Source organism: Plectropomus leopardus, chromosome 3, assembly GCF_008729295.1.
Source record: "Plectropomus leopardus isolate mb chromosome 3, YSFRI_Pleo_2.0, whole genome shotgun sequence".
Lineage (NCBI taxonomy): Eukaryota > Metazoa > Chordata > Actinopteri > Perciformes > Serranidae > Plectropomus > Plectropomus leopardus.
In genome coordinates this window covers 13532481-13676659 of record NC_056465.1, presented here as the reverse complement: position 1 = coordinate 13676659, position 144179 = coordinate 13532481, and the positions used below count along the sequence as shown (strand labels likewise).

The following is a 144179-nucleotide window of genomic DNA, read 5'->3' as shown; positions in this document are numbered from 1 at the left end:
CAGCTGTTTTGCTTTGGTCGGAGAAATTGATGATCATTGATACTGTTCAAACATGTCCCCTGCCTGAGATAGCATAATAATCATATGTTATTTTCAAGAGCAGTGATTGAGAAATGGCAGAGTAATTGTTTTAATGGTAATGAAGGTTACCTGTCATGCAAATTTGAGAACATTCTAAATGTCTTGTGGACCAATCAGATTGCTAAATCAGAAACACTCGTTGTTTAATGTGGATTATCTGGTTCTGGTTGTTGTTCTGGTTTTGGCTAGCATCATTATTCTTGGCCTTCTTTGTTAATCCAAAGTTAGTGAGAGGCTTTCCTTACGTTTGCCTCCATTTTGACATTGTTCCATGGAAAAGTGACTGAATGTTTGAACTATTCAGAAAATTATTAACACGTTGTATACGCTAATAAGATCACCTATCAGTATTGGCTGCTATTGCGATGTCAGTTAGAAAAATACAGGTCCGTTATTTTTAATCTGAGATGTATAATAGGAGAATGAAAAGGAAAAAGAGCCAGGGAATGCCATGCATCAGTGGCTGATTTTAAACCACTAGCAAGTGATGCACACTCCAGCCTGCTGTGCTCCTATGACGCATCATAATACTACAAGTGTTTTCTTCTATACAAGCTTGGTAAGACTATTTTCAAAGGGTTTATTGGCAAGCATTTAGTGAGAACGCGCTCCATGCTTCGATGGCTCAGAATCATCACTGACTCACAACCAAAACAAATCAGTCCACAGAGCAGACGAGCACAAGTGCTCACATATCCAATACTGGTCACGCTGCCATTCTGCCTCCTCTGATGTTCCTTTAGGATTTCTCTCCCTCGTCTTCTCTCTACCTTTAGGGCATTGCCCCTCTTTTTCGCTCTTCTTTTCATCACTCAGAGTAGCCCTTTGTGTGTGTAAATGTGTATCTGGAATGACTGTGTCTATCAATTCTCTCTTTCTTTCTCACCACACACTGTGGCAATCTCATGGTTGGATTGCTTCCATTCATACAGAATTATGGATGGTTAAAAGTGTGTGTGTTTGAGAGAGAGACAAAACGTTGGATTGTGATGGAATATACTGTAGGCAGTAAGTTCATATGTGGTTGTCTTCTTACTGCAGAATGCATGCTTCAGACTGTTTATTTGAATCAGTTAACCTTTGGCGCAGTGTATATGTTTCTCCTCGCTGATGCCCATTAAGCTGTTTGCTTTTATGTCTGTTCCAGATTGCCATTTTTTTCTTGGCGTGCACTCACCAGTTGCCTGCCTCACTAAAGGTCACAACATCATCAGCAACATTACCACAAATCCCGGCTAAACAAAAAATAAATAATAAATCTGACAACCTGTTACCGTGCCTGCCTGCTTGTCGTCACAACAACCACCAACCAATCCTCAACAGGGGAGGCGTGGCTTGTGCTCACTGTGTGCCTGCTCTCAGCTCCTTGTGTATATTCTGAATGAAACAGCAAGTGAAGCATTTGCCTGTGTGCTGCGCTCTGCTCCGCTCATGCTCTGACTGTGCGAGTGAAGGGAAATCTGACTTGAGGCACGGCATAGTGGGAGTCACTCTGTGCCACACCGGGAGTGCCTTTGGGAGAAGTGGGGGGTTGTTTGCAGAGAGGTCAGTCAAGCGGTGCTTGATGGAGCGAGGAGCAAGACAGGAGGAGGCAGAGAACAGTTTTCAGCCCTTCTGAATGTTTCATAAGGGTGATCCTCCAACATCAAGCTGCCTGGATGGACTGAGAGAAAGAGTTGGTGCTGAGGTGTGCATTCAGGAGGCACCGGCAGTGACAGAGGGACACAGAAAAAAAGAAGCAGAGTGGGGTGAGCACTTTACACAGAGCAAAACCAGGAGGGAGATGGGAGAAAAGCACTGCTGAGAAGAGGAATCCTTTTCTTCTGGAAGGAGCTGTATGTGACCAAAGCTCCTCTGAGGACCTCTGATGATCAGAAGACCAGTAAGAAAGCACGGTGCATTAGCAAAAGGAAAGAGAGAGGGAGAGGGCACGAAGCTGGCTGGCTAATCCCTAAACCCGTGAAGAACGAGGGAAAAGGGGAAGGATAGAAAGCACACAAACAACAAAAGGGTATGTGTGAGCTGGCCTTTTCCTGGGTGCATGTTTGTGTGTGAGGTGGCCTCAATCTTTTCGCTACAACAATTTGTCCCGGCATATACTGTGTGTCTGCATAAGGCAAGAAGAGGACAAAAATCGGCTGTACATGACCAGCTGATGTGACTGATTTTGGACAGAATTTGAAAAGAGGAAGGAAAGACTTGACCCAGCCTGCAGGGATGTCATCCAACGAGCTGAGCGTTGAGATGGACTCCTGCATCCGGACATTCAAGGAGCACATGCACCTGGAACTGGAGCCTCCCAAAATGCCAGGTGTGGTGGGAGGGAAGAGGGGTGCCACGTCTCCAAAACTGTCCCCGAGAAGCTCCCCGCGCCTCTTCCGTAAGCTCATGGTCAACAAGAGCATCCGACAGAGGCGACGCTTCACTGTAGCTCATACCTGGTAAGGCCTGTGTTTAGGGAGTCATTGGAAATGAATCAGGGTTGAGGCATAGAAGAAAGTGTGCAAGGGTTGAGGAACGTGACAGAAGATTTGGGTAAAACGAGATAAGACGGAGAGGGGAAGGATGTGGATGAAAAGAGGGAACTAAAAAGGAATAATGGGATTGAATTGCTGGGGGGATTAAGAGAGACAGCACGTAGCAGTAGGTGGTTGGGGAAAAAAGGAAGGAAAAAGGATGTGAGCTCAGAGATGGACAGATGAGTCATGTAAGAAGAGAGGTAGAGGGGTTAGGGGGGAGAAAGAGGGAACATGAAGAGAAAATTCAAGAGAGCAAAAAAGAGAGGAGATAAAAATATCTGAGAAGGTGGGAAAGTGCAGGCACAGAAAATGAGGGAGATATTAAAAAAACAAAACAGTTTTGGGGGTTTAAAAGGGGGTCAAAAATGTATGAGAGATTTGCTGTCGGGTGATTTGTCACTGGGTTACATGATTACATAATGCAATGAAATCACATTCAGCACATTCCCCTCTCCTCCATTTTGATGAAGTGTATCTCTGCCCCTGTACCTGGATGAAATTTTTGTGTGTGGGGATCAGCCCTTATTTTTGATGGCTGCAGTGATGAGGAGGAAGGTGCATTATGCAACCTGGTGGCAGTCATTAACCTTTTTCATGGTTCACGTCTACATATCGCAACACAAAAATGACAAAAACGTTCCAGCATCACACAACACAAAATCTGGTTCCTTTCACATTTTTTTGTGTCACATTGATGTTTTTTCTTTTGGCATATTTCCTAGAAGAAACCCAGAAGCTGCAAGTCCGACTTGTTCAGTTTAACAAGGTCACAGCGTCACGAAACATATTTATTTAATATATTATTTGCATCATTTTGTTCCCCATCCCCCACCCACTCCCCGAGTCTACCTCTTCATTTTGCAGCAGTTTGGCACTATAGTAGACGTGCAGGGAGGGCTTGCTATGTTATGCAATGTATGGATTAGAGGCAAGGGAAAAGAACTGCTGTGATTTGACTACAAAGACTCAAGGTGACTCCTCCCTCAGCCACAGTGAATTTGTTCAAATTAGGCAGCAGCAGTCAGAGGTGCTTTGTTTTCTTTTCTATTTCCTGAGGCTTGTAAGGGTGAAAAAACATCTGCAAAAACATTTACCCATAAGCATATGCTACACATCTCCGAAATGGGCTACGTGTGTGCATATTTGTGGTGACGTGACAAAGCTGGCTTGTCACTGCGTGCGTGGGGGAAATGGTCTCTGTTGTGGGATTGGAGGGAAAGGAAATAAGTCCAGATATGAATCTGCTCCTGAATGTTGTGTCAACATGCTGTGTTGTGTGTGTGTTTTCCTGTGTGCATATGTGTGTCACGTTGTCATAAATGTGAATGTGTAAGTGTGTGTGTGTGTGTGTGTGTGTGTGTGTGTGTTTTGATGCTATATCCATATGTGTGTTTTTGGATGCACATATTGCAGTTGTAAATGCAATAGGTGTTTATTCTCCTCCCTCCATGGCAGCAGTCCGAATGAGGGCTCATGTCTGCTTATCTCCTCTCTTTGTCATTGTATAGTCTATATCTGAGCCGATAGAGATTTGTGGGGGTTTAGTGGGTACAGGGGGGAAATACAAGATGGAAAAACAAGGAAAATGGCTTCATTCAGAGGCCATTAAAGATGTCAGCAGTGTCCTTTGCCTTGTTTGTGCTCATAAGTCCACAGTATATGGGCTTGAGCCAGGGACACAACAACGCCCATTACACCAATCATAACCATTAACTGCCAGTCCAGCCCATTAACAGCATCGTTCATGATAAAGTGTCCTTGAACGAGACACTGAGGTAACTGCTCACTCACTGTAATGTTTTAAGAGTGACGTGTAAAAAGCTAAAAATGGAAATGGGGAAAAAAGGCGCAGAATACACGCAGAGAGAAAGAGCCCAAAGGGAAAAATAAAGTAGTTACCTCCAGAGGGGGAGGCGTATTAATCAGGACAGCGAGGAAAAAATTAAGGATATAATGGCACTTACCATCATTTACCAGGTGTTTTTAACTTTATGTTTGGTTCTATCAGGCACACGGTTCATGCTAGGTTATAGTTAATACAAAATAAGCAGGATTACAAGATTAATCACTGCACTCTTTGCTTTATCCCAGGACATTAAATACACTGTGTGCTGCCTCAAAATATTATCATCCCTTTAAAAAAAAAAATCACCTTTCCTGGGAATCCTTCAGGGTATTATCAGCCAACCACTCTTCCTGGCCTAATTGTCTCCCCACCTGTGCCAGACCTGAGGAGAGATATTTTTTTTTTAAAATAGGGATGATAAATTACTAATGTGTTGGCCAGGCCTTTCTACTGTTGGATAAATGAAAAAATGTAATTATGTAATCCTGTTTTTATACATTGTCCAGGATTTAGCACTGTATTAATTATCACTGATTATCATTAGAATTTCTTTAACAAATAGAGACAAAGAAACCATTCTTTAAGAACTTAATGGAATGAGAAGAATCTTATTTACTGTGGCAATGCCAGGTCCTAGTTGCTTTTCCAAATATATGTAGCTCTGTAAGTAAACTCAATAACTGTAAACTAGAGGAATATGTAAGCTGTCATTTCGAGTGTACACACACTAAGGTTCGTACATGTTATTTTATTTCATTTTTATCAAATGTGTTAATTGTTGGCCAACATTGCCATCTGTATGAGGCTGTACCGCACAGGAAGGGGGCTAAATACTGCTCCAAAATAAGGGTCAATTTTGGCGATAGAAAAATGGAATGGCCATTTTACGGGGTCGCTTTGGCCTCTGACCTCAAGATATCTGAATGAGGTCCCATGAGTCTCCCCTTTACAAATATGTCCACTTCATGTTAGTCCCATGTAGTTTTGGGCAAAAACCACGCAGCTCTTTGCTAACGTTTGATTTCTAATCATCAAAACAATCTGGTAAGAATTGCTTTACCTTGTCAATATGAACTTTAAACTTTGAACTTTAAAAAATTGAAAATGTGATTTAAAAAAGTGAGTAATCAGGATTAACTATGGGAATTCTGTGATAAATTGCAATTTAAAGAGTTCATCATTTGACAATAGCAATACAAACTAAAAAGGTTGTGTCAAAGTTGTGTTCTCAGCGTGTTTTCCTGGCCATTAACCCCAACCCAAACCCTGATATTTCCCAAATCTAACTAACAATCGAAGAAAAGTCCACTGGCTCAGAATGATAATTTTTTTCGGACATACAGTCACAAACCTCTGTTTGTCTTCGTCTGGACTCGAATTAAGAGTTAAATGTACTAGCAGATTTTGAGATTGGGCTTATCACAGACATACAGAGGAATTTCACAGATGTATAATCTGATCCATTATCTGTTCTCAAACCTCAAATATTCTCAGTTCAGAAGTGTGTGGCACGCACGCACGCACGCACGCACGCACGCACGCACACACGCACGCAGCTCAGTATTATTAAGATTATCTTGCCAGACAGACTTGCGCACCACCTTTCTGTATACAGCCATTTTTCCGTTCAGGGCATGGACATTTTTTTCATGTCGTCTGGGAGAATTAAATGAAACTCTGTTGCCAATCTTGAATCCAAAAGACGCAGCAAGTTTTCCGAACTCTTATGTGATCAATTATGAATTCCATCCTTGCTAGCATTACTTGGTCCTGTTGTGGACTAGTGGCTGGTGAACTCTTGACCTACTGGCACTGAGACAATGATTCTTCTGTCTGAGCTGTTCGGCTGTTGCCTTGTCTCTTTCTCTGTCTGTCTCTGTCTCTTTTACGCTCCCTTTGTCCGTCTCTGTGTGTGTCTTTCCTAAGTTTCACTCTTTCTGTCTGCTCCTTTCTTCGTCTGACTTCTTCACTGTCTGTGTCCTTTCTCTCTCTCTCGTGTTTTTCCATGTCGGTCTTTGTTTCCTTGGTAGGCATCACTCTCCCTTTTTCTCTGTGGCTTTCTCCCATCTTTCTCTCTTTTGCTCTCCAAAGCACCACATGATGTTAAATGTTTGATGGCCGGCTGAGGAGTATGACCGCTCTATTTTCCACTCACACAAAAAGCACATTAAGGAGACTGAGAGAGAGAGAAAGGGAGACATTGCCACGGGAACAGGAAGAAGGGAAACGGTTAAAATGGGGGAAAAGACAGCAAGAAACTGAATTTGGAATAAATCCAAATACATTTATATGCACTAAATTACCTGCCACCTACAGATAAACACACCTACATACCTGTGATATGTAAAACATTTAAGGCATTTTCTTTATCTACAGCTACAATAGAAACAAGTGCTCACTGAGATTCTGTTGAATTTGGCCGCCTCCTGTCTGTTGACATCCATCAGATGTGAAAGATACCAGAGAAGGCTAGAGGGACAGATAAGAGGTAGGAGGAAGGAAATGCACACCTTGTATATATAGAAAGAGGGAGACAGATAAACAGACCTCATTTACCACAGAGGAGTCAGCCCCGGCAAAAACAAACAGAGGTCTCTCTACACAGAGTGTTATTTACCTTAGCTTAAATGTCAACCTAAATATCCATCTCACCACCCTTTTCTGTCCAGCACTCTGTCTGCTATTGATTTGTTTCTTTCTCTACTCGCCTCTGTGACGCACCCAAAATCATCTTTAGACGTCAGGGAAGGCTTGACGTGATTATTGTTGCTGCTGCAGCCAACGTTGTTACGCCAAATGCTCACTTGAGTAAGAGACGGACGGAAAAACAAAAGAGAGATTATTTCATTACAGAGTAAATAGCAACGTCATATGGATGTAGCCCCTCCTCTGTAAAAAAGGGTACCCTCATCTCTTTCTACTCTTTTATTTTGTGTGTGTTTCAATTACATAATGTTCTGCAAATTGTGGAAAGAAAGAAATTGTGGAAAATTGTGGAAAAGTCACGTTATCCCCATGAACTGGTTTTGCACCGATGAACAGATTTTGAGGTTTGTAGCATGTATAAAGTATTGTCTTTCAAAATGTAGCCTTTTGTTCGCTTTTTTTCAGTGAAGGTAAAGCAAGAGACAAAGTGGTACCCTGATACAGGAAAAGAAACAAAAGTAGAATCAAAGACTTCCATGTTGCTAAATGAGAGTTTGCTCTTCTGAATCTAGGCTGTTGTTATCCTGTTGGGACACCTAAGGGCATGGTGTTATAACAGAGAAACAAAGGCAAGGCTGTGTTTAATTGGCTCAAGACATATACTAAGCCTGTTTGATGTGCAGCTACCAGCTAATGTGCTAACCTTTTAGCCCACAGAGGGAAAAAGTCTGCAAGCTACCTTCAGTAAATATGTTAATTTATTAGCAAATGTTAGTCCTGCTTCCACTTTCAAGTCAGTTTGTTCTGGGCAACATTTCAATATTATATCAATATTCGATATCAGCTTTGATGTTGGATATTGTAATATCACTTTAGCTTTTTCTTATTCATTCTCACTTCCAACTCATCAGATACTGGCTAGTGGACCGTCATGTCAAAATATGTGTGCTAGATAGGTACCTCTTTGACATCAGTTGTAGACGTTAAGGGATGGTGTGTCAATTTACATTTGTTACACGTATCGTCTCTTTTCCAATTAAACTTCAGTTTTCACAGAAAATATTTAGTTTCTGCTCTCTAAATGCACACAACAAAAAAACAAACAAATTTGAAACCAAATTTGGTTTTAGGTTTACTTTCTTAGGTTTAGGCACATGACATATGTTACTAACATAGCATGCTACACATACTAGCACACCACGTCACACGGGACACAAATAGCAGGCTTCCCGGTGACCGTCCAGAGTTTGTTTGTTTGACCCATCCACCTGGTAGAAGCCAGCGTAGCCAGCATTGTCTTACATGAAGTTTAGGAAGTCCTGAGAATTTGGTGATATACTTGGTCAGCGGCAGAGCTCCATTTGGAAACATCAATGTTTCCAGTCCGTCTGAGTCTGGCACAGCTTTGTTACATCGCCTGCATTTGTCCCGGTTGGGATTGGCTCTGTTGTTTCCAAACACAAAACAGCCATTCACAAGAACATCATTGGTCCTTGCTGAATCCCTGATAATGTGGTGATGTGGGCGGTGAAGCAGAGGTCTAAAACCAGGCTACCTTCCCCTCTCCTCCTCTTCCTCTTCGTTCTCTTATACTGCATGACTCGCTTCAGCACCCTTCATCTCTCTCCCCTATCTCCCTGTACCGAACCAGCCGAGCAGAAAGTTAACTATTACTGATGGGTGGAGGAGTATGACGGCTGAGGGTTGTGTATATGTGTGCTTGCCTCCGTGCATGTTAACATGTCTGTATGTAGTTAGTTTGGCCAGGATTGGGATTCAAGGAATGGAAATTTGTCACAATTCATGGGTGACATGTTTCATGACCTTAAACATTTTGACCGTAGATGACAGACATGGCATATTAAATTCTCAGATTGCTTACTTTAATTTCATAACTCATAACACAATTTCCCCTGGCTGCATGTTTACATCTACATCCGCTGTTAGTAAAGCCAGATAAGGGTTTCCTGAATTTCATATAGAGCAATACAACTGCTTGATTAGCTCCAGCTTCCTTAAGTTACCATGCATGCAGTGGTGAAGGGCTGATGGGAAGGTAAGCGCTTGTTCCCCTGGGACGTCTTGGTGGTTGCTTTAAGCTAGTGTAACGAACATACTGTACCATGTACTCACACTGCTGTCAGTTTGAATTTAACTGATGAGTTACATTGCTCGCCATTATTGCCATCATGCACTTAGCCATATAGGTTCTAGCAAAGCAGTAATGCAGTCCTGTATAGCGTAGAGTGTACAGGTCATGATGAAGAAATGAAATACTGTATTTTTTTATTCATCACTTGTAAAACCTAAAGAATACAGAGGTAGATGGATAACTCTTACCTGAGGTGTCTAAAATGTCAGTATTGTATGAACAAAAGACGATTATTAAATCCAAATTGATGCCCTTGACCTACTGTTGTACAGGAGAGCTTAATGTTTTTGTTTGTTTCACTTATTTTCCATATTCATTACATGTTTGAACCAGCTGCAGTGAAAACACACCTCAGAACCTTTAGAGCAAGAGAAAATGAGAGACTGCCATAGAAAGAGGAGTGAACACAGTGATAATAATTGCACTGCATGATGATTAAAGTAATGCTTTATTTGTCTGACTTACTTTTTTTAGAGAGGTGATAATGATGCAATTTATAAGTGAAGATACGGTTCCTCTTTTACCCTCCATAAAAGAGCTCAGGATTTCATGAGCGAAATTCTGAATAGTGCTGCACTTTAAAACAAAATCTTATCAAAATTGGAATATGGCCAAGTGCAATATCTAAATCACAAGGGCCTCAAAAAATCCTATTCCAGACATTAGGAAACATGCTTGTTTGATATAGGCCCCAGCAAAAGTCAAATCATCATCATTAAATATATTTTTTCAGTGAAAATTAAATGCAAAAAATGACCACCGAATTTCTATTGTGACACATATCGCAGTCACAGTGTCAATCAAAATGATCGCAAAATGACTTTTTTTCTTTGCATATCATGCAGCCCTAACTCTACCTGAACTCTGTTTTTTCTAAATATTCAAAATACATTTATTTTTGTCAACAGAAACAGGATTATTAAGGTGTCCAGTACATTTATTCAACATGTAAAAGACTTAGATAAATAATTGCTTTTCTCAGTATATTAGCAGTCTTGAGATTACTAAACCCAAGTATAACTAAATTAATGAAATAGTGGTGTTGATTCTCAGTGCGATCAGCAATAATGTTGCAACCGTTTTACATTACATCGCATCATTGTTATATTATTTCTCTAAAAATGTTGATTACAGCAGCTTTGAGTACATATAGAATAGGCATCATACTGTGCTGCAGAGTGTGGGGTTGTTTTTTAGTGGGATCAACAATATTACAGCAGCTTTTCACATTATGGGAAGTCAGTGTATTCATTGGTAATCGTAAAGTTAAATATCACGTAATGGATTTGTGTGTGTGTGTGTATCGGAATTACTTGGCTTTGTGAATCAGCATTTGTGTTGTCATTATAGTGCTGCAGGCACTTGTCCTTGGGTCTCTGGAAAACATGCGGCCTTTAGCACTAGCATTCAGGAAACATTGGAAAACCCATTTGTCTTCATTATATTCCCTGCTCATCCCCTTTCCTCCTCCTCCTCCTGCTGCTCTTCTTTCTATAACCCCCTATCCTCGATGATAATGTGGCATTTGTAATGAAATTTCGGATGCTGCAAAAGCCTTGTCTCTTTTATTTAAGCATATAATTTACAGCTGACATTCCTCGGCATTTTTTTGTGTTTTATAATCACACCCAAGTCAATGCTGCTGCATTGGAAAATGGTAGGGGGTGCTGGGAATTCAACTTGTTCTTTTTTGTCAGTTAAATTTTTTTTCTCTTTTTGGTTAGAGCACTAGTAATTTAAGATATAATTGAGTTTTCTTTCATAGAAACACTAACATTCTCTGATAGAGTAAGGGGAGAAAAACAGAAAGAAGCAGTAGGAGAGAGTATAAAACACAAAGGACAAGAGCAATTAGTTGCCATTTCAGTTGGGAGGGGGTGGATGGGGTTCTGTGCTGCATGGAAGGACCATGCATCTGTTCATACTCTACTTTTTAGGGCAGCTGCGACTATGAATTTTGTCATTAACATATTACTTGCTGTGTGAGTGAGCGAGGATGCGTGAGATTACGACATGCACATACTTCTTGGTCTGCTTGCATACCTTCATTATTCTTGGAGAGACTACAGCTGTGTCATTAGCCTATTATTCATGATGGAGTGTGTTTGTGCCTTGTGCATGAGTGTGTGTGTAGTACCAGCTGTATATTCTTTTCAGCTCATTCAAAAAAGCACAAGCATTCATTAATACCAAGAGCTTTAAAGCCCCATTTGAAGTAAGCAGAACGCAACAATACATTTTCTCTCTGCTTTTTCTCCTTCTGTCTGCTTTGAGAAAGAAAGAAGAGGCGATTATTCTCCACTTGATTGCTGTCTGTCACATTGACTGAAAGGAACTGTGGCAGCATCCTTTTTTTTTCAGCCGGGCAACAGTGTGCAGCGATGCAGAAGCGGGGCAGAGCTGCATTGTGCTTATCTTATCAAATGAGCGCAGGCTAGCTGCATCAGAAAACTGAAGTTACTGTAGCTGAAGTTATTCAGAAGTTGTTTCGGCTGAGCAGGAAAGAACATTTGTCATCACATTTACTTGGTGACCCATTTAACGTTTTTATTTTTTTGTCATACATTATGCACATTTCTTAGTTGTCACCTTTAGCCTAATGAATCAGATAAGAACCAGTTGCATCACTATTAAAATTAAATACCAACTGCATTTAGCCAGTACATCTAATGTGTTTTAATATGAATGCTTATTCAGGGTTAAGAGTTAGGGTTACAGCATTTCATTTAAGCTTTAAGCATATCACAAAGTAATCATACTTCTTCCGTTATTTTTTGATCGCTGACTGCTTCTGCATACTTTCATCTACAGAAAGCATCCAAATGTTATGCTCTTTAAGCACAATTCATGCTTGTATTCAACTTTTTTTTCTAAATGATATGCTTTTTAAAGTACAAATAATTTCTTCTTTCAGTCATTTCAGTTAATGAATTACAGTTTAGCTTCCAGCTTTTCTAGCGTTCTTTAGGTAATGCTGTTAAAACTGTGTAAGTTTTAGAATTTAGTTTCCAGCTTTTTCAGCTGTGCAGTGCCATGCATTTGTTCTTTAAGATTCCTATAATTTTAGCAGTGCTTTGAATTCCAGTTTGCATTGTACAGGGCGAATGGCATGTGGGCGATCAGTCTGCTAATGCCAACATTGTCCGAGTGCCCTACGGTGGTGGTGCGGTTATGTTTTGGGCTGGCAGAGACTAAAATGGTAATAGACTCAGTGTGCTTCTTTAGAACTGCTTGTCAAATGGTAGAAGAGCTCAACTATCTCTGTCCCTTTTGATGTGGGAAATTATGAATGTCTTCCAGGAAAGACTGTCTGGAGATGTGTGATGTACTTATCCCCATATTTAAGTGATACAGCACCCCCCTCATTATGCCACATGTGGCCATTCAGATAAGGTGTTAGCTCTTCAGGTGTGGTCTTAACAAAATGGTTCTGCAGAACCCGACCCTTCGGTAGCTAATGCTGTTGCAGTCTCATACAACAGCCCTGCAATAAATCCTACTTACACAAACATTATAATGTTCAGGTTTTCTTGGAATCGTTTCAGAGAGGTGTTGATTCAACTTTATGTCCATTTTGGAGGTTGCAGATTGTGGTGCTGTTGAGTTGTGTTATACTGAGCAATGTGTGCAGTAATTGGTCAACCTCTAAAAGTGGTTGATTAGTCTTACTTTTCATCTAAAAATCATTTGGTGTGTAGACTATCAACCGTCTTCTTTCTCACTTGCATTTGCACTACCAAAAAATCCAAATATGTATCTTTTACTCAACAAAACAACATCCCATGTGTCTTTGGCAACCAGTTACAGTCCAGCTGGACTCTATTGTTTGTTGATAAAAAAGATATTAAATGACGCCACAGAGTTTCAGCCATTGAAAGACACATAGCTTGAGGTATTAGCTGGGGATGGATATTTCAAAGAATCCCTTCTAGGAATAACCATTTCATCTGCAAACCACCAGTTTAGATGCCACAGTGAAAGACATCCCTTTGTAAAATATTTGTTATCTAATGGAAACTAAAGCACAAAGTTTTAACTTTTGAACAAAAGGCTGTAGGAGACTAAAGCATTTACATAATCTATCTCACTTTCCAAATGACAACACAGTCTTCACACTGTAAAACTCTAAATCATACTGTCATTATGAGTACAATCACCTGATCTGATTACTTGAACAATTGACTGTAGCCATTGGATGTGAACAGAGACTAATTGTTCATATTTCCACAAAGTTCATCGAACCCACAGGGTATCTGTGTCTGTCGACTGTCTGGTTCCAAGGCTCCCAGTCTGAATCACGATCCTCTGGTACAACAAGATCTGCTGCGCTGCTATGTGATAAACAAGATTTTGGCAACGCTGTCACACATTTACACGGAACATTTTAATCGTCGTCACTGTTGTTGTCGTCATCTTTATCTACCTCTTTTTTTCTCAGTGTTGTCATTATCCGTACTGCTCGTTAGTCAGTGTTTTGTGCGTACACCGGTGCAGAGCGTAGGGATGTGTATACGTTTTAGCATCGGAGTTTGTGACTTGGTGCGTGTACAGTAGGTCCATCTGTGCCTGTGTGTGAGTGTGTGTGCACATCTCTGTCTCCTTTACTCATTGTCAGCCTAGGCCTATAGGGACACCACCACCCACACACTTTCTGATATTCAGTGTGAGATGCAGTGCGTGTGCGTGTGTGTGTGTGTGTCTGTGCGTGTGTGCACTGATGTGAATAAAATTGGACTTGTAGAGAGGCTGAATGGTTTAGTGTTAGTTTGTGCTCAGGGATAAAAGGATTTGTGTGCATTGTTTATGTGTGTGTCTAAGTGAGTGTGTGTGAGGGAGACACAGTAAACCATGGAGATTATACGGAGGAGAAAGAGGAAATAGAAGATGTACTGGAGTTTGATCATTATTATTTTGACCTTTTTAGTCAAAATGATGATTGTTTTTACCAATGTTTTGTGCTGAAAGATTTTTTTTAGATATTTGCAAGCAATGTGAAAAAATGCTTCTACTATAAAAAAAACCCAGTTAGCTACAGTTGAACACGGAAAAATTGGATATCATCCAAGCCTATCTGAGGCTGATGTGTGGCTAATATGACATTTGATTTACTGTTGGGCTAACTGATAGGAATTGTACTCATTTTACTCCTACTTGTTTGGACTCCAGATTAATTACAATGTTGAACTTCCTAGAGACTTAAGTATATTCTTTCTTTCTTTACGTATGGAGAAGGGTTAAAATACATTTACTATATCAAAATATTTCAAATAATAAAAGAAAAAGCATTAAGTCCTCATACATACAGTATATATGAGAAGCTTGAAAAATGACTTACACAATTCTAATAATAGTTGCCATTTATTTTTTTTAATTAATCAAATCCCTGTTACAGCTGCACCTGTATACTTTCAGTAAAAAGCACAACATCACAACCCTCTGAAGTGCAGCAGAGTAAGTGTCCCTTAGTAAAAGTCCCTTAGATTTGTATATAAGTACAGTACTTGAGTATATGTACTTAGTTACATTCCAGCTCTGGTCTGCTGAGGTAGCATTGAAATTGCAGTAATTCTGATCAATGCCCCAAGTAAAGTAGTATTTTCTTAGTTCAAAAAAATAAGAATCCAGTCATTATAATTACTCTGAAACACTATCTAAATTTGATTAATTGTTATTGACAACAATTTGTGGACTGTGAAAATGAATTGTTTTTCTCTAAACTTGGTAAGCGTGCTCTCGACCACTCGTGAAATTTTCTTTTACCTAAGAGCAAAAATAAAACAGCATCGCTGAATCCAAAAATCAATGGGTACTAACAAAATACGAAGTAATAATGGATACGAGCAAAACTAAAAGAATTTTTTTTTTTTTAGAATACGGTGTCTTCTATTGCAACTAATTTGTTTCCAGTTTCCTTGTTACTGTATGTATATGAGGTACATAGAGTCTATGACCTACCTACATACAATAGTTAGGGTAGGAGAAACATACTAGAATCAGCTCATTTAGATTAATTACTAAGTTAAATGAAATAATGACCTATGCTTATACTAGAAAAGTGCTATACACTCTGGACATGCAGTGCACTTCTCTTGCATTGAGTATTTTTGTGCAAGTTTGACAGTCATTCTTTTACCTTGTATGCCCCCAAACTGTTGTTTCCTACTTGTGGGATGATGTGCATCCTTTTACTCACCTTGCTTTATGTTTACCTGTACACTGCACTCACTGCGCAATCATAACTAAGACACGTCCCTTGCCTACATACTGTATATGAATAAAAGGAAATATATTTGCTTAAACCAGCCAAAACGTTTTTCGCAGGCTTTCCTCAGTTTATTTTCCCTGTTGTGTTCTGCAAGAGGAAATTGCTCCTCGGAAGCTTTTTTCATAGAAACCTAAGGAATTAGTAAGATTTTAAGCACTAATTTTAAAACCTGCATTTGGAGTAAAATGCTTTTTAATTCAACACGTTGTTGTTTTCTTTGTTGTTTCAGTTTTATCAGATGAACACAAGAAGGAGGCAGCAAATTTGAAGCATTTTGGATAGCTTAGTGACTGTCTGCCAGCTTGTGTGTTTGCCCTATCTGCAGGGGTCTGGTGTATGTGTCCGTGTGATCTCTGCACCCACATAGGCCACATTAAGTTATCTTTTCCTTTGTTCAATAACAATGATCTGTAACTTTGGGGTGAAATTATGCCAGCGCTCATTTCTTCCTGACTGCTCACTTTTCCGCATGAGTGTGTTTTAAATAACTGAAACCTGAGGGTCAAAGAGTGCCATGTGGTTAGTGTTTATCCATGCTGGGATGTTGGCAGTGAAATATTGGCACCATATTCACATCCAAAAGTCACCCTCTATCTCCTGTCCCCATATGTAGACAGTTGCTCCAAGTGACTGAGTGGGTACCCATGGGTGTGTTAAATTTGTCAGATAACCCGTGGCTGCTCTCAGATTTGCAAGTGTCCCACTTCACATTGACGCATCTTAGACGTTGTGTCCCTAAAGGCAACTGTTTGTTTGTCCTGATGATCTTGTTTCAGTCTGGGATAAAGGCTGTGAAATGTCTCCGCTCCCAGAAACAGATGTAATAAGGAGTTTAATGTGTTTTCACACAGCTTCCATAGGCCAAACACTTTTCAGGTATTAACAGGTTGCAACTGAGAACAAAAATGCTTTACGGGAGGTAACCATGTAAGAAAGACTGATGTTATTTTGGCCAATTTTTCTACCACGCAAAGGTATATAAACTATTAAAGGCCCTCAAAAAGGTTAAAATGAACATAAAACATAATTTAACCTGGGTCTCACAACCTCTCCTCTCTCTCTCTCGCTCTCTAAGAATCAGTTTGCCTTCAGTCCATTTCTGTTCATTATCCCTGCTCTCCAGCCGCATTTGTTTAGTTAGTGTCACATTGATTTATACACACACAAACTGTGAAAGGCCTTTTCATAAACTGGTCTGACTTCCTTAATGACCCTGGTGGCCAACACCCAGAATGTGAATGGCTAGAACAGGTATTTGTATAGTTTGTTTGTCATAGCCACCATTAATGATTTCTTTTCATATAATAAAAAATACAGCAAAGAAAAATAATGTGAGCAACCATACAGAAAAAGGGGAACATCATTTATTTTTTTTGTATCATTTTGTTTATATGCGCTTGATATAAATTCATATTTCCTGTTCCTATTACCTAATTGCCTACATCTAAGGTATAGTTAACTGTGCTTGAGGAACCCTGGATAATTTCGGTATTTTCATCCCTAATTAGGGAGATGTGTGTGTGTGTGTGTGTGTGTGTGTGTGTGTGTGTGTGTGTTTCTTTTTTATTGTATTTGCTCTGATGGAATTAACATTTGTGTCAGTAGAAGAATTGTAATTTTAGGTTTATTAATGACAAAATAAAAGACTTTCCGTTTACCTCATTTCACAATGCAGGAACATCCCACCACCCGTTTTAGAGCCATTAGGTCCTTCTGAGTTACAATAATAGCACCCCAACACCCCAAAATTTCCAGTTAAGATATGTCAGCGGTCACCACCTTTCAGATAATTTTAAAGTTCCTCTGCCCTCTAGAGGCCACAAATAGATGCCATTACTGTTTAAATTCCAATGCACTTGAACTGAGCCAACAATGCATAACACAAAACTGGACCAGTGAACCACCTTATTCCCAGCCCCCTATTCAGTAGTGAGACAAGTTATCTCCTACAGTAGTTCTTTGGACTAAGCAGAGACTTACTGAGGCCAGCTCAGGACAGTCTGGGAGAGGTCTTTCTTTCTAGTGTAGTTCTCTACTTGATGGAAACATCATAACTCAGCGGCATGTGGGAGAGACTTCATACAGAAAACATTCCAGGGGGGCGGTGGAAACACACACACAGAGATATGCAGTCATACATGCAGATAAACAGACTCATATAGAGGTGTACTGTACACAGAGGCAAACACACACACACAAATACACACCAAAAGCCTATAGATTGATGTTAGGGTGGAAGATATAGAGATTTAGAGAATCTATTTGGAACTTCATAGAGAAGTTAATGAGGAACACTTTCCAGTGGAGAAATGTTTTGCACACACACAAACATTCCTACATCACCAACATTGGACTCTCTTTAATCTCCAGCCAAATAGGAGCCACTGTCATTTAAAAATAATAATAATAATGTTTTTAAAAAAGGACATCTTTAAGGTCTTTCAATGACATTATATATAATTTATGTCATTTTTAAACAAAAAGTCATTCTGTGCAATAGAAGGGTTAACCCTTTCTATGCGGTAAGGTTTTTTTTTTTTTTTCAAATATGGCACAAACATCCATTTGAATTTGTTTTAGTCAGAGGTCAGAGTCACTGTGACCTCACAAAAGATATATATTTTTTAACTTTAAAATGCAAGAAGTTGAAGAAATTGTTAAGGAAATCACTGATTCATCTCTTAAATACATATGTTGAAAAGCAACAGGGACTGATAAATGGAAAGCGAAATATTCATATACTGAGAAAATAATTTGGATAATTAATGCATACATGCAGATTTGGATGATGTCAGAGCTGATCGGCGCATCAGTAGTTTGCACACTCCACTCCACTATTCACACAGCAACAGTGCACACCATGATGGTGCTACTTTACCGAAAAATACACTACAGCAATTTGTAGTTTTAAAGTAATGCTAGATTCAACTTTAACATTGGTCCAAGTAATGAAAATGATATTACAGTAGCAGAAAGTCAGATGAAAACTTGTATCATCACGTCAGGTCCTGTGTTCAGACTTCATTATAGCAAAACCAGATTAAATAATTCTCATTTTTATTCCCTTTTAAAATTTTTCATTTTGCTTCTTCTGTTGTGCACCATGCTGGAGTGTATCTAAGAGGGGACATTTGTTCTAGTGTGGTAAGTAATAGGGGTTTCTTGCCATGCTGTAAAGTTCAAGTGTGGAACTCCTTTCTCTAATGTGAATCGTCCCTAAAACAAATGGTTATTACTGTAATTAAACCTAATTGAATGAGGATGAGTTGCCAAATTATGGCATTAATCTAACATTATATGTTTTGTGTACAGAGTTAATACCCTGGAAAACAGTTAAAGTAATATTTTCTATATATCAGAGATATATTTGTGTATTTTCTGCTGCTCTGGAGTTTGGTCTTTCTTTAGGTTTAATCTTAACGTTCTCTTGAAGACCTTTTTGCATGACTCCTTTGTCTTGTCTCTGCAACTGTTTATGTATTTGTCTCTTAGTGTCTGTCTTTTTGCTTTATTTTGGTCCCCATTAGCTCAGTAATTGTGAGTCTTCCAGGAGCCCTCCTGCTTTTTTTGTTTCCAGTTTCAAATGTAACCTTTCAGATTATTCCAGGAGGCACGGAGCTCTAAGCCAATGAGCTTGGCATTTGAAGGTCAATGGTACAGAACCACAGAGGAGCCATGAACTGCTGTTCAGCTTACAGGGCAGATGATGATAGAAGTTAATGTAAACACTCACCTACACAGACAAGGGGACACATTAACATACTGTATGTGTCTCAGTAACGCATCGAGTCAAACAGCATTATGAGAACAAAAAAGCTTCCCGTCCATGTCATTTAGTTTTAAACTCCTTTCTTAAGATCTTTTTATAGATTTTGGGTGGCTTCATGTTATTCAGCCTCAGACAGATACAGTTTAACTCAGGTTCTTGTGGCCAGCAAGTTGATGAATAGACTTGTTGTGCTCTGATTATTTGCAGCAAAACTGTGACCAGCAATAAGCCACGGTTAAGAAATAAGAAATATTGTTTATTAAGGGAAATATTTTTATCCCTTTGAAAGCAAAAAGCAGCCTGAGCTCTATAAAAGCTCTGTTACAAGGGGAAAAATACAGCATTACTCTATGTATTTACAATTGCTCAACCAAAAAATGTTTACAAAATAATGCCAGTCTTTCATCTTTAACCTTGTGTGTGTAATCCTATTTTGCTACAATGGAAAGCAAAATACACAAGCTTTGTGTTGTATACACTGTGTATTCTGCCGTCAGACACCGCAGAAAGCCCTCAAAATCCCCAAATCTGTCGCTCAGTGTTGTCTCAAGGTTGGCAGAGAAGTTGCAAAAACAACATCAATAGATTATGGAGAGGAGGGGTGCTGAAGGCATGTTTTTATGTCACAAAGTACAGCAATGTCACTCTTCCTTTTCCGTAACTTTCTCGCCATCTAACATCGCTTCAGTTTTCATCAGCACCTCAGACTGAAATTTCTCAACTGAACTCATTCGCCACAAAGACGTGACAGTCATACAGAAGTTGTGGCATGTCCTGCTCAAAGTGTGCGTGTTTGTGTACCCGTAATTCAAAGATGATAATGTCAAAAGCTGTCAGTTTTATTAATATTCTGCTCTGACTCCTGTAAAGTTCTCCTCTTACAACCCAGTTACCACCAATCTAAGCTCTGATTAAAGATTGTACCGACCTCTGCTGCTAGAATACTGATGAATAAATATATGCACATCACTGCACCGGATTACACCACAACATTTTGACTTCTTGAAATTGAGTGTTACTTTAAAGGCTTGATTTTACTGATTACTTCTTTGGCTTAGCTGGTTTCTGCTCCTAGCTACATCTCACAGCTTAACCTTTTGCATGTGTGAAGATCCTTCACTGAATCCTCTTTGCCTTTCAGGTTGTCTGCTAAAGACCAAAAGTGCCTGAGACTATACGGTCCGACTTTAATTTTTGTGAGAGGTTTAAACCAGTAGAATTCTGAGAGAAAATTATCCTGAACATATACACTGTGTGAAGTTCACTTTCTTGAAAGGAGATACATGATTGGATTCAAGCAGTTCTCATGTCTGTACATGCAACAAGCTTGTTAACTTAATTTAGCATGAAGACTGGGAACTATGGGAAACGGCTAATCTGGCGCTGTCCAAAGGTAAAAACATACATTGTCATTGGATTATCAGGGGCTGGGTTGCGGGGGCAACAGGCAGAGCAAAGTAATCCAGGCATCCCTCTCCCCAGCATTGCTTCCCAGCTCCTCCTGGGGGACCCTGAGGTGTTCCCCGGCTTGATGAGATATAATAACCTCTCCAGCATGTTCTTGGTATGCTCCCTCCGCATGTCTGAGCGTCTAACCCTATCTCTGACTGTGCGTACCCACCAAACGCGATGAAAATTATTTCATCGCGCCTCAAATGAAATCGCGTCGCGCCGGACGCTCCAGTTTTGACGCTCGTACAAAAACCCCAAAATGGGACTCGACGCGCGACGAAATCGCGCCGCGCGTCGAGCCCGCCCAAACAACATTTCTTCCGCCATTTCATTCTCTCGTTGACCATGCCTAACCACGATCGCTGCACTGCACCTGCTCTGGAGAAGTTCCCAGCGTCGTCTGCGGGCTAGGCGCCGACGTCGGTTCTGGGTGCATGCTACCCTACGGAGGCGGCGTGAGCTCGGCGAGTTCCACCGTCTCCTGCAACAAGGGACAGGAACTGTCGTACAGCTCTGGGTGAGCGGTGACGGCGACGATAAGCTGCTCCTCCATTGTTTCTGGCGGTTTGATTAGATTTTGCGAGGGAACACCAGGACGTCCATACGTCAGCACGTCGATGACGATCTCAACGCTGATAGGCTGTCGCGGCGCGTCTTCACGCGACGACGACGCAAAAGTTCAATTATTTCAACTCGAGCGTTGGACGCGAGGCGTTGGACGCGACACGAATTTCGCGTCCAACGCGACGCGAATTTCGCGTCCAACGCGCCGCGCAATCACGTCCATCGCGTCGCCCGGCAAAATGAGGCGTCAAATCGCGTCTTTGCATTGACTTTGTATGTAATCTTGAGGCGCGATCATTTTTAATCGCGTTTGGTGGGTACGCACCGTAAGGCTGAGCCCAGCCACTTTACAGAGGAAATTCATTTCAGCTGCTTGTATCTTCAATCTTATTCTTTGGGTCACTACCCAAAGCTCATGACCATAGATTGAGGGTTGGGACGTAGATGGCTGGCCCCTGTGACCCGACCAAAGCTTTGCCTTCTAGGTCAGCTCCCTTTTCACCATGATGAGGAGTGGCTACGTCACTGCTGACGCCAGGCCAAAGTCCACCTACTCAAATCTTTTAAGCTCGCCAATTTTACATGTCCAATCTTGGTTGGTAAAACTGTAAAAAAGCTAAAGTGTAAAGACAATTTGTCGCCAACCTCTCACTGATGACAAGACTTCAAGAAATCATTGTGTGGAGCCAAGGAATTGTCCCTCACATAAACCCTTTTAAAAAGACACATTGTCATTTTAACAAGCTGTTTTTTTTAATAAAAACAAACAAGATGGGTCATCCTGGTGGGGTTTAAGTTGAGGTGCTGACCATGAACTGCTGCGACTGTAGTTCACATCTGGTTCTCTTTGTCTCCCCTCTATTCCTGTCATGTCTTTACTGTCAAAATAAAAAAAAAAATCCCCCTCCATTAAAACAAGACAACAAACAAGGAGAGAAAGTAAAAAAGCATGTCTTTCAAAATGGCAAGCTACAACAACTATCCCTCCCAGTTTAGAATTCCTTGTCTGTTACTTTTTCCTTTTACCATATTGGCACTGATAGGGATATTTAATTGTTTGTTAAACGCTTTGCAACAAGGCTGAAACTGTTTTTTCACGGGCAGCTATTAATGTGTCATTTTCTGATCATGTCCGAGTGTTTGTCCGCTCAGACAATGATCCAGGCCATTTTGGCATGTGTCCGTTGTGTTTACTTTGCCACAATTGACTGGGATAATTAAATCCTTTCTTTCTTCTTTTCCTCTCTTTTCGGCTTATTTTTCGCGGCACTCCTCCTCCGCTCCCGTCTGTTCTTATTATGCACATTGTTCCCTTTTCTCCTCACCCTGGTATTTTCTCATGGTCCACTCCCTCCTTATTCCTGTGCTGTTCATGTGTCACATGCAGCAGAGTGGAATCTGCGCTAATGTCATCACTAATTCAAGGCAAACATGGGCTTTTATTTTTCCTCTCTGATGCATGATGCATCCATTATTCACACATCTTCACGAAGATGTTTCTAATAGCTGGCACAAACACACACCATGGGCACAAAGAAAAACCCACACTATATTGCTGTTTATAAGTTGAAAACTTTATTTATATTACACTTTATTTTATTTAATAGTTTCCCCAAACAGCAGTGATGTGCAAAACAAACATACCCAAATGCATACACTGTTTTTTTTAACATGTACACATCCCCACTGTTAAAAAAAAGTCTATTATATGTTATATTGCTTCATAGTTATATCACTCTCTTTGCACTCTGCGAGTGTGTGTGTGTTAACTTTATTAAGAGCTTTGTTGCCTATATTTCAGCTGTATGTCAATATTCTGCATTCGTACATTGGGAGCAATGGAAACCAGAGTCTAATTCCTTGTGTGTGCACATACTTGGCCACTGAATTTGATTCTGATCAAAGACAAACAACTCCTATCCTCTTCAGGAGAAAAACTAGAGAGATTAAATAAGGAGGATTTAAAGTTGAAAACTCTTGTCTCCTTCCCCCACTTGGCTCTTAGACTTCCCTCAGACTACGGCTCAGAGAGTTTATGAAATAGATTGTCACTCTCAAACACATTACCTGCTGCTACTTTGCGGCGGAGCTGAAAGGATATTTCATGTAATCTCCCTCTTTCTCACTCTATTTCCTCCCATTTCCACCCCAGGCCCTCTCAGCAACAATGGGCTGCCTTCACTCTACAGCTTTTCACTCCAATCCATCAGCGCACTACATTTACTCGACCGGTTTATCGACTTCGCGTCGTGCATGCTGCCTAATAACAGTTATCTTAATTGAAATCAATAGAAGGATATAGAATTGGCGGTGGCCAGGAGGGACTGGGTGGTGGCGGCTTATGTATTTCCTGCTCCTCCACTCCGCTCTTCCTGCTTGTCTGTCACACAGTGAGTGTTGTGCCCCAAAGATAAATTCATTTCAGAAAAAGTACCAATAATCATAATTTTGGTAGATGAAGAAAGTTATTTATGGTTTACTGCTAGCCCGCCTGCCTTAAAGCCTGTTAGTGCTTGTTTTTCTCTGTGTTTCTGCTGTCTTTGGTAGTCGCCAGTAGAGATTGACAGGAAAGATGGGAGGGAAGCGTGATGGCATGTGACAAAGGTTGCATGCCAGATTGGCGGGTACACAGTATGTGCCTGAGTCATCTGAGCCGCCACGACACCATTAAACCCCATGATTTAGAGCACTAGCTCCAGCTCCAAGAGGAATTATTCTGATAAATTTGCAGGACAGATGCAGATTTGTGGAGTCTCTTTTGTAACACTCAACGTGACGTCTCGTTTAGTTAAGGAAATTACATCAACAGTCCATCTAACTCTTCTAACGCTGCTACCCTCTGTTTACGTGGGGGTTGGAATCATTACTGGTTGACAGATAATAACAGGCTGCTTTCTAGTATTTTCATGTTTTACAGATGCTTATGAATCACAGTGCAAAGTTGAATGGTTACAAATATCACAACACACAACAGTCCAAAACAAATAATCCAGAGCCACCGGCCAAAAAGCCTGTTCAGCTTGTATCAACTTAGTTTTATTGACCAGGTAATATACCAAGTTTAAACATCTATAATTTCATGGTAACAATGCTGAGATAGAAAACAGTTTAAAAAACAAGGGGAAAAACATGCATGTTATTAGATGTTTAAATTACAAATAATTTTTAATGGCAGCAGATGTAAAGATTTTGAAGTGTTTTGCTCTTGCCTGGGTTCAAACTTTTGAATTCACCCACTCCCCTGAGTTTGGATTGAGTGATTTTTCTGGCACTATGACATGAAACAGAGGTATCTCAGTTCGAATAAAAACAATCAATGAGCGCCCCAGTAGGACTCAATTAGTGTATTAGAACTAATTGCGGGACTAACGTTGTTGTCAAGCGCTGTGCCGCTACCAAATAGGAGTAATAACAACAATGGTAAGCGCTATAGACAAGATAGGCGCTGCCATGGAGGCTGTTCTAAATCGAGATGCCTCCTAAATATCCCCCAACACTGTAGTTTGTTTTTACTTTGCTCCACTCTGCTTTTGAAAGCCTGCCAAAACAGGTATGTTGGTATGGCTACACATCAGTGTGGACTTAAAATGACATTAGATTCAGCCAGATACGGTGGTTTCTGATTGAATAGGGAAAATTGAATCCCTGTCTACAAGAATTGGCTAGAGCAGACACAATGTCAGCCTGAGGATGGAAACAGAGTGTAATGAGTTTACAAGTCTGTCTGATACAGCATGGCAAGTTTTGCTCTAGTGCTGTGTCTAAATCCTTGCACAGGTTAGAGACCATGTTGCTGTGTAATTGCCCTCACTGAGGTAGACAGGCATACAATCACACTATATACCAATCAGGGATCATGTTGCTTTCCTTTGCCTAAAAAATTACTCATTAGGCATTGATGACACTAGTGAGGAGTGTCTACTTGAACTCTGATCTCACTCCCCATCCCTGTACATTCTTGTCTCTTTTAGCCCAATAGTCATTTCTCCTTGACTTTTTTTTTCAATAAAATCATTCTATTGTGGGAAATATTGAACCACTTAAAAAAAAACTACTGATGTGTTTACACAGTAAACTCTTTCTCAACTGAGATGTCACATTTTGAGGCACTCAACTGCTGCTTGTCAACAGTGCAGTTTTTGGCCCAGAGACCATAAATCCTTTTGTGCATACAGTGCCAGCTTGTGGGAATTTTAGCAGTGTAAATACACAATTAAATAGATCAGATGGATGCCAGGTCAAACACAGTAGACCTGTTTGTAGAACATAACCTGTAAGGTAAACAGAGTGGACATGCAAGGTTGTGTGTGGGACACTGCAGAGTCATTTCGTCTCTGCTGCTCTGTAGTTAATGACTGTGCAGGGTGGCAGAGCCCTGGCAGCAAGCTGGAAGCAAGGCAAGCAGAGTGGTGATAACGGGCTGGGAAGGCTAACTAAGCAAGCATAGAATGAAAACACTTTCTCATCTCAGGGGACCGCTTCAGGGGACTCCGTGCTCGCCTTCACATTCAAATAGTATAGAATGAGTGTGTATGTGTGTAGTAGCGCGTTCATAATCTGAATCATTACAGGAGAGAGCCCAACTGACGTGTAAAATGAATAATCCCTCTCTGGTAGGTATGATGGTTATGTTGATGGAATTTTATATTTTTGCATTTTCAACATGGACTTAGACACGCCAGATCCAAATCTGAACAGCATTTATTCAGCTGTGATAGCGTCAGGGGAACAGGTTTGTCTAAGAAACAATCATAATTTTGCTTTGACATCAAAGTGTTAACACTGTTTCTATTGATAATTATGCAATCCTAGGGTTTCAGTTTCAGTCTCATAATTACTACTCCCACCCTACATCTCTACACCTTATAATCTGCATTTTTCCTTTGATGTTGTACTTTTGATGTAGGTCATAAATAAAGCTTTTACATCATCCCTTGTATGGTTGTCAGCATCACCACAGGGGTCCTCTAAAGGCATTAAGCTCACTGCACCAAAAAAAAAATTCTATTTGAAAATAATTTTGCTTAGTTTTTCATTCATTTTCTTCTACTTTATGTATCTGGATCATTTATGAGCATTCATAATAGTCGGCAAGGGAACTCGCTTCACCTCTTAGACCATGATGATACACTAAGATGACAGGAGGTTCTTCCCAATATCCACACTTACATGAATTGCAAATAGTCAAGTAACTACTTTATGACATATTTCCAGTAATTTTCACAGTGCCCAAGTACCCGCTGAGACTGAAGGAGTGTGAAAGTTTATCAGAGCTCTTTGGGACATGCTTGATTAGAGGGGCTGTCATCATGGACTTATTTCTGAAAAATAGCATTGCTTTCTTGTATAACTAAAGATGCAATCTGTAGTTGATGTTGTCATGCTTTTTCAAATGAACTGAGAATTTTTTGTAATCAAACTCAAGTACTGAAATTGCATCTCTTTATGGAAAGAACTTGCACATGTGTATAAGCTCAATACATGCGAAGAGCACAGATGCCAGCTGTCGCTAAAAGGACAGCTGGCAACATAATAAACATAATAAATTGAAATCATAAAGTTCACTGTTTTACTAGAAACCTGGCTACAGCCAAGAATAGACTGGTGAGTTATATGTGAGTCGCTTGCTGCTATCTCATTAAATTCATAAATCAGCACTGGATGTACGGTAGTGCTGATTACATTAAAACTGTCACACACACACACACACACACACACACACACACACACACACACACAGACATTCAAGCATGGCTATTCATCTGTGACAACCAACCTCCTTCCCCTCCTCTCCTTCCCTGTCTGGCCCAGTTCTTTTTGGGGTTGTTTGGGCTGGTTTTAATTATATTCTGTAGAAAATTCCACAAGGATGCTTTCTGTCTCTCTCTGTCTCTCTCTGTCTTTCTCTCTCTTCCTCTCTCTTCCACTCTGCATGTGTTTTTGTGTAATATTGAGTGCATTTGCGTCCTGTGTCAGCAGTGACGCACGATGTTGCTGGGATTTGGATGATGTAAAATCACGGAGGTGCAGACTTTGCAGTAGGAGAGGTATATGTACTGCTATAGTACAAACAGCTGCAGGTTCACACACCTTTTGGTCGTAGCGCTGTTTAATAAGACTTGTGGTTTGTTTGTGTTAGTCATGTGACAATATATGTTTGTCGTATGCAAATACCACGTCATAATGTCTGTTGATAATGTTCCATAATTACTTGTGTCAGTTTGAGCATAATGTATGGTTTTGACAAAGCGGCCTGATGTTCCATAGTGCCCCGCGCATAATTTTTTTTGTGGCCGACACAGAAGTTAGCGTCGCCCTAATTCCCTTGTCAAAAAGCCTCTTGGTATCGCCCATTGGATTTTGGATGATTGATTTAATGTCGCCCCCACAACAAGGCTGTAAAACCATATTTGGCCTGATGACGTTCTCTAGTGTCATTTAGCAACTTGATAGCATCTGTCTTTTTTAAGACACATAAAAGCTTCAAAGTTCCTGAGTAGGGTACTTACATACATATTTTATGTCATTAAAAGTATGAAACTCTCCTGAGTTTGTATTAACCCGTGACCTTATTTCAGGCATCAAACCAAAAACCCACTGACTTTGAGACCAGGGAACCAGGAGTCACCACTACTCATATTTCAAGGTGATTTACTCAAGTGTTTACTTGGTTTAGTTTAGTTAAGTTTATGCATACTGCTGCATAAGAAGACAAATACTTCCATGTCTTGATGCTTACTAGTACATTTTTCATTGCTTTTGATGCACCGTTCTGGTGCACTGAATTGGTAATTGCTTCAAAAATAATTATATTAAACAGATTAGGTTTTGGCCACATCGGCCTCATCCAACAGAAATAGTTAGGTTTGTTAATGTATTTTTTGATTGTTTTTTATATTTAATATTTTTTAACATTAATATAAAATAATAGTTATTGGCTGTTCTTATTGCACAATTTAATTTTATTGCTTATTGATTTTCAGCGTGGTCATTTCGTTAAGATGCAATCTTATCATGTTAATGTTTTATTTAAATGTGATTTTTTTGTAGATCATAGGTGTGATATTTATCATTATCAGAAAATATACTTGTAAACCTGAATTTTGCACGAATGACATGATAATGATATTGCAATAATGACTTCTCTCAGCCCTTCGAAGTACAAACAGCACTCTTTTAACATTATGGAACAAAGATCCCAGTCAGTTCAGTGAAGGTAACAGATTTAAATATATGAAAATAAAGCACTTTTAGATTTTTCATCTGTTTCAGCTATCAGTGTGTAGATATTAGAATCGCTATCAGAAGATTTGTGTGCCTTGATGTGCTCTCTGCCTCATCTGTATGTATTTGCCATCACATCTGAACACACATCATGCACAGTGGTTGCGGCGTGTCTGTAGGGGTAATGAGGCATAAAAATCAGACACGGCTGGTTGTGAGTGGTCTTGTACGGAGGCTTGCTTGTGACACACAGGGCCCATACACTGTTTAAACACTAATCACTCTGTCAGTGTGTGTGTCGGGGGTTGGGTGGAACATAATGACATAAAATGGAATCAAGGGCTCATTTTCCGTAACAAAAACATACATCTCTGGAATTTTAATATGTATAAAAATAGTTAATATTTTGTGAGTGACCACATACGCACACTCTCCCCCTCTCTCCATCACACCTCCCAACTGTCTCTCAGTGTGATGGGTGACATGTTAGTGGCAAAGCAGTGACGTGCGATCTTCAAGGAGGCAGTAACGGGGTGAAGGTGAGGGGACTGATGGTTTCCACACTGTTCATGGTCATCCTCATGAACCTTGTGGCCCCTGAGGGAATAATCACTGAGCAGCATCACTGTGTGTGTTGAATCCATTAGTGTTTTTGTGTTTGTCTGGGCGACAGATGTGGATGTATTTGCGTGTGTATGCCTGTCTGACAGTAAAATGCACAGAGCGGGACTGTCTTTTTTAATTCTGTCCACGCAGATGACTACTGCTCGATCCCCATGGTAACAAAAGGAGCAGGAACCGTGGGGTTTAGTGAGTGTGTGTTGTGTGATGGGGTTGAGATGGATGAGGGGTTAGCAGGTTATGTGTCATGATAACAATTTGTCAGGTATATTGTCTCCTTGCTTGTAGTTGTTGTTTGGAAGCCTTCCACCAGTGGGTGATTTATTTTTGCACTGACGGTTTTAATGCCTTTGTGTAAAGCAATGTGCCTGAAGTCAAACTGAAACTAAAATGTATTTTTTTGCTGAGAATCTATAGCGTATGTCTTGTGTAATACATTTTTCCATTGGCATTGTACTCTAGTTGGTGCAATATGATGACAATGCAAACATGAAATATCGCCTCATTTCAAATGGCCCCACAGGCATTCGCCACTTGGGGGCCGATGTTGTTAGCCATTGCTCATGTGTGATTTTAGCAATCTCTACATTATTCTGTAATATTCTGATACTCCATGTTACTGTAGTACTTACTCTGCACATTACTTTAACATGTGTTACTCTGTGTGGTGCTCTGTATGTGACTGCATGTGTTACAGCGTATGTTACTTGTAATGTAACTGCATGTTGTTCTGTACATTACACTGTTCATTACTTTGTACAATACTATATACATACTCCAAACATTATTCTTAACAATTACTCTGTAAATGATCATATATTACTATATTGCTCTTTATGTTACTCTGTATTTTACTCTTTATGTTACTGCATACATTACTTTCATTTTAATCCAGGAATAATGTGCATGGTTCTGAGATTTCAGGATTTCCCGCTGAAGTGAGTTTTGACTGGTCATTTTGCCTTTCGAATGCTGGACCCTTACGCTAGCAGCTCATCTTTCTATAGAGCATATGTAGGTACGTCATGCCATGTGGGATAGGGGTACCACGCTCTGTTACCTCTGATGCCAAAGCGTAGGAGCTCAGTCCAAAAGAGAGATGGTTTACAGTGTCTGGGTATGCGACAGGAGGTAGTGCATTGGGCTGCCAAGTCTTATAAATCAATGTTATTTATTGTAATTAGTTCATCCAGATTTCTTGACACTGTAGCAGGCACAGGTAACAGAGCATGTCTCTCATAAGATGGTGCTTCCGTTCATAATATGTAACACAGCATGATGTCAACTTCACATTTACAGCAATGTGTGACACATACTGAGAGTGTGGGAGCTGTTAGTGACTCCACAGGCATTAAAATAACATGAAGAAAAGAAATGTCTAGTTGGAATAAGTGCTAACATTAGCATTTCTACTTTCTAAGTGGAAACAGGTACAAAGTTATTACATACAGTCCTCGTTATAGTTTGTTTCTTTTCATAAAACATGAGGATTTCACATTGTAGTTTGACGAGGATTTTTACCATTGACTTAGTCTTGTGAGTCAGTGAGGGTCTCGCCAAGTCAATTCATCCACATCAATAACACCATTAAAATCAACTGAGCTTGAAAATTAGCATGATGATGTTACGGTATCTTTTCTTTTCAGTCCTCATCATCCATCATTTTAACTTTAATAAGATCAATAAAGTTAATCCTTTTCTAAGAAAATCCTCTTAAGTCTGCAGGTGTGGCTTCTACACAACTGTTGCACAAGTCTGTTGCACTACTGTAGCTCCTCTTCAAAGACGAGAAAGAAGCAAATCCAACAGATCTCCACTGTGCAGTAATGAGCGTTTACAAAAATCATCAGCTGCTTAGAACTACAGTTCTTTCTCTCAGTCAACCTTCATTCACTCAATCATCTAAATCATTTCTCTCACTTTACGGTGTATGTTGGAGCTCTGTTAAGCGTGAATCTACACAGGCAAGTTAATGTCTTACTGATTCCATGTGGGCACCTCCAGATAACTTATCTTTCATCAGCATGTGTTTCTGTTTTGGTGCAAGGCCTACCTATCTTTTGGCTTTAACTTTATCATTCAGTAGCACAAGAGTTTGTCTTTAAGTTCACTGGTTTGTGTGTGGAAGTATGATGTCATTCCAGAAGAAGTAAACAAGTATTAAAGACATAAACATGAGCAACAAACATGCTGCTGAGCCAGACTGTCAAGCAAGAAAATGGATTTACAAACTTACTGATACAAATCCAGTAAGCTAATTGAAAATTAATTGGAATCCAAATACGGACTCACGTCCTGCTAAGTTATTAATTTTCGTGACAAAGCTGCATGCGCACACACACACACACACACACACACACACACACACACACACACACACATACACACACCACAAACATAATTTCCTGCTGCCCCTCAAAAGCAATCTTCTGACTCTTTAATCATCCGGGGAAATTGAATTGGCTCTTGGTAGTTTGGCCCTTGTTCCTTGGGTCCAAACAAAAGGACCCTGGTCACTGTTTCCAAAGCAACAAAAGGATCTGCTGGACATCACAATGGGCCATTTTCAGTCGAAGTTTTTCTCATTTTTCTCATACATACCAAGTGTTTACCTTAATAAATTGTGACTTTCAGTTTTACATGAGAAATTGCCGAAGATGAACAGTGTTTACATTTACTCTAATATGAATGTAGCTATTACAATTTTAAAAGATCTTGAGTATTTCCATTTTATGCTACTTTCTAGTGCGAACCCATTACATTCAGAAAGAGATACTATTTATTGAAAACAAAATGTTAGGGCTGTATTCATCCAAAGAAAATCTTGCTTGTCTGAAATTCTACCTCCCCTTCAACCAATTGATTGGCCAATGGGGGCACGTTATCTCTGGATGAACTAAATCGCCACCGAGTGCATTCTACCTAAAAGCGTTGTGTGCGTTAAGGCACATGGAATGCCTCAAATTAAAAATACATGCGATCTCAAATGTAATATTATGCAAATAGTCCGTCTCACAAGTAACAGGATTGATGAGAAAAATCAGACATACTGGACATTATAGAAGTTAAATTTGGGTTTAACAATGTCATATGCAGCATAACGCTACTTACCTTAAATATCTCTGTAACGCTGCATGTGGAGGACAGACTTTCTATTTTTGGCCATTGTTAGCCATCCTGTCACCTGAATAAGGGCTCTGGTATGATTATTTCCCTTTCAGAAGCTTTGTGATCCAGCCTTGAACTGCAGGGTCTTTTTAGAGACTCATAAAAATATAAATCTTGAAACTTTTGTCAATATAAACATTCTACATACATTGTTAGTTTGGTAAGATTCTCTACAATTCAATTATTCAGCTATTTTTACAGAAACCATGAGCACCAAAGAAGACAGTAATGCAACATAGTAAACAAGAGAAACGCAAAAGAGAGGTTTAAATATAGAAATTTGATTGTAATTCTTATCTTTGCTGAGCAGCAGGTTTGTGTTAAAGGAAATAAAAGCCTGTCCTATATAGACGCATATTCCAAATATAAGCCTGTTGAGTTTCTTTGTTTAAGTAAGTAATAGCCTGAGCTATTAATTGAAGTTTTACAGTACTCAATTTGTTTTTTAGTGTTTTCTCTTGAGAGTTGTTTCTGAATAAATATGTTGTTTTACCCCCATTCTGTTCCACTTGAGTCATGGACAAACATGATTTCAAAACATTCCAGTTTTAGGACAGGATTTTCCACTTGATAACATTTTGAACCCCTTGTGGAGATTGGTTTTTGGCCTGTGGTTTAGCGCTGATGACATAACCTACGACAACAGTCTAATGAATAACTTATTGTAAGTAGAGTATTCCTCATTTCCTCATTCATCTACCTCCGTTTGCCCCTGGGGGATCCCAGACTCCACTTCTGCAAACGCTGGCCTAGAAAAGTCACACCAGGCTCAAAATGAATAATAACTCAGCAAGTCTTGGCCACCTCACAGTCTGGGCTTCGTGTCTACATGTGTAGTGATCAGAGTGTGCCTGCATGTGCTTATAAGTGTCCCTGTAGTGTGTTTAAGGTTGACCTGTCTGCCAGTACCTTGTGTCAAGTGTGTGTGGCCTAAAAAGCCTCCCTGTGGCTGCGGGCTGCTCTGCCTGCTGGCAGCCGATGTACAGCACAGGGGACCCCTGCCAACTCTCGCCATCTGCCAACGTCCTTGTGGTGCTCCTTGTGAGGAGTCCAGGCGGAGAGTGTCGCTCGAAAACAACAGACCCCTCTGGAACACATTAGCACAAATCACACACACACACACACGGACACACACAGAACATGTTCATCTCACTGACTCTCCTCACACCTCTTGCTCATCAACATGCAGCGACAGTTGAGGGTGATGGAGCTGGAGAAGACGCAGATGATAAATGCCAGTGACTCTGAACGTCCTTAATGGGTCTAATGATGGTTAATAATGACAATGACAGAAATTGTTTGAGGTCATTGAAGAGGGTCATGGTCGTGAGGGTAGTGACAGTGGTGATTCCAGCCACGGCAGCAGTAAGTTTAGCCTCGTTGTCGTTTTGCCAAAGTAAAAAAGGCTTTGAATCAAACTGACTTTCTCAGGGAAGTTCAAACTCAACTTGTGACACCACGCAGCACACATCATCACAAGAGAAGATGATAGCTAATCAGCTGCTTAGAACCAGGGTAAAATCGATCTGAGGCACAGCAGACAAATTTAGCACAGCGGCTGATGTAATAAGACTCAAAAGATTTCCTCTCATCTGCTATGAATAGCTAAAATTGTGGTAGTGGCTTTGTAGCTCTAAGGGTAAATTATCCTGACTCGTGGAGAAAGCAATCCACTTCCTGCCACCAGGGAGACAAAAAGAGACGATCTTTTAATTACAGACTTGTTTACTGTTGTCATTTTTATCACCTAAATATGTCCTAGAGGGGTTATGTGCCTCTCTCTCTCTCTCCAACTTCATCTGTCATCACAAAGCACTCAACCGGGCTGGGTGCTGCATAAGGGGCAGCAGCAGGCAGTTGTATACCCAGTTGCCTCTGGCTTTTGTTTTTCAGTCAGGTTGCTGACTGCAGAAATCGTACTGTTTTTAAAAAGTGACAAACATGTAACTGGAACCTCGGTAAGCAGTTAGGATGGCAGAGAATAAGACCAACTGTGCCGATGCTGCGTATCAGTTATGCTCCATCACCAGCTTGGAAAATTTCAGGACCAAGTTTGTGTCTTGTCAGATTTACATGTGCACTCAGAAGCCTGCCAACCACCTGCGGTAGCAGTGACTCATAGGGCGTATTCTTGATATGACAGTCATTTCACATGAAGACATGGCTGGCATGATATGCTGTTTATAAATAAGCTTCTAAATGAATCTGTGCTGGCTTGAGAGGTCTTAACATTGATGCCACACTGTAATATGTGCTTTTAAAATGACAACATATAACATCTTGCACAAATCTATATACTCTCACGGGTAATTACAGCTATCTTGGGTCTTATTTTAGTAGTTCTGGCCATTGTTTGTATTGGTTCTGATGCAATTCTACACACCAACATAGCATTTTATATCTTATGTCTGCGTTATCCCAGATATATTTAAGTAGAGGAAAGTCTGCTCGCTATTAGGCTGATTTATGTAACGTAAAATATCATAGGCTTATGCTAATAACATTAGCTTGTTGTATAAGTAGGGAAATAGTTTCAGTCAAAGATAAATATTTTTGTTTTAACCTTGAAAGTTTTAAATGGGCCAAATAGTAACAAAACCTTTGTTAAATGTTATCCGCTAGGCTAATTTATGCTATTTGAAATGTCAGAGGCTTATGCTGATAATGGGAAAAACATGTCTAGCAAAGAACACATATTTTATCTGTGAACTTTGTGAGTTATAATGGAGCTTAATTTTGTACTCGTGTTTAACATTGTCACTATTAAGCTATGTTTAATGCATGTTTTTGGAGTGTTTTCAATCAGTCAAACTTTACAGCCCTTCACAGGAACTAAACAATTGCGTAGGCCAAGCTACAGCGAACTCAACATAGTCACAACTATCAGTTAGCCTTTAGAGGAAGTGCATTGTACACAGTGATAAGGACTCTCTTGCTTACAAATGCCTCTGCATGCATGTTGCAGTCACACCATTACATGAATAATGGTCAAAGCCATAAAAATGAGACCAAGGTTGTAAAATGCCATGTATAATCCTACAGTATGACAGGTCACACTTTTCATGTTTTATAGACTTTTTTCATGATATTTTCCTACTCCACTCATAATTCTACTTCATTCTTCTCCTTTCGTCACTTTCATTCCATACCATAAAATTCACAACACAGAACTGACAGAATTATTTACTTTCCTTCATTTTAGCCCAGGTGATGTTTTCTAACAGGCTAATAGCATTGATTTACCTCATTTTTTTCTCAACAGGCCACCTCCCTGATATTATGGCAGTTATTACATTTGTTGCTGTTAAATCCAGTTGAGTGGTGGTGGGCCTTTCTTTTTTGGCCTTGTGAGAGCCAGCCTTTCAGAGGTCCACATTTAGATAATCGAATCAAACACCCCCGCAGCAGATGGAGACCATTTTCAGCCTTATTCCCTTTACTCCCTGATGTTGTGGACACAGGTGACACTGAGAGGCAGAGTGACAGAGCGCCACTGCCAACTGGATAAATTGTGTTCAGCTCTCCAAACTTGATACAACAGTCACATCTTCCAAATTTATCCTTTAACTCTAAAACACTGGAAGCAATTGAAGCACAGATCAAGAGTTTTAAAGATGTCAAAGATGTTCTAGAGTGTCAAAACATGTTCTTGGTGGGTTCTGCATGAAAAGCACTCATGCAGTTTTCTTTTGTGGTTGTGCCTCGTCCGTGTGCTTAAGTGGAACAAAGCAAGCGTGAAGAGGGCTTAAATTGTAGTATTTAGGCATAGTATGTTGTGCAACTGGAGTTATGTGGGTATTAATAAGAAGTGTTGATTGTCTTACTCACCACAAGTCCCTTGACAGGAGTTTGGCTGTTTGGGTCGTTAATTTAGCGCCACTTTATCTCTGTGGCTCATTAAAGCTCAGAGGCTACAGAGAGAGGCACACTTGCACTGTCATAGCCATTTAAATTGCTTTTTGTGTGATGGAGTCTACTGCATCACAGCACAAAGCTGGTCTGAGAATAACACCGTCTACCCCACTGCACTATGGATTTTAAGGGATGGCAAGTGCATAAATTCAACCTCATTATTTGGCTTTTGTGCCAGACTAAGTGCTGTCATATGTATCCTGCAGTCACTGGTTGTGGTGTTGATTAATTAATTAGAGCCCATAGCATCATCAAAGAAAAGAGAGAAGTTATTTGCGTCTGCTATTCCTCACGGCTTTGTATCGATTAGCATGTGAACATTGTGTTATAAGTACTGTGATTGAAAAATATCTCTTAAAGTCCCGCATTATGCTAATTTTCAGTTTCATAATTTTGTGTTATACTAGAATATGTTTACATGCTTTATTGTTAAAAAATAGGGATGCATGACAATATCGGCACATCAACTACATTGGCAAATATTGGCTTTTAAGTGGAATATGGGAATAGGCCATCATGCTAATTTCTGCCTTTATCACAAACTGATCTTTTTTTTTGCTGACAAAGTGAACAGGTACAAAACATCAATCCAAAGTTGAAGCACTTGTCTTTTTTTGGACAATGAATGAATATTACATACCCTGTAGCTTTGTATTTTGGATACTAGCTTGTAGATGTGGATTTCCACAGGGGATAGTTAGGCTCACTATTAGTGTTTTATTATTGACACCCAAGCTCTAGAAATAAACTTTCCCAAAAAGCCCCTCAAAACTCCAAGTTTGTGTACCAGCTTTGAAATGTGCCCCAGTCAGCTCTGCGGCATGCTGATGCAGTGTGTCACATTAGCATGTGCCTGCAACTGTATCAATTTTGGCTTGTTAGGCAGTGGTGTCAGCGCCAGCCTCACAGCTGCTGTAGTGACTGTGACTGTGACTGTTTGATAATTTATCAGAGCCTCCACTGTGAAATGATTGCAGGGCAGACCAGAGGTGGCTCAGCTCTGCGGTCGCTCTGCAGTGAGTGACTCAGCCGGACGAGCTTTACGGAGGGCGGTGTATGGTCCTTTTTTCCACCTCTTTCTGATCTCTTTTTTTCCTTTTAGTCTATTCTGGATCTCTTTACATTCTTTGCTTGTCAGGAGCTCCTTTGCTTCCATTTTTTTTAAAAATATCTGCTTACTATCACATTTCACATCCCTGCATTTATTCTCTCTCTTGTCTCTCCTTTCAATTCTTTTCCCCTCTTTTTCCTCATCCCTTCAGACCACTGATTCCTTGCCATGCAGGGCTTAAGACTTGGATGCAGGCTGTGTTTAGTCAGAAGGCTGTAGGGATGCTGTTGCAAAGTATACAGACTTACAGACAGCAGCAAAAGATTGAAAAAATCCCCTAACGCCTACAAAGAGCTGCTCAACCACTGGACTCATGGGGCTCATCTCTCTCTCAGCCTCCCCTTTTCCTAAGCATGACTAAGTGTGAATGCCAACATGCCATATGGTTGGGACACCTGCAGCTTGCCGCACTGTGAGCAAACCATGATTAAAACCAGTGATTCAGGCAAGTGATTTTCAATAAGACAGGACTAAATGGTAAAATGTGTCCCTTGATCAAATGTTGAAGCGTTTCTGCAGCATTACTGGCTAGAGGTGACTGCTGCATCTGTGGCACATTCACCTCTTTCTTTCTGAAGTGCACAATCGCTGAAAAGCTGCACAAACAACGAGCAGTCTTAGCTATTAAATAATACAACAGGAGAAATCCTGGAGGGTAAGTTGAGAGGACAGGGGAGAAGATGAGTGATGGAGAATAGCCAGGAGTGCAGGAGGAGTTGGATGTGGAAGGGTTGAGTTTAAGCAGAGGAGGTGTAAAAGAAGAAAAGGAGGTCTGTTCTCCTGTGTGCTGATGCTGCTAAAAGACTGGCCCGTCTTTGTCATTGGTAGACTAGTATGAGGTAGGTTTCCTTCTAGTCTGCTCCCATGTGGTGTCATATGAATTATATGGCTCTCTGTCAATGCTTCTCAGGCCTATTGTGATTATAGAGGCCCCTGTGTGTGTGTGTGTGTGTGTGTGTGTGTGTGCGTGCGTGCGTGCGTGCGCGTGCGCGCGCGTGCGTGCGTGCGTGTGTGTGTGTTTGTGTTTGATAGAGAGACTATGTGAATGTTTAGAAGAGAGGCTGGAATCTGATTCCTGGACTCGGGTTGCACACAATACTGTTTTTGTGTGTGTATGCACCTGCAGTCTACTGTCATACCCTCAAGGCTCAGTGGGACCGAGCTACACAATGGTTGCATAGAGAGAGGAGCCCCCCCCCCCCGCATGCAGGAAGTACACACAAACACATGTAGGTCCCCTTACATTGGTGTCACCAGTGATGTCACTGGTCCATGAAACAGGATAACCTGGCACCTCCAGGGGAGCCTGGCCTGGAGCTCTGTCATAGCCTACTGCTTCTGATTGGATCCTCTGGCTTAGACTTATGTAGGTTAATGGAGGTAGGTGGAGGTAAATTGCATTGTTATCGTCAGTGTCTCATAAGACCATGTATGCAGGGCACAATTAAGTGCATGACACTTAAATAAACAAATCAGTCAATCAATCCAATCAATCAATCAATCATATTTGGAACCGATATGCAAAAAAAAAAATTAAAATCTTTCTGTGAATGTTTAGAATTTGGAATATAACAAACTCCAACACAAAACTGAAAAGTTCACCCATACAGAAAGTTCCCAGATAACTTTTCTTTTATAAAGTCAAGTGAGAATTTTGAGCCATGCCAATAATCTGTCAACCCGTACCAGAGATGGACCAAAAGTCAGGCCAAAAGTGAGCTCGATAGCCTCCAATCAAGAAGTGGTGATGCCTTGCTGACCGCAGTCAATCCCTGAAACAAGCACATGTTGCGAGATTCAGCTTGTGTGTCTGTGCAGGAGACCAGAGATGTTTTTAGGTTGTTCAGCTATCCGTGCTTTTGCAGCTCTTTGTTGTCGCTGTTTGTACTTCAGATATCTGCTTTACAACAGTTAAACGTTTTTTATCAACCATGCTGTGTGATGGCGAAACACTTGCAGCAAAATAACAGGGGGGGCTATAACATGGACCAGCCTGCTGCTTTAAAACTTCATTACTCAAGACAATCCCATTATCAGTTAAAACACACCTTCAAGGAGGTAGCTCTGTTGTAATGGAGATGCAAATCCCTGCCATCCTGGGCTGACGTGCCGATTAAAACCAAGTCAAGCTAAGTCAGCACGTGTGGAAAAGTGCACCTCGTATCAGAAAACCTGAAGCCCCTTTTTTGTTATGAGGTGGATCAGGTGGTGGAAGATGATCCTGGTTAGAGCAATTGAAGCCAAACCTGCAAGGTGAACATCTGCCTCATTGGGGCTTTTTTGTGTGTCCTGCTGGAGGTTTTGAACATGAAATCTGAGTAGGTCATGGTCAAGCCTCAATTGGCTGCTCAGAGTCTTGGCTAGAAGATCAGCCATGTGGAGGGAAGATGTCAGGCTCAGGAGGTTTCAGGAGGACTGCATGAATGCAGCTTCTGTGCTTGTGGAAACAAAAACTTGTGTGAAAGGAATATGGAGAGACCATGACTGGGACGTGAGATGGTGAGGCAGGGTGTTGCCCAGGTTCCTCTCAGCAGAAAACTGGAAAACTGCTGACCTTATATTGAGATATTGTCAGGCAGTTGATGGAGTTCCTGGATCTGATTGTCACATCCTCCTCCTAAAGCTTGCCCATTTCTGTAATGCAAGTGCCTGAAGTGGTCCAGAATCTCTGCTGTAGCAAAGCACTACACTGCTGGATGACATTTTCCCTGCAATACTGATTATATAGATACAGACGGCTGTGCTTAATACATTGTAGCACACTAAAAAAAGGCTCAAGTCTGAAGTCTTGGGTGTTTTGGATTTTCTGATTTCCCTTTTTCATAACAAATACAGACTGCTGAATCTGCTGATACAGAGATTTATGTCATCTCACTCAGGTACAGAATGTCTGAACTAGCTGACCGTCGTGTCGACTTTTCTTGGCCATAAAAGTCGACACGACATAACAGTCGGCTTTCTTCGTCACCAGTTGTCTTATGTCAGTTTGGCTTGTTTGGGCCTTAAGCCCTTTAAAAGGCAATAGCCTGCCGTTTGCCCAATGTCTTCCCCCTTCAACTTTACACAGAATAAACTGGTACATAAAATTGATGGATGGATGGACATAAATAGACAGCCATGAAAGAGGGAGAGCAATTTAAGAGAGACAGCTGAGTGTAGAGAATAAGGGGAAAATGAGCAAGAATTAAATTTAAAGTATACCGGCCATGTCGTCTCAGATCATTGTTACACTAAGTGCTGTTTCTCTCCTCAGTTCAGACAGAATAAACAACACTTCAAAGAAAGAACTCAGGAGAGGGAAGATAGAAAAAAAAAAAGAAAGATCCCAAATGGCCCATTTAGATGTTATTTGTGGGAGACAAACTCAGACGAGATAAAAATAGGCTAAAAGCCCTGGCTGGAAGCCATCGCATAATACAGTGCTCATTCCTGAGACACAAAGATAGACGCAGGTAAGGAGCGGCACACAAAAACGGATGCAAAAATTGATACTGGAGATATAATGATAAAAAAGGAGATAATAGCATGACATAACTTATCAAAAATTGAGGATATTAAACAGTAGTTTGTGAGTGTGGATTAAAAAAACCCCATTGATTTCAATGCGGACAGAAGAAAAATAAATGGAAATTGTAAGAGAAGAGATTAGCCAAATAAAAAAAAGAATTATCTAACACAAAACAAAAAAAAAAAGAAGACAACAACAGAAGAAGAACAAAAGGGGGGAGACAAAAACCCAAATGACTCGAGGAAAATGAGGGAGATAGAGTTGGAAAGGAGATACAGGCTATTGGAAGCTCGGCTTTGTTGCAGCCGTTGACCATGGCAACCAGGCAGCAATGTTTGCTCGTAACAATGTGCGTCATGTAGTCACACACTGATAAACACACACTTGGTCTCTAACGGGCCTAAAGCCCTATGCACTCACAGGGATGTGAGGTGAGACATGCATAGACCCACAAAGGGTTCTGGTGATAATTACATTGCACACGCGAGTTGTGGTGATGTCAGTGGTGGCCTTTGAGTTGGACATACTTTATAACTGGTGTGTGTGTCAAGGACATAATAGAGTAGGGATTCAGTTTCATTCTGGTATAGAGCTATAGGAGATGATTAAAAACATTATATTTGTATGTATGCAAATAATTAGACATATTCCTAATATTGGATTGTAGATTCAGCTAAATTTCTCTCTGGAAGGAAAATAAATAAGTGACTTTTAGCTGGTTTCTCTTATCTGTGTTCCCATGTTTTCCTAATATTTTGTACATGCATTGCACTCCGCCAATTCACATATTGATGAAGATCATTTTAATTGGTGGGGAATGACAGCACAGATTTTGTTTGGGTGTCGAGGCTAAAGGTTTCTTGTCGCTCCCTGTGAAGCATAAATTAAAGCCGCCGGAAGTGAGAGCAGAGTGAGATCAATGCGGCTCCCTGTGGGGAACCATGAAGAAATGGAGCCCACGGGTCGATGTCGGGTGGTAGTGCGCGGTGACATGCATTGACAAACGCAGCGGTGGTGGCGGCAGCAAGCTGAGCAGTATCTTTTTTTCTGCATGTGACCTGCCAGCATTATTATGGAGGGATTATCATATCATGAATAATGCCTTACCTGGGAAGGGCAGTTATTTTCTTCATTACTACCGACTGCTGCTAAATACACTTTTTTTTACTCTGTGGTTACATTTGCTCAGATACCAAAAAGGATCTCCACTGAATTTCCTCGACAAGCTTAATACACTATTTATAGATATAGAAATGAAAATGTGAGTCCTTTTTTTGACCTAAATGGTTCTCTAGATATTATACAGTGATACCAGATATGTTCATTCAATAAATACTGGCAATAATGACCCAGTGTCCTGACCTCTACTATAGCATAATGTGCTGATGAGTAGAGAATTTCTTTTATTTAACTCTTGGAAGATTAATTAATGCCTCTATTGTTTTAGTCTTATTCGATACGGAGTTAATTTTTTTTTAAATTTGTTAACTTCACTCAATCAGCAGTCAGTTTAGCTGACAGCTTGAAGAATGCCACACTGGGGGAAGGCGATATATCAAATGTACTTGATGTATTTCTGCTTGTTCCACGTTCCTCGACATTTTATTTGTCTCGCTCTCGCTTGGCTTTCTCCCTCTCACAGATATATTCAAAAAAGACTCACAAATATGGTACAGCACATACACTGCTAAGCCTATCCAAACCACTTTCTCCTGAGCGATAACGTTTGAGCAGGTGAGCGTGTTTGTTCTATGTCTTCAGGGCTCCAGACTGCCACTATTTAGTTGCATTTTGCGACCATGAAGCACCAGTGCAGTTTGCAAATCTTACTATATGGACTGGTTAGCTTTTGTTTCAAATTCATCGTGAATAAATCAACATGTGTAATGGTTCCGCTGTTACAGTTTAACTCTTAATAAGTAAATGATATTGTGAGCAGGTTAGGCGTGTGTTTTTGCATGTGCTGAGCTCTGATTGTGACTATTAATAACATTTTGCGACCACAGAGCACCAGCGCGACTTGCAAAACTGGAGAGCTGTTAGTTTCTTTCCAGCTCACAGTAAATAAATCTTCACATTTTAAGGTGCAGGAGTAACAGTATATTGCTAACAGCTAACTGTTGACCGGAAGCTTTAGGTTCAAAGCAAAAATATAAGAACTTCTGGCTTGAGATCAGCTGGATGCTTTAAAATTAAAGTACCAGTGGTTCTTCTTTGATTTACTTAATTATAACAAAACTTAATTCAACATTATTCGAACTATTTATTTAACTTTATTATATTATAACAAGACTTTATTTAAATTTATTCTGACTTTTGCTACTATATTTAACTTTGTTGTAACAGTAATTCATGTAATGATTTTGTGTTTGGCTGTAAAAAGTACTTAAGTACTCAAAATATCGAGATTGTGTATCGTGATATATTATAAAACTTTTGCGATATTACTTTTAAGCCAAATTACCCAACCTTATGTGAATTTGCGAATCTTTGGGTGGTGAAGGAATGACCTGGCTTACTCTGCCCCTGATTGGCTTACACTGACATTCTTCCCCTAACCAATCCTGCTGCTCTTTCCTAAACCTAGCAAACCGATCACCGTAATGAGTAGTAACACAGTATGAGAGAGGCCGGTCATTTCCTCACCATGCTTGGATATGCAAATTTGCCAGCCTCATTCCTGGCCTGACAAAGAAAAAAAGCCTGGCATATTTGACCTGAATTACCTTCCACTCTTCTCCTCTCTTGTTGTTTTCATCTCTCACCTACTTTGCTCACCATCCAGCCAATTAGTCATTCATGCCAATGATCATTTCCACAGCTCTCTACCTCCTAATCCCTTATCACAACAGTCTGCCTGGTCTGTCTTCTACATGATTAAATCCTTTCCTCTTTCATTTTCACATGGCCAGCAAACATGGACTACTGAAAGATGGCTTCATTTGAATTGGCACGTAATCCAGCGGTGTTTTTTTAAGTACATTTTTAGTCTAAGAATACTGTTGAATCATCTCAAACTGAATCCTGCGGCCATAGGGGACTTTTGGCCTTAGTGAAATCAACTGGTTATTAAATACTCCATCCACCTCAGTAAAAAGTCAGCAATTTGTGTGATTTTAGTAAGTTCATGAAAAAGGTTAAGGTCCATACTAATCATATGACTTTTTAGACTAATCCTGCATAGTAAATTTGTGAGAGTAAAACAGAAAATACCATATATGTTGCAAACACAATATACCTGCACATGCAGTTCATTACATTAAAATGAAATTAAATATATAAAATAATAATAGTAAAGTATTACTGTAACACTATCATAGCCTCAGGTATATTATGAATCCTCAGGCTTACTATAAGGTCACAGTTTATTGGTGGAGTCAGGTTTACGAATGTGGTTGCCATGGAAATGTCTCTCACCTCAGTGCTTTTGTCTCTGCTTTTTTCCCCCTCTCTTATGTTTGTGTGTTTGAAGAATTTCCCAGCTAAGGGATATTTTAAGTCACTATGTGTTTTTGCGTGTAAACAGTGTGGTTGTATTATATTCAGGATGAGTAATATTCTGTCATTGCCTGTCGTTCTTTCATGATAAGTTGTTGCATGGCTTTGTGTGTGTGTGTGTGTGTGTGTGTGTGTGTGCGTGCATGCGTGTGTATGCATGCGTGTGTATGTGTGACTCTGTATGGATTAGCTGAACTTTGAATCACACTTCATCTGTGAGTTTTTCCACCACTAAGCAGAAGGCACGGCTCTCATGTACAGAGAGAAATACATTATCTGGTTTTTGAAGGAGCTCTATATGATATTCAGAGCATGTCTTTTAGTGATGTGTGGGTTGACCCACAATCTGAGTGTCCCACGGGTTTACCTGTGAGCCAGGCTTTTCAGTTAAGCTTATAAGTAAAGATCGCAGGTTTCAGGCAGGCGGGTGATTAAGTGACAAAACAGCATTCTGGGTAAGTTAAGAATAGCTTACAGAAACATTGTGCAATAGTCCACCTTTCACCTTTTTTTCCTCTCATTCTGTCTTTCTCAATCACAGACAAGCAGCTTTATCATCAGCTTTGCTTAGGGTTTCCATGATCCAGAGCAGCAGCTTTGATTCTTTGTCTTTGTCTGCACAGTACTGCTGTGTAGATCAACCCTTTAAACTACATGCTTGAATAGGATTACTTGAGCTTTCTGCTGTTTTTTGATGGGCAGGCTGGAAAATCAAAACAATAAAGAGACTTAAAGGTGCACAAAGCTGCAGTGTTGGGTGTTGATTGTCAGTGGGTTTGGTTGTACCAGTGACCTTTTGATATCACAAGAAGGCATTGGATTTGATGTGCAGTTGAAACATGTCACTGTTTGCAGCTTTAAATTAGGTTGGAATGTCCTTTAAATGTTAATATTTCTACAAACCTTTGTTTCCCTAGTTCTGCTAACTTTTCACAAAAAAATCTACCAAGCATGTAAGGAGACTGTCCATAGAGTATGGAAATAGAAATAGAGTAGAAATTTCTCATATTTCCCATTCCCTCAGTTCAGAGTCTTTAATTTGTTGGAGTTCTGTAGTGCTGCTTCAGACACAAGTTGATAGCAAAATGTACATTTGTAATTCAGTTCAAATATGGGGGGAATGCTGTTTTATTTAGAATTTGAAAGTTTAAGAATCATGGTGGTAACACTACTCACTCCCAAATTAAAGATCCACTCCAAGTCCATGTTTGACAGTTGACTATTGGATGATAAATGATGTGTGATGCAGAGGTGGTGAGGTTACTGAAAAAATCAACTTTGTAATATTGTGGATTGTTACCAAATCTATTTTTGTCCAATATAAATTCTATTTGATCCATCAGTCAGTTCATCTAACAAAAGCCTTTTCTATTCTGTCCATAGAAATCCTCTCAAATAATTATTTGAGCCCACCATACATGCGGTGAAAATGTGCTAGCTTTCAAAGCAAACAATGGCCGACCACACAGAACCATGAGTCAAGTGCTTTTGAACCCACTTGTTGCTAGGCAGTTTCACATGTTTTACAGAGGCACTTTGAATGGCCTACTAAAGTAGGCACCAGTGTAAAAACAGATTTTGTATTCAGCTGCAGTTGTTTGTTTGCTGAATGCTATTTGATACAGGCAGTCTCAAGTGTCATGCTGTACATTGGCCACAAGTGCCGGCTTTCTGAAGCGCACAGCTCTCAGAGAATGTCTTGCTGTTTAAAGGTGGATTGTGTGTCCTCGATGTGGGCTAGAGTTGTCGCTGTGGCCCTTATCAGCTCGTACTGTGTTTTGCCGCTCTGTGTAATCAGACCCTATGTAGGTACAATCAGCACGTACAGTGAGACAGACATGGCAGTTGTGATACAGAGAGGCGTATGAAAGAAGTGGTCGAGTAACACAAGAAGGAAAATGAGAATGTGATTCTTTTTGCACTTATTTGCCAAAGTGGGTGATTGCTTTACTGCCGGGCTGTTATTTAAATGAAACTCGTTGTGTATTTGGTCAAAGGTTGTAGACTAAGATGAGATAGATACTGCACTGTATGTGAAGGCCTATACAGTTGCAGCGATTAAAAAATTGATGATGCTTTTGTGCTCTTTTACACATACAGATATACATCTAACAGCAGCTTGTCAAAACATTAAGGGACAACTATGCTATCAACTCTACTATCTTTGTTGATTAAAGTTAATCTTGGTTTGACTTTTAGTTGGAGTAGAGAAAGAAGTGAGATGGACAAGCATTTACAGCAAGAGGTTTTGAGGAATTTAAAAAATAGTATTATTTAATTAGCCTTAACGTGAACAATTTGATGGGAGAGTGACTATAGCCAAGAAAGCCAGGTAGTTTAACAGTTGTTGTTCTGGTCCATGCAAATATATACCTTGGTTACTCGGGGCTGGGGGATCAAAGATCATCCATGAAATGTGACCTGTACGTGGTCCGGCAGTCGTGAACTGAAGCACAGATGAGAAAAAGCAACACAGTCAATTTCAGCAGGACAGGGACAGACGCAGACATGAAACATGGCTCTGAATGCTTTAAGGAGAACTGGCAGTTAACAGATGCTGTGTTCAACACTGGGTTGGAGGATTATAAGTGGTTTCCTGAGGGAAGCATATTTTCATTTCTATTTTTGTGTGATTGTAGTTTTTTGTCTGGTCTTGTTTTTTGTATGCTGGACCTTAATTGTGGACTTTCTGGCAGAGCTGCAAATATCCTTCTGAATGACAGAATGAGGATTGTTTTAAAACTGGCTGGAGCTATTTTTCTGTCGTGGCCCATTTTCTGAAAAACCGCTGACCTGCAGTACCTGAGGGGTGACTGGAATGAGCATGGAAGGTGATTTTCTTGCGGCGAGTCTGAACTACCACCTGCTGTTTTTTGGAAACTGAGCGCAGTTTATCAAGTGACGGATGCTGACATTATCCTGGTGATTTTCTGAAACTGTCCTGAGACGTTCCACGGTGTGACTTCCAGGATGCAGTGCAGCCTGTGTATCATCTACTTCTTATGAGGATTGGTTCAATAATGCTGGTCTAAACACTTTCATCATCTATGAATCAAATCAAGTAAGTTATTGAGTTGAGAAAAGTCGAGACCAATAAACAAACAAGAAACAAACTGATTCTTTCGAGTAACCAATGTAATGACAACATCATCTGGTCTGGATTGTCCCATCAGCCCATTCTGCTACCGTCGTCACTCCTGGGTTTGGTATGTGAAGATAAAGGAGCCCCAGCTTTGTTAGTTTTGCCCGTAACAGGATGGATGTGGGTGAATGTGGATGCGTTAGTTTGATGTTGAAGTTTTTCGAAAACCAGTTACATTGTGGTGACAAATGTAATAATTTCCTTGATTTTTTTTTTTGTTGAAAAATGATAGAATTTACAAGCACCCAGTGTTCATTTTTACAGAAGAGATCTTGAACATATCATTATGTAGCTCCACGCAACCTCCATCAGCAACCTCCTGCTGATATCAACATGGATTTGTTGATCACAGTGTAGTGTTATCAGGACGATCATAGGGTGTGTCCCCTGATTATTACCTATTATTGAGTTTATTGCATCCTTTCGTCCCAACAGTGTCCAAGGGAAAATCTATGTTCAACACATTTTCTATTGTCCCCAAGACAATGGGAAAACTTTAGCCTTGAGCCCTGCTTTTTAGGCTGTGGAAAGTTGGTGTAATTTTTAAAGTACAAACTAGTAAAAAAATACAATTTTTTTAGTGATTTAAAAAAAAAAAAAAAGTCTTTTCTTTTAAATTTTTGATCGACAATTTTCTTTTTTCTTAATGTTTATTTTTAAAGAAAACCATGGGTTTGGAGGACATATTTTCTTTAAAATTATTCATCAATTTTTTGTCGATGTTTTATTTATGTATTCAGCAATGTGTTTAAGAAAATCGGTTTGGAATGCATACTGTCTATAAAAATTGCCATATTTACACAGCTTATCATAGCCAGACACTGTTAAAACAGAAATGAATGTTGGATATTCAAATTTCCAACAGCCCTTGATCACATCATTGGGAATGCTGAAATCTGTGAAAAGTTTGAATCTTATGCATTTGAAAAATGCTGTGCAAGTGGGGAAAGGAAAAAAGAAAAATTAGGGTCCTTGAAAAGTCATGACGAAGTTTTGATATTTTGTCCATGAAAATGTGTGGGAACCTTGTAATTAACATTTCTTCATTATAAGAATAGAAAATGCCGTACAGTCGACATTACATTTACTTCAAAACATTTCTTTTTGTATATTTGTCATATGTAAACCATTTTTAGGGGATTGTTGACTATTTATTCTGTTTAGCTTGTGCATATGTAATGTATGTGCATTTGCTCTTGCATAGGAACATAATTTGCTGAGTGAGGACACAGTCTATCATTCTCATTGGCCCTTCGAAGCAAACCTCAGAGGTGTGCTTTGTGTAGATCGCTGCAGGAAATTGCTGATAACACTTTCAGCTGCAAGAAAATCACCTCGGTGCATATGAGGAGAGTCGTGGTGTGAAAATTGCAGCTTTTTTTCTATCCTTTCCTTTCCTTAAATCTCTTTAACTCTGTGTTTCCTCTTTTCTCCCTCTTGTAACCACTGTAGTTTCTCTCCACACTCTGTATGTCCGGCCTAAACTCTGCAATAAGTGCTTCACGGGTTGTCAAAGTGAAATTTGATATTATAGGGTTTCATTGACAAGAAATACATTTCCTCTCTGGGGGATTTCAGTGGCACGCAATATTATATTACGGAATTCGGAAAAGCTCACTCGGGCAGAATTAGCATGTTTTTGATAATTAACCTAAACACAGCCTGAAGAAGGATTAGTACTATCAGAACTGGATTGTAGCTTATAGCAGCTAATCAGTGTTTCACACACATTGCATTGCTATAGCAGTATGAATTGATCTACTTTTGTCCAAAACTCTGCTCTGACTATAACCTAAGCTTAGTTTATGTGCTCGTTCAAAAAAGAACCTCCCCTGCACGCTCTGAACAGCTGAAGTGTGTTCAGAACTGCAGAGTTTAGTGATTTGGTGAACATTCCCTCATTCAGTCTCCTTGATCTGTGAACCTGAAGTGAATCATTGTTTTGAACCACTTTGTGGATTACACTCCTACAGATCCTGTAGCCTGTCAGCTGGAGAGGGACCAGGAAAAAAAAACAGGTGTAAAGATGCTGTGACAGAAAGCTTGGCAGACTCTGTCCTGTTACCTGAACCCCCGTACTTATGTCAGGATCAAACCCTCTAACCCTCAACACCGTTCACCATGTTCTTTAGCCTTAAATATCCTCATCCTAACACACACATGCATGCACGTCATTGACTGCACTTGCTGGAAAGATGAAACGTATAAGGACGCACACACACTTTAACGTGGCATAAACTATAATGTGTGTTGTGTCTTTAAAATGCCACAGTGACGTATGTGCTGAGTTTCTGTACAGAATATACATAGGTGCTCTAAATAATTAAGTTTGACCCATTAAGGAAGTGAGGCAGGCACCTTTATGTTAGTGAGTGTTTTTTTTTATTAATGTTTACAGAGCATTGCTAACTACCAGTGTTGGAAAAGTTACTTTGGAAAGCATAATTTATTTCTTATTCCATATATCTCACTTAAATTGTAATTATCTTACTTTGCTATTTACTCAAGAGCAAAAGTATTTACTTACATTAATCATCATTGGAATGTAACTGGTACGAGTAAGTACTGAACTCAAACAAACAAATTATTATTTTCCTTTTATTTAACTTTTATACTTCTACTCAGCCACACACAGAGTCAAATAATGTACTTTTAGCTCAGCTACACTTGTTTGTCAGCCTAAGATAATGTTCAGATAACATTTTTATACCCTTCCTACCCAGTAAAAACTACATATCTCCAAATGTGGTGATTTAAAATTTTATATATATATATGTAAGTAAGAAAGTTCCCTTTTATGAGAAACAAAATAAACTCTGAATAAACCCTCCTGGATCAACAGCAAAAAGGCATCATCACAATTTCGGACACCATGACAAGTTGGATGTTCAGAGCATGGTTCTCACAGGATAGTTAAACAACCAATCACCATGTGATTATCATATAGAAAATGATGCCTTGTTGTTACTGAAACAGTAGATAAAAATGTTAAAATGAGCACAACTTTAACAGCTACAGCAATAAAATGTAACATTAATGCAGAAGTATCCAAAACACTGGGAGAGGACAACTGTCTGCAGAATGAGTACCTTTACTTTTTATACCTTAGTATTTTTTTTCTCTTACTAATACTTACTAATACATACTTTAACGTAAGTTACATTTTGAATGCAGGACTTTTATTGTTAGTGAAGTGCTTCTACAGTGCAGTATTGCTACTTTTACTCAAGTATCTGTATACTACTTCCACCACTGATCATTACTTTACTTTTGCTACACAGTCCAAAACAGACAAAGGTACTTTTAAACAACTCCAAAGCCTCCGCGCCCACACGTCAAATTAGCACATGCAGAAACAACCTACGTTTTGGAGGTTTACTGACAATCTACAGCTACTTTAACGTTAGCACCAGTGAAGTATCACAGCGTCAGCGTTCTTATCGTCAAGATCTGTTGTCCCCTCTTTGTGAGCTCTTGCTTTAATGGCTTTTGCTGGTAGTACATTTAGTAGTGGTGTTACATTCTGCACTGCTTAAAATTCACACATTTCTTCGGAGTGTGCCCCCTGGCTATCACAGCGTGAGTGCTGCTGACGTAAAATACGGTGTGGTGTTGGCACAGAGAGGAGTGCAGCTCTGCGATCAGGGGATTAGGTTAATCACAGGGGGACTGACTGCAGTGCCCTCTTTTTCAGAAAGGGGAATTAGATTTATACAGAGAGAAAGAGGAGGGGGAAAGCTATGTTGTGGTAAGAACATCAGGACTGTCAAACACCCGTTCTGCCTCTATCTGAAAATCGAACGTGACAGCTGGTGGATAAGGGCTTATTATAGCTTTTTTTTTTTTTGACCTCATCTCTTCCCTTTCATTTCTCTTCTGTCAGTTTGAATGGAGGCTACTGGAAGCTGTGAGTGATATGTCAAGTGCAAAGATTGGATGAATGAAGTGTTTAGAGTGATGCTCATGCTTAAGTCAGACCTCAGAGATCTGTCTTTGTGATGCTCGCCGTCTCCGTGGCAACTCAATAATCACCTCACCCGTGTTGTGAACACGAATGAAACACAAATTCAGACTGCACAGTCTAATCTAAAGAGCGGTAAAAGGGTTCCCCTTGGCATAACAAAAAACAAAAACAACCCCCCAAAAAATCTCAGGGGTGTTTTATTACTTGGTTGATTTATCACTGTCTGAAACACTTTAAAATGACATGTAGACCAGAGAGTTTTGGCAAACAGGGTGCCCTCTCCACCCCACTAGACTACCAAGTGTCACTTCACATGAAGTCATCTCTGGAGGACTCTCCTCATTAGTGGAAGGTTATACGAATAAATGTTTAAACTGAGGGATGCCCTGCCACTATTGACCAGAAGCAGGAAGGAAGCAGCTGTCACCTAATGAATGCTTTGCTAATCTGTTGTGTCAATAACTGTAGTTGTGTCTGCAAAATTCAAAAGATCTGCAAGCAACTGATGAAATTATGCCTCTGTGTGTGTGTGTGTGTGTGTGTGTGTGTCTGTGTATCTATGTTTCTGTGGATGTCAAAGTATAATAGAAGACAAAAGAGCAAACAGAAGCGTATGTATGATTTATATTTGTTTCCTCTGTTGTCCCTTAGGTGTGTGTCTCTTTAGGGACAGCAAAATAGCACAATTCAGCATCAATACATACTCATTGTCCAAGCGTTCTGTATTCAATTTTTGTTATTCAATAATTGATTATGGGGTGGACCCTTCTCATGAATCTGCTGTAGCAGTGGACAGGACATGGATGTTGAGGCTTGACTGAAAGTTGAAACGGTTTTACACAAATTCTGTATAGATGTGCCAGGTCAAATGCAAGTCCTAAGATGTTAAACCACTTCTGGACGGCGGTTCACTGCTCACTTCACATATGAAGCACTGTTACTGAGGCCAAACATGATTTAGGAAGATTGGGGATGTAACAGTCCAACCTTTTCTCTCCTGATTACGATACCTAAACTCAGGATATCTGCCAATATGGAGCCTATCTGATATTTGGCATATAGTGATAAAAACGGCTCTATTATGCACCAGAACTTAGAATTAAGCTGGCAGCGCCCTATGATTAAATAGTGTAGTGGAAACAGTAATATGGATTAACTTTGTTTCATAAGGTCAGTGTCTGTGCTGATTTAGATCCAGTGGATCAGACTACAGATATTGGTATCACAGGAAAAATTCAGAATCGCACTGAAGATCAGGCAGATTAGAATAATTTTCTACATGGCATCATAGCTAGCAGATTTACTGCACTACTAAGCAATGATGTTAGCATGGATTATTGGAATTTGTTAATCGATTTAAAATTGGAGAGGATGAGATTTTTTCTATATGAATCTGTTTTTGGCCCAGTCCTTGAAACACCTATATGAAATGATTGAATGGATGTTATCAGGGGTTATCAGCCTCATAAGGGACATGAAATACCTACAAGTAGTTTCAGAAGGCTGTTACCAGCCCATTAAATGGTTAGAGTTATCAGTTGTCATCTGGATCAGTTTCATTAGGTTTCACACTCAGTTTCCTTCGGTTTAGTTGCCAAAACTACGTGATTAGGTTTAGAATAAAGATCATGGTTTGAGTTAAAAGAAGACTATTAATTTGTTACTTTTGGTGACATAACATGATGTAACTTAATGTAAAGGAAGCTATACTACGGAAGTTGTAATAAGTCAATGTTAAATTTTTATGTTTGACATTGGACACAATCAGCTGTCTTCTAGGTGAAAGTCCTGTTTGTTGCTTTGCCTCTCTTTATATTGCATAACCTGACATCATAGACTGTATATAGTCTATGCAGTCTATGCCTGACATCCTATCATAATTAGTACAGCCACTAGAGATTTCTGCCTACAAATAAACTTGTCTATTTATGATTGATGTCTCATAATGTCCACCCACAAGGAGGTGTAGCAGGCCCCTTCTAACCCATATCTATGAGGTTTATAACCACTGACAATGTCTACTGAAGTATGTGATATTATTTGTATCTTTCACACTGCATGCCTTCCTTTGTCTTCCTCTGTCTTGTAAACTTGTCTTTCTATCATTCTGCCCTTCTGAACTCTGTCTGCCTCCTACTCCCTTTCTCAATTTTTAGAATTCATATTTAAATAGCTTTCAGGGATCATGCCCGTTGTTTGATCCTGATCTACTGTGATCGCGTGTGTGTTTGTATGAGAAAGAGACAGCTTTCATGTCAAAGGTGATGTTGTGCCTGTCAGGTTCTGTCAAATACATCTGAGATTCTATTTGCAGTCTTTCTCTCTGGTACACCGAGACAAAAGTCATTTTGCTAAAGTTTGTCTTTTTTTTCGGTTGTCGCATCTGCAGTGAGTTATCGATTTAAATCACAAGGACAAGCATGAGGAGCCGTCTGCCAGCGACAGCTTGACAGGCTACTCTTAAGCCATCAAATGGATGTCTGATCGATGTTTAATTATGGTTCTCAGATTCTATGTGAAACCCTGTTAAAGCTCCAGATCAAAAAATGTTCAGCATGTACAACCTCTCTCAAACAACATATATTATCTCCCAAAGCAATGTTTTACAATCCAATAAATGATAAAAATGGCAGACGTGAATGAAAAACAGTTGAATAAAAGGAGCTAATTGCATCAACATTCATCAGTAAATGCAAGATAAAATGTATCGACCATTCTTTTAGTAAAGTTAAGATTCTTATGGTGTAAATAAGGGTTTACACAGATCTATTGAGTACCTAGCACCTTGTTATCTTGGTATTTAGAACATACCCACCTGTCTCCTAGTTCACTAACATGCGTAAAGGATGTCAGGGTCACAGTCTCCCATCACAGTAACATGGTATAATTTGAGCTGCTTCACAGTTATTATCATTTCTGAAACATTCAGATGTTTCATTTTAATCTAACAACATCTGAGGGAGCTGTTGCATCCTGTGTTATTCCAGATTTGAGTGCTATCCATCGGGCATGGCTCATTTGGTGGCACATCCTTTATGCCACATCCTGTAAATGTGAATTTCATGCTGTTAGTTGAAGCTCTATAATACAATAACACACTGCCATCTTGTGGATGCAGGCCTGAAAAACCTATTATTTTTCTGTTGAATGAAATGCTACCCTCTAATGTTCACACCAGGATCCTGCCTCTATATAATGAATCAGAAGAGATAGGAAAGTCTATAGTTCTTGCTCAACAACACTGGTAGCTGTTTTGGGCTGTGAGTATGAACGGGTGGGCCAGAATATAGACTGAGCTATTTCAGTGTGGATTACAGTTTGTACAGGTGCCCTGGTTTCATCAGCAGATTTTACAGTAACACATATGTCCTAATGCTCCACAGGTAAAACTGGAGATAAATGCAGCAGTGTTTGTTATGTATGTTTATGTTGAGGTTAGGCCTTATTGATTTTAAGTGGTGTAAGAAACCTTTTTTTTAAAATACAGTGGTTATTCTCTAGGCCTAAATTTAAGCATTTCATTCATTTTTGTGAAGAAAATGAAAGTTTTAAAGTTTAGATTATTATTAAAGATATAAACCAAAAAAAAAATCTTACAAGACAAGAGCATGGTGAAGACCTGAATACAGGCTTTATCCACAGAGCCTTCACTTTCTTACTAAACAGCCTCATTCTGCATTAAAAATTGCAAATAAAACAACCAAAGAGCTCACAATGGCCATGTGGCAGGAAGAAGAAAACACTGAATTAATACAACAAAAAAAAACAACAACAACAAAGCAGCCTATTCAGTATGTACGATCGTAAAAGAATAATTAAATTACAGACGAGATTTTCTATAAAAAGGTCCTATAAATGAAAGAAAACAAAATCTGTGATGCAATTTGGTTAATTGTAAAGTTCTTCAGTTGTTCTGTACTTCTGTTGTTATGCCTTGAATGTAATATCAAAAGTCTATTAAATATATCACTTAGGGTTCATCAGTGTACTGTGATAAAAAAAAAGAGGTCCCTTAAGTAAAAGGTTTGGAACCGATGCTCTGGATTACAGTGCCAGTTAAATTTAAACTGTAAATATAGGAAAAGCACGTACATGTACTGCAGAAGAGCACCCATGCTGATGATAGTTTTGGGGTCTATTGTAAACTATATAGATCAAGTAATGAGCTTGAATTAGAAGTTTCTTTATTTTATCATGATTGCCACTGTGTGATGCCACTACTGTTTTTGCCTTTATAAGCCACCTCAGTTTTAACCATGTTTTATTAAGTAACTTTTTCCATAATCTGGAGTTCTCACCAGTACACCATAGATGTTGGCCATTATAGCTGGAGGAGGAGCTCTTTCTGTATCTTCCTCTTCGATGGTTAACCCTCGGGAGCAAATTAAGGAGGTATCCCACAGCCATTGTCGTGCAGGTTACACACAGCCCTGTGGCTACCGCATCTTCCGCCTCTCCCATTTCTAATCTCTTTGCATATTGTGATGCAGTGGGGTGAGCTGCAGTGTGGGAACGTAGTAGTGATTCACTTTTGGCCTCTGTGACCGTGCTCCTCCCTTTAAGTGTTTTGTTAAGTGTGTGTGTTATGTGTCATCTCTCTGAGTCATTTCCAAATAAATGACAAGGAAGCATACTAGGTAAAAGATAATTAAGAAAATGGACTTTAAGTTTGTTTTAAAAAAATGGTGGAGAATTATTTGAATATTGTCAAAAACTAAGGAAAAATGTCCAGAAAAATATATGAATAATCTCATAATTATATATTTAAAATTATAGTATAGAAAAAATACATTCATATTACATGTTTACATGACATATATAATACTTTTTAAAAAATGTCTGTATTATTAGGTAATTTTATTTCTATGACAGTTTTGGTTTGCTTTTGTTTTTTGTTGTTTTTGCTTATTTTCAGGTCTGTCCACTGAATTCTCTTCATGTTTTTGAAAGGAATTAAACCAATTCGCTCAGGTGTCAAAGGGTCAATCTTTAACAGAATGTCGGATTTTATATTAAGCTTTTTTTTATATTTAACATTTTATTTCAAAAAGGATTAAATATTATTCTGCAAAAAACATTATGCAATAAAAAGGACAATAATACCACCAATAGTCATTGGGCTAAGCAGGTTGACCTCCACTGACCCAAAGCAGACTTTTTAATCAAATAGAAAATAATGCACTGGTCTGTTTTTTTTATTGCATAAAATGCACAACAATACACATACAGCACTGCAACAGCTTGTTGAAATGCTATGGCCTAAAATGACTTAAATAACTATATTATAGTGCATGTATATTTTGTACTATATTACTTCCAGATTTTCCAAAAGCTTCTCACAGTGAAAATGTTGTACAATCAAAAGTGTGACAACATACAGTAACTGGTAATTCAACCACATTTGTTTTGTACATTGCCACATATAGCAAGACATTTTATAATATATGTCATATTTTTTAATTATTGTATTGTGTGTGCTTATCTATGTCACAAATGTGTCATCTCAACTATCATAATATATGAGGTCTTGGATGTCATTGTACTGAACTGTACATTATCAGCAGGCACTGTGGCCCCCTGCCAGAGTGCCAGATGCCACCTCTTCCCCTCACAGACACACACTCTGACACTTAAGGTAGACCAGATAACACTCAAATAATACACTTTTTGTTCATTTTTGATCCAAACTTTAGTCATTAGCAGCCGTAGGGACATTTTAGAATATTACAAAAATATTGTCATTACTTGTCAGCTTATATCCAAGTATCAACATTATTGTGTGTCATTAACCATTTATTAAATGTTTACTGACGGTAAAGTATTTGCATTTTTTATTATTGTGTCATGAATACATCTTAGCCTGTGTGGAAGAAAGCATAAATTTATATAAGCTACATATACATTTTCAAATCATACAATAAAAAAAGTCCAAAAACAGGAAACCAATTGAACAATCAAATCTCCAGACTTCCATTGTCTGCAACAAATGAATTAATTACTGAGGAAAATATTTGCTATATGACAAAGCAAATCTTAGCTGAATAGCTCCTCATGTTGTTGGAAAATGAAATCCCCTAAATCATCATAGTTTATGCAATACAGCAGTTATTTAAACACAGTGTGAGCATTTTATCTTTTGACTAGCCGTGTGTGTGTGTGTGTGTGTGTGTGTGTGTGTGTGTGTGTGTGTGTGTAGCCAGTGTGCTTCTGTATGTTTGCAGTGTTAACTAAAGCTGACATGGCTGTGAGTGATGGATGACTTATGACTCCATTCCAGTGACTCCACTCCAGAGCTTGGATATCCCTCCTTACTCTGCTGGGCTGCTCTGAAGGGAACAGAGCTCCATACACACACATACTACACACACAAACACACACACCATGGGGAGGAAGTATAGCCTGTGACGAAGAGTCTGCCGAGAGAGCACAGAGAGCGAGAGTGTCAGAGTGTGAACAAGGGCTTAAGGAGCTCTGTGATGTGATGTATGGACCGCTGCTTTTGTTGCTGCTGTGTGTGACGTGAGATTAAGTGTTTGGAGAAGGTGTTTGGATACCTGATTGCTGCTTTTCATTTGTGCCGAGGAGAGAGAGGCTGATGGATAACCCGCTGAGTAACTTTTTAAACAGCCATGTAAATGTATGACTGTGTAGCCAATGAGTGATGGGTTTATGCTGTTTATATGAGGCAAATGTGCATGTGTTGGTGCTTGTTTCATAGATAAATTTGATCATTTCCTTTTGAAGTTGTGTGATGAATTGTGTGAGTTCTGTAATGCTGAGTGTGTGTGAGGTGTGTACGCTTGTTACCGTTTGTCACTAATGGTGCTGACTTGTGAAACATGAACATGACAGTGAGTGACATTTACACTGTATGCTTTGCCTGTGTGTGAAATGCTGCGCTTGTGTTGTTGTTAACACTCTGGGCGTGTTCTGGTCGATCTAGTTTGTGGTTGTTTTTGTGATGGTATGTGTCGCGTAGTGTGTGCATGAGTGCATGTGTGTGTGAGGATATGTACCGGCGTTCACCCTGTGCCAGAGGAAGGGTTCATTTTGACTTCAGCGAGGAAGTCATCAGAAAACTCCACGCGGCCAACCATGGCCACGCTCACAGGTTAGGATGCACAGATGACCACACATCACACACACTTAATGTTGTTGAACACTTGATTCTGTCCTGGTAGTGTTTATTTTTAAGATTGTCCTTTTCAGCTCCTTACTGGCCTCTGACTCTAATAGCTGAACTTTTTTTTTAAATTCAAAGTTGTCTTCTTTAAAAAAAAAAAACTTCACAAAATCTTGTTGTGTTTCTAAGAGTCTGTGAACTCTTCCCCTTGCTATGTATATCCAGTGTATGTGTAGTCTACTTCCTATTTCCCATACATCAAGCAAACCCCTCATGTGTTCCTCATCATTATAATAATCCTCAGCTGGAATGTGGTTATATGCCCCGTCACATGTTTGGATGAGAAAATCCAAAGGTTCTTGAGGTGCAACAGTTTTAGCAGAGTGATATTTTGAATAGATTGTATGTTGTGGTATTGAGGTTAAGAGAGTCAAGTGCTTTGCTAAGCAAATAAGTCTGGCAGTTTTCAGATGAGTTTGTTTATTATCCCTACTTAGCCACAGTTTGAACATGGTCTTGTCTGTGAGACACAACCAGATGACCCAAAGGAGATATCTTAAAAAACAAAACAAAAACATGACATTGAAGATCTCCTATTGCCTCAGCCTTTAGCAACTATGGTAAATTTGGTTTTGCTGCCAAGCAGGAATTCTTGTCTGACCACATTAGTTTATGTCTTGAACACCAGTGTCTGACTCTACCGAGTTTTCCGACCACAGATGTGTACAAGCAAAGAAATAAGAAGTAAAAACTTTTCTGCAACACAAATTTAAGTTGAATTTTTTTGTTAATTTTGAGTGTCCTCAGATTTTTGCCTTTTTTTTCAAGTGAAAAAAAGCTAGAGTCTAAATATAAGACATTACTGTCTAAAAAAGGATCAAAAGCCCAGAAAGTTGGGAAGCGTTGATTTTAATGTGTCATTATTTAAAGGGTCAGCTCATTCCAAGTCCACAACAGTGTATTTTCTTACCTTCCTTGGAAGTCTCAAAACATTACCAAACCAAAACTTACTGCATCATCGTATGTAGGAAGTTATGAGTCAATTCAAGAATGTAATGTAAATGTTGTTGTGGTATTTCTGCACCACAGAGTTCCTTTAAGAGCATTTTGCCATCCTTGTAGCAGCACAGGGAATGAGTTTACTCAAAAAAATCTAGGAAACCGATTGCTTTGAAAAATGTAAGCATAACTATTAGTCTTAATTTTCTATGTAATTTTAAGTTTACTTAAAATTGAGTTGTATTTCAGTTATATTTACTTGATTTTGTGAAGTTGTTAAAACTTAAAAATAACAAGTTTATTCCATCAATTTGTCTTAGTTTTAGCAACATCAGTAAGCCAATACTGTGTTATATATCTGTATTCTGCTGTTTGCTTATTTGCTTTTTGTAAACATGACCAATGAAACAGCCCTTGCAGATCTCATAACTTCATCATTGGCAAAATCCAAGTGTTGATCAAGTTAAGTCAATTAAGTCAGACTAACGTGCCTTACTGAGGTTGCTAATGCTTAGAAAGAAAAACCATTTACCATTTTTAAGTTGCAACAGCTTGGCAAAATTAAGTAAATACAGCTACATTTTGAGTAAACTTAACAATTTAAAAAAAATTAGATTAATAGCTAAATTTACTTTTCTTTTTCAAGGCAATCGGTTTCCAAGATTATTTTAAGTAAGATGAACTTGTCAGATTTTACGGTAAAAGTTAACATGATGGAACTTAGTTAAAACATTTCAGAAAAGCGGTAGGAAAAACTACTGCACAACTATGCTCATTTTAAAACATTATTATTTTCACTTGGAATATCAATTAATATGTAGCAATCAATTACTTCCCTTAAAGGCCACGATTAGAGCAAAATCCATTATTATCAAAAATGTATTATATATTTTTGCCCATATAATCCAGAATTCATGTTTCTGCCATAATTTAGATTCTTAAAGAAACACTAACTTCTGCCCCTGTATGGGACATTTATGCTCAATTATGAGAATCAAGATTTTAGCACTGTGGTGCATTATTTGTCTTATCTGACCTGCTTAGTCATTGTTCGTTTCAGTCGCTACATCTGTAAACAGTGACATAGCTTCTTCCTTTCCAAGGTGGATTGTAATAAAGGACAGCTAAAATTACGTTTTGACAAAACTCCCAGTTGGGAACGAAAGTAAGCAGCAAAGACAGAAATAACTAACAGTGATGCTGATGCTGAGAGCAGAAGTTTGTCAATGTTTGAGTAGAGGAAGAAATAAGCCAGTGTGAGAAAGTAGGCTGGGTCTCACCCCAGGAGGATTGTCTCTGGGTATTCTGGCTCAGCTGAAGACACATCAGATTGTTGCAAGGTTTAGGGGACATCATCTTAAAGGCAGAGAGACATTATAACAGTTTAGTAAATATACCCAACGACATCAAGTTTTCTGAGCTATTTTAAGAAGTTAATGTCACGTGATCTCTGCAAACACACTGCTGTAATGCTTTCATTTTTCTAGAGCATTCTAGTCCTGATGGCAAAATCTAATTTTTATCACGGAAGTGTGGAGACATTAAGCTCTGGAGACATCCACCTCTGGTTGGGTGGGTGCCACCTCTGTGAGTGAGGGCTTCCTGTGGAAAGTACTGGACTGTATTAAAGAAGCAGAAGTACACATATGGTGTACTGTACTGTACTGTACTGCAGGTACAAAAGGCCCACATGAGCCCCGGGGAATAATTGCTCCAGGGCTGCTTCCTCTCACACTGCGTAGTTCATGTGTGTTTGTTTGTACTGTATATAGCCTACGAAATATTTACTTACTCCTGACTGTCCTTTTATTGTATGTGGGTGTGCATGAATTAGCCTGTTTACTGTATGTGCGGCAGAAAGTGTTTCTCACATATCCAGCTCAGACAGGAGATGGGCTTAACCAAATATTTTGACAGTGACCTGGATTCCTATGGAATAATAACAAAGATCACAACCCCTTTAATCCACACAGTGGGGTTTTCTGGGTGGTGGGTCCTTCATTCATTTTCAGCCTTCACTACTTTTTTTTATGTTAAACTTGGACCTCTGGACCCTGAGCAAATTTGCTTGATTTTCTAAAAATATGGGAAGAAGGCAATTAGCAACAAGAGAAAAAAAGGCCCAAAAATGAACAAGAAAATGACCTGAAAATCAGTAAAATAAAAAAAGAGAAAGAGAAAAAAAGTTTTGAAAAAAATCAAGGCAAACAAGACTTAGAAAAAGTGCTTAAAATATAATAATTATGTAAAACAATTTTAAATATGTAATTGTGACAATTGAAAATAGATTTTTTTCCCCCTAGCTTTTTCGTCTTTCCCTAGCTTTAAAAAATTAATTTTCTGAATCCACTTACTTCTTGCAATTGCATCATTTCACACGAAGTGGCTCACTGCCTTTTTCACCGTGTTTTTGAAAGAATTTGCACCAATTTGCTCACGGTTCAAAGGTTTAAATATTTGTGAAAGGCATCTTAAAGCAGCACAAGAAACGCAATGTTGCTCCATGCTTCAATGGGTTAAAACCCAAACTGTTAATTTGTGGAAACAGGGGATGAGTACAAATAAACAGTTTGTGTTTTAACACTCACTGCTGTTCACGCTGTTGTCTGTATGGAGTCTTTTAGGGCAAAGCAGAAAGCAGCGATAACTGTGACATGACTGCAACTGGTCAACACTTAAACAGTGTGGTTTTGCCAGAGTTAATGTGTTATAGCAATTCGCAAAATAATTCTAAACTGGGGTGCCTGGTGGCTCAGTGGATAGAGTGGGTGCCCCATGTATAGAGGCTGTGTCCTCACCGCAGCGGCCGTGGGCTCGATTCCAGTCTCAGCCCTTTGCTGCATGTCTCCCCCTCTCTCTCTTTCCACCTTTCACACTTGTGCTGTCCTATCAATTAAAGGCAAAAATGCCCCAAAAAATATCTTAAAAAAAAAAGAAATAAAATAACCCTAAACTGCCTCAAAATATTGTCCATATCTATTTTGAAAGTTTCCAATTTAAAAGAAACTGACTCTGAGGCTTCTCTTTACCCCCCTCTTATGTTTTGTTACATGTTTAATAGCTGTCAACGTTTCAACTAGATTTCTTTTCACTTTGGTGACCCATTTTCTTTTCCAGCACAGGACCATTGAATAACAGTGTTTTGTGCTTGCCTGCCTATGGGTGGGGTGCAGCGCTGTGTTGTAGAGTTTGTGGTTCAGCAGCATTTCATTTACGTGCACTTTGCCTGCAGTGTAACATGTTGTTATGGAGATGGATACAAGGGAAAAATGTGGCAAGGGCTCGTCAATGTCTGCCGTGGTTTATGTGGTCGTGGGCTTTTGATTTCTGAGTGGCCTCCTAAAGTTTAAATTAGCCGCCGTGGCTGTGAGGTGGGTTTAGTGGTGACAATGGTGATTATTGCAATTGAGATAATGATGAGGATGATAACAAGTGATGTTATGGATGGCTGGGTGGATCAGGGAGATCAGGAGAATGGTGACTCTAGGGCTGGTGATGATGATGATGATGACGTTGAAGATGATGATGATGATTGGGGACAGGATGGTAAAGGTTAAGATTTTGGTGCTTAGCATCAAAAAGTAGTTGTCTATTGTGGTGGAAGAGGTATTCAAATCCTTTACTTTAAGGAATAACATGTAAGAGATATGAGGCTTTAGTGGCATCTAGTGGTGAGGTTTGCAAATTACAACCAGCTGAAACTTCTCCCAGTTAAAATTTCATGAGTGGTCATTGTACCGGAGGTTTTTATTGGGATCAGAATTATCCACAGAGGTCTCTTCCTCTCCAAAACAAATGGTCCAACTGGTTTAATCCAGTGAAAACTTGTAATAAAGCAGTTTCACATCATAAATCAGTGTTTCCCTGGTGCTGTTTGGCATGTTGGAGATGGGCTGCTGAGTCAAATTATCCACAGAGGTCTCCAAAACAAAGAGACTAGGTGATCAAAACTGGTAAAAACACAGCATAAAGCAGTTTCAGGTTAATAAAACTGGTGTTGTCCAGACACTGCTTGTCACAGAGGAGCTGCTAATTGTGGTCACTGAAGCAAAAATACACCATTAAAAGTACTACTGATGCATCAATGCATATGCAGAGTTTAACTGTAGTAGCCAGTTGAGGTGGAGTTAATTTATGATAGCATCATTAAGTAAAATATCTTCTATAAAGTAAAATAATTTAGCAGTGCTTTCTTATTTTTTTTTTGCGGCACAGATTTGTGTTCATTGTTTGTGAAATATCAGAAATCTTTACCTCTTTTGGTCTGGAAAAATAATTTACCAATTATTGGTAAGTTTAAGTTATTGGTTACTTGATTACCAATTGGTCAACCAATTGGTTACCAAGTAACCAATAACTCCTCTATGAAATGTAATAGAGAAGGATGAGTAGAAGAAGAAAAAGTAGCATACAATGGACTCAAGTAGAGCACTTCAAAACTGTGATTATACAGTACTTAAGTAAATGTCCTTAGTTACTTTTAGCTAGCTTTACTGAATAGAAATGTAGAATATTAATGGAGTTGTAGTTCCAGCACACACAGTTCCAGAGTACTAGAGTGCTAGAGAAACCAGAGCCTGTGACTGTGAGTAGCCCCACTGTGCAGACCAGAGAATGTTCTGGAAAAGATGCCACACTGCAGTTAGCCAACTCAGGAATGTTATTTTTTTAAAGCAATGTCCTGTTACAGTCACTTTCTATGACTTTCTCCGGTTTCCACTCATACTGTCCTTGTCTTCCTCCCAGTTAAAAGTACATTTCAGTTCCTCTCTTTCAAGTTTTCATCATTCTGCCTCCCTCTCTGACTTCACACACATACACACACAAACGGATCCACCCGCAGTCCTGTTCCATCATCATCACCACCATCGTCATCACACCTTTCAGCCAGTTCTGTTTTATATTTCCTGAAATTGTGTGACAAGTGCCTTTGTATTTAGACTGTAAATTATTTCTAAAATGAGAGCATCTGCTAGATGACATTGTACCCAAATGTGCATGTATAATGACTTGGCACAAGTCCCAATTACGTTAGTGGCCTAATTTCTATTAATAAGTGCATGTATGTGTCTAGCTGGATTTCTGGTTTTCCTCAGAACAGAAAATGGCCAGAGGACATATTTGATTTTCAGCATGGTTTTAGCTGCTGCCTGTTTTTATAAATTAAAGTTCAGCACCATAATTCTGTTGATTCATGTTTTCATTAGTGTGGTTTGCAGTTCAGGGGATCAGATCCCTCATCTAAGAATACAAGCTTTAACAAAATTTGCTGCAGATATTGCAGCTTTACAGTTCATCTTGTCAAATGGGTGAAGTGGGAAACAAAGTGCAATATATGGCTGAAGCCAACAAAGCTTTACATAAACTGAGCATTGTTTAGGTTGTATTTATAGTGGTGTGTTCAAACCTCTGCATAGCTTTCACAAAAATTTCCCAACACATCAGAGCTACAGAGATACCACATGGGAACCACAAGAACTATGATTGGCCAGCGTGGGCTTCCTGTGTTTCCCCCTACAAGTTTGATGCCGGTAGAGATTGGGGATATTGAAGACAGCTTTGAGGAAGTTGAAGACAGACCCAGTAATCTGCAGCTTTTTAGTAACACAATGACATTTACGCTGCAAACCTTCTGCTCACTCTGAATGCATGACGGTAAACTCAGTGACTGAAACATAGTCTTTTAAAGAGGCTACCACTTTATCATGTGAAATACATATGGCTGGTGTTTTGGTGATGCCATTAATGCTGAATTTAACATCAAAACCTACAATGTAGTGTAGGAACCTATGGCAGGACTCGATCTGCCGTTAGGGATTATATCCCTGGATATATTCTGTATATTTTTTAAATTTTAAAAAATATGGTTAAAGATGCAGTGTATAGGATATAGGGAAATGGAAAATAATCTAGTAAGTATATTTTCTATTGTGTATTATCACCTGAAAATAAGAATTATTTTGTTTTTATTACCTTAGAATGGGCAGTGTATCTCTACATGGGGAGCGTGTCCTCTTCTACAAAAAAACTGACTGACCACATTTCCTGTTTTTGCGTCAGGCACCGTAGTTAGCAGTGTCTCTGCAATGAGAAACTTATTTATTTAGTGTGTTATCAATCACCCGGTTCGTTTGTTCTAGAGAGGGAATAATAATAATTCGGCTTCCGGTTAAAACCTACTGTTTACTGAACACTGAAGGGATTCTTACCTGTAAAAGTTCAGCTGGTTGCAATCTGCAATCCTCTCCAACAGATGCCACCGAATCCTCCTAAATCTTACACACTGTTCCTTTAAGGCAAGCAGTGCAAATCACTGTAAGCAGTAGATTGCTTTAGTAAAAAAGACACAACAAAATAAAAGCATGTCTGATGTTGATTTCATACTGATACAATCAATTTGAGTTTCAGTACTGATGCAATATCTTAATGTTGCACCATTTGAAGTGAATCAGGAGTTTAGCTGCTTTAAAGATTGTCATTGTGGGTAAAGGTAGTCCCACTTATGAGTTCAGACTAGATGTGCAATCAGATCAGCGTTTGACGATGATGATGAGATAAACATTCTTTAATCATTTGGATATTTTGAGGTCTTGGTTGTTGAGTTGTAACCTTTGCTCTGGTAGAGTTTATGTGTTGGGAAATGTCAGCTTCAGCATGTGCATGTTTAGACTAGCTCGGGTTATTAAGCTATATTTAGAAACTTGTGCTGCAGATTCTTGTAGGGAGATCTCACTGCAATTTTTTGGAGCATAACATTTCAGCTGCTATTTTTGCTCGGCCTGATGGGATCTCTCAATCAGCTCATCACTCTTCTGCTTCTGGGTGCATTTCAAAGCTTTGGCACATTTCGCAAAGCCGGCTGGTTAGACAGAAAGGTCTTTTTAGGATCCGCTTCTTGTCCCCGGCATCTCTCCATTTCTCCTTCAATCCTGTTTGTCTCAAATACATTTGACAAGGAGTTCTGCTAATGATGTAGTGAAACAGAGTTTTTATCTGATTTTTCACGCCACAAGATTGTTAATATTTGTAGAATTACTCATGCAATAACAGAACAAAATCCAACTCCCGCAAAGAAATAATATTTAAACCTTGGCTAACCCTAAGACAAACAGGAGGTGTTACCATGGCACCTCTGTTTGCACAACCCGACAGACAAATGGTCACTGGTTTCCACTCAGCATAACACACAGGAAGGAAGAGATTAATTCATAGTATGAGAATGCTCTCTCTCTTTCTCTCTCTCTGCAGCACTCTGCGGCTCCGTCTGTTTGAAAGGACAAGTATCTGTTTCTTCTTCACAGACTGGGGAGTTGTAGTCTCTGTCTGTATTTTAGCTTACTTAGGTGAGCAGAGGGAGGATCATTTTGTATTCAACTGCTTAGGTAAAGTAAAGACATCCTAGTTGACACTGATTTTGTAATTTTCAGGTCAGACCATATCTTTATGTTTCATTTTATACTAAATTTGTTTTAACCATTAAATGTTTTTTGACCTCTTCTTCTACATTTAAGCTTTAAATAAACATATATCTATGAGTGTATATGTACTATAAGACTCCTAAACATACACATCTGGATTATTTTTGAACTGCAATTCTCCTACTTATGAACTACTATTTAACAACTACTGTTGCCACTTAACTGGTTATATTTTCTGTTTTTATAAGAATCATAAAATTTCAGACCAGTAACATTCTGCTGCTTTCTTGGTTATGATGATTTTTTAATAATAACAATATATCACATGACAATGTGAAAGCAATGTTATGATGTGAAAGGAGTTGCTGGACCTCCAGGACCTCACAAATGACTACCACTTATCTTAATTGACAAAATTGAGACTTGAATTAAACTTGCCTCAGAAGACTAAAAACTGCTGCAAACTGTAAAGCTGCAATTACTAGTTGACAGAAAAGTACTCCGTAACTATGATTGATTATTTTTTGTCTTTGAAATTTGTTAGTTTCAGCTTCTTTTAAGTGAAAATGTGCTGCTTTTCCTTTATCATACATGACAAAGGGCTGGGCAATATGGAGAAAACAAATTATCACAATATTTTTTGACTAAATACCTAAATATCGATATGATGACAATATTGTAGGGCTGAGTATTTGTGTTTTCACAGGATATTTAGGTCCACACAATGGGATTTTTGATTAATAATCAGTGGAAATGAAGCAAATAATTTATTAGTTAGTTGCTGCCATAATATCACCATCGTTTCATATGAGATTATAACCCCTGCTTCAGAATCCATCTCAGCATTACTGCATCCACAGGGTGTGAAATGTTCATCACTCCTTCCACACCTACAGTCACATGAATCAACACGCAGGATACTGAGTTGTCCGACTCTTCCAGTAAATGAGTCTGACGGCACAGTGACCTGAAACAGCACCATTGTCTCAGAGCTGGGAAGTGGAGTCATTTCCCAGCAAAAATATTATGCATTATTTGTCCCAAACCTTTCCACTCATGTTTGCTATCTTAACTTTCTGTCATTGGATGTTTTCACTTTAGTCTCTTTTTTGTTACTCTTGGCTGCTCTACCACATGTAGCTTCTGCCTCATCCCAGTTTCCACAGAATTTCAAATGAAGACTCTTAAAGAAAGTTTATGTGGGCTGGATGTTATTCAGTGTGAGAGAATGCGGCACCCTAATGTCTGCTTTGTCAAATTTAGATGTGAAATTTAGCAAATACAAGTACAGTTTACGTCTCTGGTAATCAGTGATGTCTTGAATATGGATATGTTTACCTATTTATGTAGCGATTATTTAAGAACTTAATAAGAAGTACACGATCGTTTTTTGAGTTTTTTGTCACTCGTGACTGCTTTACCACAGTGGCTACAGCCCCTTCATAAGAATAAATAGTTTATGCAGATTTTGGTGAGACTGACATTGGTCAAATGTAGATTTAACTTTGAATAGGGATCACCAGAGGCACCACGATATATTATTTCAATACTTAAGCCACAATACAATATTATTGCCATTTTACATTTTTTGTGATTTTTTTATTTATTTGTTTATTTTTTGCTAAGTATTCCAATAATATATGTTGCAAATCATTATCTTTTTTAACCTTTTCAACATCTAATCTGATAAGATCTATCTAATAAGTTATCAATTTTCTTTTTTCTTTTTTTTTTGAGGCAAAATGTATCTAGTGGCACAAAAAAAAAGATTTTTTTTTTCTAGTAGGCCACCAAAAGTGTAATTTATATCTGCAATATAAATTATATTTATTAAACTAAAATCAGTAATTAACATATACTGTATATACTGACAATAAAATAAATTAAAAAAATATTGCGACACTTTGCTACACACACACACACACACACACCTTACTACAGCAGGTATACTGTACATTTTACTGTATGTCTCTGTTTAGTGATGTCTAAATATTCCTTTAGTGGTTTTTGTAGTGATTATGTATACCCATTTTAGCTTCTGCGTTAACTTTTAGTACAACTTTTAGTACTGAATACAACCCAGTATAGTCCCAGGTCAGACCGAGGTTTTCTAGCTGTACACTGAAATAAACTTCAGATCTGGTGAGATAAAGTTGTGTACAGGGCTACAGTAGAGAGGAACCTTTACTAGACAGAATGAGAGAATCAACAGCAGCTGTAGGCAAACTGTTAGTGATAACAGTCATCCTCCTATCTCATATTGTTTTTGTTTTTATGAATTTATTTTTTTTTTGAAGGATTGACCCAAAGTCAATACTGCAAATTTAATGAAATAAATAAACAAAGGGAGAACTTGTCTACTTATCTGTCAGTCCGAGTCTATCATCTTTTCGGCAAAGTCCATCACTCAGTCAGTCCGCTCATCAGACAGACAGATGCAGCTGGATCATGGGAAAGGAATGTCGTGTGATCCTAGCAAATCATTTTAGGGTCAGAGGGAGCACTTCCTGATTGCTTTAGTGAAACGTAACACCGAAAACACAACCAAGTCACCATATACAGAACCATAATGATCATGACTAGTTGGAAAATGTCCTTCCCTGTGGAATCAGTGTCCCCAGTGGTTCTTTTGAAGGTATTCAGACAACATGCCATCCTGTAAAAACTTTTAAAAAATTGTGCGTCATGAAATCCAGTGACGCTTTGATCCTTTTCATGCTGGCTGACTGATAATTTCCCCTCTACTTAGGAAGCTCATAATTGCAATAAAGCATTTGGCCTCTTGATCCCTCAGCAGTCCTTGTTCTCACCCTGACTCTGAACAGACGGTATGATTCTGGTTGACTGAGCAACTTGAATTTCTCATTTGTATATGTTTAGGTATAAAGTACATTTGCGAGATCCAAGTGCTGACGTTGTTCTTTACATGAACTTCAAAAAGAAAGCATGGGAGAATGGTGCACTTGAGAATGGTTTCCCCAACAGATGCACTAATCCACTAAATCACCAGGACACCCCCGTTTCATGGAGAACGGTCTTTGTTCCCAGAATCTGTCATTGTGTTGTATTTCGACGGCTACATTCTTGGGTATCCCTTCTTTGTCTTGTTAAGTAGACCAGTGTAAAAACGCCAGCAATTCAGTTAATTTATATTGATATATTTATGTGTTTGGTTTTGTTTTAGAAAGTTAGGAAAGGAATGTTTAAGTTAAGACTGATGTTGCTTTACACATAAAAAAATGATCCCAGTGACTCCCACATATGAGGTACACAGCTCATTGATTATAAACTGGTATCGGATCACCGCTCAGTATCAGCCAATATCAAAGTCCAGGATTAGTTTGAGAACTGAAAAAGTCAGATCAATGCATCACTTACTAAAGTACATTAAACATTCAAAACCTCAGTAAAAGTACAGAAGTATAATATCAGCAAAATATGGTTCACGAGTCAAAAGTAAAAGTATTTATTTAATAGAAAAAATCGACGTTTATAAACATATATGTACTTTATATGCTGTTGTTGATGTCAGATCTTAATCTGTAAAGTAACCCTTAAAAGTACAATACTTCCTTCTGCAGTGTATCAGAGTAGAAGTAATGGAAAAATGACATACCCAAGTACAGTTCAAGTACCTCTGGTGTACTGAAGTGCAGTTCTAGAGTAAATGTACTTAATTACCTTTTACCGCTGCATATGGTGTGTTCTCAGCTACCTGGCCTCTCAGGCAGGCTGGAAGCTCATCATATGCCCCGTGTTATTCATGTCATGTGTAGTTCTGTGATCTGACAAAGGCTGAGTCACATCCTCATGACAGAGTATTTATAGTCATGTGAGACTTTTACAGTCAAGGTACCGTTATGAATGTGCTTTATGCTGTGATGAGAAGTCCAACAATATGAAACAAGAAGTTGCGATAGTTGCTTTGTCACAGCTCCACCACCTCAGCAGGAAGGACTGATGACTATTTTATTATGTAAGCAGTAAATGAGATGTCTGCGTGTAAGAATGAGAACAGTATTACGACGACACTGTGTTTTTAACAGGACTACCCTGAGTGTATATTACGCTAATACCCGTATGATGGTCAGTTAACCAGGAAATTAAGGGACATAAATACAAAAGGAATGAGGCACTGGTATATTTTGTTTGATATTCTGGTGGTTAAATGGTTGACTCTGTTGGGTGACTGCACTATCTTTCTCCACAAAGTTAAAGTAAAGCGCTCTTGCTTTTATAGAACACAGGATAAAAATATTGGGATAGTTGTGCGATGTGTGTATGTGTTGTGGATGAGTAGACTCGCCTGATCTGGCTACAGAATTAGTTGTCTCTGCACGTGATCACAGCACACAAAGCCAGTGGATTGACCTGAGGGCAGAGCAGTCAGGCATTCAATGTGTGGTGGATAGTGCAGGCATGCACGTGTATTCATGTATAAGACACGCACACTTTTTTTTTATCTTTGATGCCCTATGTTTATTCTCTGTTTTACGGCATTTAGCACATCATCTGGATGTGTTTTTGGGAGATTTGGGCAGGGAATTCTGCATAGCAAACACTATGTCACACATTGTAACTCATTGAAAGAAGGACAGCATTAGTTATTCTTCCTCAGGCAGCAAGAGCACCAGGCTTGAAACACTTTGCAATCCAGAGTGGCTGCAGATCCAAGCTTTTGCCGTGCTCTTCAGTGTGTGTATTTGTTATTAAGAAGCTTTCTCGCATTTCTTTATTTGATGGCTCCCCCCACCCTTTTTTTCTTTTTTGTTTTTATCACTGATCAATTTGGGAAGCCTATTTACACTATTCTTTGTGGATTCCAAATCATAATTCAAAATAAAGATGTTTTTTTTTAACAAATTAAAATGTAAGCCTGCTGTTACATGCAACATAAGCCTTGCTGTTCTGACATGGAAAAAACCCCCAGTTTTATTGTATAGTTCTCAGCACCAACACTATCAACAAACACAAGACTTGGATCACACACCACACCAATTTTAGCTTCTTTCCATCATTCCCTGATCAGTCTGACCATTTCATTTTCTACACACAAGGTCTCAAGGTCAGACGTTGCTATGCTCTCTCGCCATTGGGAGGAGCCTCTGGTTTTCAGAGCAGAGACTTTTGGCTGTGTCAAGGTCTAGTCTGAAAACTAAGGTGATTGTGTCGCTTTTGTTGCTCTTCAACTTTGTATCATCCTCCCACAGTCTTATAAGAGCAAAATCTGTGCCCGTTTTCTAAAACCACCTTAAAGTTCTGTAACTTGTTTTCATTTTGTGTTAATCTCCTTTTGATAAGTTTATAGTTTGTGGTTTGTGCACTTTTAGCCCCTTTCTTTTTTAGTGTTCGTCTGTCTCATTTATTTCCTGTCTTATCTCCCTTGTGGAAAGTGTTTTGAACTGACAGTCTGTGTCACGACATCACGTTAAGATGTCATTATTTTATTCAGAACAGATTTCCATCATTTGTTTAAAAAAGACACGCATTCTCCTTCCTCTCAGTTTCTGATTTTCCCTGGGGTCAAAAACCAGTAAAGTGTAGAGAAATGTAATATGCACAGTATATGTTCAGCAAAATAAAGGCCTATTTAAAAATTCTTATTACAGTATAATATAAAAGGTGCAGCAGCAGCCAGTTTACTAGAGCGTCACATTGACTGGTGGGTCTTCTCGCATAAATGAACTGATGCGTTTTCCATCCTGACTGTCATAATAAACAGAAGAGGAGCTGAATGAGAGCAGTAATACAGCAACAATACACAGTATAACAAAATAATAGTGACCTTTCAACAGACACTGGATATTTTGTCAGAAAAACATCAGGAATAAATATTTCAGGAGTTTTTCAGTAATGACTTATTTTTCTCTTGTTTAAATATCACTCCAGGTGTGTTTCATATAAAAATGCCATGGTTTTTCTGGTAGTTTTTAACATTGTCATTTGAAGCTGAACGCTGACTAAATCACTCCTTGGTTCCAAAAACAGATATCTTTGTTTTGTCTTTGTTTATTTGAAGAGAACTGTGGGACATTGAATCGTATATCTGTTCAATGCACTCAGTCAGAGCTTATATTGGACCATAGTGTTCTGGTGAGTAAATTTATGTGTTGTCGACATATTTTGTTATTTTTCATAATGTGAGCCAGTGTAACCGTGTAGATGTTAAACAGAAGAGGTCCCAGACTGGAGCCCTGAGGAACTACAGAAGTCATTTTTGTACAGTCAGATGTATTATTGCATGAAGACGCAAAGTAGTCCTTATCCTTAAAATTAAAATTAAACCAGTGTAGTATGTGTCAGAAAGTCGCACTCAGTTTTCCAATTGGTCTAGTAATATGTTGTTGTCAGCTACGTCAAATGCAGAACTGAGATCCAGTAATACTAAGCCTGAAAGTAACAGTGAAGGTCAAACATTAAAAAAAGCAACAATGAGCAAAACCTACTTTTGAAATGAGGGGGAACTTAAAGTTTGTAGTTTAACCAACACTCTCTCTGCTGGTGCATGTTTACTATACAGAGGGGGAAGTAATGTCCATCAAGGCAGAACAAAGTGATAAAAGAGAGCGCCTTGCAAAAAACGCAAACTCAAGTGGAAATGTCGTACATACAACATATACCACATGCAAAGTTTGTTTGATCTTGCGAAGATGTACAACAGTCATTAAAAAGTCCTTCAAGTGTTGTTTTCTCTCCTCGTCTTTGGTGATGTCTTAATGAGGTCTGCATCTACTTTCTTTGCCCTGTAAATGATGAAGCCTCGATAATTTGCATAAGTGAACGAACACTGTGCACTCTAGCATGTCACTCTGCCCTTTCTTACGTGGTAATGTCAAGTCCATTCATGTATGTGATCGTTCACTGTACATAATAATGTGTAAGAGTGACTGCGGCTCATCTCATAAGGGGATGTTGATAGTCCACATGTGAAAGATTTGCGTCTTCCATTTCATCATGCTTGGCCATTAAGAGCTCAATAATAAAAACAAAACACAAAAAGCGAGAATCAAGAAGGACTTGATGCTGTTTTTATGATTTGTTGATGGTCATAAAAGGAGTGTTTCATAGCAATCTCAAAGTGTTGTTTACTTACTTATTACCTTATCATGGTACCTTATCAGTCATGTTTCTAATGCTACCAGAAAACCTATAGTATGTTGTCTTGAATTTTGAATCCAGTTCCAGTTTTCTCCTATCCACATTTTTATTTTTATTTCTTTCCACACTATTGTACTATGTGTAAGACTACTGAAAAAAAACTGCAGTTCAAAACTAACATCTTAAAATCTGTGGGTATGTCTGTTTTCAGTTTCGATGTGGAGAATGGCCCATCTGCCAGCTGCAGCCCTCTGGACCCCCAGGCCTCCCCTGGCTCTGGTCTGGTCCTTCACACGAACTTTCCCGGTCATAACCAGCGCCGAGAGTCCTTCCTCTACCGCTCCGACAGCGACTATGATCTGTCACCCAAGTCCATGTCACGGAACTCCTCCATCGCCTCTGAACTGTAAATATAAAACACATGCACTGTTTATATGTAGAAGGTTAGCTTGCTGAATCTAGATCACTCACAGAGTTTAACTTTGCTCAAAAAATTACCACCTGTTAGGTAAAAAAAAAACCCAATATAAACTAATTCGACTGTAAGCATTATTATTTGAGTGCTGGAGATTGATCACTGTGTTATTCTGATGGTTAAACATACAGAAAACAACACAGAAAACTTAAAAAATATTTTTCTAAAGTTAAATGTTGTTGCATAACTTGAACAACCCACATACATGATTCATTTATAAAATAAAATAAAAATATAAATAAATATGAGGTGCCAGATGAACAAAAACTGCATGTTTTTTAAGACACACATTTTAACAAATAACTCAGTTTGTTGAGTTACTCACTCACTTATTTACTAATGTTTCTGTTAGAAGTCATGACAGTGTTTGTGTTAACAAATTGAGCCAGAATTTGTCTCCTCGCCTCAGTACCCTTGAACTAAGTCCCTTGTGATACTGCGCGTGGATATAAAAAAATGTACTTCTTGAATTTTACTTTAAAGGAGATGCTCTTATATCATTGACATAACTTTACAAGTAATGTAAAGGATTGTAGAGATGTACTGTTAATCAGTAATGCAGAAAAAATATATAATATTTTATTAATCTTGTGTCCTTTTTCCTAGACCTCAGCAAAATAAATGAATTAACCTATTGAGAAGAACAAAAAAAGAAAGGCTGTGTGATGTAGGATGTGCAAACATAATATTGATAAGAATATTTTCATACAAAATCAATCACGTTATTTAGAATTTAGGATATATTGCTAAGATCAGAAAATTGATAAGATCAGAAAAAATGTTCATTACCATGAACCATCTTCCACTTGTTTACATTACATCGCTTAAGATGTGTCCTCACTTCTACTTATTTTGTAAGTCAATTTTACTTGGAATCATTAATTTAAAACAGTTGTGCAACTTACAAACATGATTGATAGTATAGTTTACAATACAAATAAACTTGAAGTGATGCCGACGTTTGTTAAAACATGTGCTGGGTTGTTAGCATGCGTTTGAGCATTTCTAAAATTAAATTAATGTATTTTTATTATGTTTCATGTTCAAGTCTGTGCATTATGTGTTTCATGTGGCTGCAACACTCATTTTTTCTTGGGGGACAATAAAGTTTAAAGTTAATACTTTACAGACAATAATTCAGTTATCACCTGCTCTACTTGAAATCAAGTTTAACAAAGTTCAGCATTACTTTGTCAAAATCAATAGATTTTCACTGATTTGCAACCACAGTTCCTGAGCTGTTTTACACACCATTAAATTATGTTACTGGATGTATGGCAGGCTTCAGTCGAGGTTCTGCTGCTGCATGGTTGCTCTGCCATCCAGTGGAAGACCTGATATATTGTGTGTGGTGGGTTAAAGGAGTTGGCTTTATGACTCTAGATGTTGCATACTTTAACACAACAATCATTTGAAGCCCACAGAGTAATTCAACATTTTGCCCTGTCTCAGCTTACAAAAAATCAGTCATTTTTAGAGCTAAGTGCCTTACAAGGTTGCATTCCATCAGAACAGATGACGCCAGTTTTTGACCCATAACCATCCTCCCATTCTCCTCTCCCTTTGGACTCTTTCAGTTAATTATAGTAATGAGGCTGGCTGGGTCACGGTAGTCATTGCTTATTGTCCTTGCTTAACATCTTTGCTTTTAACCACCATGACCATGCTGGCAGGGAGCACTTAAGTGGATAAGCTTTATGCAACAGCACAAAGCTGACACCAGGTGTGAACTGTAGATGAGTTTTTTTCTTACCACTTCTCTCTTTGTGTGTGTGTGTGTGTGTGTGTGTGCGTGCATGTGCGTGTGTGTGTGTGTGTGTGTGTGTGTGTGTTTGTGTTTGCAGACATGGTGATGACCTGATCGTGACGCCTTTTGCTCAGGTAAATACATGTTTTTCTGTCACCCCTGAAATCAACACTAATTCTTATTAAGCAGTGGAGTACAGCTGCAAACACTGATTAAGCTAAATGTAAAAATATCAGTGTCAAAAAAACCCAAAAAAACATGAAATGTATAAATGCATCATTTTTAAAAGAACTCTATGTGATTCCAGATTAATTTCTGTGCTCCAATTACACAGATATAAAATAACCTCACTGTCAAGACAAAATACAAAGGATTTAAAAAAACATGGTATGAAAAGGATCCTAATGATTATCTCTTCGTTTGCCTTTCTAGGTTCTGGCAAGCCTTCGAAGTGTGAGGAATAACTTCACCGTACTGACCAATGTCCAGTGTGCCTCAAGCAAGTAAGTGCTGATGGATTGTAGCCATCAATTTACGTTTTTTTCTTTTCTTTTTTTTTTCAGCTGTTTTTGTGGTTATTTCAGCGACCTGCTTTGACTCTGACATTATAATACTATAATACTTCTGACAGACTCTTAGGGAGGCACTTGAGAGTAAAATATGATCTTTATATTTTATTATAGGCCATCATGGGGCCCATAAAGGACTGCTACAAATCAAATTGGAGTCCACTTAGACTCTCTTGGGATTCATTTTCTAGAGTCTCTTGTGGCAGAGTGCAAAATGAAAATAAAATCAAGCAAAAATAAACATTAAGCAGTAAATCTTGTGGGAGTGAAAATACAGAAAATTTAGCTACTTCAAATCTTTTATTATCCCCTATAAGTCAAAGAATATTTAGCCATTAATATAATCAGACTGCTGTTCCATCATTTGACCACAAGATGGCCATCTTGAGCTTTAAACAAACATCACAGCTATTTCCTGCCCTCACAGTTGAGCACACAACCACAGATTTCCATCAGTGGAGTCTGAAACATGTTAAAGTGGTGATTTAATAACAAACTGAATATCAGTCAATATTCTATTAATGCCAAAAATAATTAATTACTAATTTTAGATGCATCTCTCCTTTTTTGTCTCTTGAGAAATTAAAGAATATTTTCTGATATAAAGAGTTGGTCTTTGTTGTCCTCACTGCATTCATTCTACATTGCTTAAGTAGCCAGCGAAGCATATTAATGTCTCACAAATAACGAAGTATAGGCCTATAACTTGGAAATAAAATGGAAAAATCTTGACATGACATAAACACACAGAAAACAAAATGGTATGGTTTGACTCTACTTACTTTACTTTCAAATGTCTGAAAATGTGGAAAACTAGAATGTAATATAAGAGCTGCATGTTTAATGATGTAAATGGTTGCAGCTTTTATTTATCACATATTTATATAGTGTTCTGTAAAGCAGCAATGTTGGTTCCATACTGCGTCAATTAAAGGCATATTGTATTGAGTAGTCAAAACATTATTGAGCTTTAAATGTAACGTGACTTTATTCAGCTCAATGCCCACAGTGTGGTAGGTATAATTATATCAACTTTTCATTCTGTGAGTTAAAAATTTTATAGAAATAAGTTTCTAACATGTTTGTCAGTGGTTTGCATCATAAAGTTTTGAGTATAACTAGAATTATTTTGATGAAGGTACATCCTGTAGTTAATTAAATAAAGGCCACAATTTCTGTGGGTTTACTCCTGCTGCACCTAGTGATAATCATTATCAATCAATCTGCTGATTATTTTCTAAATTACTCTGTTAATGCTTTGGTATATAAACAGTCACAAAATAATGAAAAAAACATGTTACCATTTCCAAAAAGTTCATCTTCAAATTGATTGATTTGTGCATCAGCTGTTTAAAACCCAAAGATAATAATTTTTAAACAGATAAATGTTTGCTACTTTTGCTTGAAAAATTACTTTGATTATTGTTTATTACTAAAAGAGCTGCTGATTAATTTCCTGATGATCCACTGATAATTTCATCGACAAATCCTTTAAGCAATTATTTTTTAACTGCTGCAACATTCAGCTTTACACCTCCCCGTGGAGGTGAGACTGCAGATACACTGGAAATATGTATTTAGGGCACCTTTTCATTTATTCTTCAGGCTTGTGTGTGCGTGTGTGCATGTGTGTCTGTGTGCGTGCATGTGTGTCTGTATCAGTTCCTACAGATGCTAAGAGCGTGCTCCTCCTCTACAGAATTTATTAACCCTCGGTTTGCTGTATTGAATAACTGGAGCCTGACTGACCTACATTCTGCTCTGACACCCACACTTAGACAAATGTAGAGACTAAAACACGCATACACAAGTATATACAGGCACGGTCCAACATGGCTATGCACAGGTAGTTTATCAATTACTCCGTTGAAAGAAAATGTATCAATACACTGGTAGCTGATGGCTCTCCAGCTATCACTCTCACACACACTCACACACGCACACATACACACACTAAGTCAGATCCTCCAGTCTTTTTTTCCTTCGAGACGTCACCTTTTTATCTTAACTATAACATTACTGAAAGAAGTGAGGATGCTGAGCTCAGTGTCTGTATACAGGTAGAATGAAAATTAAATGTTTGTAAGGACTGCCTACAATAGTCTCAGTGATAGGACAAAGACATAACAGTGGACAATGAAACAGCAAATATGCCTGCCTAAACTACCATCGGGCTCTATAACCAGAAAAATACCAGAAAAACAAAACTAATAAAAGGCACCTGATGGCATATTGATATATATGTCTGATCTCTCTTTGAGGACTGGTTTCACCCCTAACTTTTGGGGGTGAATTTGGTCAGTGACCCGTTAAGTCAAAATATGATGTGCTAGTTACCTTCTACCTTTCACATGTAATGTACAGGTTCTGCTTGTTAAATTCATAGTCTTTTCAAAAATAAACTTACAACGTAGCCAAAAAAACCTTTGTTTTTAGGCCTACTTCCTAGGCCTAGGTTTATGCAACAAAAGAAGAAAAAAAACAACATTATGTTTTAGCTTAAAATAGTTACATTATATAATGTCTCATGATATATGCCACCAGCATAGCATGCCCGTTGTAATTGAAATAACTTGTGATTTTTGGTTTCACATGGGATACACACATCAGGCAGCTGGTTTCATATAATACCACAGGCAGCAGCCAGTGAGCTTAGCTGAGCAGCTAGCCCTGCTCCTCAGGCATATTTTTTAAATGTTTCGTTTTATTGTTATTTTTGCCTACAGCATCTCTAAAGCTCAGCATTTAATATGTTGGCTTATATGTTGTTTGTTTAATCTATTTAAATGTCAGTTTGTGGACTTCAGATGTACTTATTAAGAACTTACTTTCGAATACAACCAGGCTGCCTTTTTTCAGTCTTTCTGATAAGCTAAGCTAACCAGCAGCTTCATTTTTATCATACAGATATGAAAATGGTATCAATCTTCTCATCTAACTCTTGATGAATTATAAAAAAAATGTGGAATTCTTCCTTTAAACAATATGTCTGACATGTAAAGCTTTTTGCCTTATTGTGAGAAAATGATGTTCATTATTCGGTAAACTGTTTAAAGGTGAAAATGTACAGCTTTTTTATTATTATGCACCATCTTTCTAACATCATTCTTTTTTTTGGACTCCTTTTCCTTTCAGGAGGTCTCCTGCAGCAACTACTCAACCTCCGATCACCAGAGTTTGTCTCCCAGGTAAGAGCTCAGAGAAACATCCTGCTATGTGTCTGACTTCTGAAGGGCTGCATGAAGAGTGGGTCTTTTTTATCCGATTTATATCTGGCTTGAACATCTTCCTGCCACCAGTTTTACTTGTTCTGGTAATTCACTCCTCCTCCTCCTCCTCCCCCCTCCCTGCCTCTCGTCAGTCTCATCCTTTACTCATGAACTCGCGTACGTGACGACTTTCACTGTTTTCACCATCTGTCTTCAGCTCTAACATTGTAGTCCAGACCATTTTGTCATCAAGCTCATTAACAGTGTTCAAACACAATTGAACTGGTCCTTCAGACACGCACGCATGCACGCACGCACGCACACACACAAACAGAATGATGTATTAAAGCAGCTCACTCAATGATAACAGCAAACCGCACCTTTCCCTCTCATCACATTTGATTTCAAACAGCTGCATATCCATGTCTGTACATTAACTGTGTGCATGTACACATCTACACCAGTGAGAGGCAGTGTGTGAGTATGTGTGTGTACAAGCAGGGGTGAAGATATCAGCACTGTACATGTGAGTGTGTTTGCACAGTGTCTTTTGCTTTTGAATATTTTTCCTGTTTGATTTCTTGGTGTGATACTGGGATCTGAGTCTGCTCACCAGTTCAGCCAATGCTGTCTGCTGTACACTCAAACTCATGGCACAGACACAAATACAGGAGACACAGAATAAATACATTTTTAGACACACTTTTTATTTGAATGGTGTGTGGACTTGTATTGCTATCTTTGTGAGGACAGTTATCAATTTTACATTACAGTAGTGAGGACATTTCATCAATATGAGGACTAGTCCGGTTGGCATCAGAATTATAACCTGTATCCACAGGGTTTATTGCTTTAAAGTGAGTTTGGATTTATTGTTTAGCTGTCTGGTTTTAACCTAACTGTTTTAAGTTCAAACATACTGCTGTCATTGTGTTATTTTCAGCTGCAACAGGCAGTTTTTTTCTGAAAAAAAGTTCTAAAAACCCACTGTATCTCACCTGTTCAACAGCTGTTAGACACAGTTGGCAACTATCTGGTGAACACAGAGGAGCATTTAAGCATGGCAAACAAAGACTGATATTTCCCTTCAGAGTTATTGGCGTCCAAATGGAGCTAAACGACAGTAAACATTTGATTGCTATACGTCACAACTTCAAATGAATGATGATGTTGCTCTGTAACTCATTTCACAAGTTCACATTTAAACTTCAGAGCTGATGTTATTTCAGTGTTGTGTTCACGTGTCTCCTTCACCCCCAAGTATAGTTTTGTAGTTTATCTTATTGCATCTTTCTTCATCATATTTTTCTTTCTTTCTTTCTTTCTTTCTTGCTTGCTCGCTTGCTCGCTTGCTTGCTTTCATTTTATCTTGCTTTCTTTCTTGCTTGCTTTCGTGCTGATGAAAATGATCATGGACGCATCATTGAATCTCGGACAGTTTTTGTGCTTCTGATTTTAAGTGATGATGCACCTAGAATCTGTTTTTTGCTTACCAAATACCCACCTCCTGGTGGATTTAAATGTAGCTGTTCAAATCTTGTATTATTTTCCTATACCTATAGTACATCTGTGGCTGTGGATACCTCTAATTATGTCAGAAATATTGTAATTCAATGCAACAACTTCATGGCATTAATAATAACTGTAAGTCTAGAAATATCGCAAACCAATTTTTATTCATAATGTACTTATCTGCTGTCCATCCAAATGCTTGGTGTGACTGCAAACCCTTTTTTTTGTACTTTAGGACCACAGTGGTTTTCTGAGTAAAAGGAAAATTATATAGATAAATATTTTTTGTGCAGATTTTTGTAAGTGACCACTAAAGTGTGTGTTGTGTGCATTCTGCTATTTCTTTTATCACTGGATATTTATTTTGAGAGGCACTTAACCAAAACATCATTACACAAACATTAGTTCTTTGGTTAAAATTGATGAAAAATTGATTAAATCTTTAAACTCACATCTGTAGGTGGATGATGTAACACTCTAGGCAAAACATTGAAATCAGTGACATGTGTTGTTGTGCAAAAAGAGACAGAGATGAGCAACAATGAAACTGAGAACAGTGAGCGTAGTTAACCATCAACTAACCAACATGTTTTACATAAAACACACTTGGTTCAGATGTAGTTTCAGTTCATCAATGATAACAATGCTGTTTTTAATTAGATTTTTTTTGTTTATTTTGTTTTTCATTTCAAAACACAAGCTTTACTGACTAAAGTGCTGTTTTATGATTCTGTTTTTGTGTTGCTGGTGTTATCACCTAAATGTATGAATTCATGTTGTTGAAAAGGAAGCAACACATTACTTGGTAATCTATGCTTATATTGTGTTTGTGTGTGTGTGTGTGTGTGTGTGTGTGTGTGTGTGTGTGTGTGTGTGTGTGTTTGTGCATGTGTGCATGTGTGCATGTGTGCGCATGTGTGTGCCTGTATGTGAATGAGTATAAGCATCTATTGAAACATTAACGTGTGTAAAAGTAAGTTTGTGTAATGAGTGTAAGGGTATATTTCAGTGTGCAATGGCATTTAGTGCAGTTTTGCAACTGTGGATAGGTTAGATGATTCGAATGAGTGTATATCATGGCATATATGCATCATTGTGAGTAATGTGTGTGTGTGTCTGTGTGTGTTTGTGTGGTGGGGAGGTGTTCCTGTGGCTCTGATTGACGTCAGCATGCCTGTATGTGGCTTCTGTTGACTTCCTGTCAAAGCAGATGGACTGAGTTTTCACTTCCTCCTTCAGAACCGCAGCTCATCAGGTGCTCTGAGTGTGTGTGTGTGTGTGTGTGTGTGTGTGTGTGTGGGTGTGTGTGTGTGTGTGTGTGTGTGTGCGCACTAGCAAGTTTGGAAAAGAGCATGTGTGAATCTAGTAAACCAGCGCTTCATTACGTGCATTATGACCTTTCTGTGCAAGGGCAAACAAACTGTCACAAAATTATGCTTTTCAATAAACTTAGTTTTCTTTGAAACCGTCACTAATTCTAAGTACTATAGACTGCAGGGACTCTGCAAGTAAACAGTCTATCACGCATGTGCAAACATTTTTTGAACACCCTCAGTGTGCTAAAACTGGCTAAAGATTGACATTAAATCAGTGTACAATATTTTCCGCCTGAAAGCTCAATAAAGAATAAGGCTGTCATTTTCATCTCTTTTTTAATTATGCTTTATTGAATTAATTTAATTAATTTAAGTTGAACAACATCCACTTTTGCACAAAACTTTTTGTAACACATGTAAAAGCTCCTGTTGCATTTGTATGTTATGTCCATTCATTTCTATAAACAAAACCGAGGTAGTTTTGTTTACACTTCTCTTATGAAGCTGAAAAATAAACTTGAAAGACACTCAAAAAGAAGAAAATGTCCAAATTCCAATTCCAATTCCATCCCCATTGTTTAAGTTTTGAATTTTTCTACAGCTTTACTTTGAAATGACATAGTCTCATAGTTTGCTTCTACTTTGCTATTTATTTTGTTATTGTATCATTAAGTTGTTGCTGCAAAGTTGTTGTTTTTTTTTTTTGTTTGATCAAACAATTCCACAAAATTAGCAATTTATTTAATTAGGACTAGACCTGAAACCAGGGTTGGAAATTGACTTTTTTGTCCACCTGCCACTGTGGCTGTTGAGTTCCAAAATCTATCAGCCAATCAATAGATTACTATTGTTTTTTGGCTGGTGAGTGAAGCAAATCTAGCAGCTACCTGCATATCTAATCAGCATTTGGCTAGCTTCCAACCCTAGTTAAAATGATTATTTGATCAGTCAATAGGCAGAAAAATAATTTTGTCATTGTTCATTGTTTTTATTAAACTTTTCTTTGCCAAAGTGACAAACATTCATTTATTATGTGAGTAAAATAAAATAAAAGAATTTTTTTGACTGTTTGTTTTGACAAAATGACCAATTTTAAATGATTAATTGAGAAAATAAACAGTAATGATTTACAGTTGTAACCTCAATTTAAATGTATTTAATGTGTAACTTACAGTATAGGTATATGCCTTTGATATGTATGTATAGTTTTATGGTGATTTTATATATCATACTGCAACACAGAGATATATCAATTTTTGGATTTGGTCCCTCGAGAGGTCCTGTTGATTAAAAAAAAAGGATAAAGTTACACCAGATTTTGTCCCTTTAAAGCACACTGGTACTAATTTAAACCATACTAATTTACATGATAAAATGTTTGAAATAATGCAAGATGATCTTAGTCCACATTCTCCCTGCAGACCACATCCTATTGACATAAACACACATTTAAACCTCCCTCTGTCTCCCCCTCTGACAGCTTCCCTCTCTGTCTTACTCATATCCACACTCTGTCCATCTGTCTTTTGTTCCTTTTCATTCATCTGTTTATGTCCTTCTCTTTTTCTGTATCATCACTGGTGGAGGAGGAGGGGGAGGGGCAGGGCAGGAAGTGTGAGGCAGGAAGAGAAGATCAGATTGTTCCTGTTTTGCTGTCTCTAAACTGTTGTAACTTGACGGAAGCCAGGAGGAACTGGTGTGTAGATGAGGTGTGTGTGTGCGTGTGTGTGTTGGTGTGTACGAACATCTGTGTCAGCCAACAGGAGAAAAATAGGATGCAGAGAGACAAAGGCCTATTGTCTGTGCCCACACACTGCACAAACACGCACATGCTGATACAGTGATATAACACGTAAATACCTACAGTGCTGCACAATCACGGTGCATTACACACAGGTGAACCTGTTTCACTTTCTCTCAGGGCACGCAGTTTATTTTATTAATTCTGTATGCAGACAGATAAGTAATATAAAACTACAACCTGCATATCCTGCATGTGTTAAATACCGTAAATGAGAAAAATCAAATAAAAGTAATGAGATGCAGGTGCACGACAGGTGCACACTCTGGGTGAAATGGAGACTCTGCTAGACAGTAACAGCTTTATATTGACAGTAGATTAAGTTAGATTTACGATATAAGATGAATGAATCTGCCATATTGATAATATTTGATCATAATGAAGTGATAAACTGAGGCCAGATATCTTTTCAGTGCAGCTATTTCTCTAAAATGAATGGATAATTATGCTCAAAGCTGCTTATTTTGGGACATTTTTCGGTGGTCAAAGTTGGCTTCATAGGTGTGTTGCCCAACGGTTAAAAAGCATATCATATAACATGCTGAAGTTGCCGAGTCAGAGTTAAAGCATTTGGGGGAAACTTTGAGAAAGTGAAGAAATTAAGCATATGATTTATAGCGTAATTTGTACAGTCTACTTTTGAAGTGTGTAAACCACCCCGGACTTAGGTAACAGGTAACAGGGTAGGTAGATGACTTAGGTTATTTTGGCGCATGAAGCCAAAAACGTATTTCAATTTTAGTGCTCTGCTTATTTGAATGGGAAAAAATAATTTAACTGTGGAACTTAGTTTTATCCAAAACTAGGGGGAATATTTATCTTGTGTTTTGTGTGTCAGTCCTGCCCAACCTACAGTTTTGCCCTTTAAGGAAAAAAGGGATTGACTGAGGTTTAATGATCTGTTTGGCTGAAGTTGCATAGCATTTAGTTCCAGTGTATGCCAGTGTGTGATATTAAGAGTTTCAATAAGAAAAGTATGTATTGCATGAAAACTGAAATTATAAACAGGCTTTTTGTAATCATAGAGTTTGCAAAACCAGATTTCCTGAAATGACTGACGGATATGGTTTGGGAAAGAATTTGTAATTACAACTGTCTGGGATATGGGCACCATTTTTACAGCAGTTAGTGAATTTAATATTATTGGTTATAAAAAATATTGTTTTGTCAGTATTATATGTGTTGTTTGTTAACAATAAGTGTCCACCCTTTTATTGCACATTTTCAGTTTGCGCATGATTAGGCCACAATGGAAACACCAAAAATTAGAATTTAAAAAATAATATATTGTGAAACGTTTTTACAATTGGATGTTGTAGAAAAGTTGGTGTATTAAGAAAAGGTGAACACATTCAAGTGCAATTGAAACAAATAAATGATCATGTACAGTCATATGCTATGCGTAAGCCACTGAAAACTAAAAAAATGTTTAAAATTTGTGCTATATTTGTATGCAAGTCCAACTATTGAGAATTAAATTTAGAAAAATGGAAAGATAAACTTTGCGACAGTTCCTATAGGCCACCAAATCAACTGTGCTGTGGGTCTTTTAATTAAATTGATGATGTGTATTTTGAGGGCATATTATGCAAACCGGACCAACTCTATCAGTGTATCATGTCCCAACCATTAACCTACTTTATTAAGTAGTGTGGAAATGTCCACAGAGCTGTGTGTGCTGTAGATAATTACTGTATGTGATTGCCAACATGTTCTCATGTGTTATTGTCACAGCGTTAAAGCACAGAGTACACTCTAAACTAGTATAAACAGTGTATGTTTGAATGTGTAGTGTAGACTCTACACTATACGTTCAAACACACACTATAAAATCTGGCAAGTTGATCTTATTGAAGATAATCTTGGAAACCATTACCTTGGAGATGGAAAGTAAATATAACTATAAATCTTAAATTTATGTTTTGTTTTTAACAGTTAAGTTTACTTGAAATGTATCTGTACTTTGCCTGTACTTTGTTGCAAATTACCTTGTTCTTTCTAAGTGTTAGCAACTTCATTAAACCAAGTTAGTTTGACTGAACTTGATTATGACAAAGAGGATTTTGCCAGTAATGAAGTTAGGGGATCTTCAAGTTCTGTTTTCTTAACTTTTTTAAGAAAATGCAAATATGACTGACTAGTTTGCACCCAGCAGAATACAGATATATAGCACAGAAAGCTTGGTTTACTGAAGTTGCTAAAATTAAAAAAAAAAAAAAAAAGTTTAATCAAACTTGTCATTTTTAAGTTGCAACAACTTTACAAAATTTAGTGAATATAACTACATTATGAGTAAACTTAACAACAACACTTAACAACTAAACAAGTTAACTTGAATCACAGTTAATGGCTATGTTTACTTGCATTTTTTAAGGCAATCATTTTTCTTGATTTTTTAAAAGTAAAATCAACTTGTCAGATTTTACAGTGTGATGTTAAATGCTCATATCATGCTCCTTTTGTGGCTTTCATAGCAAACTATGTGGCATACGTGGTTGGAAAAATACTGTAGAGTACTGTGTTTTTTTCACCATGGAATAAATAGCACAGATAATCTATAAGGCAGAAAAGGCTAAAGATAATCTCAACATTTGTACTGTGTATATATCACCTGTAACTTATATTGACAGCAAATGTTTCAAATTTTACTGCCATTTGGTACTCAGATTTCGGCGTCTTTCAGTGCTTCATTTATTAAGTCTCATAATGAAAACTGTGAAGGAGGCTTTTCCAGAACTATTTATCATGTCACAATCACAAACACGTTGGTGAGGTTTGCTCACGCAGAGCCACTGATCCTAAGCAGCTGTTTTGTGTCATGGTGTCATAACAGATCCAGGAAATAGTCCACCCCATTTCTACAGTATCTAGCTGTGAGAACCTCGCAAAGGCATGACCTGACTTTCTGGTCAAGTCGACCTCTGTGATGAAACGCTGTCATACAGGATATAGGTGAGGCAAAGGGCTCTTGATCTCTCCCGACCTTATTCACCATATGCTCTGTGGGTGTATGTGTCTGGCTGCTCAGTGGTGTGGAAAGGTGTCTACAAGTTGGCTTTTTAAATCCCATTGTGCCTTTCCATTGTGTAGGTGTTTTCGTACGAGGCGAGCAAGCCCCCATGACATTTTCCAAAAAGAAGCCCTGCATGTTTTTTCAAAGCTGTGAGCCGGTGTTTGGTCAACACGAAACAATAAGTCTGAGTTAACCGTATAGGTGAAAGGTATTTGGACAATGTGGAGCTGTTATGTAATAGGGTAAAAAAACATTGCACAAACATTGGCTGAATATAGTATGTGGTACACACATAAGCACATGGCTTATGGGATGGACAGTTTGGTCTTACGAACCACTCAGTCTTTGTCGTAGTCTGACCAGGAAATTCTTAACTGAACGACCTGGATCTTAGGTAAAACCTAGTTAAAACACAATAGTGGATAAAAATAACATTGCTGCTAAATTTGGTAATCAATGCTGTGGAAGTTCTTTGTTTGTAAAAGAGGAATATCACAGGTTTAGAGTTGGGAAAACATTTTGTGCATTTGGTTTTTGGTCATGAAAGCGGGTCTCCCCCAGGGATGGCAATGTGGATCGCCTGGTTGGTCCATTGATTGTTCCGTTGGATGAAATGCTTTAAAAATTTGGACAGAGATTAATGGTAATCCCATGACCTTTCTTCCAGCACCACCAGGTCACAGTTTTTAATATGCCTCCTTGCTGTCGATAGTTGTGGCTAGAGGCATAATGTTTTTTTTTGTCCATCTTTCCCATTCACATGATCCCTATATCTCAAGATATCATATATATTCATATTGTCCAGGATTAATTGTAACAACTTGGGTGATGCCTTCACTTTTCGTCCACCTCAATCATGAGTTAGAAATTTTGATAAGTGCAATTCTTTGGTTTGTGACCAAATACCTGCAAAACTAAAACATCATCTTCAGCTGAACTTTGTGTTGGTGCTGATTATCAGATGTTAGCGTACAGCGCTACCAAACCAAGGCAGCGAACATGGCATCTACATCACCAACATCAGTATGTTAGCATTGTCATGTTAACATGCTGATATTAGAATTTAGCTCAAAACATCCCTGTGCCAAAGTTCAGCTCAGCAGAGCCAATTTTGAATACTCCTAATGTTATTACATCTCACAAATATTGAAGTCAAATCTTTCCTCACAACACCTCACCTGAATGTTTGCTGGAGTCAGTCAGGGAAGGTTTAATTATATTGGTTGATATTCTGACTGTGCATCTTTTATCCAAGAGGATCCTCATCTTATCTTGTGAGCTCTGGTTTTAGTGATCAGTAAGGAACTAGATCAGAAAATAAAACATAAAAGGCTTAATGCTTCATGAGCTGTAAACTCAAACCTAACACGCAACTTTTAAGGTGTAAGAATGTGTCATCCTTCATCAGTCAATCTCAATTGCATAATATTGACTGAAACAATCCGCAATTTCTGTTTTATCAAGTCACGGAAACTCAAATAAGATTTCTTTCATTGTTGCCAGCAGGATTCAGAGAGCAGAGCAAAGAGCATTGACTGAAGACAACCTCATCAATCTCTTTATTAATGTTGTTTAATATAAGCCTCAGACAAGCTGCACTCCCTGCACCGAACAGTGGCTCCCTGCATGCAGGAATGCATGCAGGAGGTCAGGGCAAGAGAGAGCGAGAACAGGTGGAGGGATGAAAGGAAGAGTTGAGGAGTGATGAGGTGAGAGGGCAGGAGAGATAAGGGTTGTCCTGAGAAGGGAGGAAAAAAAAAGCGAGGAGGTGCTTGAGAAGATATGATGCAGGAAAAGCAAGAGAGATGAGGCGCTAATCTAAAGCAAAAAGCAAACAGAGAAACAAAACAGAGACTTCTCACACTATCCTGTACACCTGTCATTAGTGTTTACAGTGTGGTCATTGATTTTTTAGTTTGCACGGTTGTTTTTCTGACTTTTATATATATATACACACATATATATATATATATATATATTTATATTATGTTTTTGTTTTACTGAAGATGCATATTTGTCAGAAGCATAGCTGGTTAAATTGGAATAATTTCAAAGGGAATTTGTTCTGGTGGCTTTCAAAACAGAATAATGATGGGATCGAAAGGATCTCTGGTTTCTGTTTTGATGAAACAGCTGATCTACATAAGCTAATTAGCTAGATACTGCTAATGAATTTTTGTGAAATAAACCACAGTAAACCTGTCTGTTCACTTTAAAAAAATAGATTTTTTTGCAAGGAAGCAGGTAAATGTTTGCCATGTTTGACTGTTTGTGACCTGGCTTTCCTTTTCTGTGCAAGATTCAAATACTACATATTTTTGTAACAGAAAACAAAAATACTCCAACTTAAACATTGTGAGAGTGTGCAAATCAAATCACCGGTTGATTGTGCCACATAGTCTTGGGTTTACATTTGTTTTAGACCCTTCCACTCCACAGTGTTCCTCAAGGGACTACATGCTGTCAGAGTATTATGTCTGTACCAACATACATGACCCCCTCATGTGGTGATCATGTGGTGATCATCACTGTGTGCTGCAGGAAACACGTGCTTTGCTTCAGAGAATGCAATATACAGATTACACAACATACTCCACAGACAAACACTCACATACACACGCAGGCTATGTATATGTAGTCATTTATTTACCAGGATCTCATAATAGGTTGTCATGTGACATGCCCGGCTGAAGCCAGAGGCTCCAGTAGCAATAACTCTACCACAGCGGTGCACCTGTCTGGGCCTTCTTACTGACGCAGCCCACCGATTCCAAATAGAGACGAATATCTGCCAGGGTGACCAGTGTGTTCAGTTCACTAACACAAGTGTGTACGCATGCACGTGACTGTCGTTCACGAGCACTGTATGTTAAAAACTGATCTTGGGTCAGCACTACCACTGCGTATAACCAGTGCCTGTCTTGTATATCAGAATGTCAATACCACAAGGATGTCTTAAAGGAATTTCTTCAAATTTGGCACAAACATCAACTTAAACTCAATGCACTGTTGAAATTTTGGCAGGAATGGTTCAAAGGTCACTGTGACCTCATCTTTGTCATTCTAATGAACTTGATATCTCAAAGGTCAAGGTCAATTTGACCTTGTATCCATCTCATGCTCCTGAATGTGATCCTGGATGTGATCTCTCATGCACTCCTCAAGGGAATTTCTTCAAATTTGGCCCAAACATGCTCTCAAGCTCATGCTTCCCAAACAGGAATGGACTCATTAGAATTTGGTGGTCAAACGTTAAGGTCATTGTAACTGCCAAAACTTTTTTTTTTTCTGTGGCTATAACTCATCTTTTCAATGCTAATTATGACAGCATTTCACACAATGTGTCTAATAGGATATAAGTGATGACGATATTCAAAAGGTCCAAGGTCAACCTCACTGTGACATCTTAATGTTCTGGAAAAACACTTGCCACTACATAATTTCAAATCTCAGGAACAGTAGGGGAGACATTTTGTCAGAGAATAAATTGGTTTCACTGATTTTGGGTGTCCACCTTGAAACTGTGCTGATTGTATAGTCTGCGCTGCCAGGAGGAAGATGTGTGTGAAGCATCCATGTTTTTACAGACACGGATGAAAACTTGACTGGTACGCTAACAACCACAAGGCGGTAATTCTAGTTTGAGCATTTAATGCACAACCTAACAACGTTGCCTGCTGGAATGTGGCAGTGTTACACATTTGTCAAAAGATGGAATAAGTCACTGTGGAAGTTGGTGAAAATTTGTCAACCATGGAGCTACCACCTGGAAGCTGCCTTCCAACTAAATTACAGGATAGGATACATAGGAATTTATTAATGCTTTCGTTTAGACTCCACGTGTCAGAAACAGCAACATCTACATTCCCTTTAGGACGACATGCCATCTTTAGCTGGTGAGGTTATGCTGGACTGCTGCCAGCCTCGTGGTCTTGATGTGGCATCGGTTCAATAAGGGATCTGATGGCAGGGCTACCACGTCTAAATGTCACAGATACAGTATCTGCCAAGCTATCACACTGTGTCTCGCCTCAGACTCTGCTGTGCAGGTCCACAAAATAGCAACATGTGCAGTTGCCATGGTAGCATCGCCCTATTTTTCCTCTAACCCAGACTGTATTCCGGTCAAAGCTGCGTAACTCCCCTCCTCTCTCTCTCTCTCTTTCTTTCTTTCTTGCTCTCTCTTTCTCTTTCTGTGTTCACTTCTCTGATTTCTCCAGGTGTCCAAGTATTGAGAAACATGCTCTTGGCCCGGTTTCTCTCTGTGTTGGTACCTAATAAGTGTCAGTATTTATGTCCCAGGGTGTCTTGTGTTACCTGCTCTCTTAATTACTTCCCGCTCTTGAGTACTAACATGGCCTCAGGGAGAAGAGGCCTCCCAGACTGTGACTGGCTACTGTGTTGACCCCAAAATATTAGGCAAATATTACTGTAACCTTCCTGTATCAAGATTTGAAACCAGATTTTAGGTTCAGATTAGATTCCGTCAAATAAGGATGGAAAAAACTAGAGTTTTTTTTTTCCTGAAACCCAACTCAAAGTGCCTCAGGTATTCAAGCAGAGAGGCTGGTCACTGGGCAGGTTAAGGAGGTGAAACCTTAGAGAAAGAACTTAAGTGCTGCTGAGAGGGTTTGGGTTTCACAGATGGGAACTGTTTTGAAAGCTGACAGGAAAAGCTTTGATATATGTAGAATAAATAAAACTGATTTACTGCAACATCCAGTAAACAAGCTTGTTTATGTATGTACTGTACGTATGTGTGGCAGGCAGTGAGTTTGGTTTGTCCATGCCTGACTGACTATGTGAAAGGTCCTAAAGGTGTAGACCCCTATAGCATGTGTATTTGTTTGTGTTGCTATCAGATAGAGAGATAAAAGGAGAAACAGCGTGTATTTTTTTCTTGCATGGCATTTCAGTGGATTTTTTTGCACTTTCTGATAGAGGAATTTTGGACAAAAAAACTGCCATTAAGTAGCATCAATGGTACTGTGTTACACAGCGGCGTTTGATAAGGGCTTGTTAGCTGTGCTACAAGTGACAGGTACTTTTGTTAATTGGAAACTGAGATGGCTGGATACTGGCACTTTTTATACATTTTCCTGGCAGTAGGGGCACATCTCTAACAGTATGCAGGTAGCGGCTGCTCACTGACAATAGCTGGGTGAATGATAGCAACAGCTTGTGAAGTTCAGCTCGGCTTATGTGGAGCAAGTGTCGTATTCAGTTTACAGCTGCTGCTATTCATTCACTAATGATAGAGTGTCATTTTCCATTTATTTCACACAGTGGTTGGTATCAAAAATAATGCTGGGATGTGCTCTGTTTTACTACAACAGCTGACCATGTTTAATCGTGCTGCCGTTGAATCATATGGTGTTATGTGGTTCTGTTTTTTTGCCTTCCCTCACTAATTGGGGTGGACAAAATGAAAATTAAAAAACAACTGTCAGTATAAAACAACACAATTCAACAACCTCATGTGATTTATGTGAGCAGGGAGGTACATTGGCAGGTATATATGAGACAGTCTTCACCCTAAACCTTGTTAAAGCTCCAGGACCTAGGTTAGTATGGTGCTGACACTCCAGGGTGTCCCTGTTTTCAATGAGGCAAGATGAGAACTTTTTCTATCAGAGGACATATCTGTGTCAAGAAATACATCAAACTTGGCTTGGCAGGTGCATTCTAGAAATGTGTGCGCAGATGTGACGCACAGATTAAATAACCAAACTGGCAATTGCATGTAAAACAAAGGTGTGAGTAGTATTTCAGTGTATTTAGATCAACTGTGTGTGTTTGTATGTGCGTGTCTGAGTGTGTTTGTGTTTGTCACACAGACACCTTTCTGTCTGTGGAAGGAAGTCCGTGCTGGGCAGGATTGTGACACTAATGAGTAAATAGGGCACCGTGACAACAGCGACTTCCTAACACACACACACACACACACACACACACAAGCACATTCAGACATCATACACCCCCCAGGTGTTTAGACCCACACTGCAGGCACTTTTTCTGCAACAGTTCATCCATCTTTCTCCGGGGACAAATGAGTTCCTTTGGCGTGACAGGCAGACAAAGAGCAGACAGGGCCTGACCTGCGTCACAAACCCCAGCATGAAAACAGTGTGATTACCCCATTCTCAACTCATCTATGACCTTGCTGGTTTCACAGATTTGTGTTTAGCTCATCTACACAATCAGTCTTGATTAAGATCTGATATTTTGATTGACACTAAAGTTAGATCCTTTTTAATTTTTTTAATTTACTTTTTTCAGCAGAGTGCCAGTTTGTAACTAAACTAACCGTATATCACCTAGATATTAGATTTGTAGGGCGTTCGTGGTTTTGGAGGGAATTTCTCGACAACGATTGGATGGATTGTTGTTAAACTTGTTACATAATGCTTCCCCCCAGAATGACAACTTTTGTGACGCTATTCTTTTCATGTAGCATTGATTTATGACTAATCAGCTGCTGCACTTTGTGATCAGTGCTACTTTATAAATGTTAGCATAATCACATGGTTGAGCCCGTCAGTGAATTAAATCTCTGACAAATGGCAATGAAAGAAGTAAATAAATGACTAAAAGCAACAGTCAACCTTTGTCTTTTTTAAAAAACCTTTTATTCACAGTTTATTGCATAAATATAAACAAATACAGAGTTAACAAAGTGATGATATTAGATTGAATATTGGATAAAAATAATAAAGCAACAGTCGACCTTTGTCGTTGGTTTGATTTGTCCGGGCCATTAGCATACTGATGTTAGCATTTAGCTCAGTTCAGCCTCACAGAGCTGCTGGCCTGGATGTAGACTCTTGGAAGGTGGAAGGTTTTTGTTGTATAGAAAGCTATCAAGATGAAATGTTTACCTCTTTGAATGTTTAAGTAAGAGGGGCTTTTTTTGTTCTGTTTTGTCCCTACCTTCAGAAGCTGTCTTGGTGAATTTCTTTTACTCACTTTTAGACTGAAGGGGAAATCCACTGATGTTGTGCTTTGGTTTTACTTCCTTTTAACAATAAAATCATTGTACTGTGTCTTACTGAGGTGGTAAAAATACTTTTGTTTTTTTCACGTTATGTGGTGTCATTCTAGTTTTTATCTTTACATTTTTTGGTCAAAATTAGTTGACTAATTGCAATACTTAAATACATGTTAAAGGTGTTTAATCCAGTACATTGAGTACTCAAACAACCTCAATGTTTAGAGAACAATTTGCCACTGAATAAGAGATGATAAGCATTCAGATGAAACATCAACAGTGTATTACATTAAACTAGGAAACAGGGAAAGTAGTGCACTCAGGCTTCTCTTGTGACTTATTGTCTTTCAGACTGACAAACCAGCACATTCAGTTCAGTACATAATGTAATTGATGTTGACCTACTGCACACCAACGGCAGCTTTTCCATACCTACGTAAATACTTCATAGACACAGTTTAAACAAGTTGAAGCACTATGTGGGGTATCTTGTGTTATGCAAGGTGTTCTGCTGGTCACATAGAAACAGCTTTGTACAGGGTATCGACAGAGAATTCAGTGTAGAGAGAAGAGTCTGTTCTCTGGTGATTGCAGATAAGACTGTTTTCATTCAGCCTCTCTCTCTGAGAAAAAAACAGACCTCCAGTGTTTGCTCTACACTGGAATGTGTATGTTGTACCCATGTACTGGCCGTGTGTGTGTATTTGTGTGGTGTCTGTAGATCTTCATCAGTACCAATCCAGTGCTTTTATCAGCAGACAGAGCTCCACAAAGCTGCTTGCTATTGTCCCTTCTCTGTTTAGAGTAAAGGTTGTGACAAGATGACACAGTGACATGATGACACTATCAATGCATCTAAACAAACCTTTGTGTTTGCTCATTTGTCCCTTCTTAACTGAAGGTGCAAACTCTCACAACAGTGTGTTTAACATGTTTAACAACCGCAAACGTATTTTTTGTGTTGGAGGGACTCCTTAAAAACTTGGCATTTCATCTAGGGCGGCACTTTATGTGCTACATCACACAGTGTTATGTGCCTGATGTGCATTTCCAGCAACTTGCATCACTTGCGTCACTTTTTGAATAACCAAGCAAAACATGTTAACTAAAAGGTTCTTTATTAACTTTTAATGTGAAGTGAAACATACCTGAAACCTAATTGTTACTTCAAACAAAGATGATTTTTCTTCTTTTTGTGATCGTCAATTTACGAAGATACAGTTTGATCTTTGCTCCTGTACTTCTAGCACAGCTTCAATTGTGGCTAGAATTCCCCTCAGTTTTCAAATGACTTACCTGATTGCAGATACATTTGTAAATTGACCATCATAAAATTATACTGGAAAGTATGTACAGCTGAATAATAATAAAATACACTTAGAACACCTAAATTATCTCAAACAATAAAATCTAATCAGATGTGGGGTGTGTAATCTGCAATCAATCAGGTATCAATAGATGCCGACAGAAGCTAACAGGGCAGACTATAAATTACCATGTACACAGGTGTGAGGTCAAATGTAGGTTAATATTATAGAAAAAGATTAATAGTATTCTGTATGCCTTCATACATGACATGCATCAAATTGATGATGAATCATATTATATACATATAGCCCAACTTCTCATTTTCATCAAACCAAAATCATTAGGATTTTTGTTCTCATTCTGACAACGTATCAAGCAGGTTATCATTTAAACTATGAACACACACTCAGAATGGGCTGAGACAGTCGCAGAGCTCACTGAAGCATGCACTGCTGACTTTTGCAAAATCCCCATTTTGCGGAAATGCTATTACTGTTTGACCCAGAGAGCATGCTTTGGCGAGGCTCATTTGACAAATATTCTCCCTTTTAATTCTGCACCAAACTGCTTTGTTGATTGTGTAGTGGTGACACAATCATATCATACTGCTACTGTGAGAATGCTCTCACTTAGCTCTGCTAGTATTATCTGCAGTGCAGTGTAGTTCAACAGCGTTTTGTTTGCACACAGCACTTTGCATGCAGAAATTTGACAAATTCAATGGCAGCAAAAAATAGCTTAGAGATGTGGACTGGTGGGAGTGTTTACACTATTTAATCTGACAAGTCGATCTTACTTAAAATGATCTTGGAAACCAATTGCCTTGAAAAGGGAAATTAAATATAACTACAGATCTAAATATATGTTTACTTTATGTCTAAGTATTAAGTTTACTTGAAATTGATCTGCATTTACTAAATGTGTGAAATTTTTGCAGCTTAAAAATGATGTGTGAACTTACCTTTCTTCGTTTCATTCATTAGTGTTAACAACTTCAGTAAACCAAGTTAGTTTGACGTGACTTGATCATGATAAAGAGTATTTTGCCAATGATGAAATTAAGAGATCTGCAAGTTCTGTTTTCTTAACATGTTACAGAAAACAAACGTGATTGATTAGTATGCAACTGGCAGAATACAGACATATAGTTTAGTATACTTGATGTGCTGAAGTTGCTAACTCTGTAGAAGATGGATTTAATCAAACTTGTTGTTTTTTAAGTTGCAACAACTTTGCAATATTAAGAAACTATAACAAAATTTTAAGTAAACTTAAATTAGAATTAGAAGTAGAAGTAAACATCAGTTAAGATTAATAGTTATATTAATTAACATTTTTCAAGATTTTTTTAAGTAAAGTCAACTTCTCAGATTTTCCAGTGTAGCCAAAGAATGAATTTAAAATGACTTTTAAGCCACCTTGGATGAGAAATCCCTATAGAACTTCATTTGCTGAGGACAGTCATGTAATAGAGTGAAAACTTCTAGAACAGAGGTGGTGAGATTGTTTTGCCAACAGCCATATGTTTTTTTGTGCAACAGTGACATTTTTTTTAACGGATTATTCTGGATTAACAGTTTTCAGTGGAACTACCTGTGCTTTCTGCTGAAGAGGTCGTTCTTTGAAATATCTGGGATAACTTGGACATTTTTTGTGTAAAGAAAGGCTGCTATCAAAATGTTTTAATGAAAATGTTGTCAGCCCTGCAAATGAATGATCAAAAAAGAGTGAAAAAGCAAAACAAACACCTTTTCCTTTACAAATTTTGGTTGAAAATGAAATCTGTATCTGGAGTTCATTGCTTAGTAACCTAAAAACTGTTAAGTCCTTCAAACATTCATATTTTTAGTGCATGGCTTGTTATCCCTTCATTAAATGGTAGGTGTCAGTTTGCCGGTCTCTACATGGTGAGCGCGGTATCTCATTTAGGAAGGGGACAGCTCATTACGAGTACCCTGCTGTTTCAGAGGTGCTTGACCTTGGGTCATTTATTATCCTCTTCAGCTCTCCATTGAGTGCTCATCTCTCATTCTCACACCCTCACTATAATGTGTGTTTATACTCAAATGGACACTTTGTGTTTTGCGTGTTTCCCTCGCAGATTAGAGTTTGGATTCAGGACAATGATCCAGTCATAGCCTTGTTGTCAGATAACTCCTCTCTGCACTGTGGCACAGTGCTGCAAAGAGAACCCAAACCCTAACCCTTTGCCCTGGTTCCCTTGTCAAATAGTCTGTGGGATTTTTTTTCACTGGATTTTGGATGATTGCAGAAAATAAGCCCTGTGAAAAACGAATCTTTATGATACTTACACATTTTGTTTAGCAAGATAATCCTCACAAATGAGCACCACTTTCAGGATTATTGAAGCCTAAACATAAAAGCTTTAAAGTTCACAAGTTGGGCATTTGCTGACGTATTCTATGTTGTAGAACAAAATGGAAAAGTCTCTTAAGCTTGTGTTAACTACAGACCTTATTTGAGGCATCTAACCAAAAACCCTTTTCAAAAAAAACCATTAACTTTGGGATTCTCTTTAAGAGCTGTCACCCCAGGTAAAAAAGATAAAAGTTTCAACTAGTAGAGAACACCTTGAAACTTTCTTAGTTGATTACTCTGTGAAGACAATGATTTTTCGTATTACAAGTTTTCTGAAATTCTATGTAAAATATGCAAATGAGGCATAATCTAATTAAATATGCACTTTTGCACATATTTCCTGAACAAAAAGTCATACAAAAGTAGCAATACTAAAGAAGACACGTTATGGAAGCAAAATAGCCCAAAATCTCAAAATTGAGAGCACGGAAAACAATATTTTCATATGGGGTGTCTCTCCAAAAGCTTCAAGAAAATTATTTTCCAACATACTTATTGGACAAACTGAACACTGAACTGAATACAAAAGTAGCCAATAAAAACAGTTTTACTGATGCTCTCTTTCAACAACAGAAAAGCATAAAATACCTTATTTCAAACTTTTCACTGACGTTGACCTTGATATAAGTGCGTGCGTCTTAACCAACAGGGATGTGGTGCAAGCCCAGGTTGTACAGCCCAACTAACAAACATTGTTTGATTGTTTAACAATTCAAGAGTTACATAACACTGAATTGTAAGAAAAGTTTTATAACATTGTGCATAAATCTAGCATACATGATCCTTGAAAGTTACTTGCTGCAACCGATAATGGCTCAATATCTTTGATAGTCAGACCGCATACATTTATCCTATGTTTGTTCCTTACTCTCTTTTGGGAAGGCATGGTAGAATTACTTATTTTTTTGTCATCATTACAAAGTTTATTCAGAAGCAAAGGCAGAAGTACTCTAGCATGATGTTGTTATAATGCCACAAAAGAGGAGAGGAGGTCTGGGTTGATGTTTAAGTCAGTAAAGCGTGGGACTTTGACACGAGAGATAGCGGTTGGCATCCTGTTTTCCAACCATGATCAATGCTGGTGTTTTTTTGTTTTTTTTTACCGTCACTATGATCAGCTCCTAACCTTAACCAAACAGCTTCTTTTAAACAAAAAAAATCAAACATGGCCTATTCATTACATTAACAAAGTACTTTTTGTATCTTCCCCTAATCAAACCCAAGTTGCAGACTGTCAGAAAATTGGGCTCTGGGCACACATGAGCAAAAAGCCCCACGACCACTCCCACAGAGGAGCAAAACATACGTGCTTTATAGTTGTTTAGCCTAGTTTTGTGTCATTTTCTATCTGTTTGTAGTCACAATGCATCTTTTTGTGGTTTTAAAGCTCTTCGTAGTCATTTTGTGTCTCTTTGTTGCATCCCTTTGTGGTCAGAATGAGTTGATTTGAGTGACATTTTGTAGGTGAGGGCCGGGGGGGCCCCTTTTGGGTCCTTGAGCCTGTGCTCGGTAGGCCCATTCAGTAACTAACTATAGCAGAGGCTGATCAGAAAATGGTTGTATGAATTATTGTAAGCCATCATCATTCATGTGTAATGTTTTTGGTTTCATTGATGTTTGACCAGTAAACGTGTATGCAGTGGACTGTGGCACAGTCCTGAGAAAGAGATGATGAGAGTTGGCTACTTTCCATTAATTTCAATCCTTCCGGGCAGCCACACTGCCTATCCAAACATTATTATCATCATCTCTCTGTGTCATATGCAGAGAAATACCCTGGAAACATGTCCAAATTTCAGAAGAAGAGCGGGAACCACAGTCCAGTAATAAACCACAACAGCCATCAAAGTGTCCACTCACTCTCTCTACTGTGGCTTCTCTCTGCCAGTAACACTGACTCTCTACTTTGAAATGTTGTGTGTATACAAACCTGGCTACTTTGACAAATGCACGTCCCACTGTGTGTTCACATCCACAAGTGTGTGTGTGTTGACTGACTCCTTGTTTGCCCACCTTGCATCATCAGGTGAAGATGTGAGTCTACCTGTGTATGTAATGTATGTAAGTGAAAGCCCGTCATCAGTGTGTGTGTGTGTGTGTGTGTGTGTTTGCGCGCGTGTGTGTGTGTGTGTGTGTGTGTGTGTGTGTGTGTGCGCGTTCTGTATGTTTGCTTTCAGAGAGGAGGTGAGAAATATCACAGCTCTCCTCCAAACCACCCGCTCTCCTGCTCTGCTCAGATCTTACCGTTGTTTATATGATCTGACTCTTGGAGACAAGGTGACGTCATTAATAATATTTTCTACCGGAGCTTATGTATCATACAGGTTACAGTAAGCGTTTGTCTGTGAAAGCGTAACAGTGTAAGGTCACCTCAATATCAGTCCTCTTACTCACATCTCACTGTAGGCCATGTCACCAGCCTGTCTGTGGAGAGAGAAAAAAGGCTTGTTTTTACTTGTTGTGGAGACCAGGCTGTAAATTTAAAGCTGATTTCTTAACCGAAACCAGAAGAATTTATAAACTTGTGTTGTGCTGTACATGTTAAATATTAGCCTGTGACTTACTCAACTCTGGGAAATAAGCTGATTTGCTTGATTTGCTTCAAAAGTGAAATGAAAAGCACAACATGCAAGACTGCAGTCAAAATGTGTTTAGACTAGCTTAGAGTAAAAAGAACTGGAGACAGGGGACAAACAGCTAGACTTGCGCTGTCCAAAGTGAAGAAAGGAAGACTCTAAAGCTTTATTATTATTAACAACACCTTCTCACTCCTAACCAAGGACATAGCACCAAATTCATGGCCCTATGCTTAAGCAGTCTCTGTGGCCCACCCTTCCTCTCTTGATCCATGTTTTTCCTCACAAATCTTTGATTTTAATTTTTCACAAAGTCAGTTTTCTTGCTTTCTGTCTTTTCTTTTTTGGAACCATATTTCCCTTTCTCAGGGAAAGACATACCAATGTACAAGTTGCTCTGGCAGCATTAGCAGTCACTCACTCGGCTCTAGCCATATTTAGAGACAAATCCTGTTGCAGGGGTGGACAAAACCATTTTGCCTCTTTAAGGGGTGAGAGACCTCAGAGTTTAAACTTCTTTTTTTTAAAATAGAAGTTTCAGTCTTTCAACTAATTTATTCATGCAGTTGTAATTCTGTTATGCCAACCACTTAAAAGTAAAAAAAATTCCTAGCTTTTCGAGCCCCCCTCCCATTGAGGCCCTGGGTAATCAATGCCACTTTTCCTCCCACTACGAAGCCCCTGCTACCAACTCAATGATGACACTCTCGGTATATGTCTCACATCAGTTTTGGATGGACGGCCTGCCATTTACTGCTTGTTCACATGAAACATAGGTTTCATCATCAGAACTACTTTAGGTTTAGGCAGCAAAACGCAGGTCTAGAAAAAGAATCATGGTTTGGATTAAAAAAAATATGTTTGTTACATAATCTTACTTAGTAAGTATATTAATGACATCGGTTAATAGACTAATGGTTACGGCTCTAAAGAAAATACTCGGTTAAAACTCTTCAATGTCCGCACTGGCGTCAGAGAGGGGCGATACAGAGGGAAAGTGGGAGATCGGCCAAAGATGATTGTGCCCAGCATCTTAACAGAGGTTCATCTGTTTGGTGGGAGGTGTGCTGTGGCAAACACAAAGGAATGCCCTGCAACACACAATCTCACAAACACGCGCACACACATGCACGCGTACACACACACACACACACACACACATACACACAAAAGAGGAAACATTCTTTGTTTGTTTTTGTTTTTCAGCCCTGACATTCACCTGAAAGGGTTGCATAAGTTTGGTAAAAATGATGCACTCTTCTGTCCTTTGCTCCTCTCCAGGAATTTGGTGATTGATGAGTTGGCTGCTGCACAGACCACTCAGAGAGAGAGAGAGAGAGAGAGAGATGGGTTGAGGGAGAGAAAGAAAGGGAGGGACGTGTAGACCTATTTGTACACTGGAAATTTGTTGCATAACATCTTATCTCATTCCCACATTGTGATAGACAGACATGTTTATATGTCTTAGACACTCCTGTGCTTTCTGTTTGTCCTGCTCTTAGGGGTTTTGAGCTTTGTTTGCATTGCGTTTAACAGTTTTGATAGTTGCATAAGGTCATTTACTGTCCATGAGATGATCCTACCAAATGGGTGTGACCAAAGTTTTAAGAGAATGAGACCATCTTATGTTTGCCAAAGTTGTTCATGGGCACATCACTTGTCAGCATCTGTTTACTATTGTTACATCAGATGAGAAAGTCATGGGTATTGAAATTGTGTGGGATGGCTATAAATTGGCACCAAACAAATATGTACTCTTCTCTCCTTGTGCATCTATGATGCCTGATGTTACATAAGCTTGGAACCTAGACTGAGTTGCATCAGCTATTTGTGAATCCATCACTAATATTGTGAGTAACATCCCTCTGAAGACACACAACGATCTAGTTTGATTCTAGTCATTTACTAAATTGTGTTGCACCATTGATAAACGAAGAGATGAAGATGAATGAAGAAATTTCTTAACCAATTGAATTAATTGGTTGTCAGGACACATATTTTGCATGATTTTATCAAAAGCAAATAAACATGAAGTTGCTTTAGCATCACAAGCTGTAAAAAAAATTACATAAATACAGCGGTAATAATTATAGTTTAAGGGGGCAGACATTGATTTAAACTTTATTACCAGTGTTTTATCAGAGTAGAATTGGTTGGTATCTGCACAAATGCAAAAATGTATTTTAAAGCTGATGCAGTTTAGAGTGAGACTAAACAACTGATTGCACTACATAATGTAGTTATTCAGTATAACATTTTTTAATTGTTATGTTATATTTGCAAGTTAATTAAAGTCTGGGCATGTCAGACATTACAAAAGGATGCCAGATAGCCAAGGGAGAAGGAACATGTGTAATCAGCTGATCATAAAGCTTTTAAATAAAAGAAAACAAAGGCTAATGGGAAAGTTATTGCCTAAACTGACCATTATAAACATCCATCATGATTTGCAAACCAATTTTAACCTTAACACTTTCTACAGTTTACCTGTGTAATGAGAAATTATTAATCGTTTACCAGCCTGCTCACCTTTTTGTTTTTTTTAAACCTCAAACTAAAGTTTTAAATCTAGGTCTAAACTACCAGCTTGCTTTAAACCTGTCTAACTAGTTTTGTTGAGATATTGTCTTGGACTGTAATGTCACGATATTTCTACATCTTACACTTTGGTGAGTGAACTGAAGTTTTCCTTTAAAAACTCCACATGTGCCAATATTATGCATGGTGCTACAAACAGGGTTATAGTTGTATTTGTGTGTGTGTTGACAGCCGTGTCGTCTCAAATAAGACATAGAAAGGTGCCAGAATTAGGTCACATTTCAACATCCCCCTGCCCTCAAACTCTCAAGTGTCAGTAAGGTGCCCCAGGAGGGTTATAGAGGGTTGGAGGTTTCCATACAGTGACTGCCATCTCAAGCTTTCAGAATAACTGGCACAACCATCCGGTCTACTAAGGTCTCACTGAATAACAAGGTGGAATATATTTCAAAAATGCTGATGATAGACTTTTTTTTTTTTTAGTAAAACATAAGCTTTTATTGTGGTAGTGGGGAGTTCTTGGTTTTATTGTAACTAATCCCGGTTTTGAAACATGGCCAGGAATGACTGATGTGGCCTCCGCTTTATCCTGTGTCATAAATAAGCTGCAGTGGCAAGTATTTACCCTACTCAAAGATCTCTATACCCGCTGGCACAGACTCCCTGTGGCTCTCCGCCAAGGGAGATCCAGGGCTGAGTTTTGGGAAAAGACCCACTTGCTTGCATGGAGGTGTGCGTGTGTGCGTGTGCGTGTGTGTGCACGTGTGTGTGTGCGTGCGTGTGTGTGTGTGTGTGTGCAGGCCAAACAACAGAGTCATTCCGATGCTATCAGTTATTCCTTTTCACATCTGATTCTGCCTGTTGATCTGGTTCTTTATCAGTGAAGTGAAACATACTCTCATACTCATTTCAAAAATGAGATTAGCTTCTTTCTTTAGTATGTTGTAGCATTTACTTGAAATGTCAGGTCCTTTGGCATATCTACGTTACAAACACACTTTCCTACAGTCTTTCTTTGTCCTCCTCTCTGTTGGTTGACTGAGGTCAATGAGAAATTTAAAGACCAGAAATGTCACTTAGGGTTCTGACTTTTGATTAAATTAAAATTCCTGCAATCTTTTGTACCTGATTTTCAAGCTGACAAATTAAGCTTTGGGTCAGAGGAAAACTGCTTTATGATAGAGCATTTTATTAATATTAATACTGTAGATTGTTTGTTTAGTTTGTTTTTTGTTTATGTTACAAAAACTACAGATATAAACTTTTTTCAGCACAGTTCAAGTTTTCTCACTCATGTGAGAGTAAACCACATTTTAGACTGTTTGTTTGTCTGCCTGCAGTCATCCGCAACTCCATCCAGTTATGTCATCCTCACTTATCCCAGGATGTAAGTCATGATGTCATCCGAACTCCGTAAAAACAGTCCTTTCACATCTGGATTCAAAAGCAGACAGTCTGAGCTAAAAGTCTTCAAGGGGCTCAGTGAGCATTTATCCCCAAATATCTGTGAAATATTGTCATTTTTATAATATTTTTAGTATGTTTAGGTAAAATAAGTTTTGTCCTGTCTGTTCTTGACCCTGTCTGTTTAGGAAATTTGCCATCGCTTACAAAAAGATCTACTCTTATCCGACCAAATATATGTAACTACAACCCTATTGAGAATTCTACTGATTATTGTCTTTATTAATTGTTTGATCCAAGATGTTATATGAAGAAAAACTCTCATTACATTTTCCTAAAGCCCAGAGTGAAATCTTCAAATCACTTGTTTTGTCCAACGAACTTTCAAAAATCCACAAATATAAATCCACAGAAAAAAAAATAGCAGATCTTTGTATTTGAGAAGCTGGAATCAGAGGACGTTAGACATTTTCGTAACTTTTCAGTTACCTGATGTATCAGCTCTGAATACTGTAAGTGTGTTTGTCTTCATTTGTTGGCAAGATACTGAGACGGAGTCACACAACAACACACGTCACCTCACACAAAATCAGGGTCACTTCCCTCTTCCAGTGAAAGGCAATAGCTCTTCATTGAACTATGTTTTCTTCTTCCTTGTTCACTTTTAAAAATGACATACACTTCCTGCTAAACTGATTTCTTTCCTTCGAATCGGATAAAGTTTCACAGGTCTGCACACAAGCCAATACACAACTAATTTTCAAAAACCTTTCTGAGTCTTGCTTTTGTGACAACTAAAGGTCTGGCACATACAAATCATGTGGTGTTGTGCTATTTCAGCCTGACATGACTCCACTCCAGTTGTTGTTTTGTTATTTTGTTTAACCACAGTCCAATTCCACGTCGGGTTTTAGCTGCGGCCTGCCACAGCGAGAGAGAGCAGGTTCAGAAAGCTGGAAGCATGCACTCTGCAAGTATTTGAATTATGCCATTGACGTCAGCACAGTCATAAAGTAGACGGCTGCCCTTCCCCTGAAGTATTCCCTTGCCAGCAGGCCTGTTCAGCTCAGCGCAGATGGATTCAAACGCTCTCTGCTTCACAGACCGGCTCTTTTGTTTGGGTATTTGGGAAGCATTTGGACCCCCTCTCCCTCCCCTGCCAAAAAACACCACCATTACTGTGCCCTCTTTGTGGAACAGGACAGAAAGCTGCCTCTTCAAAGTTAATTCAACGTTAGATACCACCACTTAAATTAAAATCCTCCTGGTTATTATCAACAAAGAAACAAAACAGGCAAATCATGGTTTGGTTATCATTATTCTGCGGTAACATGGCTGATTTTTTGGCGGAGGTAGCATCCAGATTTCTTTGTTTTTTCCAAAACTGATGTTAGGCCGTGAATGTCACATGCCCATTTAGTTGTTACTTGGGGGGAACTTGTATATAATCTTGATTCAATCAGGAAGTTTCATGTTGCCAAACACAATCAATCTTGTTTTGCCTGCTCACCAGTGCCAATAGTCTTTATTGGCTAAATTTGATTTTGTTATGTGGTCTGGGATACACACTCACACGTACGCAGATACACACCATGCTTACCCATCATGAGGAGGCATGCTGTGTCGAGGTCATTTGAGTTTTGTCTCAGCTGGTCTTCATATGTTACTGGAGACACTGATCCTTCGTTGCACGCAAACTCCTTCGTCATTGAACCCCTCTGGTGCCTTCCTTCGCTCCACTCATCAAACCTGCTCCGTCCCGACCCGGACCAGCCTGGCTTGGCTCCCTTTCAAGGCCTGCATACTAAATACGGTCTACATATTGTTAATAAAACAGTCCTGTTTTTCTTGGCAACATTTCAACAACAGCTGGAAAAGTGTTGGGGCCAAAATGATTTCTTGCTTGGCCCTGTTAAAATGTTATTGATATATCAAAGCCAGAAAACCAGAAGAAGCATGACACGCAAACCCAGCTTGTCTTGTTACAGATCAGCACGCTGAGGTTGTTTACTTCCTCATTATTGGAAATCAAAACCTGTAAAAGTGATCTGAGCCCTGGTTTAGAAACCCCGAGAGAAGCTGTAGGATCTTCCACATTGTCAGAAGGTAAAATTACTGAAAAGATTCCACCTGCATAAAAAGTTAGGCAGCCTAAAGGGCTGATTAGTCTCATTTACAGCAACACAGACCCTTCAGATCTAACAAAGGCCAGTTCTTTCACATTCACAATAAATGTAATGGTCTCACCTCCCTGAGTGACAGATGAATTCATCCATAGGGGACTCCTTGTTCACATCTCCTCGGGCAAAACATTTAAACTGTTATGTGTCTGAGGCGCCGCTCCTGCAATTTGACCCCACCTGCTCTTTGACCTGTCTTGTGACATGTATGACATAAGAGTAAAATACTGTGTGTCATGGGAACATAGCTTGAGGTAACATATTCCACATGGCAATGCAGTAGAAATCCTAAAATGCATACATTGTCCCAGGAAGCCCACGTATGCCTATTTATTCATGGCTCCTCTGAACAGCCTAAATATGGTCGAGTGTCAGTTGTCTTGGCTGTGTTTGGGCTCCATGTGGCCAAATACAAGCCAACTTTGGCATGTATATTTTTGCCAAAACTGGCCGGGATTTAGCTGTTACAGATAGAAGGTTTTTCAGCTAAGACATGGCTGCCAGCACCAAAACGTGTTTAGGCACATTGGTTATCAACTCTTGGCATTATTGGGCATTGTAAACACAGGCCTATGCTGATTGAGACATGGCTGCAGAACGAAATGGCAGCCAGCACCAAAACGTTTTCTGGCACATTGATAAATCTGGTGCTGATTATGCGTTGTACACATGGGCCTATCCCGGCGGAAACACAGCTGCTGGATGAAATTACTTTTCTTTTTTTTCAAAAAGTAGATTTTTCAAAGGGCTACTTTTATTAATTTCATGGGACTTTAGTTTCATCATATCATATATTCAATATTAAATGGTTAACTCACTGATTCAGACCAAAGTCTCTGTCAAATTTGACTAATAGCCTGGAATATAGCGATGTGGGAGTTCGTTTTCTGTTCAGACCCAGATGAGACAAAAATTAGCTAGCTAGAGCCCCCTTTGGTCCCTCTGCCTCACTAGGTTGCTTTCTTTGGTAAGAGAAGACCTCATCATCTCAAGAGCATGTCAAAAATATCCATATTACTACAGATTTACATCCCATTTATTCACCTAAATATCCCTTCCCTCTCTTTGAGGTGGTTGTACTGTTTGTTGCTTCCAATTTCGTTGGTCTTGATATTTATTTTGAGAATTAGTTCAATATTTTTGGAAATGAGCGTATTCACCTCCTTGCTAAAAGTAAAATGAGAGGATACATAAAATCTGTGTATGTACGACGAGTAGGAAGCTCAAGCAAACGGTTGGCTCAGTGTAGCATAAAGACTGGAAATAGGGAAAAACAGCTAGCCTGATTCTATTGAAAGGTGTCAAAATGTGTCTACCAGCACCCTTTAAATTAATAATATTTAACTTTTTGTATAGTTTTATTATTATATCATTTGTTTAGTATGTACTATAGCCATCTGCCAGCTGCATATTTACTGTACAGATTTAAAAGTGGTATTAATCTTCTCACCTAATCCCTGGCAAGTCGTTCCTCAAATGTTTGAACTATTCCTTAAGAGATCAGTTTACCAAAGTGACAAAACAAAAACATGTTAAACACATTTTCTCATGTATCCAGTGGTGCCCAGCCATGGTTCTACCTTTGGTTTTGTTTGCCCAGGTTTACAGATTTTCAAGATTGAGATGTTGGCCATTACTTCATGGGGAGTGGAATTATGTTTGCGGGACATTAGAATCCTGCATTTAAATCTATTAACAGCATCATTTATTTCCAACAATCATACCCTTGTTGCTGAAGATAATCCCCAGACCTAACCATGAAGTCACTATTATATTGGTGGACAGTAGTTTCAGTGTTGACTGTGTATTTTGTGGATTATCCAGTGAAACAAACATGGTTTCTTGGAAAAAGTTGTTTTTAATGCTTTGACCAACATAAATTAAATTCTCCTAACTTCATTTTATGACAGAAATCTCAGAAATGTCAATTTAAGTCAGAAAATATTGTGATTTGTATATAATTTAGGTAAATTGATCCTTTAGGTCGCTCTGTATATGGGGAGCCTTACATGTCAAAAAATGTAGGCTTATGTGCAAGTCAGAAAAACTATCAGAGTCAGAGAAATCAATTCATTAAAATTCAGTTTGACTTCATGTGTGATCAGCCTTTTCTTCTGAGGCAGGTCGGGTCCAGCAGTAGCAGCTGCTGCTCGCTGGCCTATTCTGATGAAAGTTTTCTTGATGATTTTAGAAATCTGTGCTCACCTCTGACATCAGATCCAGCCCTGCACCAGCAGTACATGTCTGTAATCATAACTCTAGACACTACTGTGATTCCTAAAGAAAAAAAATAAAGCATCAACAGTGAGAGACGTTTGGCAGACTGGGTTCATGGCTCCTCTGATCCATGCTGATCAACCCGAGGGGCAAATGCCAGTCAGTGTGACAATGAGACCCATTCAGCCCAGTCGGTACTGTCGCTTTCAATGTGGGAGTTCACCTCAGGTAACACAGACAAAGCCTGGTCTGTTGCTGTGTGTTTGTGTGTACGTGTACACATGTTTGAGTGTATAGAAGCTGAGAGTAAGAGAGCGAGACACTGTGGTGAGAGGAGCTGAGGGGGGAGAAGAATATGTGAGAGTTTATTAGAGCAGGAGTCAAAACAGATGGAGAGAGAGGGGGATAGTGCAGCTCAAGGACAGGACAGTGTTGCATGCACAGGTCCACAGAGTTGCTGATAGGACAGACAAACCACTTCATTGACGTCTGTCCATTTTAATCAGAGACATTGAGTGACATGTAGAAACAAAACATTTAAGATTTTAACACCAGAACATGACGACCTGTCAGATAGCGGTGAATACAGTGTGTAAGACAGAGGCAGACGCCTCGTGCCTCGACAAACCTTCAGACCCTGTGATGTCAGACCGTCTCTGAGCTCAGCAAAGTTCTCACATTTACCTCCCACATGCGTAAATCACACTGTATCTCTCAATGTGGGAATAACGTGTGCAAGAATTATCAACAGAAGTGTCAGCAGTCTAATGTGCAGGCATGACTTAGTGGAAAAAAACTCAAACTAAAAAGCATATTAGATATGATGGACCTCCGTGTGGCTCAGTTGGGACAGAAGCCCTATTTGGACTGAATTGATTTCTGGTACTAAAATATTTGTCATGCTCCACGCTACATGAATCATCACAGATGACAAATTACAAGAAGTTACGTGATTTTCCAAGGAAGTCAAATTCTTCATTCTAGACTCAGTAATTAAGAAATGCAGTGACATTATTTTACAGCATTTTAATATCCAGTTAACAATTTCGGTTATATTTTGCGAGCAAAATGCCAATATTTAATTTGGTTCTCTTTTTCAATTGTTAGACATGTCTACTTTTCTGTGTTTTTTCCTTTCAAACTGAGTATTTGGGGGTTTTAGACTGTTTAAAACTAAACATGTGAAGATCTCACCTTTGGCTCGAGGGGATAGTGTTGCTGGTATTTTTCAGTGTTCTTACAGACTAAACAGATGATGAATAAACAAAGGAAATAATTAATTGATTATGAAAGTAAGTAACAGACCTATTTTCGTGCACAAAAAAAAAAAAGTCTGTCTTGGTGGGACTTAAAATAATAGACGCCAAAACACAACAGCTTTCTGGGAATGAAATTAATACTAGAGGAGAACAATCACACACATATACACTCCAGGCAGGATTAAAATCACAGCTGAGCACATTGGGTATTGCTGCAAAATCACCCAAACTGCTCAGAAATAATAATTATATTCGATGGGGCTCAAGAGTCACATCCATACTTTTGTGGGCTTTTATCCTAATGTTTCTCACTCCTCCTGGATTCAGACAGTTTGAATAATACTACAGTCACTCGCTGTTTTTACAAGCTTTCTGCAGGGGATCTGGTATCACTAACCAATCTTCGGAGTACGTAGACATTACTTAAATTTATGGCTTTCTGTGTTGCCTTCCCACTGAGCTCCACAGTAAATCAGACAGGAATGTGTACATGTGTATGTTATAGAAAGGGCAGGGAACACTGTGTCCGAGGAGAGCAGTGGTGGTTGGGAGGGTGTATAAGGAACCATAAGACACATGTATGGTTGTTACATGTGACCCCAGGTACTTTTTGAACAAAGTTTTGTGGTCAGAACTGACTGTTTAATAGTTTAAATACAAGCAGAAGAGCCACAACTCAGACTAGAAGTCACTTCAATGTACCCCCCGTTGCTACACCAGAAACAACAAATTTAACAACACTGAGCTCACCTGCAAGCAGCCAAGCAAACATTTCCTGCTGACGGCTCATAAAAAACAGCTACTTTTGTCATCACAATTACAATCCATCTCCATTTTAAGATTTTCTTTTTTTAAATGTAACCTTAATTTAAAGGAATGTTTCGACATTTTGGGAAATCCATTTATTCGCTTTCTTGTTGAGTTTTATGAAGATCGATACTACAAATTTCTGGAGAACCCACTAAACATATAGAGTGCATGCACAGTGGATCATACATATTTTAACAAAATATTTCACAAAACTACACACTGGCAGCACACCTGACAGGCCAGCCTTTTCACTTATTCGACACTGTGCATTATTAGTCCTTTTTTTGTCTCTGTACTGTTCCATGTGAATATTTGATACAAGTGGACTGCGAAATATGCTTAAAATGAACTTTTCTGCCATTACTGTGGTGGCATTTATATTTATCCATAATGAGATGCATTTCCTTGTGTTTAACACCAGGGACTACTCTGTAGACTTAACAAAAGACACAGATGCAAAACCAAACTGTGTGGAAACGCAGCATTGGACAAGGCCAGACTAGCTGAGCTAATCGAGTCCCGGTTCTAGCTCAATATGATAATATTATACTTAAGACACAAACACGAGAGTGGTGTCTAGCTTCTCCTTGAACTTTTGGCATGAGAGCAAAATTTTCAAAATGTCAAAAACTATTCTTTTAGCCAGAGAAGCTCTCTTTGATGTTGAGGTTGACATGCAGGGGAGACCAGGCCAAAGAGACATCATGAAAAGTTGTAGACAAAACAATACAAATTGAGTTGAATAGACAAAGTACCACTAAAAAGGAGACTGAAAAACTCAAAAAGAGCCAAGAACAGATCAAAACAAAAGTTTGTTTACCGTAGAAAGTCAAATCTTCAATCAGGCTAATTATCAGTTCCCTTGGTTTATTTTCCCTCTGCAGACTATTCCAAGTGGCTGCAGCAGAAAACATAAAATATGTCTTTGCATCTGTGACAGAAAACTGATATACAAACTTGTAGCTGTGACACAACTTGAAGCAGTTATGCTTTAGCCTGATCGCCACATTACAACACATCAGAATTCTTAGTCTGTGAGTCAGCCTCCCAAATGTGTGACAGTGCTGCTTGTGGAGGGTCCCCACATGAAAAAGGCACCAGTATGTTTTACCAGTACTGCATCCCAGAGCAATCAATTTTTCCCGGTACGGCTCCATTGATGTTTTACAGCGAATTCAAGTGGGGAAGCATGTGCAAATCCTCCATTGCAACATGGAACGTCCAGTCATTATTTCTCTCCCTTCTGTTTATAATTCACAACTGCAGGGCAACAAAATCCTGATACCATTTATTGAAACATTATTTGCATTCCGCCTCCCTGTAAATCAGATAAATGAGCTCTAATGAAACACAGAGTCATGATGTCACTTTATCACTTCTCAGAACCCGCCTCACCGAAATGTTTCAAGCTACTTTTAGGGCCACATGACATGCTCCTAAACACACAAACTCTGCCATCGCCCTTTATTCCCTCTTTTTCACAATACTCATCAGTGACTGATTTTGAAATGCTGTGCATGTGACGTCATAAATCGGCTCATATGAGGTGGAGGAGCAGCACTACAACAGCCCTCTGCCTCATCAAACCATTTCTGATCTTTGATAGGAAGTGTTGTGTAACCGCACAGTGGGTTTCAGCTGCGTTTCTTGTAAAACTGTAGATGTCACTGCAGAATAGTTCACCCTTTGACTCTCTTTCAGGAACCTGGCACTGCTGCTGACTGGCCCACGTCAAACTTTGGTTTCTCTTCAAGTGTTTGTGGTCTGTTTATGTTGCTTTTCTGGAAATGGGCCACCTCACCCTTAAAAACCTTAATGTGTTGCATGATGAATGCTTACTCAATCAATTAAAAGCAGAAATTACTGTGAAGAGAGATGAAAGAGGGACTGTCCTCAGATAACCTCTTATCCTGTTTGTTTGTGAGGGTGTTTGTGCTTGTAGATAATCTCCGCTGATGATTTAACCTCCACAGTGCAGTATAGATTAAGCCTCCTGATAAGAAACTGCAGCCCTTCTGCTCTGCTGCATCCAGCATCACATCACAGGAAACTGACTCTGTCCCCACGAGAGGATGACAGATGCAGCTGTCTCACACACAAACACTGCTTTAACTCCTCTGGTCTGACGTCCTCTGGGGCCACTTGTCCTTAAATAATCTGATAGCAACATATGCCATGTGCTGTATATGTATTCTGTGGGTGTGTGTGCACCTGCTGCTGCACAGAAGAAGTCTCCCATAAAGTCCTGCGTCAATAAATTGACAGCGCAACAGGTTTTTTGAAACGCCATAGAAATCAGGGAAAAATAAAGGAAAACAGTAAAGGATTTTGACACATGTAGTAATTAATAATGTCATACCATATATATCATTCTTTTGGATTAAAAACTGAAATGCATCACTCCAGCACCTTAATCTTTCAAAGGAAAAACAATCAATGACTCAATGATGGACACAATAAAAGGAACATCTGTGCAACTCATTCAGTTTACTGTTAAAGCGACAGTTCACCCCAAAATCAAAAATATATATGTCTCTTCTTACCTGTAGTATAATATATTAATCTAAATTGTTTTGGTGTGTGTTCCTGATTGTTTGAGATATCGGCTGTAGAGATATCTGCCTTCTCTCATATGTAATTGAACTAGATGGCACTCCGCTTGTGGTGCTCAAAGCTCACAAAATAAAAAAAATAGAAAAATAATAATAATGGAATTAAATAAAATTTGAAAAACTCAACAGCAATGTCTTTTTCCGGAAATCATGACCCAGTTACTCGAGATAATCCACAGACCTTGTTATGAGCAGTTTCATGTAGGAACGTTTTTCTTTCTATCCAACTACACCCACCAACCATATCAGTGCCGAGAACGAGGCGTGCATCTACTCATGGACGAGAGGTGCTTGCAACAGTGCTTGGTGTAAACATGTCGTCCTCCTCAGCTGAGCTGTTATGTTGGCTAGCTCAGAGGTGCTATGTAAGCTAGCAGTAGATGCATGCTTCCTTCTGCGCAGTGAAACGGCTGGCAGATGTAGCTTGTTAGAGAGAAAATAGTTCTGACATAAAACTGCTCAGAACAAGGTCTGTGGATGGATCATGATTTCTGGAAAGAGACATTGCTGTTGAGTTTTTCGAATGCAGTTTTTGGCACTTTGAGTATCACAAGCCGAGTACCATCCAATAAAATTTTATTGGAGAGAAGGCAGACATCTCTACTGCCGATCTTTCCAATACTCTGCATCTCACAACAAAACAATCTAGGTTGATAAGCAGCACTACGGGTAAGCAAAAAGTATATGTATTTTTGATTTTCCGTTGAAGGGTCACACTAGGGTCTTTTTTTTTTTTTTTTTTTGGATTTCCTTCCTTTTTTTTATTGGAGATTGACCCCCCCCCCCCTACAAATTTACACAGAAACCATTTATACATTTGTTATTGCCGATGATTTTCATGCAACAACTTTGGCGAGAGTTTCAGCAATGTGCTAGTTTTGGTTTTTGGACTGTTTTATCTTTGGCTGGGAGTGGTGGTACTGTTAACTGTGGGAAATAATGTATCTTCCTACGTCGTTCCTACGTTTATTGAGCTGAATATTGAACAGAGAGAGCTGACCTCATATCCTCAAACCCCTGCCCTGCCTCCCTCAGCTGGAAAGTACATGTTTGTGTCTTTGTGTGTGAGCTCAGTAATGACAAATTTCAGTTGATGTATATGTAAAGTACTAACTGGTGTGTATGTGTGTGTGTGTGTGTGTGTGTGTGTGTGTGTGTGTGTGTGCGCGCGCGCGCGCGCCTGCGTGTCTGACTGTTCAGCACATGTGTATGTGTGTGTTTTCCTGTCTGCCTCTGTGGGACGGACACTGTAGGTCTGAGCGCTGATCAGAAAGGTCCTTGTGTCGGGGTGGAGGCGGTGGAAATCCCCTCTTAACATTGTGGTGTTGCTGTGTGTGTGTGAGTGTGTGCGTGTGTGTGTGTTGGCTTTTGAATGCTGTTTCCCTTGGTCCATCTGAGGCCATGCGAGTACAGAGCAGACTGCTGTAACTGAAGTAATTGATGGTATGCAGCAAGCATGCATGCCTCTTCTCTTAAAGCAAGTGAGAAAATAAAAGCATGTGCTTGTTGGAAATAATCAGGGATTTTTGAACTGTAATTCCTAGATGACCTTTTTCTTATATAATGCCTAGTTAACACTACATGACTTAAGCCCCGATTTTTGGTTCACTAACAGTTTTGGAGGTCCCTGACAAAAGCCCCAATATGGAGGCAAATCGGTATTGGTTTGGGGCTTGCAAATCAGTGTTTAAGCGCTAGGTGTGAACTGTTTGAAAATGCAAGCCAAGCAGCTTGTTGATGCAGATTCCAGACCTAGTAAAGACCAGATGGTTCAACCTGCTCTAGATATGCTAAATATCAGGGACCTGTCAGTGAGCTACAGCCAATAAGAGCGTAACACACCTTGGGGAGGGGTCATCTTTAACAATAGCAAATTTACTGTGAATGTTACATTTGCAACATGGACCAAAGCTGTTGTTGCCCCTTTGGAAATAAATGTTATAAATAGTAAGTACGTGTGGAAGGAGGCTATTTTGTGAAGACGAGTGCCAACAAAAAATTCTTGTCCAATTCCTGTGTCACTTTTCAATTGACAGAAAGGACTTTGGAGAGCAGGTATGCTCATCTACAATTTCTCCTGTTGAAATATCTTGTAGTATGTGAATCCATGTAGCTGGTCAGTCATGCAGTGTGAAAAGCACAACGACTTCAGCGCTTCCAATTACAACACGGCAAGTTGTGTAGTGTGAGTAGTATAGTGATCTGACAGCTTTGAAGTTGTGTAAGTAATTGTCTAAGTATTAGACACATAAAGATAAAGAAAATCAAAGCAGAAATATGTCATTGTGTTTTATGCCACAACCTAACCTGTCTTGTAAATTTTAAATGTTTTGCATCCTTTTAGAGAGTATGACCCTTTACAGACATTTTTATTGTTTCATTAATCTTGTCTCTTGTACAACTAATCTATAACCCTGTTGATTATTTACATATTATTGTCATGGAAAGGCACAATCATCCAACTGCTGTTTAAGTTCTCAGAAACAGTAGAGCCAGTAGATTTCTAGCAATGACTTTGGTTGACTCATCTGTCTTTTAGCTGAAGAATAAAAACAGGAACTGGGATGTGTTTACTTTATGTTTATTAACATGCCAATTTTCTCTGAAGTGAAGTATACAAAGCATAGACTTTAGATTCAATGGTTGCTCTAAGTATCATAACAGTATTGAGAAATAGCTGCAAGTCACTGTCCAATGCTTTCCTGCATAGCACATTAAATTTGTTTTTTATTTGACTGGTGGTGAACTGCACTGGAGTAAAGACTGGTATTGGCTCTGCTTGCCAGCAGGGCAGAGATCAGAGTAAGACTGTTATACAAGCGTCATAGTTAAATGGATCTGGCACCTACCTAGAAAGTGGTTTCAGTATGTGGGGACCCACAAGAAGTTGGCCTTGTGACCATTTTTAGGTCCTGACTCACTAAACCAGATTTTGCAGTGCTGTAGCCATTTTTGTGGGGTTTGAAATCAAAGTCATGAATGTGGTTAAAAGCTCAAGCAATCAATCTAGCAATTCAGCTTTACGGTTGACACAGCCTCTCGACCACACACATAAACACACGTCAATAATAAGTGAGCATCTTTTGTTGATCATATCAGCACCAAGTCATGTTTCTCTGTCAGTTTGGTATCACAACTCTTTCCAAACACTACTGTACCCATCAGACTTAGCAACTATAGTGAACAGATGAGCAGCAACTTCCGAGGCTGAAAAGAAGCCAACACGGAAGCGCCTTAAAGCTGCAGTTCCTTTAATGGCCACATGAGGCTGGCTCCAGAGTCAGTCCCTTACTTTACAACAGAAACATGTTTACAACCTGGAATAAAAAACAGTTTTTTGAACTCACCCTTTTGCATTTTATCAAGTTGAATAGTATGAAGCCACTGGCAGGACTGTGTATCACATTACCCACATTAACATGGATAAAGATAAAAAAAAAAACGTCTCCCTCATGCAAAACAGAGTACTTTAACTGTTGCAAAAGTGGATGAAACACTGTGCTGCGATTGCTGAATTCAACTAACATTGACCCAGAATCTAAAAGTTAACCGATTTAAACTGCTGAATGGATTATTCAGCTTTCACAAAGCATAATCTTTTGTTTCCGCTCTTTGTAAACAGTGCTGTATTTTAGGCTTTGTGATTGGATGTTTGTTCCTGAAATGTTTTTATGGAGTCGTAATCGACTTTCAAGTTTTTAAGCACACAGGCTTTGTACCTTTTACTTTTTCTTATCAAAGAACCCGAAATTTTTTACATACCACTGTTCATCTATCACACGGATGATTACAATGTAACTGTATGAGGGATTCATGCTGTTCAACAGCCCCTCTCCCACTGGACAAAAAAACAAAACAAAAACACTACAGCCACCAACATCTGGTCTTTCTATTTAATGGGAAAAAAGGTAACATTCAGAACAAATTCAGAACTGCCAGATATTTACTGGCTCCAGCTCTGGTGCTGATCAGCACCAATCAGCAGTGATGGAAACATGACACCCAGGTGGATGCACTAACTTTAGACCCTTTGCCAGTGCACCACAAAATATGGTCCATCTCTGTCCAAGCAGTGCTCGAACATCATTCAAAATTAGACTACACCAAGTTTAAAAGAGACTGAATCAAAATAGAAGTAGTCACTGTAACATTTTCACTGGCCTCCAGGCTGGTTTCTACTGTTTACTAACCTGCAAAAAACAGAAAGGTATGTAGTCTACTGGCAATGGGAAAGGAGTCTATTGCCTATTGTTTTTAGAAACTTTAGTGGTAAAACAAGTTGAAAGACTTGGATAGACTCTGACTGCTGTTCACTAGAAAATAAACAGGACCACTGCTTATTAACAAAAAACATACTTTTTTACTTTTTACCATTACTGCACACGCTAAATACGTTGCTGTCATGAGCTATTTTAAAGGATGACAGTCTGAGTAAGTCAATGTCCATTAGCATGTCCGTACAGTAGCCAAGATCACTTACCTGTTACTTTCTGAGTTTAAAAGTTCAATTGAGAAAACAGTTCAAGAGAAAAGGACCTCTCTATGCTTTTGAAAAACACAAACCACCTCAAAAGTGTTGAATACGTGGAAGAAACATCTCAAATGAGTGTAAGCCCTTTTGACATCAGACGCTTGTGCCGTTAAACTAAACACACACTCACTCACTCACACACACACATTCACTTCCCTCATCAGAGTGAGTGAGGGCTGTGGGCAGAGTGCCATGTGCCTCTCATGTTTGGGAGCGCAAACATGCTCGTGTCTTTGATGGAGAGGAGATCAGAGCAGTGGACACATTCTACGTGGCCACGCTAAGGTCGCCGCAGTGCACACCCTGCTGCCATGTTGTTCTCCGCAGCTAGGAGACCCAGGAGTATACACAATGCAGGGGCAGCAGGCGTGTGTGTGTGGGCATGTTTGTGTGTGTGTGTCAGTCCGACCCCAGCGGCCACCTCATCACACACCCCCTCTGCTTTCCACTCACTCCAACCTTGATGTGCATTTGTCCGAAAAACACAGTTAAACCACAGAAACAGGGCTGGAATACTGACTGTAAATTCATGCAATAATATTTCAGCATGGCTACAACTCACTCTTGTTTTTCTCTGTCCGGTAACAAATAGGAAAATAAAAATCATCAATAAAATCATCTTCCAGACAGATGTTAGAGATTTTGACTGTAGATATTTGCTTACTCCTGTCTTTTATTAGAATCAGCCTTTATTTACATTTCACCTTTTCTCTTTTCTTTTTATCCTTCAACTTTATTTGATCCAGATTAGTTTTTTTAATATAATGGCTTAAATATGCTGGTTTTAGGATGACGCAGGGGGTGGTGGTAAACTTAGTTAAGCGTCAGTAAACTTTCTGTTTTTCTTAGTTTTTTTGTTTTTCTAAGAAATGTGTGTGTGTCCCTTTGTAACATACTGTGTCACCTCTCTAAATTTGGAAGGTGCCAGTCCACCCACCTCAAAAACTGAGCATCACAGAAGGTCCTTTCTCCCAGTGGCAATAAAACTGTACAACTCATCTCTTTAAATTCACTGTCATCCTTCCACACTCACTGCACAGTGTCAGGTTATTTCATAATAACCTGACACTTATTGTACAGTCTTATTTATTTCTTGCGCACTGCTCTTTGCACTATGTATATAGTTTTATTCTGTCATTATGTGCACTATGTGCATTGTCTTGTTTTTCTTACCTGTTTGTTGTTGTTGAGCTGAGCACTGTTACGAACAGAATTTCCCTTGGGATGAATAAAGTATTCTGATTCTGATTCTGATTGATTCTGATGAATGCAGCGCAGCCGGAGCTCTCCACGTTTTTTTTCCCCTCAGCAGCAGTTTGTGACTCACAGGGTGGATAATTTACCTGGTTATCTGGTCAGAGCTGATCAGATCAGATCAGTGTATAAGAGGAGCAGCTGCTGCAAGTGAAAACAAACTTTTAAACCCACCAGAATGAGGGGTTAAGTTTCACTTTAAAGGAGCCTGGCGATCTGTTGCTCCATTTGTGCCCAGAGTACACTCTGCGCTGAGAGTGTGATGAATAAATAACTTAACAGTGTATGTATTTTTTAACAGCACTCCTGATGAACAGTGTTACAGTGTACAAAAAAAAATCTCAAATGAAAGTAACTGGTAGTTGCAGCCAGATTGTACTTATTATACTATGGTACAGTATGACTGAAAAAACAACAAAAAACAACAAAAAAAAAAACAAAAAAAAGAAAGTGAGCCCGTTCAACAAAGAACAGCAAAGGGGATTATTACATAGCGACATGAACACCAGGGATGTTGCTTAACATTACGGAAATATTGTTCAGTTCTGGTAAAACTGATACCTAAACCAGTTCCTGTAACTTTGTGTCTGTCCTACATTTGTATGTGGTTGGGCCTTTGACCTACCGTGTACACACTGCAACAACAGTAACAACACCACAGCAGCTGTTACCATTTATGCACCAGACCCAAATGATAAATGATAAATGTTCTGTATGGACTCATTAAAACATCATGTGGGGCCCCACGAGAGACTGATAGGCCCATTACTATGTCTGTGTCTCAACTCCCGTTCAAACAAAACAGTTTCACTGTCTGCGGGGGCAGGAAATTAATTCAAAGTTAACACAAAAGTTTGGTTTGGCATGACGAAAGCTTGTGTGTGTGTAGATTTACAGGTGTCTGTTTGCTTCCTGTGAGGTGAGGTACAGTGCGTCTGCTAGGGGATAAAGGGAAGGGGGGGGGGGGGGGGGGTATCTTGTTTCCTGCTCTAAGGGCTTGTGTTCATGTAAATAAGCAGATTGTGGGTCGAGGGGGGGGGCACATACGCACAGAGAGTGTGCCAGAGCAAGTTCAGGTCCTAGCTTTCCTCTGCTCTGCTGACAGCTGTCAGACAGAGTCCCACTCACTCCCCACAGCTACACCTCCTCATGATGAAGGAGCGCTGCAGCCGGGTGCCACCTCTAACCATTCCCCCTCCTCAGCAGCAGCGGCAGCAGGCACCCCGAGCGGGACCTGTGGGTGGATGTTGCCTGGGAGTGGCTGGGCAGCAATCAGGCTCCATGTGCTCCATCTGTTCTGACAATGTGTCTCTGTGTGCCGGCTGCTTGTTGACAGATGAGGCGTACCAGAAGCTGGCCATATGGAGACGATGGAGGAGTTGGACTGGTGTCTGGACCAGCTGGAGACCATCCAGACCTACCGCTCTGTCAGCGACATGGCCTCCAACAAGGTAGGAGAGGCTGCATCATGTTTCCTTTTTTGATTTTCTTGTTGTTCTTTTTCATCAGTGAGGAAAATCCTCAGGGGTACAAGGTTGCCTGCATTTTTATCTTAATCAGAGGAACATTTTTGAAAAATGTTCCATTGATTGCAAATGTTTACACAGAAATGTTTTTTAAGGGTGTTCCTGAATCTGAGCAGCAGGGGACTCTGCGAGAAGCACTAATCCTTTATCATAATAAACACATGAATGACAGTGTACAGATTCCATAGATACTGTATCTGTTAACACACATGAACTAAGCATGACCTTGAGCAAAGCCAACAAAGTTTGAACATGTGCAGTAAGAAGAGGTTTGCTTGGTAGAGGCTGCAGGAAAAAAACAGTGTTTTGCATTAGTGCTGTCGGGCTGTAAAGGCCACCTGTATGATTATGACCGCATGTAACGCATCAGCTGATTTTCTGCCTGAACCAGCATCAGGCCCCAATAAAATTCCGATGTTTTTTTTTTCTCTTTGTGCAAGAATAGGCTGACTAAAGGAAGTGAGTTTATGTGTGTCTTTGCCCGTTGTGGCCCTGTTTTCATCTTTCCTGTAAAACAACTTTTCACTGTCGACTGGTTATTTTGTTTCTTCCGCGTCACTGATTGTGAGTGATGTTGCACCAAGGTTCAGTTCCTGGATCTTTTTTAAGTGACCCCTTTACCAAATTACTCACTGACAGATCATAATACACAGCAATATCTGGCTGTGTCTTCAAGGTTTATGAGTAATCACTTGATTGATTCTACTATCATCTGTACTCTTTATCTGGACATGCTTCAAAGAATTACTGCGCTGTTAGTTACCACTTCAGTCTATTTAAATGGCTGTCTAACCTTTATCGTTATAATCATCATCGTTACTATCTTTGTATGGCCCTTTAAGCCTGCTAACCCTATTATGCATGATAACATTATATTCTCATTACTAAAATTGCACCCATTTTTGTACAGTTTAATCCCCTATGATGCAGTAAATATTAAGGGAGCAAACCTCTGATGGTGGCATTGCAACAACTATCTGTTTTTCTTTTTTTCCTTTTTTAAAAATGTTTTTCTTTGTGCAAAAATGGTGAAAAGGATACGGTTCGGTGTCTCTTACAATTATTTTTGCTCTCTTTCCATCCTTTGTTTCAAACAACTTTTTCACCGTTCACTGGTCATTCTATTTCTTCTGTGTCATTGACTGTGTGTGATGTGCACCAAGGTTCAGTTCCTGGTTCTTTATGTAAGAAGTAGAAGTTGACAGACCATAACAGAAATTGACACCAATCAGTATTTGGCCATATCTTGTAGATCTCTTGATTTATTGAGCTTTATCTTGCAACAGACTCATGAAGTTTATATCTTAGAATTAAGAGTAGTGCTCATGTTTTTAATCTTAAGTAACTTTGTTGTGTCGATGTCCTGTGTATGACATTGTGACTTTTATCATTGTTTCTATCATCTCTAAAAAGGTCATCAATGGTAATGAGGTGACTAAACTCTAAGGAGCAGGTTGTATGATAAAATCATGGTAGAAAATGTCAGCGTCCTTTTGATAAATCAGTTTAAAACATTGAGCTGTGCTGACCATTTATCCACATCACAGATCATGAAACTGAATAATCCATAGTCCATTTGTTTCAGTTAATTCTGTCTCTTCCTGATTTGCATCTTTCCACTTCTGTGTTGGGTGGCCTCCTAAACATGTGCATAATTGACTTAAAACCCTGCATCTGCTTGGCTCCTCTCGGCCTCTCTCGGCCAAAGACTTTACATGACAGCAGTTTTAGAACTTTTTAGGTTTTTTGCCTTTACTCAGATAGGACAGTGTAAGCAGTAAAGGGGGAGAGAGAGGGGATGACATGTAGCAAAGGGCTGCAGGTTGGGAATCTAACCCACAGCCACTGGGTGCCCGCTCAAATATTCTTTTTTTTTTTTATAATGGCAGGCTACAGTCAAAGTACTTGTTGCGCCACAAAGTGCAAGGAAGTTTTTATATTGCAGTACCACAGTTGGCCACTGGGGCAACTAGCCATGGATCTAATAGCTGGATAAAATGATGCCACTCAGACCTGCTGCCCATTTGTCACATGGCCACTCCTGGTACTGTAACAACAAAATCTCCTGTGATCCAAAAAACATTTTCTCCATAGACAAGATACCTCCTACTGGGAATACGGTCCAATATGAGCCTTTGCATTGTGATTGTTCAATCCATGAAGGTTTTGTAAAACTTTTCCAGAGTGATTTTTAAAGTAATTTTCATCCCAATGACTGGGAACCATCTTTGAGTCCAGTATCTAGTTCCTATAATGCTGAGTATTTGATCCTAACTGAGACTGGATGCTGTAACACAATTAAAAACACCTTACACTGCTGTACAGGGTGACAGCTCAGAAAAAGTTACAGATTTCAGCTACTTTGTTGACTCAAGTCTTAAAATACTAAACACTTGTTTGTATTACTTTTTTTTCCACGGCCAGAGAGCTTCTCCACAGGCTGACTGGCAGCTGTGAGTAAGAGAGAAAACAGTTTGTCAAGCGAGCCAAGAGGATAAGCTTGTTATTTCTCATAAAATTGGACAACAGGATGTGAGGGATCCCGCAGTGGGTCAAACACAATAAACTCGAGAGGAAGAGAGAGAACATTTGTGTGTGTGAGGGATCCATGCATACCCCTGGGCAGAGTGACTCTCTCTTCCTGTCTCCTTCCTGATCCCCTGCGCTCTCTCCAGACGACAATAGACATCCCATCATGCCCGTTTGGATGGTTAATGGTCCTGTTTATTTATCCCGTTGCTGTCGTCATCTGGACACACATCCAACACTGACAGTCAGCTGGACTGGCTTCAGTTTGGACACATGAAGACGACTGAATAAATACTATTAACCACTTAAACAAACAGACATTTCAACATGGATATAAGGCTAGGGGACGACTGAATCACACAGGAGACTCAGACAGTAGAGAGAAGACACAGTATATCCATTACAATGTGATCCGTTTGGGCTTTTTGTAAGAGAATAAAAAAAATTGTTTGTTTTTTTTTACTATATTCATAAATGCAGGAAAGCTGCTGGTTCATATCAGCCCTCATTTGTGGACTGTTGGACACATTAAAATATAATTTTAACACTTTTGCAATAACAGAAAAAAATAGGCAGGATTGATTTCAGGAGCCTCCCAAAGTTAAGAAATCCCAAAATATCCTAACCTTGGAATAATGAAGGGGCAGTTCTATTCTGCTGTTTTCCAGGAAATACTGCAAAGCAACCAATAACCAACATCTGGGGATGAAAAATTAAGTAAACATGGAAGTGCCAAACAAACAACAATTCCTTGAATTGCCTCTTGACTGCTCACCATTGTCGACCTGTTGCTAGGCTGCTGGCGTTGTTCAGGAAGGAGTTGTGCTTAGACAGAAATGGTGACACAGGCGTACAATGGAAATTTTAAAATAAAGCAGTGGGTAACTTACATTAAAAAAAATAAGATACTTTTTGTCATATTTGCTGAAACTGTCACCATATTCTGTTAGTAGTAACTGTTACAGATAATCTGTGAAAACTCCTGTTTCTCTGCCACCTCCTAGTGCTCCTATCCAATAAGATAAAGGAAAACAACCAATCAGTGCCAGGAGGAGTATGCTCTCACTGATTGGAGCAAACTGCCCAGCATATGCAGTGATTGACACTGCATAATAGACACCTCCTGTCTCTGTTTTTTTTTTTTTTTTTAAACATGTTTAGTGGATTCTTGCAAATGTCATTAGGAGCATTATGAGGAACCAGAAGTAGATGACTTTTTTTTCATAGATTTTCTATCTCGTGTTACTGTCAGTATGTATTGGCAGTCTAAAAAAGAAAAAAATCATTACCTACTACAGCTTTTAAAATGACGACATGTATCAACGTTTTCACAGTGCATCAATAATATTGGATCATCTATCACTGAACCAATTTATTGATCCGGAACGATGTACAGTTACACCTCTTTTAAAACTTATCCCTTCAGCTGCTAAAATAATCAGAGTAACACAGTGCAAAAACACAAAATGTTGACAGTAGTCTGACTTTATCAGAATGATGTGGTCTGTATTTTTTTTCATCTTTGCAAAATATCCTGAAAAATCCAGCTTTCAGAATATTGTAAATTCTGATTCGTTTCAGCCAGTAATGAATGTTTTTGTGTAGAGAATTAAAAGTCCTGGGCATAACTGAGCGGAGCAGATCAGGTGGCACAGTGTGTATTCACTGAGCATTATGATCGTCTCTCATTGATGTGACTTCAGCAGGTGAGGATGTTCCCTGACATGTAACCATCTGATAAGGACTCCTCCTTCATACATGTCTGTCTTGCTCACCTGGGCTGTTTGTGTCTGTGTGAGTTTGAGTGTGTCTGAGACTGTATGGGTTAATCCCATTGATATCTGGGCAATCTTACTCCTGGCTTTGTTTCGACAGTAAGCTAAAACAGTACGCAGCTGCTACCTCTTTGTCTTGTGGGCCATTACCCTCGATTGACTTTAATAACAAGAACATGCCAATCAGCTAATGTGACCGCAGGACTACCTGTTGTGTTTAGGATGGAAAAACTGTTATTCAAGCTGCGGCAGAGTATGAAACATGAGTACAAGGGAGGTGAAATTGGAGAGTGTGCTGCTGTCCCTTCAAGGTGAAGTGCAGGCTGTTGCTGCTGAGGACTTACAGTACGTGACTGTCCTCGCTGTTATGTATAACTGACGTAGACGGGTCAAGGCCTGTTGTGAGTTGGAATATCCTTCTGTGTCGAGGCTCTGGACCTTCTGTTATGTGAAACTAGGGCTGAAATGATAATTGGAGGACACATTAGTCAATCGGCAGAAACATTTTGGTTACCTAATAATTGTTTAAGTCATTTATCAAGCAAAAATTACAAAGTGCTAACAGTTCTCAAATGTGGAAGATTTTCTTTCTGTTTCAAATCATTGCATAAGGAGTTTTTGGACTGTTTGATAAACCGAACAAGATAGTGGCAAATATAGCCAGGGATCTGGAAAATTGTAAAAAAAAAAAAAAAACGTTTCACAATTTTCATTTCATAAACAAGGTGATTAACTGATAAGGTGGGAAAAAATCTACCAAATTAAACAATAATGAAAATAATTACAACAATAAGTTGATGAATCAGCATTGCTGCTTTTCTCAGTTATGTAATGATTATGTTCATTAGCAATGAATCTGCAGATTATTTCCTCAATTAATCATATGATCTATAAAATCAAAAAACTGTACAAAGCACAAAAGTCCTTTCACAATATCCAAGTGTACATGGCATCTTGTCCAGACAAAAATCTTATATGTACTTTAACAAAAGTCATTTGAGCACCCAGAAACAATAAATCTTAAAAAACATTCTTGAAAATGACTTAATAAATCAAACAATAATCAAATTAGTTGTCAACTGATTTTATTTATGTGGAAAGTGAATCGGGGATTATATGCTTAGTTTGAGGATGCAGAGTTCACTGTTCATTGAGGAAAGCACAGTTTCTCTATCGCAGGCATTAGTTAAAAGGTCGAGTGAACACCTGGATTCTGGAGTTCCGCAATGCTCAGAATTGACAGTGTAAACCTCAGAGCTGTGCCTACCATCTGCAGGAGCAGAGAACAGCAAGCAAAGAGGACCAAGAGGCTAGAGGCGGGACTACCCCCATGAGGGAGTGTGCATAAGGAAGAGGTCTCTTTCTCTCTCACACACTAACACACACACACTCATCAGTCATTGCTCCACATACACAGAGTGTGAGGTAAAGCCTAGTCAGACCTCGCAGCCCACAGTGAGTCACTAGAGCTGTGGCGTTTCCCCAGCGTCAGAGAGCCGAGGCTTGGTCCTTACACTCATGCTGTAGTCAGACTGAGACAGACAACTTTAACGGACGGCAGCCCCGCTCTGCTCTGCACTCTACACACAGCAATATGGGAGCCTGTTGCTTTGACAAGAAAGAGAGGAAACTGGGGAAGCTAAATGGCTGGAGAAAGGTGAGCTTTGTTGGATTGCTTTTCTTGGAGTTCAGTAAGAAGAATCAGTTTTACTTTTTGTGGTATCTTAAAAGACTAAAGGACTCTCTGTCCTGTGAGCGCTTAACTTTCGTGGCTGGTATTTAGTTACTGTAGTTATAGTCTTTTTAAAGACTTTTAAATTTTGCTTTCAGTGTCCACCTCAATAGGAGTTTAACCATGTTTCTGTGCTGCGGATGCTGAATGCGTGCTTTAAGGTTTTCTTCCGTTAAAAGCACATGATGTTCAGCTGCTGTAGCTGTACATTACAGAAGTGTATGTTTTTAATGTTAAAAACTATGTGTTTTTGTATGTTTGAACTTTCTGCTATACACATCTTTTCAAGAGTCATTGATGCATGCATTCAGCTTTTGAGAGCCAATTTTCAACCTCTCATTTGATACTGAATTGAGGTGTGAATTTGTAGCAGTATTGTAATACACAGCGTTCAATTTAGTGCTGATCATAGATGGAATTTCTGTCTCTGGATTTTGAGGTTGTCTTTCTGTCGAGTTTCAACTTAAGTTTTTTGGATTACTTTAACTTTTCCCTCAAGGTGTTGAGATCGAACAAAGAAACAGGCTCTCTGGAGACGATCAATTACAGATGCTGTTTCGTTCTCCTTGGAACAATGTTAAACTGATTTCCTCCCGAGTTTGTATGTAAATTGAAGGTGATAGTAATTGACACTTTCTTAAACTGTGTTACTACTCCTCCACAACAGAAGAGAAGAGCCAAAGGCATCTGAGGGAAAATGATCATGTGTTTGTATTTTTCAAGAAAGGTCTAGTGTTGTTTAAAGAGATGGAAGGGATTGAGTTTATTAGTAAAATATCCTTGGATTTAAATTACCTAAGGTCCCTGGTAGGTGATGAAGTGGTGTTTCTAAGCTTGGTACCAAAGCTTGCAGAGTTTTCTTTTCCTGACTGAGGCCAAACACTCAGGTCATCTGGGGAGAAAGAGAGGTAGCGGCAAAGTGGTCAGATGCAGCTCAATGGCTGGTTTGTTCAAACAGGGGGTGCAAAGAGTGCAGGGAGTGCAGCTAGGAATTTTCCCCAAGGGTTGGGGGGGGGGGTGTGTAAGAATTACGCTGTTACTTTTAACATGATAAAACATTGCTTTTTAGAATTTGAGAAACCAAATGAGTGTTGAGTTTTATAGAAAAGGTTGTAGTAATTTGAGGATTTCTTGTGTCTTGGTGTAATGCTGCCTCTGGTATTTTTACATGAGGGGTGCTTTCTGCTTTCCAAGCAACCAGAGCGCAAGCAAGCACAGTTGTGCAGCCTGTTAACACTTCTCCTCCAGCCAAAAATGGTGTTGCTGCACACCACATCTGACTCTGCTGAGGTCTTTAGCAGCTGGGAGTGATGGGAATGAATCACTCAGCTGAGAAATTGCTTACTTACTTTTATGTCTCCACTTGTCTCCACTTCTTGACGTTGTTTTTTGATACATCTTCTGAGACACATGAATACACTCTTTCTCATACAGACACACATAAGCATGAGTGAGTGAGTCAGAGGAAGTGAGAGGTTGATAGGCCGAGTCGTCTGTAGCCTCACCCGACATACGCACGGTTCATGCGTGGGTATGTTCCCCGATATTTGCAGAGTTATGTCACTTCAAGTCTTTGCCATTGTACCGGTATTACCTCCTTGCGTCATGTTTTTGCTAAAGCGAGGAAGAGATAAACCGCAACCACTGCAGGTTTGCTGTTGACGAACGAAACGGCACAGTCAGAAATACTGTGAATAGGAGATCATGTTTATGAACTGACATACATTTAAGAAACTCAGATGGCAGAACAATAAATATAATCTCATGGTAATTATGATGTATTTTAATAGAAGTTTCTGAGAGCTATTTAATAAAAAAAAAAGTTCTGGAAAAAGGTGCAACCTCAAAGTGTAGTTGCTTTGATTTTTAGAAACTTTCACGCCCTCGTCATTGTAAATTCAGATGAGTTAAGGCTTCCACTTGTTTGCATGTGTTTATATTTCTTGGAAAAGAATTTAATGAGGTTTATCCACAAGTGAAGATGTGCATTTTTGTCACTGCAAGGTTGAGAGGTTAATGCTGTCTGAACACTGAGCAGCCTGCTCCACAGTACACTGAGCATAGTGCACCCACTAGTGGCTCAAAGGCACAACTTCAATCTGAACCATCTGAGATGAAAACTATTCAAAGCAAAAAAAAAATAGACAGAAAGAAACGGGACTTGTGATTCAGGCCTCAGTTGGCATTTGTAGGAATTTTACGCAACAGTTGCAAATTAAAACAATTACAGAAGGTTAAAAATTGTCATTTTTTTGACACAGAGATAAAGAGTGCAGGAAAGAAGCTTAAGGATGGTAAGAAACAAATGGATCAAATAATAGAAATACACTGTGTGATAAAAGAGATACTCACAGAGCTCCAAGAGGCTAATCGCCCTCCAGCGTCACAGTGTCAGTAGGAGGAAAAGAGGCTTCCCTTCCTTCCCTGAAATAACAAGAAAAATCACAGTAACACACGTATACAGAAACATATGAGTGTGTGGAGCATGCATGTAACGTCAGCATCAACTGTGTTTAACTGTTGATAACAGCATTTGTAGGCTGCTTCTTTGTGTGTGCGTGTGTGTGTGTGCGCACTGAGGCATTTCTTTGAGCCTCTGGGGAAGCATAGCTCTGCAACACATTGCAGAGAGACATCCCCCGCCGTTATTTCTGGTTTCTTTATATATTATGCAGTGAGCGATTATATAAAGAGCTGCCTCCTCTGTTTCTCTTTATTTATTTATTTTTTTCTCCTCTCTCTTTTCTTGCATCCCACCTCCCTGCTTCTGGTTCTTTCCCTCAGTGGGAGGATAATCCGGGATCCTCTCGGGGAAGCTTTGATCTCCCCCTCATATTTCCAAACTCACACGCAAACATTGGACCGAGAGGTTCTCTGGGAACTTGTGTTTACAGTTTCCCATGAAAGTGACAAAAACTGTGAAAATGTTCTCATTAGCAAATCAGCCATCCTCGAGGGGGGGGGCTCACACAAACTAAAAGTCGTGACAAAATTGACAAAAAGCACAAACGAAATTGGAAATTGGCCGGTGGTGCTGATGTAACAGTATATTCCAGTCAGGTGGCCCTCGCCTTGTACACTGCAGCAGTATCAACACCTGCTCCAAGGACGGCCCATTGATTCTGCCAGCGAGGCAAACAGACAGAGAGATTGATGACTATGTTGGCAAGTGGCGGCCTGAGAGAAATTGACATGTAAGTGGTGGTGAGTGAGGGAGAGGCAGAGCGGAGGGTGTGGAGGTGGGGGGATATCGGTGGATGCGAGCAGAGGCGATGTGTGTGGTGTGTCCTCGTGACAGCTCAGCAGCTACACCACATGTCTGCCTGGGAAGGAAAAGGGGAAGCCTCTCCTCTTTTCTCTCCTCCTTTCAAAACAGCCCTAACACTGGCCGCCTGATGCTGTTGCCATGGCGTTGTGGTGTTCTCGTAATTGGCGTACACTCACTTACTCACAGGCAAAGAGAGAAAACCATGGGCTGTTGTCACCTTAATTGGGGAAGGATGCAATTATCTGTCCTTCTTTTTCCTTTTTCTCGTCTCTGACCGTCTTTCCCTACTCTCTGGTTGTCTCTCGGCTGTTAAAAATAGCCTTCCACAGACACCCTGACAGCATCTAATATTATTAGGAGATGTGGATAATGAACAGGCTTATGAGTTCTCCACAATGGCCGCTGCGCCTGGGATGTCAGGAGACAACAGAAGACTCAAAAGAGGGAGAGGGGAAAGCATGACAATAGAGATAATGGCAATAAAAATACAGTGCATTCACACTCCTCAAAATGTGCCCCATCCCCTTCCTCAACCCTCATTGTTTTACTGTAGAGGGGAGACATGGCTTTATGACTCCATAACATTCCTTCACAATGGCTGATTTAATTTTTTTAGAAAGGGCAGTTACAATGGCTGGGAGTTAAAGAGATTGGGATCTGTCTGCAGCGGTTGCACGGCTGGAAAAGAGAGAAAATGTTACATCTGGATATTATATGTCACTCACTCAAACATCCCTTCACAACCTCGTGTACACACCAATGCCAAGCCGTAATTAAGGCTCCCCCCTTCTCCCCTCTTTCTGTCAAATCATGTGTTCTGAATAAAGCGTGTTGCTGGGGCTGGCAGACTACAGCAGGGGAAAGAGACAGAAGAGGGAGGGAACCAAAAAGAGATGGAGAGAGAAGCAGGGTAGGAGGGGGGGCGTGAGCACTACAGCAGTGAGAGCAGCGAAGCAAGACAAATCCAGCGGAGGAACCCCCCCTCCAGTCAGATGAACATCGCCGCCTCACTCCCTCCTCCTCCTTCTCCTCCTCCTCCCGTCTCCATCGTTGTTATTTTCCCCTCCTCCCGTCCTCGCTCCTAATTCATCAGTGCGCCGAGAGTCCCCAGCTCACGGCTCCAGCTGCTGCTGCTCCAGCCGAACCACCAAGCTCGCTGGATCTCCTCCTCACCTATCTTGGCAACAGCGCTTACCTTTTTTTTTTTATCCATCCATCTATCGTTGTCCGTCCCCAGGCATGGAGACTCAGAGCTGGCCCTTTTCTGCTGCTGAGAGGGAGAGTGAGCCATCATTGAGCTGCTGTCTTAGCTGCTGAGAAGAGAATCACAAGAGGAGAGAAGAAGGGATTTTTTTGTCCTTTTTGGTGCTGAAGGAATCCTGTTCATCTGCCTCATTTTTTTTCTATTGGATTACAGTTCTGGCTTTGTGTAGGAACGAGAAAACGGGGTCCAAAATGCCTGAAGCCAATTACCTGCTGTCGGTGTCTTGGGGTTACATTAAGGTGTGTGGCGCTTATCTACGTAGCTTGTCGGGATCTACTTCATTGTACTTCTCTGCTGTGTTGCATTAAGGGAAAAAGATTCCATGCAGCTTTTCTGCATACTGTGCTAGCCTAACTGCACCAAAAGCTATTTCCATCATTGTGAGGGAGGTCTGACAGAATGGTGTTTTTTGGCTCAGGCTCCATCTTGAGCCCTCTGCAGAGCTGTGTGTCTGTATATGTATGTTAGTCTGGATATGTGTGCACGCGCATGCATCAGTCTGTCATAAACAGCTGCTGCTGCAGTGCCAGGGTCTCCGTGTACTGTCAAATGCATCTGTCCTCCTCAGCTTTATCATGTGTCTTAAATGGTTCGTCACGTTAAAAGACAATGGAAATTGCAAAAATGTTGGAACGAAGAGGAATGTAGAAAGCAGTGTGCAGATTTTCCTCTTGACATCATTGAAATTCTTGCACAATGATGCATGTGAAACAACTAAATGGGCCCCAAAAATGTGATTCAGTGTAGTAAAACTATAAATTGGTTGCCAGGGGTGTATGGAGGGGTATTAAAAGGTGATGGCTTTCCCACTGGTAAAACAAATACCCGCAGCCTAATTAATTTCAGGCAAAATGGAGGAGGAAATAACCTGTGCCTACACCCACTGATTTTACGCTGTAATTAAATAATATTCCTAAGCTATTGGGATAAAACTGTATACTGCTGTATTTTCCATGGAACCATGGACCATAATTTCTCCCAGGTTTTCCCCTCAGTGGAAACTGACGACATTTCTCTCTCTCTCTCTCTCTCCCCCTCTTCCTCTTCCTCTTTCTCTCTTGCAGTTCAAGAGAATGTTGAATCGGGAGTTGACGCACCTATCTGAGATGAGTCGCTCCGGGAATCAGGTCTCCGAATTCATCTCAAACACCTTCCTAGGTAAATGAAAGACTTGTGTACATGCACTCAAAATCACATTAACAAAATCACCAATTTCCTCTTCATAATCCATCTGAAATCAACACAGACTACATTTCTGACCCTAAAAATACAAATATGCACAAATATTTAAAGGCTCACACAGATCCGCTCTTCTGTGTTTTGCTGCGGTGTTTTTGGAAAGGTTCAGTACATCATGTTAGGCTGTGCAAGTTGCTCTGGCAGGCTTCTCTGTGGGGGCGTACCATAAAACACTGCGCCATTAAGCTTTGTCTAGATGTTTACAGCACTGGGCTCAAAATGGCCATTAAAAATTGAGTAAAAAAATTTACATTTCTCAAGAGTATCAAGAGTGAAATGGTATTTAAGATGGCAGGCTACTGTAAAAAGCACCATTTGACTGACAAGGGAGCTTGTTAGCCAGAAGTGGATTGGAACTGGATGCTGTCAGCGTGGGTTGCACATTTGAGATTTGAGAATGGATGGCAATAGCTAATGTATTCATATCATCTTTACAAACATCCATGTTTTTTGTCACTTGCATGTACAAAATATTTTATAGTTGCTCTGGTACTAAACCCCAACATTATTGCAGGGTGAAAACAAACATACTAGTAAGTCAGTCATCCAATTTCTGCAAATGGGTTAAAAGTTGTTTTTTGGTGAATGTGACATTTCCACAGGAGGGTTGCTGAAGGAAAGATGCACAAAGCTCGTAAACAATTAACAGAGTGAAAGGAAATATAGATTGACAAACAAACAAGGATAATAGACGGCAGACAGAATGCACCTAGGGGTAGTTAAAACTATTTATAGACACTGTGGTTCCGATCAATTGGCATCCTGATCTGGGCTGTTGGCGGATCCCTCACCGCTGGATCATAGAGAGCGAGAGGAAGATTTAGGAGAGACAGAGAGTAAGCAAACGGGGGTGGGGGTGGGGGGGGCTTACTGCAGTGAGGGAGAAAATAGAGGTACAGAGGAACCCCCTTTGCTGGCAGTGAGATGAACTCGGCAGATTCGGTGACTCATCCCCGTCTTAATGTATCTTTGTCAGCAGGGACACCTTGTTGTCCCTGCACCTCTCTCTCCCCCTCGCACTGCCCCGAGAACCCAGACAGAGATGACTATCGCTTCGATAAAGAAATCAGGATCACCCTGCTGGCGGTAAAAAGAAGAGGTGAACATTAATGAAGTGTTGGGGGGGGGATGGTCAAAGCGGCACAGCTGGCCTTGTTTGGCCTCAGCTGACCAGAAGGACTGTTTAATCCGTCCATCCATTAAGATTAGTATCAGTGTCAGTAATGCACTTATTTCTGCTTCATTATTTTTTATAAAAATCATCCATTCAGGCTCAGAGAAATCAAAATTTTCCTGCCATATGCCCAGTTCAGCAGGTCATTCTTAGATCCACTGCAAATCCCCACCAGTCTATTGCAGATCTGTTTTTTTTTTTATATATATATTTCATCCAAAGGGAAGGCAGACTGTTGACTGGTAAAAGAGTGCTCATGGAGCCTGGATAATTCCCTAGATAAATAAAGACCCCAGAGTTTCTCATCGAGGGCGATTTCAGACGAGGTTTCCGACTTTCCATGAAGGATTGCTGGCCAGCAGCGTGCTGGCCATTCACGTGTGCCTCTCCCCCGCCACAGCTGTCCTCACAGCATAATTCTGTCATAATTCCCTTTGATCGGCCAGCAGCAGAGCACGCTTTGGGAACTGAGGGGAAAAAATGACCCCAAAAAGCTTCCTGCCCCCTCCTCCACACCTCCCCTACTGCATCCCTGCATTTCTCACAGAAAAGCATGTGAGGGAGGATGAGAAAGAAATCGAAATAAACGTGGGAGGTGACAGAGTAAAGGGAGGGAGAAGGTATAGAGGGAGAGAAAGAAAAAGCAACCAGGGCTGCCAAACAATTAATTTTTTTAGTACTGATTAATCGTAGAATCTCAATAGCAAATCACACTGGAAGTCTATATGACAAGGTAAAGCAGCTCTTACCTGCATGGGACCAGTATAAAGAGGGCATGTCTGTAAAGGGGACCCCTGTAAAATGACCATGCCGTTTTTCCAAAATTTAGCCTAACTTTGGGAAGCTTGCATAGTGGATACTACTGGATTCCTCAGGTCTTCTCATTTCATTTGACACCAGTATCATTTCTGTAGCTTTAAAACTCAGCACAGTACAGCCTTTTAAAGACAGAAATGTCGGCTCGCAATTAATACAATAAATAAAAAAATAACACGTTACGTACGGACCAAGATTAACGCGTTAACGCCAACAGCCCTGGATTCAACACAGTTTTACTTCTGCTCATATTTTCTGGTAATCACTGTCTAAAATGGTTACAAAAGAATAATAGATAAAAATAATGCAAGCATAAAATGAGCTGAATGCATGAATCAAAACAGTAAAAAACACACGCACAAGAAGGCCTGTCCATGTGACCTGCTGACATATTGCAGGCTAACTGGGACAGAGAGATTTAATCTGCTGGAAAATGGAAACCAGGATAATTGTGCTAAAATTCTCCTGAGCTCATATCAAGTCATCTGTGGAGCACAGTGCATGGCATTTCCTGTTTATTGGCACTTACTTATGTAGAAATGCACTGCAAACTTGTCGGTCTCACAATCTGATCCCACACACACGTACAGGCCGCATACACACAAACAGCACATAATGATGGCTTGTAATAAATTAGAGGGCAATATATTGCTCTTCCCCTTGTTTCCCACGCAGCACATGTCTGAGAGCGCTTAATTGCCCCATTCTCAATTACCACTGGAGGACTGGAGAGACAACGAGAGGCGCAGAGAAATGCAGAGAAAACTGTGACAGAGAGAGAGAGAGAAAGAGAAAGAGAAAGAGAGAGAGCGTGAGAGTGAAAGTGATTATTTGAATTACAGCTGGTAATTGAATAACCCTCCACAGGGGAAGGCTGATAGGGCAGCGATGAGCTGAATCGAGGCTTGATAGATGAGTGCGCGGCTCACATTTGTGCCGATAGCCAGTCCCTGCAGGATTTTATTCAATTCTTTTGTGATTGCTGTAAACACAGGGGCCTGGTTAGTTATTGCAAGAAACTTGGCATGTTTTCTGTGTTTATTTTTGGATCAAGTGTGAAGACTGGGGTATTATTTATGCAATGTGTTTTTTCTCAATGGGATATTACACAAAAGCAGGGTTTTGGTGTATTTTTGGACTTTGTATTCACTTTATCGTCGGCCAGATGAAATGTCTCTGAATAGACCCATAAATGAAATAAAGCAAACATAAAAATCCCTCTCTGCACTAAGTGATTTGATAAAGCTGCGAAAGATGCGGCAGCTTATTGAATGACCGACTTCATGGAGCCGCCCTAACTGTGTAGAAGCCCCAGCTTTCAGTCTGTCAATGGACTGACCTATGAGAGTGAAAAGAGGACGAGATGAGATGTGAGCCACCTGCTGAGAGACGGAGGGGGAAAAAAGCGCAAAGGGACAGAGAATGAATAGTAGGGCCTCAGGGAGAGGCTGCAGGTGGAGGACAGGGAGCATGAATGAACAAATGAATGGAGGCACAGATGATGAATGAATGAATGAGTCGATAAATCCCTCAGGAGCTAACCAGCTGCAGGTGTTTCTATAGTGCGAGTGCACCCAGGGCCACAGGCCGCCTACACAATGAACTCATCTTTTTACTGAAATATATTAAAATATTCTCGTGCTGTAAATGCGGATTTTAACAGCTCCCTCCTCACACTGTCCACACTTTTATTCCGTCCATCAGACAAACAGAATGAGGTGGAGATCCCGTCGCCGACATCCAAGACGAGAGAAAAGAAGAAGCAGCAAAAGCAGCAGCTGATGACACAGATCAGCGGAGTCAAAAAGGTCTCTCATGGGCCCTCGCTCTCCAGCAGCAGCATCTCGCGCTTCGGCGTCAAAACCGATAAGGAGGAGCTGCTGTCAAAGGAGCTGGAAGACCTCAACAAGTGGGGCCTGAACATCTTCACTGTTTCCGAGTACTCCCACAACCGGCCTCTAACCTGCATCATGTACGCCATCTTCCAGGTATGAAAGTCTGCTGTGTCTTCACTTCCATGATTCTTTTCTGATTGCCATTGAAATGGTCCACACTTATTTATAAATATGTCACAATGTTGTTTTTTCCAGGAACGAGACTTGTTGAAGACGTTTAAGATCCCCGTGGATACGTTTGTGGCCTACATGATGACATTGGAAGATCACTACCATTCAGATGTGGCCTACCATAACAGCCTGCATGCTGCTGACGTCGCCCAGTCCACACACATCCTCCTCTCCACTCCAGCCCTGGATGTGAGTTAAAATTAGTGTCTTGTTACATTATTTAATTAGCATTCATCTTTTAACTCTTGGAGGATGAAATATTCCCCCCGCCTCTGACTTGGTGAATAGAAATAAGGGAAAACTAAATTAAAGGAGTGATCTCTTACATCACTTCCATGTACCACTTTCCTGGATTGCCACACCGGCTTTGAAGAGCTCAGCACCCTTCCATTGAATCATCTTTTCCCCCTTTAACTCAGGGAACTTCCACGCTTTTCTCCATGCTTTATTTGTTTGATTTGATTTTTCCTGCATGAATTTTCTCACAGCTCTCATTAAGTTGGAGTAGCTGCCCTGGTCTTCAGCTCACAATTAACACTTTTTGACTCTCTGTCATTAACCTATTGAAGCCTGCAGAAACAGTGTTATACTCTCTCACAGTGAACAGAAAGGCAGACTGCTAGCTTGTTATTTATTTCAGGAAAACATTTGGCATGGATTAACTAGTCTGTTCTTTCTGGGTCTTTTTTTTAATCTTCAGAAATACTCTAATGTTCCTGTTTTTTTCTCTCTCTCTCTTTTTCACAGGCGGTCTTCACAGATCTTGAGATCCTAGCAGCTATCTTTGCTGCAGCTATCCATGATGTCGACCATCCTGGAGTATCAAACCAATTCCTAATCAATACCAGTAAGTCAAAACGTTCCTCTTAACCAGACTAAATCACTTCATTTTTGGCTTTTTTTTTAAATTGTCACGAGAAAATGATTATGTTAAGCATATTATGCAACAAAAACAAAACATAAAGTAGTTGAAGTAGTTGGAACAAAGACTAAAATGTCTTTTTAACACCTCTCCAGACTCCGAGCTGGCATTGATGTACAACGACGAGTCTGTGCTGGAAAACCACCACTTGGCTGTGGGATTCAAGCTACTCCAGGAGGACAACTGTGACATCTTCCAAAACCTCACAAAGAAGCAGCGACAGTCCCTGCGCAAGATGGTCATCGATATGGTAAGATATTCACATTCTTTTCTCCTTTTTCTGCTGTAAATTTCTGCTGTGATAAATCAAAACATGTCCAAATTATCCTGATGCTGAGGATGTTTTTTTCCCCTTTTGTTCAGGTTTTGGCCACAGACATGTCCAAACACATGAGTCTGCTGGCGGATCTAAAGACTATGGTGGAGACCAAGAAGGTGACGAGTTCTGGAGTGCTGCTGCTGGACAACTACACCGACAGGATACAGGTAGGTTAAAACAACAAAACACTCACATTAAATGGACTTTGAGTCTGTGGTTGGACATACTGTAAACCCTCAGCCTCTCTATTACCAGCTTTTAATAGCTCTAATCAATATCCAGTGTTGGCGGAGGTTACTCAGCCAATGGTCATTAGCTGTCCTTCTACACGGCTGACCTCTGCTCCCTCTGTCACTTCTTTACTCACTCCATCAATCTTCTTTTTTTATCTTTAAGTGCTCCGTCTACACTTTGCCTCTAATAGTCTTTCTAGGATTTCTCCTTTATTAGACTGTTATGTAAAATGACCTCCTTTCATAACAAAGCGGATTATAGAATTAGCCTTAAATGCTGCTTCTATGAGAATCTAATTTCTCCTGAAATCTAATTGTGGTAAAGTAATCTACCACACTTAGCTGCATTGTTTCAAGGATATTGCATTGTGCATTAGAGATGCTGAGCAGCTCAGAGTTTTACTCATTTTCTCATGACAAAATAAATTTAGAAGAAGCTGATTAAACAGATTTTACCCAAATGTCTTCCAAAATGTGTTGCATTTCCTGCTGTATGAAGAGGCTGCAGCAGTTTTCAATAATATAGGGTGAAGAAAAAATGTAAATAATCAATAGCCTTTTTTTTGCATTTTCTATATTTTAAGTATACTTGTTAATTTTTTTCATTATTGATTTGTCTTGGCGGAAATAACAAGACTTAAAATGATAAGCCCAACACATGAAATGTAAGCATTTACTAAATAGCACTTCTTTATTATTTCTAGGTGCTACGTAATATGGTGCACTGTGCTGACCTGAGTAACCCCACTAAGTCCCTGGAGCTGTATCGTCAGTGGACGGATCGGATAATGGAGGAGTTCTTCCACCAGGGAGACAGAGAGAGGGAGAGGGGCATGGAGATCAGCCCCATGTGTGATAAACACACAGCCTCAGTGGAGAAGAGCCAGGTAGGTAATCAAGACATAGAAATTGCACAAGCGACGATGTATAAATTGACATATATAAGCATCAAAAATATGTCCTATCCAGTTCTAATTTGCCGTCTTGTTCCTCTCCAGGTTGGTTTCATCGACTACATCGTGCACCCTCTGTGGGAGACCTGGGCCGATCTGGTCCACCCTGATGCCCAGGACATCCTAGACACGCTAGAGGACAACAGGAACTGGTACCAGAGTATGATCCCCCAGAGTCCCTCCCCGCCCTTCTACGATCAGGGAACGCACGGACATGGTGGAGGGACTGGAGGGCAGGGCGGCGGGGAGAAATTTCAGTTTGAGCTCACTCTGGAGGAGGAGGACTTGGATGGAATAGAGAAAGATGGTGAAGGGGAGGAGGATGAGGAGGAAGAAGAGGAAGAGTTAGAGGAGGAGGAGGACAGTTTAGGAGATTCTCGGTCTCCTCCCTTGGACTATTTGGACGGTCAGGAGCTCGAGGAGGGCGGCATGATGGAACCGGCAATAGAGATTGTGACGCATGAGGCGTCGCCCACAGACACATAGGGCTTCCATCATTGGGCTCACATGGTGATTTGAAAGTTTTTTTGGCAAAAGAGGGTAGATCCTCTTGCAGCTGTGCTTTTTAATAAGCCCACAGAAGCAAGGGCTTAGTTTGGTCCCGCACAGGGGCGTCTTGCACTTGGGTGTTTGAAGCCAGACATGGACGGACAGTTTCAGTGAGGCGGCTTCAGAGTTCTCAGGAAATAATAACTGCGAACATTTTGGTCTTGATGGACAAGCGAGACTGAGGGTGGAACTTGAAGGATTTTGGCCAGTTTGGGAAAATGGTTACTTTTCTTTTCTGAACTGGCATTAAACGGACACTGACACTACTGAGAGAAGTTTTGTACCTTAAGACTTTTTTACAGATATGATCTAGAAGTAGCATAGAGTAAGATCTACTGATGGAGACACATTTGTATAGCAAGAGAAAGTGTTTACTTTTCCTGTACCATTTGTCAAAGGACTTTTGTGTGCCTTTTTTACTATTGTCTTTATAATAGTTTTTTATTTATTGAACACTCTAGTTTGTCTGTGAAATGTTTTTTTCTTTTTATCTGAAAGAGCAAAATCTTTTTGTATGTTTAAAAGAGAACAGTCTTCCATGTATTGGGCAATAGAGAAATCCAAACAAACGTCGACAAACAACTCTTGGACAAACTCATCTGAATCGGGAAACATTAACACCCACATTATGCGCACATTTTGTCACATATGTTTTTCAATCTGAGCACAATGTTTTACACGTGGAATTCAAACACATATGTTCACTCATTCATGTTACATGTTTAGTTTGAGCTTTCTGTATCAGATGTTGCTCGCTGAATGTCACACTGAAATAGTCATCTATTTTCATACTCCAACTCTTTAAATCATCTTTTCTTTCGTTCTTTAGAACAGTCTGCAGACCATTTTGGGCTTCCTGCCTTTTCACACCAAAACTTGACTTTTAGTGCAAATTGCTCAGAGGGGGATATGCAGTCCTTAACTTGCAACGATATGGTTGGATAAACCTGCTAAAAATTAAGTGTAACATTATTGAGACATTTGATTTGTACGATTTTGTCTTTTCATTCGTGCATCCAGCTGTCGTTGTGTTGGTGTGAAATAGAGGTTTGTCCAGTTCAAATTGAAAATCAGCAGAAATACAAACAGGCCTAAAAAACAAACAGCTCATGACAACAAGCTTCTTAGATCTATAATAAAATCTGAAATCAGAGGTCCGCCAAGGACGAAATGCACAACAGCCGTGAATCTATTTTTAGCCCACAGGTATGCTGCAGTCTTAATAACCCTGTTAGATAGAATGGGGCCTGACCCCAGACCAGTCTGATGTAACTGCCCCCTCCCCCCAACACCCCGTTGCAATCAGGCCCAGACCAGATGATTAAAGGTGCTCTTACAGCTGCCTGTCTGAAAGGCGCTCTTAGACCCTCATCAGCGGCACTATTCACATGGTTTACAAACCCCCCTGGGCTCCACGGACACGGCCCCAAAACAATCAGGCCGGCTATTTCTTCCTCATGTTAAAAATCCCTCAAGTGCTGCATCTGCTCATTGACGTCAATTGAATTTTTTCCCTCTCCCCCTCCACTGTATCAGGTTTCCAGGACAGGCGGGTCATTAGGATTGGGCACAGATGGAATTGCTGGATTCAGCATGGCAGACTATACGCTTTTTGAAAAAAAAAAAAAAAGAAGAGGAATAATTAGGTGCTGCAGTTTTAAACAGACCAAACAATGCCTCTTTTTGTTTCTGAATATGGTTTGATAATGGTGTGCAGACCTCACATTTTTGCTCTGTTGCTTCCGTGAGTTTTATGGATGCTCTGGTTGCATCTATAATCACATCTCTCCATTTTCAAATTGGTTTACTGATATACTCAAAAGGTACTTCATCTAATTTCACTCCAGCATGCTTAAGTGGCAATCTTTTGTGTGCAGTATGTATGTATGGAAGGTTTTGTATGTGTATGTATGTGTTCGGATGTGTTGACTGTCATAAGGCCTTACCCCCGTCACTCCACACCTTTGTCTCTACTGTTTGTCGCTAGGAGCTCAAGTTGGTCCTTTTTGCTGTTTATAACAGTGTGTATTTATTCTGTACTTTAAGCTTGTAAATAAGAAATACTGGTTCAGTGTAAAATCTATTTTAATTTATATGCACTTGCATTACCTGAAAGTGGTGGTGTCTAATGTGTAGAATACTATGGATTAGAGTCTTTTTTATATATGTATTTGTTTTTATATATATATATATATATATATAAATATATCTAAGTATATATTCGCACAATGTTTTGAGTGCCCAGCAGAGCAGCAGCTAAAGAGACATATTGTTGTTGTCACATGAGAACCTTGTAACTCCAAAATAGCCTTTTTATTGTTGCAAGAAAATGATTATGTTAAGCATTTTATGCATGAATATTAAACCAAAAATGTTCTCACTTTGGCATCACTTTGAAATCTTAATTCCTATCATGATTTTTTTTTGCATTTCTGAAAAATAATTTCCTCTCTGTTAAATTTAAGCCAAGTTATATATTCTGTACAATATAACATATAATTGTACAGAGGACATTGATTTTCCTTTATTTTGTTTCTTAGATCATTTTTCAACTATCTGAGTTTTTGAAGCTACAAGGTTTATAACTGACAGCAGCAATTTGGTAACCCGGAGGCGACATAGAGGACATGTTAAACTGCATAGGCTTGGATATAGGATACATGCAAGCTAGCTAAGGAACACAGAAGCTTAGCCAATGCTTGGTATCAAAAGTACACAAATAGCTTATTTTCTCCCAGTGGCTTGTCACAACCTAAGCTTCTCCATCCAGCATTTGAATACAGATTGCTGATTCGAGGCCAGACAGAAACGGGTTCGACGGACAAACACAAAGCGATTGTCTCCTTTTACACTTAACGCACTTCATGTAAAAGTAGATAACACGGGGACAGTATTGGTAGCATGCTACAATACGCCCGGCACTGACGTGAATCGTTCTGAATTAACAACAAAACATGATCGTTATGTAACTGATTGTGCTAATGTGTGAACTCTTTCTGACCAAACTTGTTAGCAGTTTTGAAATTCGAATTTGTCAGTATTAACATTGTTTATCTATGTTCAAGCTTTTTTTGGTCCTAGTTGTGTCCAAATGGTTAGCCAGATTTAGCACTATCTGCATGAGAGATGGGTTTTTTTAATTGTCAATAATATGTTGAAGTCCGCCAGTTGGTGGGTTATTAAATGTTTCACACAATGTATGGTATTATATTGTATATTGTGTTCGAAAAATCTGAAATACGTTTTCTATTAAGTGATTAAAAACAAAGCATGAATATATTCCTTCAGTTTCTGCTGTTTTTTTATATCATAGCCTAGTTTTCATTTCTCTGGGTTACAACAATAAATTGGGTCACAGACATGTTTCTAGTGGGTTTCCATGTGTTAGTCATGCTTCATTAGAATGTGTCCACACTGTATTCACTGAGCACCTGGGCCTGCGGTGAGAAAAAGAGCCCTAGTGTGTAAAACAATATCAACAATAGTCTAAAATCCCTGCTAGAGGTCCCTAAAGGTCCGTACTGGTGTTGATACCCAACCTGACCGAAGAGCTTTGAACCAGTTTACAGAATAAACAACACTGCGATCCCCAGAACATCTATAAAAAAGGTACAGACTGCGAAATTTAAAGGTTTTACTTCAGAATCTGGAAACAAGAGACTGCAGACTACATTTTTTAATTCAGTCGACTATAATGTGTTAGAAAAGTAAAAATTTGAAATACCATCTTGCAAGTGTATGCCACCACCAAACAAGCCAAGTTGTTAATTACTTCCATGTCTGTCCAGACTCAAATGTAGCCATGACAGTTGCCAATGCTTCAAACACTGTATGTTGCTTAAAAGAAGCTACCTAGTTTAAACACAAGATGTTTCGCACAAATCTTCAACATGACAGCACAGAAGATGTGTACAATCAGCACAGTTTCAAGGTGGGTATCAAAGATTAGTGTCACCAGTTCAGGGGGAAAAAGGACAGAAAAGTACTGAACAGCCCTTTACAAACCTGACAGGAGAGGAAGGTGGAGTGTGGGAGG

General features: G+C 39.4%; 1 protein-coding gene across 1 annotated transcript; it reads left to right on the top strand.

The window, feature by feature from the left end:
• Positions 1-57831: 57831 nt before the first annotated feature.
• Positions 57832-143422, top strand: pde4ba (phosphodiesterase 4B, cAMP-specific a). Its single transcript, XM_042514813.1, is given in 15 exon segments — positions 57832-58553; positions 74292-74486; positions 76400-76436; positions 76735-76805; positions 80007-80059; positions 121115-121137; positions 121140-121229; positions 132937-133030; positions 136806-137089; positions 137192-137356; positions 137915-138014; positions 138185-138339; positions 138453-138575; positions 139346-139528; positions 139640-143422. Coding segments are annotated over 15 exon segments (2139 nt in total). The 5' UTR covers positions 57832-58428; the 3' UTR covers positions 140081-143422.
• The last annotated feature ends 757 nt before the right edge of the window (positions 143423-144179 follow it).